Genomic DNA, 130,781 nt, shown 5'->3' on the forward strand with positions numbered 1-130,781 from the left:
GTGTAGCTGATGTATGTTAACATAAATGCATTAAACTGTGGTGTTTAAAAATTCTGAATTTTCTTAAAATATGATTTTCACTATGTGTCTAAGTTTAAAATTATATATTCACATTCACCTCAAAAGTTACATATTACCATCTTTTCATACACCTGACTTTTTGAAATAAATGTGTATTAAATCAAAAAATAATAACTTGTGTGCATAAAATGTGAAAAATCCAACATTTACTTTTTTGAGTAATTCCGGTTAAAATGATACATTTTTCTTTACAATTGAATTACAATTTTACATATTTATTTACAATTGAATGTTCACATTTTGTGAAATTATTTGAAATAACATAAATGTGAAAAATAAGAATATGTCATATCACAAGATACAAAGAAAACTTTAAAATGTGATCTTTTTTAGTAGCTAGACATGTCACTAAAAACAAATGAAGTCCCCTTAAAAATCTTTTTAAACACTTATGATATTCTTAAGATGCTATCTACAGTTGTAACTTTTAATTTCTGCCTGTCATCTTGGTTTCATTTTCAATTAATATATGTGTTTAAACAAAATGTTCTAATGCCTCATATTCAGAGAATAAAGTAAATAATTTTTATGCAGTTTTAGTGTACAGGGATATAACTACATCATTAACAGCGAAATCTATACTGTGATGCAACCAAATTAGTGATAAGAGCATAAAAAGGTATGTAAAGACTCTTGTGTTTTTTATTGTATATGAACTTGTGTCCTGCTATTTTTGTTTTTATTTTCATATGTTAGCCATAACTATTTGACAATATTTCAAGATCAGATAATGTGTGAAATAAAGCTCTCAACAACACATCAAATGTAGAGTTTAAACCAACATATTTATCATTTCCATTGGCCTGTTACTGATTTGGTGAGACTTTTCTCAGTAATATCCCTAATGTCATAAAATTCAGCAAGCATTTCTTCACTGAGAGCTGGCTTAGGCCAGCGATTTTCAACTGGTAGGTGGTACGCAAAGAAACAAGGTATTTTAAATTCAAAAATTAAATATCTCGACATCCTCTTTAGGTTTTTTCTCGAACACTCGTAAATTAATGCAATCTGATCTTTGTTCAAGGTCATAGCTGCCTATACACTTTAGCAAAATAACCCGTTTTTATTTTCACAAATATTCTTTTAGCCATAGACATAACAAAATTTGTCATAAATGATGTTTTTAAAAAGAATAATAAAAATGGATGTTATATTTAAGCAAATAAAAATAAGTTCCTGTAAAAAGATAATAGTATCTCATTAGTTCTTTTAGAGTTGATTGATTTATTAGCATGTCTATGTCGCCACCATTTCTGGTCTTGTATTGCTCTCTTTTCAATTCGAATAATATTTTGCATGGATTACGTAGATTTTTTTATGTCTCTAACAGCAGGTATTTTGTCTTTTTGTTGCTTTGTATTCCTTACTTTTCTATGTGATTTGATAACATTGTCATTTGCTTTTAAAGAGCTTGTAATATATCGTGTGTAAAAATCTGGGTTTCGTTTTATTATTTTTTTACAAATATTTAAATATATTTGTAAAAAAATAATAAAACAAACCCAGATTTTTCAAAATGGAAAAATGGGTAGGCCTGACTAAGCGGAAAAGTGATGATTCGTAGGTGATGGATAGAGGCCAATCTACAGGCACTAAGAATACTGAAACGAAAAGAAAAATTGTAAAAGATGAATCTGAGGAATATTTTAAGAGGAAATTACTGGAGTTAAAAAATAATAAGCATATAATGAAAGGTTTAGCTACTTAAGTGTAAAAGCTTTGGAATTTCCAAGACTAGGCAGGCTTACACTATTGGAGAAAACCCTATATTACCAGATAGATATTGTTTTAACATTATTCCACGAAAAAGCAGCAAATGAAGTTAATAATATTCTATTATCAAATAATACATTAAGTCAACAAATTCATAAAATGGCAAATTCGATAAAATAGACACTTATTACAGTATTTCGCATTGTAGTTGGATGAAAGTACTGATATAACAAACTTTGCTCAATTGTTAGTTTACATATGTTTTGAAGAAGGTAAATGAATAGCTGAAGAGTATTTATTTTGTGAATACCTTCATGATAAAGCAATTGCAAATAAAATTTTCAAAGTAATTGACAACTGTATGTCTGAGAATGATATTACTTGGAATAAGTGCATTACCATATGCCGTGATGGAGCTTGGGCTTTAAAAAGAAAACATTCTGGTGTTATTTCTCAAATAAAGAAAGTCGCACTTGAAACTAAATTTACTCACTGCTGCATTTGTCATGAAGCTTTAGTAGTCCAAACAATCCTTGAAAACATTTTGAATCAAGCTGTGAAAAGTTTTAATTTTATTCAAAGCCGAGCTTAAAAATATTTACGATTTTACACCAAAGATGGGCATTGAACATGAAACACTTTTCTTACATTCTGAAGCAAAGTGGTTATCCAGAGGCAAAGTTCTAAATCATCTTTTTGAACTTAATCAGAAATTCAAATTTTCCTCTGTGATTCAAAATTTGAATTGCAAGAATGTTTATTTAGTGAGTATGGTTGTAGTGTTTGGCATATTTAGGTGATATTTTTGGAAAATTAAATGAATTAAATTTAGGATTACAAGGAGTTAATTTGTTTACCATTAGAGATAAAAAAAAAAAAAAAAAACTTGACCTAATAATTAAAGAATTTGATAAAAAAAAAATCTGAAGGCCTTCAGATTTTATATTACGCCAAAAAGGGCCTTTTTTTAACAGTTAGTGTTATCTTTATTTATTAAATATCATGTTCTTCACACGTAAACCACATAAAATTTAATTTAACAGCAATATCACAAAATATTTAAAAGAAGCATATCTTTTAGAATTTCTGATAGACAGAGTCTCGTGCGCTAAAGATTAAAAGTTTTTTTTTTGTGTACAGTATTACCATTTCTCACTTTGAAATCATTGAGTTTCTTAGTAAAAACTCATAAAAGCTTTATAAAATATGAAATGGATAATAAAACAAATTCCAAATTTGGGATTCCAAGTGCCTGTGTTCGGTTGGAGGACTACATTTATTCAAAGTTTGATAGCTCATTGATTTTTCATAGTGTGAGAAACATTTATGCAGATTGTACATTATATAATAAATATATGATGATAATAATGGTGATAATATTTGATAGCAGCAGTTTGAAAAGTGAACCAATGCAGAAAAAGAAACAACACAAAATGCCATTTCGAGACAAACAGCCCTTTGAGTCTAACGCTCCTTTGGGCTAATAATATTTTATGCTTTTTTACCACTTTTAGAAAGTTTTCTAACTACAAATAATTTGAAAATAAGAATTAGCTTCCTACGTTACAAATCGTTTTTCCTTGATAAATCATTTCAACGTGTATTTTCTTGAAGATGATGAGAAAAAAAAAAAAAAATTGGGTTAGAAATCCATTTTGTTCAAATGTTCCTGAAATTTTATCTAGTGAAGAAAAAGAACAATTGATAGAAATTTCTTGTGATGAAATGGAAGACTTCAAAAAACGAATTTAAAGGCATTTCAATAAAGCTATTAAATTTTTATTGCCTTTTCGCACAACCTATTATATGAACAAGAATGTTCTTCCGTGTTATATTTGAAAAATAAATACAGAACAAAAATAATGGATCCTAATTTATGGTTAAAACTAAGTGAAATAGGACCAGACATAAAGAAATTGATCTCTTTTAAACAGGCCCAAATTTCACACTAAGTTTTAGAATCAAAGCATTATAACTTTAGTTTTCATAATTAAAATGGTAACCAATTTTTAATCTAATATTTTTATGTGTGCATATTTAATATCAATAGCCAATAGGTTGTACAAATGGCAAAATATTTTTTTAAATATTTATATTGAGGAATGGAAAAATAATCGTAAAAATGTGGTGGTAGTATTGAAGTTTTTAAATTTTTGTTTAAATGGTAGACACTAGTCGAAAGGTTGAGAACTGCTGGTTTAAAGTGAATGTGGTTTCTGCGAATAATCAAGTATTCAGTAGTTATGGCTCAAAGGCTCCATTTAAGTGAAGGTCAAAGTGGCAAATAATTGATAGAATCTAGGGAAGTCAAACACAAATGGAGGTTGCCTAATATTTGAATATCCCTTCAAAGTGTCATGTGAAGAGTTTGGAGCCACTTTTGAGTACTGGATCATTTGACAGGTCAAGGACAACCTAGAGCAACAACTGCATCAAAAAACCATTTTTTGTCTATGCCGGGTCGAGAAACCACAAAGCAACTAAAAAAGGATTTGGTTTTAGATCTTCAGGTTGGCACAGGAAGTCGAATTAGCCATTCTACTGCTGCAAGAAAACTTAAACAGATGAGACTATGTGTGAGAAAAACCAATTATTTGTGTTCCACTCATTCCAACAGCCCATTTAAACTCATGCCATTGTCATGTTCACTAGAACCAAGACGAGAGAGATCGAGTATTTTTTATTGACAAGTCCAGATATAGTCTGAACAGCGATTCTAGGCGTGTTTTGAGCTGGAGGGAAGCAAGAACATACAACTTGCCTTCCCTTGTCCATGGAATATCCTGTTTCTGCAACTGTGGTTTAATGGTTTAGGGAAAAATCATGACAGATGTCTGCAAAGAGTTGCATATCGTTCAAAGATGTTCTATGACCACTCAGAGATATCAGGACGAGATATTGGAAACCCCAGTTAGATTGTTCAGAGATGCTGTTGGCCCAGAATTTTTGCTAATGGATGACAATGCTCGGCCTCTCATGGTATCAGAATACTTGCAAACAGACGATATCACTCGAATGGATTGGCAACCTTTACTCATTCAACTTGAACCGGATTGAGCAGGTGTAGGATGACAGTGAAAAATGAGAACCTTCTGAATTTTCATATTTCAAGGTTGCCAGCCATATATTATATTAATTATGTAGTTTCACTTTTGATCTACTGGATTAAATTGATTAGCAAGTCTATGGAAGATTGCAATTCAGATAGATGGCCAATGCTTGGAAAAGGGTAGATATATGTAGCTTTTGATGTGAAGAAATTTGACAGCCTCAAGTAAACTAATAATGAAATCAGATTTAGGAACTTCTGCAAAAGATTTGGTTGAATGATTCAATTTCTAAGGACAAATGTGCAATTTTTAGTTTAGTAAATTCTGTAGAAATAATTTTATTTTCCCAAAGATTTTTTTTTTTCCAGTTGCAGTAATAGATATTTTCTTAAAATATTTGTTTTTATTGCAAATGATTGTTATTTTATTAATTTTTATCAATGAACAAGTTAACACTCATTGATAAGTTTAGCTAATACAATTTGACTCAAACTTTTACATATATACAAAGTAACCAAAAAAGTTCTTGCCATTTCTGATATGACATTGGAAGAGTGAACCCCAACATAAAAATAGTCGCCAAACCTCGCGACACAGCGACTGAATGAAATGGGATGCATCAGAGACGTTCAGATTTGTTTCTTGTATGATTTTAAAGTGGGCCTATCAGCAGCAAAATCATTGCAGGCCTTTGGGAACTGCTAGGCAATAGTTCCAGAAGTTCAGGTTGGGAGATATGTCTCCCAGTGATGCACCACGCAGCAGTTGGGCACAAGCGCTGGACGATTAGGCTCTGAGAGCAGCCATAGAAAGTGACAGTAGCTAAACATGTGGTGAGTTTGCTGCACACTCTTTAAATTAAATACAGTGAACTAGCATTCTTTATATGTTGATCATTCAGAAACAGCAGCAAAGGTAGTCTCTATCATTTTCTATTCACTTATTTATGCAAATTATGCTTTTCATGTGTGTATTGGTCTTCAGTTCCCTTACAAATTTAATTTTATTGTATGGAATGACAAACTCAAGTTTCTCATTAAAAATTCAATCTTTTATTATAAGCTAATCGATTGTTTATAAAATAAATATTTATGAGTTTTAATATTTTTCACATTTCTTTTACAAAATAATAACTGAATTATTTATTATAAGCTAATGGATTGTTTATAAAATAAATATTTATGAGTTTTAATATTTTTCATGTTTCTTTTACAAAATAATAACTGAATTATTTATTATAATAATTTTTATTAGTACTTATATGCTAGACTGAAATTTTTTAGTTGCCCCAATAAACTTTACAGGACCTACTGATAGTCAACAACTGAAGAATATTAATGCCTAAACTGATTTAAATTGCTTTACTCGACCAGCTGGAAAGTTCTTGTATTACTTTGATAATTGCAAAATTTCTTGATTAACTTTCTGCAAATATGCAATGCAATATTGTTAAATTATTATACTCTGTAAAACAAAAACATTGTAAAAGTGTTCATATTTGAGATGTTTAAAATAAACAGTTTGAGATTCCATTTAGAAAACAGAACAAACATACTAGAAATGAACTCTTAATAACATTTTACAAAAATCATAAATTTTATTATTGCAGTAATAATCCTAAGTCCAAAAATAGTTTGAGTCCATATCTCAATAACATTTTGAATAAGACATTCCATTCAGGTACAACTCTGTGAAGAAATATAGATTTGCTGCACTGCGTACTTAAAATTAAGTAAAGCTGAGGTAAATCATGTAAAATCTTGTAGAGAAGAAAGTTAATAAATAAAACCACTTATTTTCTTCATTATTTTTTTATTTAAATTCTAAGACTGTTCTTTGGTATCACCTGATGGTTCACTTGATTCATCATTTCTCTTCAGCTTTTTCTTTGCACGTATGTCAGCTAGAGTCTGTTCAATAGACCTTTGATCTTTTTTCTGTTCACTAGGGACTAAAAATGCAATAATTAGGATAATATTTTCATATCTTTTACTTATCTTTATTATCCTCTCAGTTCTAGACTTTTAAATTATTTATAAAATAAATTAATATATTAATTTATAATAAATTAATTTATTATAAAATTAATACACTTAAAAATGCAATTAAATGCCAAAATTATTATTGAAGAGTTCTAAAATTTCATGCTTAATTTTATCAAGTAATGCAAAACATAATCATAGCGCAGTACTCATGTATATTTTATGGCTATGTGGTGTACAGATGGATAAGTAAAAACATGACGATTCATTTTAGAAGAAAACACTGTCCAATTAAATTGATTTGTGAACAAAAGGAATTTATCAAACTCAAGAATTTCAAGCTTATATGCAGAATATTCTGCTCTCGGTATAGGTAAAAAATTAATTCAGCATTTTTATCAATTTTAATTTAGATGGTAAAACACCACTTTGGACAGCATTCTATCAAAACTGACAGAACCATGGACTTTAATAAATCATGAATTACAGCTGAGAAAATTGCCGAGAGTTTCAAAAACTGACCAATTATCAGCATTTACTGCTTATATTCACTTCCAAGCTTCACATTGTTTGATGGGAAAGAATAGACTATATTTCCATATTTCTCTTTTTTGTAGTGTCAAGCATTAAAATAGCAATTTTAATGCTTGACACTACAAAAAGAGGTAGTTTTAGAACAAGTTGTAATGGTTTACATTCATAAGATTGACAATACATATAATGCTGGCTTACATAAAACACTAGTTACCACCATAAAACAGAAATTTTGATATTTGCCACCTTCACAGAGTCGTCACTGGTGTACAATCAACATTGATATACCAGTGATACTGGTATACAATGTAGCCAAGAATTATAATTAGCAACAGCACATAATCATGAGGAAAAGAATTTGATTAAATTATTATTTTTTAGGATACCTGCAATAGAACTGACACTACCAAAGAGTCGAAACAGTTTTTGAGCTGCCTTATCAATCCTATGCTGTGTTAGCCCTTTATTGCATTTTTACTATTACAGAAAATGAAACGCACACAAATGAAAAACGTGGGTGAAGTTAGAGAAGCCATAACAATAGCTACCTCTGCTGCTGCTGAAGATGCTGCTCTCTGTTTAATGAGATTGAGCTGAATCAATTTCTCCAAGCCTCTCCCATCAAGTAAACATGTGCTGTGAGGAATTCACCCAAAATAGCATCATCATTTACCATCACAGTATTAATTATATATTGCCCAAGTGGTCATGCAAAAACTAAATTGAATTAGAAAATTCTCCAGGAATCGGTATAATTTCTACACATCTTAGATTTTCTTCTAGATGAATGACTAGAAGTCTGATTCTAGAGCTGTCAAAAACTCACAATTTTCTAAAACACAATAAGGCAACTGTAGAAGATGATGGCTATGTCATAGGTAAAGAAAATCCGATTATTCTTTTTATCAGATACAAATGCTTGCACTGAAATCAGCCATAAAATTTTACAGTAATCCAATATGAGGAAAATAACAGTGATTTATTTACAATTCATAACATTTCATACAGAAATTACAATAATTTTTGTTATACAAAATATAGCTCAACCATTAGAGAACATTCAAATGGTGGTTTAGCCATTATAGACGTGAGGGACATCAAATACATTAGCTTTGTTCATGTCTGTGGAACAGGATCTAAGCCAATCAAGAAAGTAAATTTGTGCATGCATGAGAATATAATTGTACACCAGTGATGATTTTGCATATAAGCTGATATGCAAAATCGTTTGCTGTTGATTTTTATACCATTTTGTTTGTTCAACCAAGATAAATCACCAATTCAAATCGACATGAAAAATTGGAACATTTCAAAAAAATCCTTACACCAGTTTCTGTGATATAACAAAATGCTTATCAACAGAAGTTCAGCTTACACCATTTGCGACCATAAAAATCCCTTATGCAGTTTGCTGAACACTCCTCTGGAGAACACTTAAGGGCCATTCACACTCAGATTTATCCAAGCTAACACAGTTGATTCTATGTGTAGCTTAGTTACACATGAGAGTTCAGGTTTTTCAACACCATGGAGCAACGCTGGCTGAGCCAGATGTCTGCATCAGCTTAACCCCAATGTAAACAAACATCTCTTTATGAAACCAAGGATGTTGCTTTTTTTTTTCCCTGACGTTATTTTCTTTCTTCACGTTCGTATGAGGTTTCTAGATTCGGAGTGAATAACGATCACATTTGAAAAAGTATCGAAGCACACTTTATTTAGCCAATATTAATTAGGACAGCTCCAAAGTCACTTTTTACAGTCGTCGAAGATCTACTATACACATACTGACACAATCAGCAACACACACAGCCTTCACACTGTCAGGCAATAACAATGGAGACAGCTTCACTGCAAAGCACCAGAGTACAGCTCCCGATTTTGCTCGATCGTTCTCGGAGCTCCACGTACTCTGGAGATTCTCCACGTCACAACTTGCAATGCACTCGACGACACACAGAGCACAGCTCCCGACTCTTCAATTCAGTCGTTCCCGGAGCTCAACACACTTTCTCGACGGTGCACTAATTACAATACAATATACTAGGAGATTCTTTCGGTGCACTCAGCGACCCACTCGGCATTCGCTGACCGACTGGCAACTCGACTCCACCCGGACTAACTGGCTCGACACTCACACTAATTGACTGCGGACCAGCAGGGATTATATAGCTTTCGACTTGTGTTCGAGAACATTCTGGGCTAAACCGGTAAGAATTCGTTCCAGAAGTTTGCGCACCCCGAGACCCACAATCAAGAAAGCAGGGTCCTTGATCCTCACACAAGTAGGTTGCGCACTATGAGCGCTCTGCCAGAGACGAGTACGTTAGCCGAAAATGTCCCATGGATGGACGTTGGCATCACACCAGAGATGCCTTCTACAAGTGAGAGATGCATTGGGTTTATTCCGCAAACTCAAATCGACGACGTGCATATGGATTATTACCGCAAAAAATTATCGTAAGTGGAAAAAGAAATTGATGGACTTAAAATGGCGATTAAGGTAAACCGACGACTATGTTCAGTGGCGGATCCTAACGCTAGTACGTATATTATGATGAAGAATCTTCAAACCCTCCAGGCTGAAGCAACTGATTTAAGAGGCAAGTGCAATTTGACTTGTTCCTCAGGCATTGTGTCCCTAGTTAATTTTAAGCCGAAAAGAAAAAACGAAGAGAGTAAAATTAAAAGGATAATCATTAGTAGTCTCATTAATATTGATGGATTTAAAATACCTAACAAAACTGCTAAGCAACAAAAGTTAGAAAAAATACCTGCAACTGTTGAAAGTACAAATAGATTTAATATCTTAAATGAAAATTCTGATAATATTAGGGTTAACCCAGACGAACAAGCGGTGCAGCAGCAGCCGATTATTAGCCAGACTCAGGCCACCACCCCCTATTATGGTCACCCCAGAAAATTAACACACAAGGCCTTCTTAAAAGAATTATCTCAGATGACAGAAGCTAACTTCTTAGGAAAAGTAAATGGAGAGCTTCTAAAAATACCTTACAGCTTTGTTTCTGGAGAAAAAAATTCAGCACTACATTATTAATGCAAACTATGCAAGACCAATTAAAGTGGTTTTTCGAGGTTTATCCTTAACCGCAAAAACTGAGGATATTGCCAGTGCTCTGACTGCCAAAGGTTTTGGAATCAGCAAAGTTACCCAGTTAACAAGATGACGAACCAAAGCTCCCATGCCTTTATTTTTAGTGCAGGTCATTAAGAATGATATAGCGGAGGAAATATACCATGTTACGGATCTACTTCTCTTTGCAGTCAAGGTAGAAAAATATGTATCCAAGAATCAGGTGCCACAGTGCTATAACTGCCAAAAGTGGCACCATTCTTCGGAAAATTGTCATTTCGCTCCATGCTGCGTTAAATGCTCACTTGAGCAGAAAACCATGGACTGCCCTACCAAAGGAAGGTTAGATGAACCAAAGTGTGCAAACTGTTTAAAAAATCACATGGCTTCCTACTGGGGTTGCGAGAAATTCCCAAGGAACAGAATTAACCCTAAAAAAAAGGACAGTACAAGTGAAAAAAGGCATTTCATTTGTAGATATGTTAAAAAATCAGGCGAGTATTTTCAACGATAACTCAAATGTTCATACCCCAAAATCGGCTTCTGCTGCACAATGTGAGACCTCTAAGAATACTAATAATATTAAGATAACTGATCTGAATAATGCTTTAAAAAATTTAAATATGTCTAAGGCTAGTCAATCAAATGTGAATATATCTGATAATGTAATGCACAACACCCAGGAGAAGCCGCAAGGCTCAGAATTTTTATGTTTTATTAAAAATATATCAGAGTTCAATAATATTTTAGGAATCAACAACATCAGGCTAATGAATAAATGTGTTCAAAAATTATCTGCCTAAACTTAAAGAATTGTCTGATCCAGTTGATAAACTTCTTATGTTTAATGAAATTGTAAATGAAATCAATAATAATGTCTCAGATTAATCAGAATAGGCCTCTTACTATCTGATCCTACCCACTACCCATTGAGGATTAGCAAATGCACAGCCAAATTTGCGAAGAAAACTTTCATTAATTTTTGACAATTTCAAAATTCCCTGCATTTCCTATATTTCTGGTATGTTTTGTAAAATATCTCCTTCAATAGCTGTTCAGGCCACCCTTTTATTACACTCTACGATCCTTTTGCTCGATAGTCATTACTTACGTTGTCAAATTAACTTAAAATTTGAACTTAGTTCTTAGCCCCACCTCCAACCAATGCCTGAGTAAAGTTAAAGCACTTCTTTTCCAGCTGCCTCATTGGAGCTTTCCACCTAGCTTCCCCCTTAGCCAAAGGATATCTGAGCTGTTTCTGTAGACCTTAAACTGTTCTTCATCTACGGACATTGTGCATCTGAGTGGCAGCGAACTGGCCTACTGATCTGTATATGCGAGAGGCTCATCACCCAAGATTATTCTCCCATCTGACTCTGCCATATTATGTTAGGGATGATATGCTCTTCTCTGCACAAGTTACACACAGGATGCGGCTAACCAGCCTAGGTGCCTGACAAAAGTATGCATAACACCTGAGCCTCCAGAAGGTTCTTCATCCATCCATGGCATATCGCCAAAGGGATGATTTCTCGCCAAATGTGGCACCATGTCTTCCCTTGCCATTTTATGGCAACCCTCAAACTGCTTTGCTGAGAAGCTATCTTACTGCGTCTGTACATTTCGTAACAATATTGTCCATTATTAAGGAATATCCACTATATGGGAGTGCACTGGTTTCCTACTTCAAGAAGGAACATGAAGTAAGAATCTAGCACAGTAAGGCAATATACTGGTAGTCCACTGCCATTGTGCTCATGGACGACCGGCTGCTGAACTCTGAAACAGCTGTTTCTGTTGTTTGAAATGCTCTCCAGAGAGATACGAATGCCTCCACTACACCTGTAACACTTTGACCTTCTTCTAACTTCCCAAACATGCAATATCAGTTAAAGTCATCCTGAATTGCCTGCTGGCCATATATCACATGTTAGTAGCAATTTAGCATTGTTGAAATCATGCCATATATGTGCATATCCTATCTGTACAGGCCTCCAAGTCTATCTCTAAATTGATCTTTTGGTCTGTTCTGGGACCTAGTCTGCTTTTATGTTTATTTCTTCACCTTGTCCTTAATTTTTTCATACCAATGCAGTTGAAGAACAGAAAATCCAAATTTTAGTTAAATGAAGAATTTGGCAAGAAAACTGCATAGTATAAGACTGAATTCATTATTTTGTTAATAAAAGTGAAATAGCAGAAGCAAATGGCAATTTGTAATTTTTTCTTTCTACATTTTCAAATTTTACCATATGATAAACTTATTGATAGACAGTAAAATTTCTACAAGGAATATAATGAAACCAGACTTACCGAAGCCAAACTGCTTATTTGGTGTAGCTACTCGTGCTGCAGCCTTTCCTGCATCACGTCCAAGTAATTTTTCATATTTAACTGTGTAGTTATTATTTGGTAAAACTTCATGTTTTCTTTTCTTACTTTGTTCAAGCTCATTAATTCTCTCTTGCTCCTAAAAAATTTAAAAGCATATTTTGAAAAACACACAAGAAAGAAACTTCGTAATAAACAAAATTTAAGCTCGCCTCCTATAAAAAGAAAAGAAGGGAGGAAGAAATTTAATTTTACTCATTTGATAAATATGAAATCAAAATAGTATGATAATGTTTCACACACAAGATATTTCATTGTAGAGTTACAACTATTTTAAATGCAAGATTGCATAAAAATCGCAAAATAAAAAAGGATAAAATAATTAAGTAAAATAAAAAGGGTTACAAAAAAGGATTGTATGAATATAAAAACTTTTATTTTTTACAAAAGTATTCACATTTAAAGTTCAGCAATGGGAAACTGAACAGCCTAGATTTTAGACTGATTTTTAATAACACTAAAATCAAAATCAAGAAACGCTAATCTCACATACGAATAAAATGTGGGATATCTTTATATTAATTAAATCAGCTGGAATTTCAGTCTTTACTATAACTTCCCCTTTCCATATTCCTCACCAGAACGCAAATTAATTGTGAGCATTTAAACTGAAGTTTTGGGATTTGAGACACAGAGTGTTTCTGGCATCATGTACATACTATGTAGTTACTTCTGCCAGTTCTAACAGTTGTAATTTTTCAGCTTTGCATTTTCACACTGCCAATACTTTAAATCTGATGTATTGGTAAAGTTATTGAGCCAGCTTCTAGTAATAATATTTAATTGCATAGTCTTTGACTACTTCAATGTTTAACTTAAATTTGATTGTTCAACTGTTTGCATCACCACGAGCTGCAGTTATTGTAGCACAACAGCATGCCCTTATATTTCAAGTTCTGTTTAAATAAAAAGGTTCTTATAACATTGTTAAGACTTTGTTATTTCTCAGATACAGTGATAACTCTCTTCACATTTGTTAGGGTTATAGGACAAAGCAGTATTACCAGATTAGTGAAGTGCTGCTCACACAAATTACGGATCATGTTGCATGAAAAAATAGCATATAATGTGGCCCCCCCAGACCGTATGTTCTACCGGCACCAAGAAATCTAATCACCTTTTTCAGAACAGTTAAAAACATACTTTCTACTTTCTCCAGGTGCAGAATTACAGGTCACCACAGCAACCACTGTGCTTTGACGACAGACAATGAGCTGGTACAAAGACATCGGTAAATTTTTGTTGGGTGAACCAGGCAATGAGAGTTACAAGTTTGAAATGTTTAAAACCACTCTTGTGAAAGCATTCCCTATGATGAAAGATAAAGCAAAACTAGAAATGAAACTTTTTAGTAGATACTAAATGAAGATTGAAGAGTTAACTGAGTTTATATTGAGGAAAATACAAGTTAAGTAACAACTGAATGAGAAAAAAAAATCCCATGCAGAGTTTATCCAAATAGTATTGGCTAGGCTGTAGCCTCAGATTTAGGATTTTGTTGATTACAAAACCTGAGTATGCTAGAGCAGTTATTCAAGTTAGTGAAGTTTGAAAGTAGGCAGTGAATGCATACGTAAAATAACCTTAAATATGCAGATGAAAAATGAACTTCAGTAAAATTTTACATAACATAAAACATTTTACTTGTATTATTATCATATTCTTTCTCAAACTAGTTGCTTAATGATGGCAAACTATTTAAAAGCCTACAAGATATACCTTTGTAACAGATACTGGTATTTGTATTTGTATTTGTACAACATGAATTTATGGTACTATTATTTAATTCATTAATTAAATTATACTATTATAATGACAGGTTAAAGTTTGTACATTATAACAACTTGTACATAAGTTCAATTAACGTTTTTTTTTTTTATATGAAACTAGCAATGCAAGCAGCTAACTGCCTAAAATAGTAAACGTCCTTGTACGGCTATTAAATTATACAATTTTTTACTGCACTTTATTCAAACTTATTTCCTAAAATTATTCTAACTTAATTAACTGATCCCTCAAGGTAAGTTGAAAATAACTTTAAAAATTGCAAATTTTGAAATTAAATATCCTGGTCAATTTTTACATATGGAGGTCAAACTTTTTTTATTTTTCAAAGTGAGTCTAAAATTTTCGCAAATATAAGTGACCACATTAAAAGTTAGATTTCATTATTTGCCCAAAATTATTATTATTAATTTTAAAGTGCTACAATATTAATATTTTCACCCAACTGGAAGCATTCTGTGACCAACAATTGTGAAAATAAAGACTGGGTACAGGTTTCGAGAATTAATACATATAATTTTACAAAATAAATTTTTTACTAGAAAAATATTATACTATCTTGGAAAGTATAAAAAACCTATTGTAACAGAATATATAGATAATAAAAACAATTTACAGATATATAATATAATTTTGGTATTGCAAATTGCAATAAAAAAGGGAGATGATTGAGTAGATGTTACAGAAGTCTCATATACAAAATTTCAATGTTCTATGGGTAAGTTTCGATGTTTTGAGTTATGCGAGATACATATGTACTTGCAAAAAAAAATCCTTTTTACAATCCGCTTTGAAATAAAGAGTCCTATATATTTATGTCCCATGCAAAATTATTTAACATATTTTAAAAATCAATGTTTCTTTAAAACATATAATTATTTTAAGCAATGAATGCAGTATAAAAAAGTAAAACTCAGGAATATAAGAAAGGACAATAATTAAAAAAAAAGGGGGACAAAGAATACAAAATTAATGAAACATGGCAAAACCTGTACCTATTCTTTCAACTATGCCACCTGTTGAAACTTGTTAACAGAAGTTACGCTTAAAGGGCTGACACATCTGTTGTGAAAACTGCTGCTGAAGAAAACAAAAGTACAGAGTAGAAGGGTTATCAGCAATCCCTCTAGAATAGTGATATAATCATATTCACAATATATCTGTAGCTCTTGGCTTTGCCGTATGAAATTTCACACCATTTTAAATTAAATGGAATCAAGATTCAACACTGAAATTTATGGGTTCTCATAAATTACCGATGCCACATGAAAAAACAAAATACTGAAAATATTTTAAAGAATATTTAATGCTTGGCTTTATTCCATGCCTGGAAAATTCAACATTATCTTTATATCTCATTTGAAAGAACTCTTTACACAACAATACAATGAAACCACCAAAAATGAAAAAACATTTAATAAGAATGCATGCAGATAAAAATAAGTCAACTTGGAGCACTTTACCTCAAAGATAAATTTTCAATGTGCTCAGACGGGAATTAAATCATTTTTTATATCATCAACACCTAAGAATTATGCAAGACTTGAAGCTTCATATAACATTTCCTAATTAACTGCAAAAGAAGGATAACCGAGTACAGTTGGTAAAAATTTATTATTACCAATAGTTCAAGAAGTAATAACTACAGTTATAAAAATGAATCTGGATCCGATTTTGCAAAGTTTGACTCTCAGTAACAATTCAGTTCAATGTTAAATAGATGAAATGGCTGAAACTACCGTACAAATACTGATTTCTGAATTAAGGGTTAATAAATTTGCCATACAGCTAAATGAATCAACTTTTAGAAACAACACGGTTTTAAAGATTTATTTTAGATTTTAAAGAGTGTTATCATATTGATGCTAAAGGAAAAAAAAATTACAGAGGAGTCTTTTTCGCACAAAGCCTCTTGAAACATACACAAGAAGAATAGACATATTTCATTGTGGTGAAACATTTTACAGCAGTATGACATTTCTCAGTCCAACATTACTGCAGCTTTTTGATATGGTGTATCAGTAATGATCGGAAAATATCAGAGCCTTTTTAATATGACTCAAAAGGAACATCCCTAAATTTGGTCTGTTCATTGTCTTTTGTGCAGGCAACATTTCATTATGAAAAATTTTCAAGTAAAGCTTCATATTATTTCAAAGCGATACATACCATCAAATTTGCTTTTTCATGTTGTGCTGAAGGTATGCTAAGGTACGCCGAAGGTAATGCTTTATGCTAGCTACACTGTGGTACATTGGATCTCTAAGGAGAACTGTTTGCAGCAGTTTATACACAATGTCAATAATGTGATGGTATTTTTTCTTGAAGTTGACAAACCCTACGGTGACACATTTAGTTAAAGAAAAAAATCTACTGGGCTAATATGTATTCAATGTTTGATGATATACAAACTGCAGAAAAGAGACATCAATTTCATTGAAGCTAGAATGATTATCTTTCGCTTTTTGTTCTAAAATTAACTTGTTTATATCCACAATAGATTGAAAAGAATTCCAATAGTTTGATAACTTAATGTGGTTGTTCGTTTTCCGAAAAGGATCGAATTTCCTCAGAAGATATATAGTTACGTACAAGCCACTTACAAAACATTGAAGAAGATTTGAATGTTCACTCTGAAACTGAAAATTTGTGGCTTATAGAACTGCAATCTGATGGTGATATTATGATACATAAAGAGTTGACTGCACTGAAGGAGACTGTTCAAGCATGAGCCTTATTCAAAATATAAGGGTATGCTAAGTTTAAAGTCATCTGAGAGAAATATCCCCAAATTAAAATTGTCATTGAACCAACATTATTGACTTTTCCCTCTTCTTACCTAGCGGAGTAGGCTTCAGTCAGAAATTTTTGAATGAGGCAACTTAAGAATCAAATTAAGCAATTTTATGCCAAATATTAAAAAAAAATTACCTTCAGTACATCAAGCACAGCCACCACTTGAAATTGCAAAAAAATTGAACTTTGGTACAATTAGAATCTGCGATTTTATTTCTGAAAACTTGTTTATATTTATGCAATTAAAAATAATAATTAAAACATAAATCTAAAAAACTATCTTTTTTTCAAAACTCTTGTTCATATTCTTAATTATTATCTTTAACCTTTTCCTGGTGCCTGGGAGATATGTTTCCCAAGTGTTTGTAAAGCTCAAATTTAGTACAATACTTATGGAGATTTAAAATTTTTAATTTAATGGAAAGGAGGAATTCCTAGACTTCGTCGATTTGTTTCTGCTCTTGGGTGACTGAATAGTCGATTAATGGTTTCAATACACAAAAAACTAGTCTCTATGGTCCACATGAAAAGGTCAAGTTACTTATGTGCAATTATTTGTATTATGATTATGTTGTATGCTCTATATTATAGACAAAATAAAAAGAGTTGATGAAGAAAACCATTCTTTTGAAAGGGATCAATGCAGAAAAAGGCTACGAATCCCTGATCTAGAGGTTTATACTTCGAGTAGCTCTATACTATACACGTTTTTTGAAAGCAATTTATAATCACATAATAGATTTACCTATCATGTAAGAAATGCAAATGCATAGTATTTCAATGTTAAATACCTTTTGCAAGGCTAATGATTTAGCTTTGACAGGATCCCAGTCCTCTCCATTTCTATATGCAACTAATTCTTCATCAGAAGGTGCAAATTCCTGCAATAATTTAAATAGTAGCATCAAAAATAATTTCAAACATATTTTATATAAAAAAGCTAGAAGTTTAATAAAAAAATTCCAATTTTCATAGCATTTGTCAATTAATTATTTATTGATATACACACATTATAGTTTGACTGAAGATACCAATTTTAAAATTGGTAAATTTTAGTATCATTACTTATAGTGATTTATAATAAAATACTCGTAGCTTAGTAAACTCATTTACCTTAATATTTAAAAATTCTGGAAATAAGTTACATCTAAAAATTGAGAATGAATGTACAAATAAGTACCTTTCTCCTTTTAACACTGAATTCAAGAAAAAACATTCTTATATATGAATCAGCAAGGTAAACAGAAAGAATAATACTCCAAAAACACTGGAATAAGTCAGCAGTTCTCAACATTAGGTAAAAGGATATGAAAAAGGACATTCTGGGATGTGTGGGGGGGAATTGACTAAGGGGGAAGGAAAATATATTAATAACTGAATAATAGGAGAAAAGGCAAATATGTTAACAATGTAAGATACTATATTAATAATGAATAGTGATGAAGTCTTTCTTAAAAACTATGCTAGACAAGATTATTAGATTGAAACTTTAAAACTTAAATTCCAGAAACATTACAAAATCCCCCCCCCCCAGTTTAATTGGCATTAAAGATCATACACATTCATTTTGCTCTTCTTGTCTCCAGGCTTTCGTATACTAAAAATTATCCACATGAAAAATACATGCATTTTTTATTCATATCCTCTAAATATTAGTTTTAGGACTAACAATGTAAAAACATATTTTTAACTCCAAACTGAAACTCTCTTAATTGTGTAGCTCTTCAAGATACAAAGATTTCCTATGTATGACAATAATGACAGAAAAAAAACAAAATTCTTTAATACCTGAAATGTATGACTACGATTCAGAATTAAGGAAATCAAACATAAGATGCACTATACACTATCCTTGCCTTCACTCCTCTATTAACCCTAGTTTGTAATGCTGATATCAACAGAATATTCTGCCTTTAATTTAAAAAACAAAAAAGAGCATGTGAATCTTCTTGTTGCTACAGTGAAAACGAAGAGATGATACTATGAAACATTATTTAAATTAGAGCTACCCTTTCAGCTTCTCTGGGCCACACAGGACGACAAGATATTTTGAACCACATAAATTATTTCTAACACCAGCGGCAGCTTGTGACCTCCATAATAAGTGAATCACATAATTCCGTAGGTTTTGCTGAAATTTTTCAGGTTTCTCAGATTCGAATGCTGAAAGAATTTTTGAATTTCACGTCTAGGGAAGAAATACACGGGTTTGGCCACATTAATTCAAATTTGCTCATATGTATACATGTCAGTAGATATTTTAACTAAATAAGTTAGACATTGGCAAGCTACCACTGCCTAACTGAACATAATAATGTGATATTTAGCCTTGAATTTGAAAAACTAATGCATCAATGTCTGGTTCAATTAAAGTGTTGCAATTCTCAGGGAATTTCTGGTTTTAATTTTTCTCTTAGTATGCTTCACTCTTTAGTTGTTTACTAATGTACTTTCTGCCAAATGTGATGACATGAATAACACATAACTGTGCAGCCAGACACATTTGTCTCTGGGTTAAAATAAAGAAAATCACTTCATGTACAAATCAAAAGATTTGGAACAGCCCTCTTGAAATCCAGATTCAAACCAAGATCTTAACAATAAAATGTATTATCTATTATCAGGGTACAGTCTTGATACTTCTTGTGCATTTCATACTTATTTCTTGGGCCATATCCCTGATTTAAAGAATTTTTCTGGTTATTTACTATTATCATTCGACTCTTTATTAAAACATTAATATGGCAAAGCTGGTATTAAAACCAGGTCACTGCAGCACACATGCTAATGAAAGGGTTCTCTACCGAAGGGATTGCAGACAGCCTTTTATTTATTAAAACAAGCCTTTTATTTACCTACTTTTATTCAAGTTTAAATATTTATCAACATTTTCTATACTTTTTCTTGTTTAATTCATAAAACACATAAAAAGTTATCTAAATTAAAACAAACGTATACACATTTTTTTTAGTTTGGGAATGGAGGGGTGGATGACTGTCCAGCAATGATGAGGGGTGCATGAAGCAAAAAATGTTGAGAAACACTGTGTTAATGTATCTGAAACTAGATTATTATGAAGGGGGTACAGGATCCATTATTTAATCCGATGATGATCTTTCTCTGATCCATGAAATAGCCATCTTCTGTTTTAAACATTCTTTTCATCCATTCCCACCCACAGCAAAAATTTCATTTAGTTTTAGTAGCTTTTATTTATGAACAGATGGGGCTGTCGTGAATTCAAGAAATTTCCCAATCTACCATTACCTGTGACACTGCTTTGTTTCCTAATACTAATGGTTTGAAAAAGATGAAACATTAATCAGATCTGAAAACTTTATGCAGCAGGGGTTGAAAAAAACACTCATAGGAAGAAAAAGATTTAATAACACTCTAAAAAGAATCAAAAGATAAACTAATGGCAATTGAACTTAATGTTTTAATTTCGTCATTGTTAATTTGTGGCAAATTCATAACTGTTGAATCTGCATAAAGCAATAAATTTTCATGTCCCATCAACCTCATGATTTGATAAAATTTTATAAAGATACTGGCACCTTTGTGCAAATCGATGACAAGATTGAGACCTTAACATGGGTGCTCTGGCAATCTCAATGAGGGCTGCTTCCTTCATGATACTGAACTTCATAAGGGTTCTGAAACTTTCTTGCCCTTTATGGCAGGACACCACTGAATGATGGTTCACTTGAAAAAATGTCGGCACCTTTATGCAAGTTTGCCATGCTGGTTAGATCAACCCCATCTGCCTCTGCTTATATCTTTATTCCAATAAAGCTGAATTACCTTTTCCTTAGCTTGATATTTGCCGGTAGGAATGTGTTAAATACTCCGTTTAAAAATCATGCATGTGTACAGAGGATAGCTTTAAATCCCATACCCAATAACACAATGGAACAATTTACTTTAGCAGCATTTACAAAACATGCCAACTATATTAATAAAAAATTCAATTTCTTTCCCCCATCCTGCAAAATACACACAGTATGACAACTGAATAAAAAAACTTTTTTTTTTAAGTCACAGAATTTACATTCACATATATTACTCAAAATAATATCCTCTGATTTGGACTGTGGCAAAGCATGTAAGGCCTACATGAAGGAAACACAAGTTAATATCTTTTCAAAAGAAACTAACTTGTATTTACATTATACAAGGGGACATTGCATTACACCTCTTGATTGGAATTCTAACCCAAGTTTAAGTAACAAAAGGCAAGACCTGTAGATGTTTGTTAATGACACAGCTCAAAAAGCAAATGTCACAATTCTTTGGATCTCTTTACTGTAAGAAAAAAGGTGAAAATAGAAATGCATTATAATTTTCAATAGTCAACTTTACAGAGATTTTGTAAAATGTATTTTTGTAATGTAACTTTATTATTTAATTACCACCCTGCATATGATATTTTTGTTTTCAGTTAATACAGAAAATGCATTAACAATTTAATGTAATATTTCTAAAACCAAATAACTGCAAATTTACCATAAGGTAAAAGATACCATTCTGTGAATACTTGAAGATAAACAAGAGAAAATAAACACTACATATTTCTCAAGCAATACATATTTCATGGCATACAAGCAACAATAATGAGTAATAAAAACAAAGATTATACTCAAGTATTTCTAAGTTCTGTGTGTTATTATGAGGTATGTGAAGGGCAATGAAGTGGGAAATACTTTGTCTATTCATTGTTTGTCACAGTGTAAAAAAATGAGATTATATTTAATGTTACTGATTGCTAGTTAAAAGAAAACGCCATTAATTCTCCCAAATTTTACGAGTTATATTTAAACAGCGCCAAATCTACATGAGGATATCCATGGAAAAACGATGAAGGCAACAATTTCTGTTCTTAAAAAATGAAAGTTTGGTAAACATTGCTATAAAATTGGTCATAAATACTACTTACACATAAAACAATGCATACAGCTACTTACAATACCAGAAATTACAGAGCAAGTATTGCATAATGAACCATCCTAAGTTTTCATGTTATCCAATAATATTTCAGCCATGTTTCTCCTTAAATACGACTAAAAGCTTAACAAAATAAGTATCATATCAGATTTTCAAAAAATTAAATAGCAGTTTAAGAAAAATTTAGGAAATAACTTGCAAGCCTGACAACTTTGTTCCTATTATTAATCAACAGAATGAAAATTCTTATCCAAATTTAATTGCAAATCATACTTAAAAAAAAAAAAAAAAAAAAAAAAAAAATGTTTGCTGTAATTGTAACATTCTTTTTTTTTAATGTAATAGCAATTGACTTAAAATGAAATATGTGAAAAATGAAATATGTGAAATTTAAGAAAATTTCAATATCTGGCTGTACCAGATCTTAAAATTTAACACATTTTTAACACTTTTTGTAAAGATAAATGTCTTAAAAAGTGTGTTCAATAAATGAATGAATTAAAATAAAATAAAAACTGAATTAATAGAGAATTCAAACATGAATTTTAGTTAAAGCATAATAATCCATTCTGCAGAGATTTATAAATTAGATAACAATGAAATACTTTACCTTTTTGAAAACCATAACATATCTGTCTACTTCTTCTTCACCAAAAGCAAAGGCAGATAAACCTGCTATATCAGCTACATCATGTCTGAAATATACTTCAATAAATAGAATTTAAAAGTATAGATGACTTTTTAATAATTATCAAGAAATAATTATTCACTATTTCTTAACCTCTGCAAAATAATAAGAACAAAGCAAATGCAATGCAGAATTTTTGGCAATAAATGTATCATTTGTAGCTTAATTCATTTCAATATCTGTGATTCTAATAACTATAATACCTGCTAAATTATTAACACAGTGCTTTTAATAATGAGCAAATAATTTTTAAGCAATAAAAAAAACAAAAAATACTGAACTTTTTGAAAACTTTAATAAATATAAAGCTCTCAGAACATTTTTGCACAGCAGCAGCACTGATAATCCTATGATTCAACTAATTAAACACTAACATTCTTCTTATTTCTTTGTACACTTGCTTCATAAAAAATACATTTTACAGAAAATTTCAAGATCATTCATGCATGCTTTAAAGAAAACATCATTATGTACACTATTCCAGTACCTCACATTGTATAATTCCTCTCAGTATCACTCTACGGAATTAAATATGAACAGCAACGGTCATAAAGTTCTTCCTCATTAAAGATCACATTTGTGAAAAAACAGGTATTCATAAAAAAAGGGGGGGGAAGTTTAAGGCCATGCAAGAGGATTTTTGTAGTTTCTTGTTATTCTTCTACTTTCTGTGGCATTCCTAGTTTTGTGGTTTGCTTCATAATACAGTCAAAAGTCGTTAATTCGGACCTCAAAGCTACAAACTTTCTGCGCATGCATCACATTGACGCATGCACGTAAGACCTTTACGGCTGCAAATTTGCGTGTGCGCGTAAGCAAAATACGTTTACAAATGCGCGTTTAATGTATAACGGACGGTATAAGCTAAGCTAAAATTATCTAATTATCTATTTCAGTTAACGTTGCAGATTGCGTTGTTCCTTGTTAGCATAAATTTAGGTATTTTGCATAATGAAACTCGAAAGGCATACGAAACGAACGTGCGCCAAGGTATATATTGGCGAGAGAAAGTAAAGCTCGTGTGCAATGCAGAATGTTTGATTTTCATCCTAGCTACTTGTACCTGGCCAAAGGTCTAATCCAGTAGTACTTTCTTCTCTTTCAGGTACTACGGCAAAGTATATTCCTGTTTATTTTTCTTATTCCCTAAAATAGGTAAGCCTGGTGATTTAGGACTGATGATGATTCTCTGTAAGTTATTCTTTTCAATACTTCAGTGTTTTAATGTCCGTGAACATTATTACTTTTGTTATGCTTAAGTTAAGCAAAATTATCCTATTAAATAAAGATTTCGTAGTTAAAATTTTTGACTTATGATTCTTTAATTCTGTGCTTGAGGAAACGTACTCAGTGCCTTCAGTGCTAATGCACAACCAACAATTGATTATGAGACTGAGAAATTGAAATTTTGTAATGTTGTAAGATTCCAGGGGCATAAAGTGTTAAAACTCTTTGTTGAAAATACTAGTTACAAAGTTTATATGAATAATTGTAACAAGTAATAATGTCTATTCTAAAAGAATCAATTTGTATAGAAAAATTAACAGATGAAAATTATTCAGTGTGGAAGTTTAAAATAAAACAACTTCTAATAAAAGAAGGTTTAGATGATGTTGTATTCGAAGAAAAACCGGGAACTGATACTGATATTTGGTTAAACAATGATCGTAAAATTTAATATTACAATTATTAATTAAGACATATTAAAGCTAAAGCTTTAATATGTCTAAACATTTCGGATTCGCAAATTATCCATGTTTTACATAGTAAATCTGCAAAAGAAGTTTGGCAGAAGTTAAAATGTGTCCATGAACATGTAAATTTAACAAATAAGTTATTTCTTCTTAGAAAACTATATTCCATTAGATATAATGAAAGTTCTAAAATGCAGGAACATATCAAAGGAGTACTAGAGTTGGCTGAAAAGCTGCGTAGTATAGGTGAAGAAATTAAAGAAAATAACTTAATCGCAATACTACTATGTTCTTTACCAAATTCATACAACTCCTTAATAACTGCAATAGAAAGTAAATCGGAAGCTGAATTGTCGCTAGAATATGTTAAAAACAAACTAATAGATGAGTATTGTAGACGTGTGGAAACTAAGAAAGTTCAAAAGTACGATTCAGTTGCTTTAAAAAGTAAAAGCGAAAATAAACCAAAGTATGTTACACAATTTTGTACTTATTGTAAGAGAAATAACCATACGATAAATGACTGTTTTCATTTAAAACGCAACGCTAGAACTTCCCCGAAAACAGATGTAAATAATAGTAAAGTAAGAAATTATTCTCAAAATTATAAAAGTAATGCATGCCAAATAGCAAATACGCAAAATGTAGAAAACATAACAAAACTTAAAGAAAATAAGTATCTTAAAAGTATTGAAACTGAAAATTCACAGATTCAGTTTAATCAAGTTCTAAAAGTGGAAAATAAACATGAAAATACGCAAACGCAAGAATGGGTTATCGACTCGGGAGCCTCAACTCATATGACGAGTGATAAAAAATTTTTCTCTCAGTTAAATGACTCTAATAAACAAATAGTAACTGTAGCCAATGGTGCTAAATTAAATTCTTATGGTATTGGTGAAGGTTATTTTAAAGTTCAAAACTTAAAGGGTCAGGTTACACAAATAAAATTGGAAAATGTATTGTATGTACCAGGTTTAGATAGTAATTTACTTTCTGTTCAATCTGTTACCAATAAAGGTTGCATTGTTACATTTGATAGTAATAAGTGTTACATAAAGCGTAACAATATACTCGTAGCCGACGGCAACGCTCAGCAAGGTTTATATAAAGTGACCGTAAACCCAATTGATGAGAAAGCATACTTAGCTAATAATGTTTCATGTTCAAATACGAACTGTATACTAAAATGGCATCAAAGATTAGGCCACAGAGATATAGATGCCATAAAAACACTTGAGAAAAATGATTTGGCAGACGGCATTAAACTTGGCAAATGCACTCATAGTGTGGAATGTTCTACTTGTGTAAAAGCGAAACTAACTGAAACACCTTATCCCAAAACTAGTTTTAGATCTAAAAATCCACTGGATTTAGTGCACACAGATGTGTGTGGGCCAATTGAAGTCAACAGCTTAGGAGGGAAAAGATATTTCGTAACTTTCATTGATGACTATTCGCGTTATACTCAAATTTATTTTATTACTTCAAAAGATGAAGTATTTGAGAAACTTAAACAGTATGTTGCATCGACAACAAATAAATTTAGAAAGAAAATAAAGGTTCTCAGATCCGACAATGGTACAGAATATTGTAACGAAAGTACTGAAAATTATTTAAAGAAACTCGGCATTTTTCACCAAACTTCGGTTCCTTATTGTCCGGCACAGAACGGCGTCGCAGAAAGGAAAAATCGCTCTTTAATAGAAATGACAAAAGCCTTGCTAATAAACTCTAAATTACCGAAAGGATTCTGGGCTGAAGCAGCAGCTACTGCTGCATATCTTCAAAATAGGTTACCAACTAAAGCCACAGATAGAACACCATATGAATTGTGGAATGGTAGAAAACCAAACTTAAGTCACTTACGAGTATTTGGCTGTAAAGCATTTTATTATGTGAACAAACAAAAACGGTGTAAATTCGACAACAGAGCTGAAGAAGGAATATTCGTAGGATACGATTTACGAAGTAAGGGATACAGGATGTATGTAGGTGGAAGAAAAATAATAGTAAGTAGAACTGTTAAATTTTCAGAAAACTCGTCTTTACCTGACAAACTTGCAGAAAATAATGCTGAAGATTTAGAATTAATTCACTTCAATAACTCGCAAGATGATGAAGAAAATAATGAAGAAACATCTCTTGGCGATGATTTTACAGAAGATTCAAAAAGTTCCGAAGAGTTAATTAAATGTGAAGAAAATGTAGAAAGAAGGGTTTCTAGCAGATCAACCAAAGGGGTCCCACCGGAAAGATTCTCTTATAAAGCAGAAGACGAAGAATCAATCTTACTTAAAATTAAAGATCCAGAAAGCTTTGAAGAAATTCTAAACTTACCAAAACGTGAACAAGAAGCTTGGATCAAGGCTATGCAAGAAGAAATACATTCTCTAAAAGAAAATGAAACCTATAAACTTGCAGAATTACCACCAGGAAAACATGCAGTAGGCAGCAAATGGGTGTTTAAGACAAAATATGATGAAACTGGTAAAAATATAAAATACAAAGCACGCTTAGTAGCCAAAGGATTTACTCAAAAATACGGCAGTGATTATGATGAAACTTTTTCACCAGTAGTGAAACACACTACGATAAGAGTTTTCTTAGCATGGGCAGCGTATAATAATGCCAAGGTACATCAACTAGATGTTAAAACAGCTTTTTTGTATGGCAACTTAAATGAAGAAATATATATGGAACAACCAGAAGGATTCGTGGTTCCGGAAGAAAGACATAAAGTTTGTAAATTACAGAAGTCGATTTATGGTCTCAAACAAGCAGCTAGGTGCTGGAATGCAGAAATTGAAAATACACTGAAGAATCTGGGGTTCAGTCAAAGCAAAGCAGATCCGTGTCTTTTCACAAAAGTGGTTCGTGATAAAAGAATTAATTTAATAGTGTATGTTGATGACATCCTAATAAGTTCTACAGAAGAAGGACTAATTCTTAAAACAATTAATGATTTAAAGAAACGTTACCAAATAATGCATCTTGGTGAAGCTAAATATTTCTTAGGCATGGAAATAAATCGCAAGGAAGATGGAAGTTATCTCTTATCACAGAAAAATAAAATAAATCAACTTGTCAAGCAATTTCAACTTGAAGAAGCGAAACCCGCCAGCACACCAATGGAAACGAACTATTATAACCTAAACAAGGAAGAAAATCTCCTAACTTCAAATGATAAATTTCGCCAAGCTATTGGAAGTCTTTTGTATATATCGTCTATCACAAGACCAGATATCACAGCTTCGACTCACATACTCAGCAGAAGGTGTAATAATCCACGTCAAAAGGACTGGAATGCTGTTAAAAGAATCATTAGATACTTAAACACGACAAAGAACCTATCCTTACAAATTTCGTCGAGTGAAGAACCTAATATTACAGTTTATTCAGATGCTGATTGGGGACAAGATATTGAAGATAGAAAATCTACATCAGGAAGTGTTATTTTATTAGGAAGGAACTGTATTTCATGGTTTTCAAGAAAACAAACTTGTGTTTCTTTATCCTCAGCAGAAGCTGAATATGTTGCACTATCGCAAGCTACGCAAGAACTATTATGGCTATTAAAATTAACAGAAGATTTCAATCTACCCCAAACTCTACCGATAAAGGTATTTGAAGATAATCAGTCTACTATAAGACTTGTAGAATCTGAAAAATTCAGTTCACGCACTAAACATATTGATACAAAAGTTCATCATATACGCGACTTGAATAACAAAGGAATAGTAAAACTTGCTTATCTTTCAACAGAGGAAATGGTTGCTGATATTATGACTAAACCAATTCCTAAAGCTAAATTTCAGTTTTGCAGGAATGAATTGCAATTGGTATGAGTTTCATTAGCAAAACAGGGGCAATGTTAGCATAAATTTAGGTATTTTGCATAATGAAACTCGAAAGGCATACGAAACGAACGTGCGCCAAGGTATATATTGGCGAGAGAAAGTAAAGCTCGTGTGCAATGCAGAATGTTTGATTTTCATCCTAGCTACTTGTACCTGGCCAAAGGTCTAATCCAGTAGTACTTTCTTCTCTTTCAGGTACTACGGCAAAGTATATTCCTGTTTATTTTTCTTATTCCCTAAAATAGGTAAGCCTGGTGATTTAGGACTGATGATGATTCTCTGTAAGTTATTCTTTTCAATACTTCAGTGTTTTAATGTCCGTGAACATTATTACTTTTGTTATGCTTAAGTTAAGCAAAATTATCCTATTAAATAAAGATTTCGTAGTTAAAATTTTTGACTTATGATTCTTTAATTCTGTGCTTGAGGAAACGTACTCATTACGCCTTCAGTGCTAATGCACAACCAACATTCCTTAATCTTCGAATTGGATCTGGCTTATTATTTTTTGCAGACTGTTAGAGCAATTTTATAAAAGTAAGCTTGAATTTTCGATTATGTCAAATAGAATTTCCGATTTATACTTACTAATATGTAATGGATCTACAAAGCGAAAGTATGTTTCGGAGTCCATTAAACAAAAAGTGGAATTACTGCAAAAAATGGATAAAGGCATATCCTTTGTTTATCTAAACTTTAACGTTTGTTTATCTAAACTTTGTTTATCTTTAACGCTGCGGGGACACGCAATGAATTGGAAGTTGATCTGTCAGTACTATCCTTATCTTCAGGGCAGATGTTTTTATTTTATTTGGCTTATAATTGCTTACTAAATGTAGTATTTCATTTCGATGTACTCCATCTTTGATATGATTTAAATCAAATGCCTCATCATTATAATTCGCTTCCGATAGCGAAGAAACTGACAGAGGTTATTGAAAACGAAAGAATTTCGTTTGACAAATTAGTCGGTATTCTCGACACAGCAATTATAGGACTTGAACAGAGGAACTGAACAAGAAATTATGTCTGTTTATAGAATTAAAGAGAATGTATTATCACATAAAAAAAGAAGCAACTTAAACAACTTACATTGAAAGAAATGTTTAATAAAGTAAACAAATAAATATTAAGCTTTTTTTTTTTTTTTTTTTTTTTTTTTTTTTGTAAATTTTGATACACTTTAGATCATAATTGTTCTTTATTTCGTAAATTACGGTTTCATATTTTTAATTTATAATTTCTGCATGCCATTTTACCAGATTTAAACTGATAATCTATAATCCGGAATCGCCGAAGTCCCGACGAGTCCGGATTAACGACTTTTGACTGTACAGTATTTTGAGGTTTCTTGCTTTATTTGTCTTCACAAATATTTATTCTTTCACAGTCTTTCACAACAGTCACAGATATACACTATTTCCTGCCATTGCCTTTTTTGTTTTTTCACCTTATGCACTTCATGCAAAATTTATTTCTAGTCCATTCTTTGTCTTTTGATCACCTTACATTCATATGACAGTACATAAGTTTTAGAAAATAATTAAGAAAATATTTTTGCATTGAAACAAATAATTTAATTACTTTTAAAAATATTTGCTTTTATCATCAGCATAATTATTTATTCATATGGAATAATTTTAAAACAATTATGCCATTAAGAAAATCATATAGCAGAAACATGGGATTTTTAAGCTCGAACTGCTTCTTCTGGATTGCTGGTCGCAAAGTACTTTATATTTGGTTAAATAACAAATCAATGGAGCCTAAACTAGGCAAATAAGGACAATGACTCAACCAATAAATTTTTCTTTGCTGCAAATAATTTACACATAGAAATGCAATGTGTGAGCTTGCATCATCATGACTCAGAATAATGCAATATTTCATACCTTCTTTTCTCAGTTCAGCAACTATTTCTCATAAAAATAGTGTCATATTTTATAACAAAGAATAATGAAATGCTTCATACTTTCTTTTGCAAATTCAGCATAAAAACATTGTCATGTATTCATTGTTTTATGATCCTCCAAAGCAATAGCTTCAATATGGCCAAAGTTCCAAAAGATGCAACAATAATTTCATTGAAGCACTTCATAAAAAAAAAAAAAAAAAAAAAAAAAAACATTTGTAAGATTTGGATGAAAAGTATTGAGATTTGAGCTTTAAAAAAATACAGGCATTTTATCTCCTTCAGAGCAGTTATCTTCTAAAACTGCATTCTTTATTCAGCATTGTTTCCACTGCTGATAGCACACTTGGAATCCTTTTTCTGGAGTGGCAAGCTCCTATCTTGTTTTCTTGGATTTCCTTGACATCATGAAATCCTTTTTCTTTCAAGTGGGATTTATGAACAAAGGATTTTTAGAGAAAGAGAAAAAAAAGTTGCAGTGTTTAAAATCTGAGAAATGCAATGGCTACAGAAAGTTAGGAATTTTGTGCTTGGCCAAAAACTGCTGCACAAATTGAGCTGAATGGGTAAATTTGTTGTCATGATGAAGTTCCCATTCATGGACACATGCAACTTTGGCCTTTACTGAGAAACAGCATCCCTCAAAAGCTGCAAAACTTCATGGTAGTGTTCCTTAATTACTGTTTTGTGAACTTCCGAATTTTCAAGATTAAAAGTGTCTTTGTAATGAAGGAAAATGTCCTCATATGGCTTTGATTCATTTACACATTCTTGGAGAGGTTGCAAAGACAAGCCTTAATTTCGGAGCTGTAGCTTTAGATCCATGAATCATCACATGTTATGACTATTTTCAAGACATTTTCATAGCTTTTGCCATGATTAAGGAGATCTGCTATGAAATATGTCCCCCCCCCCAACTGAAAGCAATTTTAGTACAAACCTGACAGACATGAATTTCGTATTCAAACTTTTAGTTAAAATGGACTAAACTAAATTTTAACTAATGTTCAGCTTTCCAGATACAGTCAAAAGTCTTTAATCCGGACGTTCATAATCCGGAATGATCTATAATCCTGACCTCAAAGCTACAAACTTTCTATGTATGTACATAATACGTTTACGCATGTGCGTTCAATGTATAATCGAGAGTATAAGCTAAGCTAAAATTATCCATTTCAGTTAATGTTGCAGATTGCATTATTCCTCAATCTTCGAATTGGATCCGGCTTATTATTTTTTGCACACTGTAGATACTGTAGAGCAATTTTATAAAAGTAAGCTTGAACTTTCAATTACGTCAAATAGAATTTCCGATTCTGGAGCTGCCAAAGCGAAAGCATGTTTCGATGTCCATTAAACAAAAAGTGAAATTGCAGCAAAAAATGGATAAATGCATGAAGAAAGTGACAGAGAGGTTATTTGTTTCTCTAACCATTCCGAAATCTGTTTATCAATTTCACCAATTTCACACTGCTCTGCAGGGGGGGGGACGTCGCATAGTGCAATGAACTGGAAGTTGATCTGTCAGCACTATCCTCATCTTCAGGGCAGATGTTTTTATTTTATTTGGCTCATAATTTCTTACTAAATGTAGTGTTTCATCTCGATGTACTCTGATATGATTTACCGTATTTGATGGCGTATAAGACACACTTTTTTTCCTAAATTTGGTCTCAGAAAAGTTACCTGCGTCTTATACGTGAAGGACACAGTCTTATTCGTGAAGGTAATTGCATTCAATAATTGTTTATTTGGCTTTTACGAAACGTGAGAACTAAAAGAAATCACGCTATTGAAACTTTTTTCCCTTGTGTGTGGGCGTCTAAATAAGGGTGCGTCTTATATGCCGTCAAATATGGTAAATCAATTTCCTCGTCGTTATAAATATCACGAATATGCATAAAATAGTTTTCTGGTTGCAATTTTCTAATTTCGACTATGCGTAATGTATGCTTTACGCATGCACGCATTGAAAGAAATGTTTAATAGAGTAAACAAATAAATATTAAGCTTTTTTTTTTTTTTTTTTTTTTAAAATTTTGATACCCTTTAGATCCCAATTGCTCTTTATTTCATAAATTATGATTTCATATTTTTAATTGTATAATTTCTGCATGCCATCTTACCAGATTTAAACTGATTATCTATAATTCGGAAAAATCGACAATCCGGAATCGCCGAAGTCCCGATGAGTCCGGATTAAAGACTTTTGACTGTATCTCAAGAAGGTGGTTTGATGATTCTCCTGTACAACTGAACACATATTTTCAATGTTTTTCTCAATTTTGGTGGTTATTGGTCTCCTGGGATATTTGTTACTTTCAACTTTTCCTCAACCATTTTGGAAATATTAAAGCCACTTATAAACTTCTTTGTGGGTCATACATTTTCTGCACACACAAGTTTCTTTGCAAGTAGTATCAAGCTTTTGGCAAAATTTTATGTAAATTCTCTGCTTATCTTTTTCTTTTCTCCCACAGTGAATGCAATGAAGGATGCTTCACATTATTCAAAGCACTCTTGTAAACAAACAGAATGAACTTAAAGTGCACACATGGCATAATCCAATGTCAGTCTGTGTTCAGCAGCATTCCTCTGCAAGTTTCATTTAGAGGCACTGCTCTTACTTTTTTTTTTAACCTTACTTTGTATTTTTTCACTTAATTTTTCATTTACATGATCATGTAAAACTTAATGTACTTGGCTTATTTAATTGTCAAAAGAGGTTTCAATTTCATTAAATGCAACAAGATCTAAAATGATCATCTACAACACAGCATCAACTTTACTGGCTTTACTGTAGTTCTTTGTTAACATTTACAAAATTCATCATTCAAACTCCTAAGATGGAATTCTATATACAACTATAAATTGTTGCTCTGGCTGCTGCTTCATCACCAGAAATTAAATTCATTCAATTAATACACTGTTATTGTATCAAACCTGATGGATGAAATGTTTTCATTTTTGAACTTATTTCCAAGTTAAGAAAATTATTATTAAGAAAATTTAACCCTTAAACAGAACTTTATGAAATCTCACAAGTGAGATTTATTTGTCTAAATTTTACATGAAATCATGCTTTTGCACTTTCCCTCCTCTCTCATCTGGAATGTAATATATAACTGTATATATATATGATTTTCAAAGAAATATCATTTTAATAAACTGTCCTGTAAAAGCAGAGCTAACCTCTTTTACACACAGGCAATTTAATTTAATTAATTAGTTAATAGTTATTAAGTTATAATTAGTGTAAAAAAGGAACCAAGATTTGGGCTGCTAAGCATATTCTTAATTTCAGAGAAAATGATTCATCACCTTTTACGACGAATAATTTCAGAACACTACTACAGGTACTGTCATCAAATGCTCAAAATTTGTACAGGATATTTATAGCACCACTGTAAAAAGTTATTACACTGACTTTCTCCTATGTGGTAAATGATGATACACCTCATAGAATTGTTGAACAATCTACAAATGCCAGATATGGTATACCCTCTAAATTCCACCAAATAAAGTTTTCAAACATTTCTTTGAAATAAAAGCTGTAATTCATCCTGCAACATTACAGATTTATTCCACTCATCTTACATACAATGCTCCTACTCCTTTTCTACATCAAATTTTCAAATAGCATAGCTACTAACCTTGAAACATGAAAAACTGGGTTTGGTTTGGTTTACTTAATTATGACAAAGCACACTAGGGCTATCTGCCTAAGGAGAGGGATGCCTTTGTGGAGGACTTTCTAAGGGAAACTGCCTCGTATACACGTAACACATGAGGAAAACCACGAAAACACCCATGCAGCCAGCCCGTTTGCGAGATTCAAACCTCGGACCGAACTACCAGTGTTTAGCGACTTTACCACTCGGCCGCTGGTGGACTGAAAAACTGGGAGTTCACCCAATATAATCAGGAACGTTTTTGCGCTGCATGGCAGCATCTTTTTATGAGAACTCAAAATCGATTTAAATTCACTGTATAATACAATTCAGTTTATTCTACTATTTATAATATGATTCTGATGTAAAATATATTAATACTTAATTACATACTCTAAATTTTATAGTCTTCAGTTAATTTTATTTCATAATTTTCTAAAGCTTTTATATTGAGAAAATTCTGAGTGAGGAAGGAAAGCTTTAATTTATCAAAGTACTTTTAAATATGAAAGCAATAAAATTTTTAGAAGTGCATATATTTCACGTTTCTTGTTTTGCATTGGAATGACTCTACATATTCATATAAAACAAAATTAAATACAAACAGATATTTAATGATTAAACATTTGGTTGAAACTTCATATTAATTTTTTCAAATATCAATGATATGATTAAGAAATTCAGATCAGATACAATTTAATAAGAAAAAATATGCTGAATACCACTAGGAAAAAGGGAATAAAATTTGAACAATTTAAGCTTCATTAATTCAGTAATGAAACTTAACTTGAGCAAATTTTATTTGCACAACTGAATTTTATTTCTGAAAACCACTTTCACTTGTAAAGATTAATTTTTTTTTTTTTTTTTTTTTTTTTTTTTTTTAAATTAACAGATTCTGTGAGCTGCTTGGGATACAAGGGGATGTGTAAAAAATGGGGAGATTTGACAGCTATGAAATATATTCTTCCTCTTTCATAAACAATTTGGACTTATTATGAAATTATTCTCTAAAACAAACTAACTTGCACTTGTAATATTTTTCAATTAGATTGGGAGTAAAATTATAAAATTTAATCCATTTGTTCAGTTTTGGTAAAGCTAATTTATTGAATATGGTTTCATAATGAGCAAGAACTATTTCATAGTCATATCTTATGAAACTTTTGTCCTATAGTCACATACAGAGATTAACCATAGCTTGGTAGTCAAAGAATATAATCAACCAGTTAAAACAATTTTCATCTTTAAAGAATATAAAGTTTGAAAATGAAATTTTTACATGTGTGCTTCAAAAAAAAAAAAAAAAAAAAAAAAAAAAAACTGAAATTTTTCAGATTTTAAATTACGTCCAAAGAGGCGTTTTTTTAACGTTTTGAGTGTTACCTTTATTTATTAAATATCATGTTCTTTGCACTTAAACCATAAAATTCAGTTCAAGAGCAATATCGCAAAATAATGTTAAATTAAGCATATCTTTAGAATTTCCGATATACACAGTCTCGCGAGCTGGAGATAAAAGTATTTTTTTTCTATATAACGTTGCCATTTCTCGCTTTTAAAGCATTGAGTTTGTAAATCAAAAATTCGTTAAAGTTTTACAAAATATAAAATCTATAATAAAACAAATTCCAAATTTGGGATTTCAAATGCCCATATTCGCAGTAGGATTTCGTCATTCAAAATTCGATGGCTCTATGTACCATTGTTTTATCACAATGCGAGAAATAGACAATCATTTATGCAGATTTTTCATTATTTAATTTCTTCAAATATAATGCAGGACTCTAACATTTTGTGGCAACAGTTTGAAAAGTGAACCGACGTTTATGAGTCCGACGCAAAATGCCAAAACGAAAGCAATAGTCCTTCGGGACTGAAATCCCTTTGGACTAAAAAAAAAAAAAAAAAAAACGGCGCTAATATAATTTTATGAAATTACAGTGTTTAGAAACTGTTAATTAATATCTCATATCAGGATGCACAAAATTATTTCCTCTGCAACAGATATCATTTTTTAATTTGTCAGTTCTAATTAAGTGGATTAGTTTAGCTAGTTCTGCTATCAAAAGCTCATGTTAGCAGAATTCTACCAATAATGTCGATGAAATAGCTGCATACATTCTTGTTTTTTAGATTTAATAAAATAGCCACAACCATATCGTTATGGTTGCCATTTTTATCTCTAGATTTTGGTTAAAATTTATACTTCACGACATGTGCCGCCAACTAACCGAAAAGTATTGTAAAAGCAGATGATAAATACAAACAAAACAAGAGAGAAAAGATTATTCTTTTGCTTCAAAGAAATAAATTATATAAGCATACTTAAAAAAAAGAGAGAAAAAACTTACATTATAGTACGATAAACTTTGTCCATTGGCGGAAATTTATGCTTTTGTCTTGCAGGATCTTGAATAAATAAATTTATCTCCTTTTCAATCTGCATATAGATATTTAAAAAAAAATACAGTATTAAGAAAGTATGAAATTTTCATTAAAAAAAACATCGCTATTAGGAAAAAAAATAATTACACGGGATGCTGTATAATCCAAATAAATTATACTTTTTAAATGAAAGCTCTCAGGCTAGTTAATGCACGATACTACACTAATATCCTTGAATTAAAAGACCAATTATGTCTTCATATGAAATGTTTTGTTGAGGATGGTGTAAAAAATAAAGTCATATGATATCAAGACAATCTTATCAGAAATATATTTGCAGAAAGAAGCACCATTTTCACTTTTAAAAGAAAAAATGTACAGAAATAAATACTTAATCATGGATGGAGAAGCAACAAGAAATTAAATGAGGATAAAATCTAATTTAATATAGCATACATCCAATCCTAATTGCCATGTATGATTGAAATCATTTTTTTTTCAAAATGCAAGGGAAAACATACAACAGTAACACTCAGTTTATATCCTTCTTAAAAAGAAAGGGTGGCATACTGACAATCACTCAGGGTTACATCAAATGAAAGCACTGATGTTTTGTGTGGGTTATTAAGTCTAGCTTATTCATAACTGATGCTAAATCACACTGCTTGACAACAGTTTCACAATTGATAAGATTATATGTAAACAACATTAACAACTGTTAATTCAACTGCGATCATAAATTGTTAATTATTATAACCATTAGTCCTTATTTCATCATTACACTACTCTTGTAAATATTTTAGTTTTACTAGAATTACATCAAATTTGACAAGAAACTTCATATTAATTCAATGGTTCATTAAAACATTGCTCTACATTTTCACTATTCGCAACAAGACAACTGTATAAAAAAAGGGGAATTACATTATAAGTATGCCACAAAAACAAAATAATTTTGTTTCAACTTTTCGACTTCATTCCATTATTACCAGGAGAGGGTGACTTCATTTCATTATTACCACCATCAATTTAAGAATCTTCTGGATGATTTTGTATGCAATAATTTTAGACCCCAATACAGATTTGAATCCATTAGTATTAAAAAGAAAAATGGTTAGACATTTACATTAAAAATGTTAAGTCCACATATTTTCCTTAATAAGTATGTTTTGGTTAAAAAATAAATGTTATTTTATCAGATGCATTAATAACACAGGTTAGGTCATAATCATTAATATTCTATATTCAGATCTTCACACATCTTTGTTGAAATATGCAGCTGAGAAGCTCCAAATGGTTAGGCAACCACACTTACGATAATATTATAAAGGGGGCATTTATTTCCAAATAACTTTTCAGATTTGCAATTTTTGAAATTATGTCTGTTGAACTAAAAAGTTCTGATTATTGGGTACCTGGGCTGACGGTCCAACCCTGGTGTAGAAGATGAATCATTGTCAAATTTTACAACAGTGAATATATGTCACCTATGTTGCCATTTATGATCATGTAGTTGTTTTTTTTTTTTTTTTTTTTTTCTTTATTACTACAAAATTATTGTAAGAGATTAAAGACATAGGAATAAAATGCACTATTAAGAGGAATGCATATAAGTGATATTTCTATTTAGAAAGTATAATGCTGACATATGAATGCATAATAAATTGACATAAATATGAACATAAGACATACGATACTGAAATGAATTAATTAAGGTATAAAAATGATATTTGACATAGGAGTATCATGCATTTAACGAAAAGGTTTACATTGTTAGCTGAAATTATGGTAAAATATGTAAATATGTAGTTTAACTGAAGTCACCAAAGCTTAACTGAAGTGCTAATCATTGCTTATTACTGATGACACTATTTTTTAATATATACACATCAATAGGCACATAACACACCTGCTTGAGTACACATAAATTTACATGCTTTATATTTTTTACTCATTTTTCTTTATATTACCAATCAACAGTAAAACTGTAAGAAGCTTCATAGTGTTTCCCCCCTTAAACTTTCATAAAATTTCTTGCTTCTTATAACATGCTCCTTCTTATTATTTATGAGAACAAAAACATTTATGAGCTGTTGAGATAATCAAACAAATTTTTTTAATACAAAGTTACCAATTAAGGTGGTAATTTTCATGAGGGAGCAGATAATCAGAAAGTACATTTCCTTTATCAACTGACAAACAGATTACCAAACTAATTCAGCTGCACACACAGTTTATTAACTGCATAATAAGCTCTGCTAATATGTTTATCTGGGATTTGTATGTTAGCATGATTTATAATTTCTGAAATAAATTAATTATCATGCTTGGCAAAAAAATGCCAAAATTATTAATTTACTTCTTTAAATATATTAAAAAATATACAGTCAAAAGTCTTTAATCTGGACTCATCGGGACTTCGGTGATTCCGGATTATCGATTTTTCCGGATTATAGATCATCAGTTTAAATCTGGTAAGATGGCATGCAGAAATTATAAAATTAAAAATATGAAACCGTAATTTATAAAATAATGAGCAATTATGATCTAAATTAACAAAAAAAAAAGCTTAATATTTATTTGTTTACTTTATTAAACATTTCTTTCAACACGCGCATGCGTAAAGCATACATTACGCATAGCCGAAATTAGAAAATTGCAACCAGAAAACTATTTGATTTGTATTCGTGATAATTTATAATGACAAGGAATTTGATTTAAATTATATCAAAGACGGAGTACATCGAGATGAAATACTACATTTAGTAAGGAATTATAAGCCAAATAAAATAAAAACATCTACCCTGAAGATAACGATAGTGCTGACAGATCAACTTCCAGTTCATTGCGTGCCACGACGTTCCCCTTCTCCCCCCGCACAGTGCAGCGTGAAATTGATAAACAGATTTCGGAACGGTTAGATAAACAAAGGATATGCCTTTATCAATTTTTTGCAGCAATTCCGCTTTTTGTTTGATGGACATCGAAACACTTTCGTTTTGTAGATCCTTTGGGAGCTCCAGCATCGGAAATTCTATTTGACATAATCGAAAGTTCAAGCTTACTTTTATAAAATTGCTCTTACAGTCTGCAAAAAATAATAAGCCGGATCCAATTCGAAGATAAGGAACAACGCAATCATCAACATTAACTGAAATAGATAATTAGATAATTTTAGCTTATACCGTCCGTTATACATTAAAAGCACACGCGAAAACGTATTCTGCGCTTGCGCACACACACATGCGCAGTCATAAAGGTATTATGCACACGTGTAAACACCTATGCGCATGAGCAGGAAGTTTTTAGCTTTGAGGTGCGGATTATAGATCATTCCGGATTATGGATGTCCGAATTAATGACTTTTGACTGGATTTGATTTAAACTGAATATTATAACAACTACTAAGGTAAAATCGACATTCTTTTCCAATTTCTGTTCTATATTTGAAGATTTTTTTAGTTTTCTACAAATGCAAATGAAAAATTACCAGATACAGTGAATTTTACATTAGTGGCATTTAAAATTTCGAAATTAGATGAAGTCAGATTACCTTTTCCCGAAAATGCTTCAACTTTGCTTTTTGAGCAGCTTGTTGCTTTTCTATCATTTTCTTTTGTTCTGAAAATTACAAGAGACACAGAAGTTAACATGAAGTAATTACACATTAAATAATTATGTCAAGCTAAACTTAACACTGCTTGATTACATATTAGTCATATAGCCAGCCATAAGTTATAAGATTTTTTTAAGGGAGAAGAGGAAAAAAATACTTACAGTACCTGCCACTTATTAAACTCACTGGTCAATAAAATCAGTCGCTTACTATATCTAAATTTCCAGGAATCAAAACAAATGTATACTAATCAATAAAAAACTTGTCATCTGTTAAACTCATCTTCGTGGTTTATAAAACTGAAATTGGTAAAAGATTAATTCTTCACTGCCAGAACAGCCTACTTGTAGCTATCAAAGCTGTTTGTGATTCATCAATTGACTTACACTGGTGTGCAAAAATTAAGGACGAAGTCAAAAAATTAGCATATCAGCTGAACGAAGAGGCAGAGTGGACAGAAAGACCAATTATGAGATTAAGTAAGGTGATGTACGGTAGCACATGCGCAGATATGCAGGTAGACGTAATGTGGGAGTGTCTGAGTAGTATAAAGCATGTTGTCGGTGTAAGATCAGTATTTCTGGCAAAGAGATTGCACACTGTATAGCAGTTAAAATCACACCGAGTTGCTGCCTCGGCGAGAAATGGCGAATAATCAATCTGTTAGATGACATCTGGATGCTTTTACCCAAAGTCGAATCATTGGGAAGTTGGAGGAAGGCCGCAGTGTGACAAGCGGGGCTGCAGAGTTCGGAGTTGCTCACAGCATCGTTTCACGACTTTGGAGACAATTTCAAACTACAGGAACAGCTATCCGGGGGTTTAGTAGTGGTCGTCCACGAGGAACCACACCCGCAGATGACCGGTATATTGCCTTACAGGCCAGAAGGAACAGGCAGCAGACAGCGGGAGAAATCGCTAGACACATGACACAGGTGACTGGACGACCGATATAGCGTTTTACCGTGGCCAGAAGACTGCACGGTGGTGGTCTGTTTGCACGACGCCCTGTACCGTGTGTACCTCTAATGCCTGCCCATTGGAGAAGGCGTTCTCTGTGGTGCCGGGAACACCGGAATTGGAGAGACAATGAATGGGGACGAGTACTCTTTACAGATGAGAGCAGATTCAGTCTGAGAAGCGATTCTCATCGCATACTCATCTGGAGAGAGCGAGGTAGCCGCAATCATCCCTCCAACATCATTGAAAGGGACAGGTATGGAGGTGGCGGTGTTCTCGTTTGGGGAGGAATCATGCTTGGTAGTCGTACAGACCTTCACATCTTCGATGCAGGTTCAGTCAACGGGACCCGTTATTGTAACGAGATTCTTCTTCCATATGTGCGCCTTTTTAGAGGCGCTATGGGTCCGCAGTTCCTTTTCATGGACGACAATGCACCATGTCATCGCACAGTAGCTGCCGAACAGCTCTTAGAGAGCGAGGATATTGAATGTATGGATTGGCCGGCACGATCTCCGGATCTCAATCCCATCGAGCATGTATGGGATTTTCTAGGCAGACGCTTGGCAGCTCGTATCTTACCACCAGTAACGATTCTGGAGCTTCGATTGGCGCTGCAAGACGAATGGGCAGCAATGCCTCAACAACTCATTGACACCCTAATTCTCAGCATGGGCAGACGCTGTGAAACCTGCCTAGCAGTCAGGGGAGATCATATCCCCTATTAAAGACCGGATGTTTCTTGCTGGACACCCATCACAGGGATGTTTCGGCCTTCAGTCGCATTGCGCTCCATGCTACTTTTTCAATAAAGCTTCTTTTTATCCCTCTGATTTATCTTTTAGTAAGCGTTGCTTACATTACTCATGTCCTTACGTATTGGGGATCTTACGGTATTAAATGTGTTGATTTGGAAAGCTTTTGTACAAAGTTATATTGAAAAAACCATCTCGTCCTTAATTTTTGCACACCAGTGTATTGCAGACCATGGCATAATCTGATATTGTCTACCTTCCTAAGGTCTTTTACCTCTGCGATGTTGTGTTAGAACTCTTTGTCCATACTAGAACTCAGAAGGAGCAGAATTTTCTTAAGGTTAACATTTAAAAAAAAAAAAAAAAAGCATCCTCTGAAGGCATTGGAAGTGAGTGAGTGTTTCTCATGAATACCAGTAAATAGGATGTGTAAGTGCATACTATCTTTCAATGTTTCCAGGTCAAAAATTTTTCCTTTTGGATACACATTATTCTTAAGAAGAGTTAAAAAACAGTTCACTAAATGGTTCCTAATATTACTGTACATAAACAGTCTTTAAATGGAACGGCATTAGTAACTGTAGTCTTTAAGGAAAAGCAAAGAAAGCATTGGTAATACCCATAATCATGACTTTCTGCTGGCTAGAGACACAAGTTTTGAAACTAAATAAATCATTGGAAGAAGTATTTTTTAATATTTGTTGTCGACTTAACATTTTGAAAATGTTTAAGCAAAAAGATTTAAGCCTGAAAAAGAAAAGAATAAATTATTAAAAGATCTTGACATTGTTAAAGTGCAGTCAGAAAAAAACTGCATTTAAGCTGGGAACTTCCCAAAGAGCATTGTGCACTTTACCTAAAGTAAGAATTATAATTGATGAAGAGCTACTAAAAAATGCAACGTACTACAGAAGTGGGGAAAAAAAAAAAAAAAAAAAAAGATGGAAAATCTAGAGATAATGAAAATGCTTTCTCAACTGGTTTCAAGCTATGAACTAAAAAATGTTTCATACTACTCCGTTTCGGGGGACCATTGCCGATGGTTAAATTTTTTATTGCTAAATCAAACAGCAAACAAGAAATAAGGCAAAAATTGTTATAACACATTGCACAATATTCAAATCTCTAGTGTATGCATTCAAACATTACAGACAATATATATTGTTATATGGTAAATGACTGAGCTAGTGCGCATAATACATAAGGTAAGAAACAATTATGCATTGTGTAATAAATGTATTATAATCCAGTAATTAGTCCAATGGATGGAAAACTAACTTTTAAAGGAACAGGGTTTTTAGTTAAGAGAGACTATTAAACATTTATTTAGTATATTAAAAACAAAAAATAATTGATTTTACAGAATGTGGTTCAGGTGGCAATATGTGTGAATCCAACAAAACTCTTAAGTAGTATTAGCACATAAATATTATTTGAGAAGATATATGCTGCAAGATAACAACACTACAATTAATATCTTATAGAAAATCAGATAGACCAGTTGACACCAAGAACACATAATAAGGTATAATTATGACACTCATATTTTCAACACAAAATCCATTACAAGAATTAGGCATACAAACAATTTTTTAAACTGGAATTTAATGGAATAAATTTAATAAGTGCAATTTTCTTAACCATTATTTTACATGCAAGTCACTACAAAACAGAACTGCATGAATAGGCTATTTTTCAACTGTGAATTTTCATTATACCGATATAATTTGTCCTATTAAAGGCAAAAGTAATATTTTAATAGATTACACCAGGTGAGGATTACGAAATTACTTCTAGCGGTGATATTCAATTTTACCAGATGAAGTGACACTCTTGCAAGTTGAGGAGAAAACTGTTTATCGGAACTGTTGGATAACACAAAAGAATCCAAACTACTCTTTTTTAAATTCCGTTTTTTACTATTAACAACAGAACTAAAATATTTTCAAAATGAACTCATTCCAAGATATATTAACAATGTTGCCATTAAAGAGCAACTTAAGATATAAATAGGAGTGCTTTTAATCACATTAATAATGCAACAGGAACTGTCAATATGGAACACGGTGGAAGCTATGGAATCAAGAATCTCAAGAAATCTAAAATGTAAAGAGAAGGAAAAACTATTAAGTATACAAGACTAATTTGAGGTGACAGTCTCCCATCATCTGCTCTCCTAGGACCGTTAGTTGGGCTCAAATGCTGCCACGACTTTCCTTCATCTTCCTCAAAAAATGACTGGCACAAAAAATGACTTGTTCTGATGAGGTCTAGACCAGTGATTCTCAACCGCCGGTCTGCAAGAAATATTTGCCGGCTATTTTTGTCTTCATGAGTTATTTATGTGCAAAAATTGTGCCAATGGGTCAAATTATTAAACTTACTGGTCCGCGAGAACGTACTGAAATATTTTACGGTCTTTGAAGTAAATCTATTTGAGAAACACTGGTCTAGACTTCGAATGCCATGCCGGTACTCTTCTTCTTTCGGCAACAATTTCTTTCTCAGCAATGGAAAATACTCCCCATTCTCATCCAGCAATCCCAAGAGGGCCACTAACTACATTAGTATTGCCTCTTAGAGGAAGCTTTGACACAGATCTACCAGAAGTTAGAAAAATAACTCCTTCTTCCTCCTTCGCACTCCAAGGACACAAGACTAGGTCAGTAACACAATCAACTCCTCACTCACGTACGTCTCCATGATTTTCAAAAACAACATTCCAATTATTAGCCCTGTCACAAGTCCCAGTTTAACAGGGACACATGCTGAAAACCCCAATTTTTGCCCCCATCAGAGAAAGCATTACAGTATACAATTACTAGCCTCTCTGCAGGATCCCATTTCTACCAGGCACATACGTTTTTCAAATTTATTCAAAATGTAAAGTCACCTTGAAAAGAAAAACTCCCCTTACCAGATATAGTGACAGATAAATTCAGGAATTCTGATGCTGCTTACAGCTTAGATAAGAAAATACTTTTGAACAATTCTATTCACTAAATTCTTTCTATTACATAAGTTTTACTAAGTTACAGTCGAAATTACCATCTGAATTGGAAAATAAAGATTCAATAATTTTACCGGGGGGGGGGGCATTAAACAGAAATAAATTACTAAAACAGTTAAGCTTAAACACCAAATTAGTGTAACAAAATATCAAAATTAAAAATTAATAAGTTTAAGGGTCATCCAAACAAACCACCAACATGTTCAAAGGAATAAAGCCAAGCACAAACTATTTTTAACCAGTAACAGGAGAGGTGAAAAAGTTGAACATAACAGGGGACGTGCGGTCTCAGAGACCGCGCATTATAATATAAATCGTCTAATTAAAATATCATCATGATATTTCACTTAGATGTTCTTTGAACATTTTACTCTGAAGAAAAGAAAATATGTTTTTACACATTAAAGTGAAATAAAATTTTTCCCAGAAAATTTCCCCCATAGCCTTAAATTTTTCGATGAAAATCATACGCTGCACTAAATTCTATAAAACTAAAAATAAGAATGCATCTATTTTGAATTAACTATTTTATCTATATTATTTAATATTTAAAGCAAATTTTAACCGGAGAAAATTTTATGTAGCACAATACAGAAAAATTTTGACAGCACCTGAAATATCAGTATGTCACTGATTTTCTGATAGTAAACAATTTAGTTTTTGTCTTCTTTAGCACATTCATTGCATAACTTTTGCATGTATTCCAAACAAACAGGGTCTTGGCAAGATAAACATAAATATGCTGTCTTTCTTTTCTTGCTTGGGGGGCACAGACGACATGTTTTCCTTGATTTTAATTTTGCTTCTTTTGTGCACTGCTCCACATCCTTAGACTCAGCTTCTTTTCCTAAAATCCACTTTATCGTCAGGCGCAATTCTCGATTTATTCTTGAATTTTTCACTCTCGTGTGTAGTAGTGGTTGGACTAATTCTCTCGCTAATTCTTTCAAAAACACCATTCTGGTCCTAACAGGGTTTTGGTTATAACCTTGGTGCAAAATGTATACATTTACTGTACTCATATCTACTAACCGGTAGAAAAGAGCCATAAGCCAATGCATTGTTCTCCAGGAATGGACAGAACATTTTTCATCTAAAGCATCAACACCACCTTTGGTTCTGTTATAAAAACCAATTATTTCAGGTTTCTGTGCTTCCGAGTCTGTTTCTATCGGATGATGCAATGATGACCTCAAAACCACTGCTCGTCTTTTCTTTGGAACAAATGAAATCAAGGTTATGTCTTTAGTAAACCCATACAATGTTGAATTCTCTTTTCTTGACTTACATGGAAGAAAATCTTTCGGAATTTCTTTTTTATTTTTTTTAAAAGTTCCAACGTATGTCAGTCCATTTTTCATTCTGTGGTAAGTTCTATGGAAGAAAACCAATAGTCTGCTGTTACATTCTCGTTTGTATTAAAAATTGGTTTGTTCAAACGCAGAACAGCTTGGCTTGGTTTGCTGAATATTTTCCAACTCTCTTCTACGCTAATTCCATCAGAGTCTTTTCCACAATAAAGATATGCATTGTAAGCATAATTATTCCGGGCATCAGTCAAACACATAACTTTTAATCCATATTTCACAGGCTTTTGGGGTATATACATTTTAAACCGACACTTTCCTCTGAATCCAACAAGCATTTCATCAATGCAGACATAAGTGCCTAATGTGTAAGCTTTCTGGGAGTTATAAATGAATAGATTCATCACTTCAGAAATAAGTGCTGCCGGATCAGATTTCTTTCGTTCTTTCCTATCATCTGGGTTATCAAATCGCAAATTTGAAAGTAAAAATTTAAAACATTTCATTGATATAACTGCACAAAAAATATCGCGGCCAGTTCCATCCGTGGCAAATAAACATTCAATATCTTCATGATTGGATTTGAAGACTGATGTGTAAATAAGTAAACCCAAAAGAGCTCTCAGTTCATCAACACAGGTGTAGTCAATTTCACCTTTAATCGGACCACATATATTTTTTATTTTTCTTTCAATTTTTAGATTTGTCCATTTCACAATTATGCTTAAAAGTTCATCAGTAAAAAGTAGTTGCCATACATTTTTTTTATCTGAATTATCAATTTTTCCGTAAGGTCTTAGTCCAGGAAGTCTTACGATATTGTGAGCTGGCCTTCTAACTTTTTGATTTGGTTCAACGGATGACCATTTGAACCAATTTTTTCCATAGTAGTATTTTACGGAATTAGTTGTTTCTAGATCAAAGAAATCATTGCTGTCTGCAGAAAATTCAGAGTCTGTTGAGTGGGCACTTTCGCAGAAATTTTCTTCACAGTCATCTTCTTCACTAAAATCACTTCCAACTTCGTCTAGAACTTTTTTCAGTTCTCCTGCATAATGCGGATCAGAAGGATAAATGAATCTCCGTGGACCTAACTTCAGAACCATGTGTTCACTACTGCCAAAAATTGTAACACTGAGAGGGAGGTGAGATCTCACAGACCGCTCTAGAAGAATTTCAACAGATACATTTGCCAAAGCATTTCGATAAGAAGGAGTCAGAAAGAAGGTCACAAAACGTGAAGCTAGGGGAAGAATCCATTCAATTGGACAAAGCATGAAATAGGGGTGATGGGAGGAACATGTGGCGCGATCCGTCAGACCGCACGTCCCACACAAACTTGCATTGTGCCCTCCCTTTACTTTATCCATGTACACATCGATATATTTTCACCTAAAAAGTCAAAAGAGCACCAAATTCTATAATATAGGCAAACAAAAAATACATAATCTCAGTAAAATACAGTTTAAACCAAACAATAAAATAACATAAAAAAGGAAAAACATGTTATACATTTAAGCACTACCAAAAGCAAATATTCATTTACTATGATTTTCAAGTTTACTTCGTACACCCAGAGCCACGTAAATATCAATCATACTCAAATGACTTTTTTCAAACCAGGTACTCTTTCTGATCGAACGCTTCACATAGTGACCATCTGAACCTTTCTTCCTACAAACCCATTCAAATCCATCTAAACAGTTTTTACGTTAGACTAGATGCATATGCTTCCTACATACAGGACACTTATAATGGCTACTAAGTAAACCTTCATTTACACACCAGTCAATTAAAGCTCTTTTCACCTTTCGCTCCAAAGCGTACAGAAACTTCAAATTAATCTTACTACATTCGGCCATTCTACCATCTAAAGAATCAAACCAACACACACCACAAAAACGCTTCGTCTATTTCAAAAACCTTGAAACTTCTGTCGATTTTCCCTGTGAGCTGAGATATTAAAGCTGCTGTGCAAACTTCCTGCCTATAACTGTTCCAGTCAATAGTTGTATTAGGTTCACCTTAAGTTTGTAATTCCCAAAATTCAATTGATATCATCTTCTAGCACCAAAAATATATGAACCTCACTATTGTAAGGAAAGGGATTTTGGAACCTTCAAATCAATTTTGCTTTCACAATCCATTTCTCTCATTGCAAAATCCTTTCCTGCAATGCCATTTGTTCAAAACTCAATTTCATTTCATGATCTTTCGAACAACAGTTTATTTTTAACGATGCTTCTTATTTGAAATAAATCAATTGCAGACTTTTCATTTTTCAACTATAGGCTTCCCCCCCCCCCAAAAAAAAAAAACCATGGATAGGTGATTGTAAAAAATTAAAAAATACGAAACTGGGAATAAAATTAAAAAAGTGTTGAATAGAACATATTTTTATACAAAATTTAAAAAATAAATTTCTAAACTATGTAAATAGTTTAACTTTAGCATCAATTTTTAAATATTAATTTACAATTACATATTTAATTGTTAGTTATTATTTTATTACACAAACCAGAAAATTAGATTTCAAAACTGTTATCACAAATTGCAGTACACAAATCGACGTCTAAAAAAGTCAAAATATGCCTATTGCACTTAAGTCCGGCTCGTACTGTATACACGTACATTTAAATAACAGAGACGCATACAGATATTTTATAGCAGCAACGCTTTTGTAAAGCATACAAATAATTTTCAGTGACTCAAAAATTAACATATAAATATTATTAACGGAATAATAAAGTAACAGACAAACTAATTACATGTTTTAATTTAAATTAAAAAGAAAATCCACTTTGCTTACTTTGTAAAAGCTTATTCCTTTCACTCGACACTGATGGAGGTTTGTCCATCGAACTTAAAATTGACCCAAGTAAGTCACTCATGATGGTCACTAATAAATATTTCGACTAATAGATAACTTTACAATTCAAATATTATCACCTGGGAAAATACAACAGCATGTTCCTAAACAGACAGACAAAATAGACAGATGTCTTGTTTTGCACCCGCTAAGTCTTTCTGCACCGATGGGCGAAAAATCAAGCTTAGGTGAGAAGGAAAGGTATATAGAAACGGGGGGGGGGGCAATTTCGGTTTCCAGAGAAGAGTAAAAAGAACTTCGTATTGTTTTACGAGTTCAAAAGGTCTGGAGAAAATAAATTTAAAAATAAATGGCCCATAGTAGTAAGAGGAGAAAGGAAAGAATAAAAAAAAAAAAAAAAAAAAGGGCCACGAGAGGAAAAGGAAGAGAAGTAGAATATATCTTGATATGTTATAGCGTCCATTGGTGTGTGTGTGTGTATGGATATGTCAAAAATACCGCCCCCCGCCGAAAAAAAATTTCTGATTAGGAATGTAACGTGAAGTAAACAAAATTAACATCAGTTTGGAATATATAGATACCTTAGCATAATTTTGTAAATGAGCATATAAAGGAGTTTTAGTTTGTAACTTATAAGGTATATAATATATCATATAGTTTTGAGCAGCACTGGGAAGACAAGGCATGCTAATATAAAGAAAACCTTACCGGTAAATACGTATACAAACTGTTTTTCATCTTGAGATCCCCGGTCGTCATTTGAAGGATAATTTAGTATGACTATTTCTGAGTCGTTGAAGCTGTTTCAGCACTTTGTATTGCAGCAATCAAGAACCTGTAAGTAAGTCTTTAGGAAAAAGAAAAAAAAACTTCTTATTATAATGATATCAGCGAGTTGTACCTTCAATGAAGGGAAGGAGTAAGATTAATCAAAGAGCATCAGTAAATGCTGTAGCAATATCGAGATTTCCGAAAGTGGCAGAAGGTCCCCGCCCATCAACGGTAGCAGCACCTTCATGGGAGACAGAAAAACCTCTTAAAAGCTAATTAATGTTGACTAAAAGTATTTTAATACGTAAGGTAAGAGGGAGTGGAAATAAGTAAATAAACAAACGGTAAAGTAACGAGAAATACGTAAAAAAATAAATAAAAATAAACAAAAATAGGCCCGCTTCCTAGAAGGTGGCCACTCCCTCATCGGATTAAAAATGGTGTATGAGATGCCGATATTCCCTTATGAACTATTACAGGTCATCGGCACCTGCAAGGATTTATAACATACTTCAAGGTAAGTTATGAAGGAGAAAAATTTTTAAAAGGAAATTTTATAAAAAAGAAGATGGTAATAATAGATAGAGAAGATGGTAATAATGAGTGGGTGTAAGCAGTGGGAAGACGTAAGTAGGATAACTTGTACTTGTGACATGATGATGCAGACGGTGGGAACATCGCTGCTTTTACCCATAGTTTTAGAAGACTGCCCTGAGGCGCTGGCAAATATAAAAATAATAAAAAATTAAAGAAATACAAGCGGCAAACTCTTCGCCGATAAGGCGTACTAAAATGTGCTGACATTGGCGGTTCGAGCTGGTGACCCAAGATGGCTGGAAGGCGTGGCTATATGGAATTGGAATTTGTAAAAATAGACGGTGCATAAATTGAAAATAACACTTTAAGGAAAAAGAAAAAAAAAAGTTTTTACGTCCTCGCAGCCAAGGAGGTTAGAATACATGGAGATGGCGTCTCTGCTGTCGCAATACGAGGAGAGTGAAGCCGGGGGAAGCAAATAAGCCACGCCTCGTGAGGGCAAGAAAACGTTTCCCTTACTATGCGAAGTGAGGTTAAACGTCAGCTTGTTTGAAGTTTTGAGTGTGTTTTCTGATTTCTTATGTGAAGACGTGAGAGGGTTATAAGGTACTGAATGGTTACATTGAAATAATGTCTACATTTCGGATTTCATTTCCATATAAAAGAATGTTTTTTTTTAACATGCATAAATAAGTAGAATAATTGAAATGTGCGTTTGAAAAGCCGTCAGAAAAGAGCTTGAGTATTTTCTCGGTGTGACGTGCGCGAAGAAACATCTATAATTCTCAGATTTTTCTTCAATTAATGGTTTGAGTATTATACTCGTAATTAACTGAGTTGTAAAAGCAAAACGGTAAGTAAACAAGGGAAGGGGGAGTGGTCAGCTCATCGTGGAAAAGAAAACGCGTTATTTTAAAGGTGTGATCATATTACATTACAAGTCATATTTTATGTATTTAATTTTATTTTCTGTTCAAGTAAATATTTAATAACAGGATTTAATTTGGGGTGAAATTTGTGGGAGTTTTAAAAATAACAATGCAGGATTTAAATATTATTTTTTATCATTGTTCATGCAATTTAATATTTTTCAAAACGTAAGTAGTATTTCTAACATGGAAAATTGAGAATTATACCTGTATACAAGGAGGTTAGAATACATGGAGATGGCGTCTCTGCTGTCGCAATACGAGGAGAGTGAAGCCGGGGGAAGCAAATAAGCCACGCCTCGTGAGGGCAAGAAAACGTTTCCCTTACTATGCGAAGTGAGGTTAAACGTCAGCTTGTTTGAAGTTTTGAGTGTGTTTTCTGATTTCTTATGTGAAGACGTGAGAGGGTTATAAGGTACTGAATGGTTACATTGAAATAATGTCTACATTTCGGATTTCATTTCCATATAAAAGAATGTTTTTTTTTAACATGCATAAATAAGTAGAATAATTGAAATGTGCGTTTGAAAAGCCGTCAGAAAAGAGCTTGAGTATTTTCTCGGTGTGACGTGCGCGAAGAAACATCTATAATTCTCAGATTTTTCTTCAATTAATGGTTTGAGTATTATACTCGTAATTAACTGAGTTGTAAAAGCAAAACGGTAAGTAAACAAGGGAAGGGGGAGTGGTCAGCTCATCGTGGAAAAGAAAACGCGTTATTTTAAAGGTGTGATCATATTACATTACAAGTCATATTTTATGTATTTAATTTTATTTTCTGTTCAAGTAAATATTTAATAACAGGATTTAATTTGGGGTGAAATTTGTGGGAGTTTTAAAAATAACAATGCAGGATTTAAATATTATTTTTTATCATTGTTCATGCAATTTAATATTTTTCAAAACGTAAGTAGTATTTCTAACATGGAAAATTGAGAATTATACCTGTATACAAGGAGGTTAGAATACATGGAGATGGCGTCTCTGCTGTCGCAATACGAGGAGAGTGAAGCCGGGGGAAGCAAATAAGCCACGCCTCGTGAGGGCAAGAAAACGTTTCCCTTACTATGCGAAGTGAGGTTAAACGTCAGCTTGTTTGAAGTTTTGAGTGTGTTTTCTGATTTCTTATGTGAAGACGTGAGAGGGTTATAAGGTACTGAATGGTTACATTGAAATAATGTCTACATTTCGGATTTCATTTCCATATAAAAGAATGTTTTTTTTTAACATGCATAAATAAGTAGAATAATTGAAATGTGCGTTTGAAAAGCCGTCAGAAAAGAGCTTGAGTATTTTCTCGGTGTGACGTGCGCGAAGAAACATCTATAATTCTCAGATTTTTCTTCAATTAATGGTTTGAGTATTATACTCGTAATTAACTGAGTTGTAAAAGCAAAACGGTAAGTAAACAAGGGAAGGGGGAGTGGTCAGCTCATCGTGGAAAAGAAAACGCGTTATTTTAAAGGTGTGATCATATTACATTACAAGTCATATTTTATGTATTTAATTTTATTTTCTGTTCAAGTAAATATTTAATAACAGGATTTAATTTGGAGTGAAATTTGTGGGAGTTTTAAAAATAACAATGCAGAATTTAAATATTATTTTTTATCATTGTTCATGCAATTTAATATTTTTCAAAACGTAAGTAGTATTTCTAACATGGAAAATTGAGAATTATACTTGTATATATTTAGAATAACTAAAATATAATCAATTAATGGTTTGAGTATTTATTTATTTATTTTCACAATACCTTTATTGCTAGCATTCATTAATGACAGCATGTAATTACATAATGCATTTCTCATTTAACTCATTTTTAAGGGAATCAGTCCCTTTGTACATATATTTTTCCTCTGCATTTCAGAGTAATTCAATTTGTAAACTATGATTAGTTCATTTTATCTTTCAATTTTTGCTAGGAAGTTCAGTCTAGTTTTTACATTTATTTCATACATATATAAGTCAAATGATATTTATTTCACATATGTATTAGGAATTTTAATAGCACTTTGCCTACTTTTACATTAAGATTTCACTGTTAAAGATTGACTGGTGCTGATTTGTTCAAAAATAAAAAACTAATCATAAGCATTTTTATTTTATTCAAAAAAAAAAAAAAGTTTATTTAACATGTAGAGTTCCATAAGAAAAAATCATGTATAAAAACTATAAAATATGCAAATACAAACATTATTTTGTATTATAAAATATACAAGACATGCAAGTTATAGAATATACAAGTTATGCAATATTTCTATCATTAAATAATCAGGTTATCTCAGTTCATGAAAATTTTGTGTGCATGAAAAGTAATTTATTCAATAGTAAAATTCTAATTTACTATAAGCATTGCACAAATGATAGATATATGTAACTACTAGTTAGCTGATAACATAATATTATTTTATAAAAAATAACAGGATATAACTACATAAGTTTTCAAGGAAGAAATATCTGTGTCGTTAATGAAGCTACAATAATTTATAGAAATGATAAAGTGAATTGCATAGATATATATAAATAAAATTTTACAAAATAAAATAAATTACATACATAAATAAAATTACATAAATTACATATATAAATAAAACAAATAAAAGTATGGTATATTACATCATAACTTCAATTAATGAGCAGTTCATTCAAGACATAACAAGCTCTGTTTGTGAAACAGAATGCAGACAAATTCCATCTGAATATAAAAACTGTAAATTACTCAAAGAAAATCTCAATGCAGTTCGTAATTTGCTTACTGCCCTTTAAACAATACCAGTTTTGTGAATTTCTGTCGTATTTTCTGTTTGTGTAGAAAAAGGGTGTTCTGTTTTGCTTCATAATGAAGCCGTATATTTATGTAATGCATAGCAATGCATTTGACTAAATAGAATAGATGATTACGCTCGGGTTCAGTATCCAGAGCATGATTTTTTAAACTTTCAAAGATGTTTACATCAAGACATTTAATTAAAACATCTGTAATTATAGTTTCGACTTTAGAAGTATTAATTTCTGACAGAGGATACATATTCAAATATCTTCTGAAAAGTATCTCAGTCTCTTTACATATTTTAATGGTATCCCAAGAAGGAAATATAAGTCCTCCGCTAGATTTTATATCTATCAATTTCCAATTTTTTTCTGATGAATAAAGTGCTTCAATGCATTTAGAGCAGAAAATTGTTTGTTCTGTTTTCCGAACAATAAAACCCGCAATATATGCAATAGTTTCTTCTAAATATTCACTAGGCCGGAAATATAAAGAAAGACAGTAATCATGTTCAGCCAATATATTATCATTATGAGTTGTTTCTTCATTTTCTAATATGAAATTTCTTCGGCTACTTTTATTTATGCCTTCTGTTGGATTTTTGTGTGAAGAACATACAAGGATTTTATAGTTTTCTATTGCCGAGCAATTTCCATTTTTATTAATTTCTAGTTCTTGATGAACAAGAATTTTTTTTAAAGCAGAAATGAATTGCCTGCAAGTTGGATTATTATTGCAGCCAAATTTTGATCTTATATACCCAAACAGAAGCTCTATGTTATCTTGATTAAATTTGTACAATGGTATATACTTCAGTTCTTCTTTCTTTACTAATTTTTCGAACACTCCCTTGCTACTTTCAATACAGATTAAAAATCCTAAAAAACCTGTTTTTCTGTTGCTAAGTACTAGAGGTGTTTTCTCTCTTCCAGAAAGGTTTTCAATGTAAAACTTTGCTTCGCTGAAGAATTGTAAAATAGTGGAATAATTTTCAGTGCACATTGCTTTTTTATAGGAAGCCTGGTGAATACTTCTGGAATTTAAAATATCGAATAGCCTATTAAATAATTTGATGAATCGTATTGTGCCTGATGCATCTTGAAAGCCATGAATTTCTTTTTCTAAACAAAACTGCAGAGCATCACCTACTGAATCACTAAAAAGTTGTGCAGCTAAATTTACTTTCATTGGTTGTTTTTTCCAAAATACGAGGGCCATCCAGGAAGTAGATTACGTTTCCGTCTGTGTCCGCTAGGGGCGGGGCTAGCGCGGCCATCTTGGGGTCAGAGCGTTGCGCAGCTCAGTCTGCATCTAGCCGTGCTAGTGAGAGGTTCGTGCTGTGCTCCGTTCAGATACTGTGACGGTTTGAAATGTCTGCGTTAATTGAAAATCCCGCGAGCTGCGAGGTGCGCTCAGTAATAAGGTTTCTGACTGCAAAAAACTGTAAACCGATAGAAATCTATCGGCAGCTTCGTGAAGTGTATGGGGAGAACATTATCACTGAAGGTGGAGTGCGTCAGTGGGTCATAAGATTTCAAAATGGCCGAACCAATGTTCACGACGAAGATCGAAGTGGGAGACCCAGCATAGTGACCGCCGAACTTCTCGAAAAAGTCGATGCTAAAGTCCGTGAAAATCGAAATTTCACAATAACGGAACTTTCTTTGAGTTTTCCACAAATTTCGCGAAGTTTGTTGCACGAAATCATCAGCGAAAAGCTTGGTTACCACAAGTTTTGTGCAAGATGGAAGGCAAGAAGAGGTAACGAAGTGGTTGAAGGCGCAGGCGGCGGAATTTTTCGACGAAGGAATTTCCAAGCTCGTACATCGCTACGATAAATGCCTTAATTTGTATGGTGACTATGTAGAAAAGTAGTATTTGAGTGTGGCTTTCATCTGTATATAATAAAATTTGTTTCCTATACTTTGTTTATTTTTTTATTCCAAAACGTAATCTACTTTCTGCATAGCCCTCGTACATTGTGCCGTTTCAATTTATTTGCCAAATGAAGGCCCTCTTCTTCTTGTAATTTATTTAAATTAACTATGTGTTCCCACTGAATTATTTTATGTTCATAGTCAATTAGAACACCTTTGTCCTCAAAAGTATTTCTTACCAATTTTAAAGCATGGCAAGGATCCAGGAAGAAATATATGGGTTGCTGTGTTGTGGGATGGAGGAAGAAAGTTTTAAAATCATCCAATTCAAAACTGCAGCCTAGATTTTTCATCATTGAGAAATTTGAAACGGAACCATCACATGTCAGACTAACAATATTAACATTTGCTTCACTTAACCATCTTAAGCAATTAAGAATAACTGATGCACGCTGCTCTCCACTTAATCCAGCTGTAAAAAAGTAGCCTACTGGAAGCTTCCAGTTACTATTAATACAATTTACCAATAGTACAAAAACTTCTTTTGCAACAGACCTTTCGTCACCATCTAAATGTGTTCCAATATCAATATATCCAACATACTGTTCACCATTCCATTCTACATGTTGTCGAATTGCCATTTCGTCAACAATTAATGAACAAAATACTGGATATTGACTTGTTGAACTTTTTGCTTTCAAAGCTGCTAAAGCTTCTTTGCAGAATCCTGGTGATGCATCTAAACTTTCATACCATTTAGAAATGGTACGTGGATGTGGTAACCCAGTGTCAAATTGCTTTCTGACGTAACAGTATGCTTTGGGTGACAAGAAATTTAAAGTTAATGCAAAAGAACGAAGTTGGGGGGAGTATTTGTTATGTTTTTTCTTAAGACGTAAATTAATTTCTTTGGAAATTTCTGGAATGTTATTCAAAAGTTCATAGTACTCATCTATAATTAAATTTTTATTTTTCAATTCGAGTAGAATATTTTTATACGAAAGCAATCGCTTTTGTAAGCGTCGTTTTGTTTGTTGCAGCCCTTTAACTTGAATTTTTGCCTTCTTGAGTTGCAAAGAAGTTTTCGTCAGTTTTACTTTCAACGTTTTTTTTTACAGGAGAATCTTCTGTATTACTGCATGTTTCATCAGCTATGAATTCTCTAGTTTCTGAGTTGGCAGGAGCAGGTCTCTTAAATGGAACTTTCTTAGTCTGTGAAAAAAAAAAAAAAAAAAAATTAGCACTGAAATACTTACGTACATTAGAACAGCTTATTTAACATCTTATTGATCTAAATATATACAGTGAATCGTCTCTTGAGATAATTAATAATCACAGTGGAGGTGATGTTCTACATTTATGTTCTTATATTCGCAGAAGTAATGATTGCGCTAATCGCTATGACAAAGCGCTTAAAGCTAATGCCTTAACAATTTCTGTAATTTTAATATTTTTTTATTTGTAACATACATTATTCCTTTTGCAGTATAAAGAGGGAAATCTACAAATATTAAGTATTAAAAAATATATATGTTCATTTATCAGTTACACAGTAGGACATTGATTATTTGAATGCAGTTTTAAAAAATTTTTGGCCTCTCAAAAATTAAATTATTTTTAAAAATCTTTTTAAAAAGTAAGGTTTAATAACATACAGTTTCACACTGATTTAAAAAAAAAATCTGAATCCATGCATTCAGAGAGAAATATATTAATGAAAATTAGTTGCTACAATAAATTAAAACATTTTGCTAAATACGAAGTTTTGGATTACCAATATATATCAGCCATTGAGGGACTCGTCACCAGAAATGCTTTTCAATGTTAGAGCGGGGAACTGATTTTACATCCAAGAGAATGGAGAAGACACATCTCAATTTTGAAGAAGAACACCCCGGGGAATGAATCAAAGAGTCTTCTTTTGTAAAATTAATGAATTATGATAATTTTATTTTAAAATGAAACATAAGGGAAAAACCTTTTGCTATAAAATATATTTTAAATGCTTATTTTATCCACTAATTTAATCTCGTATTCTTTCGAAAAAAGTCTCTGAAGAGCACACTTCTAAGATAAAGAAAGAAGAGTAAACTTATTTTATAAAAAATTGAAAGGTAAAAGCAGTTTACTGGAATAGAGAACAAACATATACTACTGAAAGTGTTTGAAACTGAGGGGGGGTGGGACAGTAATGGTGATGAACAGATGAAAAATCAAAATTTATGTACAGAAACTGGGATATGGCATGACAATTTCAATGCAAACAAAATAATAAATCACAGCAACCTATAGATGTAAGAACTGTGTGTGTGTGATTATGGCAAAGCCTTGAGGGCTATCTGCCTAAGGAGAGGGATGTCTTCGTGGAGGACTTTCTAAGGGAAACTGGCTCGTACACACATTACACATGGGGAAAACCACGAAAACGCCCATGCAGCCAGCCCGTTTGTGGGATTCGAACCTCGGACTGAACTACCACTATTCAGCGACTTTACCGCTCGGCCGCTGGTGGGCACAGAGTCGTAGCTAGGGTTTTCAGCGCCCGAGGACAACTGAAGATTTCGCGCCCCCTACTGCTTGCCAAGGATGGAAAACATTTAATTCTAAAATTTCGTAACATCAGTTTGGCGCCCCTTGGATTCTGTGCCCGGGGATAGATGTCCCCCCTCTAGCTAAGCCCCTGGGTGGGCAACAGATGTAAGAATAAATAAGCTTGTAATCTTGAATAGCTATCAAATGAATATTATATGTCGACTTTAATACTTAAAAGAAATTTTACAAACTTGTAACAGATTATTAATTTCTCCCTGCCCTCCAAATCTCGCAATGCACAAAGAAAGTAAAAATTAAAAATTCCTCAAAGGTTTTATTTCTGAATTTGCAAGCAGATGTGAGAAACCGTAGCACTAGCCTTACCAGTGGTAGACAGTTATTTAATTAGAAGAGGACTGTTCATAATATATCACTAAATCATATACAAACATTCTTTAATATTAATTTAGAATTTAAATAACAAAAATCAGTGATTTTGTTTGAATTCTAAATTAATACTTGATTGGTGTGTTTAAGTTAATTATGCTTTAATATTATTAAAAAATAAAACACATCCTTATACGAGGGCTATCCAGAAAGTAGATTACGTTTTGGAATAAAAAAATAAACAAAGTATAGGAAACAAATTTTATTATATACAGATGAAAGCCACACTCAAATACTACTTTTCTACATAGTCACCATACAAATTAAGGCATTTATCGTAGCGATGTACGAGCTTGGAAATTCCTTCGTCGAAAAATTCGGCCGCCTGCGCCTTCAACCACTTCGTTACCTCTTCTTGCAGCTGTGCGTCGTCATCAAAACGCTGCATAGCCAGCCACTTCTTCATTGCTGGGAATAGGTGGAAGTCGCTCGGTGCCAGGTCGGGACTGTACGGCGGATGAGGAAACAACTCCCACTTAAAAGATTCAAGAACTTTACGAGTGACATTTGCCGTGTGGGGCCGGGCGTTGTCGTGAATCAACAAGATCTTAGAGCTCAACATTCCTCTGCGCTTGTTTTGAATTGCTCTTCTGAGTTTTTGGAGAGTTTGGCAATACCTTTGAGAGTTTATTGTAGTGCCTCTTTCCAGGAAATCCACCAAAATTACACCTTTTCTGTCCCAAAAAACAGTCGCCATCATCTTCCTTGCCGACATTGTTTGCATGCATTTCTTGGGTTTTTGGGGAGAACTTGTGTGCCCCCACTGCATTGATTGCAATTTCGTTTCACAGTTCACATGTTTCACCCATGTTTCGTCACCAGTAACGATGCGATCGAGTAAAGAGTCACCATCCTTATGGTAAGCGTCCAAAAAGTTCAACGCTGCAGCCATTCGCTGATTTTTGTGGTCCTCTGTCAAGATTTTTGGAATCCATCTTGCACAAAACTTGTGGTAACCAAGCTTTTCGCTGATGATTTCGTGCAACAAACTTCGCGAAATTTGTGGAAAACTCAAAGAAAGTTCCGTTATTGTGAAATTTCGATTTTCACGGACTTTAGCATCGACTTTTTCGAGAAGTTCGGCGGTCACTATGCTGGGTCTCCCACTTCGATCTTCGTCGTGAACATTGGTTCGGCCATTTTGAAATCTTATGACCCACTGACGCACTCCACCTTCAGTGATAATGTTCTCCCCATACACTTCACGAAGCTGCCGATAGATTTCTATCGGTTTACAGTTTTTTGCAGTCAGAAACCTTATTACTGAGCGCACCTCGCAGCTCGCGGGATTTTCAATTAACGCAGACATTTCAAACCGTCACAGTATCTGAACGGAGCACAGCACGAACCTCTCACTAGCACGGCTAGATGCAGACTGAGCTGCGCAACGCTCTGACCCCAAGATGGCCGCGCTAGCCCCGCCCCTAGCGGACACAGACGGAAACGTAATCTACTTCCTGGATGGCCCTCGTATACCTTTTGAACTTTCTGCAAATAAGATGGAAATTCTTTAAAGATGCGATGCTCGGAACAACACCCTTTTTAAGCGTTACAAGGTGGCTAGCGTATCTTTTATTGAAATCCTCTTCTTTAAAATGTTCAGAACAGAGAAATGCATTTGCAGAAGGATTCCAATCTTTACGCCGTATTGCCTGAATCCATGCTTCTCTTAACGTTGGATCTTTAGGAATTCTGAAAAAGAAAAATCCATATGTTGAAGAAGTATAAAAATAAATGTTTTAAAACAATCTAAAATCCAATTTTTAGTATAGTACATGATAGATTAATATAGTACATGATGCAATACAGAAATGGCATATAAAATTACCAAATAATTTTAGTGCATAAATAAATTAAAATTTTTGATTAATTAATGCAAAGCATACACAGCTATTTGCTTATGAGACAGATGCCTTTGTGGAAGGCCCTTTTTATGGTATGTGATTCATATTCATGCAGTATGTTGAGTTTTAAATCTTGGCGTAAGTACAACAATTATCAATGAGCCAATGGTGAGCAATAGTAGCTTTAGGAGGGGTGAAATATAGCCCCACGACAAAAAATCATTCGAACAGCAATCTTTGGTGAAACATTCTAAATACAGTAAAGCAAACTATGTTGGTGAGTATCATAAATTTAATCATGATCTAAAACCTGTAAGAGGGAAAAAATTTTCAACATTCTGAAAATTAAGATAGTCAAATTCTTAAAGATTGATTCTTTTGAAATATGGATAATTTTACAAAATGTTTAATGCTAACTTCTCACATAATTCAACATAATTTAAACTTAACATCTCACATAGTATATGAATATGAATCAGTTACTCTAAGAAGGCCTACAAACTACAAACGCATCTGTCTCCTAAGCAAATAGCAGTGTATGTGCATTAATTATTCAACAATTTTTAATTAACATTTCTGTCAGGATGGAGATTACTAAAGGGAACCCGAAGAGAGTGGTTCTTTTATATGGTACATAAAAATATTTATGGTACACAAGTGCAAGAACCAGTTATAATTGTACTATACCCTCAGTTATTTTGGTCATATGCAGACAAAGTACTGTTTCCACTTAACTATGATTTATTTATAGGTTTCAAATAATAATTTAATATTATAAAATCATACAAATTATATTTTAAAGTTCTAGGAAAACCGATTTATTATGAAATGTATGAACAAGGTTACATTCTTTTTTGTTATTTATTTCAAAAATTGGATTTTTTAAAATAAATAATTTAGAAATTATGAGCAAATTAACTATAACTCATATTTATATTTCGGTCATGTAAGGCAACTATAGCCACATACCTTCCCCGCATTAAATTACTGGATTCTGTAAAAGTACTAATATATAAAAAAAGGTAAAAGTTAGAAGCATAAATTTATTACCAAATAACATGCTTTGAATTTTGTCAGAAAAATGCATATATAAATGCTTAATCATTACTAGCGGGAAGTTATAATGCTTCCATATATGACTGTTTGCATATAGGTGCAGAGAAAAACATAACATTCATTTTACAGTATAAAGGTAATTAAAGAGCATTGCTCATATCCTGATAATCATTAGAATTGATACAATTATCAGCACTTGCAGCCGCTTCCTTGGATATGTTTTAAACATGCACAGCAAATTTTTATCTAACTTTGAGCAAAGTATAATTAAATAAATGATAGTATATATGTTAAAAGAATATTTACCTGTGAAATGTAATACCGGATCCTGCTATTCTTCTATTTGTACAGCCGAAAGCAACGCAGGAATTTACCATTCTGGCAGGAATAAAAATTGCTTCTCGGAACAATATTGCAGCCGTCTACAAGATGATAGAAAATGTAGAAATAAAATGAAATGGCGGGAAAAAGTGAAGGAAAAAGCGCGCGAAGAATCCACGGTCTTTAATTTACGAAACTGGGTGTGGCTAGGTTCTGCCTCATTGGCTGAAGAGCTCGTCAATCTTTCTAAAGCCACGACTACTAAGGGCATGCTTTCCCCCACTTTTTGGCTTCACTTGGACTGCGCGCAGGGCATCTCCATGTATTCTAACCTCCTTGCTCGCAGCACATCATCAGCAGACGATATTTATCGGAAGGAAAAGGCAAGATCAGCTTTGCCTAAGATGAAGGACACGAGATATTAAAATATTATGCTTGACTATAACACAGTACAAAACACCTGTATATAAAATAATGAGTCTAATCTTTGGAATATGGTAACAGGTAGTTTGGCGACATTTTGGTAAGGCGATAAAGGTTACTAGCTAGGACTTTAGCAGTGTACATGGATAAAGTCAAGAGTGTGCGCAGTGCCATTTTTGTGCAATTCTGGGATGTTTTTTTAAGTGAAAATAGGTCGACGTGTACATGGAATGATACCGTGTATGTGCAATTCTTAAAAACGAGGCAAGCAGTGGGCGATTCTGCACTTTCTCCCAATATCGCACCTAATCTTAGTCATGATTAAGCACTTTTGTTCCATAAAAGTTCTAGCATAAGCGAAATTCGGCTAGCAGATTGTTGGAAAAAAATGTTCAGTTAAAAATAATAATAATAAAAAAAGCCTTTACTTCGTGAAAACCAAATGGCGTCCCAAAAAAAAAAAAAAAAAAAAAAAAAAAAAAACTAGCAGGTTGCTGTAGCAGGGTTGGTCGCCAAATTTTTGCCAAAAAATCGCCAAGTTACCATAATCCGAAGATTAACCAATAATGCTAACAACTGAAAATTAAAGGAATATTATTGTTTTAGTAAACCAGCGTTTGTATGTAGAAGTACAGTTGTATTGACTAAATGCAATATACACAAAAGGATAATACAAATTAATAAATATTTACTTACCGTGTTTTGACTAAAATGTTAAAAGTTTTCAGAACTGCGTAATAATTCGGTAGAATAAAAAGCATACTAGCGTGTTCCTTTTGTTTATTTTCACAATTCTCACGAAGATGGTTATGGCGCTTTTTTATTGATTATTGGAAAGTATGTGAGATAAACTTGAGGCTTAGCTACAGTGCAAGTTCAACGCACAAATTATTTTAATACAATTCAGTAATAATAATAATAATAATTTCTATTTTGCGTAGGCATAAAAACTGCAATTTTAAAGTCACAAATTCTAGAGTACTTCTGCAAAAAATGTTAAATTTTAAAAACTTAAATAAAATATACATAAATATAGAGGAATCATAGTTCTCTATCGATTAGTTATTTAAATAAAAACAATCCTGATGAAATCTTAACAGTTGTTTGAATATAAAGCATCATTAATACTTTCTATGAATATGGGAAGCAGAGTTCCTCACAAGATATTTACTTCCGTTGGCATAATGAAATGTCGCTCACATCCTTAAAAGAGCCAAGTTGGCACAACTAAGGCTGTTCTCCGAAAAATAACCCTAATTTTCCTTAAGAGCGTTAAAATATCCTAATTAATGTTTTTCTCATTTTGTAGTATTAAGATCCAAAATAGAAAAGGAATTTCATTTTCGTCTGTATTTTTAGGAAGAGAAGGATTAATTTATACATTACACGCTGAGAAAGTTTCCTCTAGATACTTCAGACTTTTCGTATTGAATTGTTTACCAACTCAGCGCTTAATTAATTTATAAATTGAAACGATTTAGCACTTCACATTTAGCAATTCCTAGGTATCTGGACGAAAAAAAGTTTGACCACTATATTATAACTTTTTAAAGGATTCGAAAATAACTATGGATTTAATATGAAAAAACACTTTAATTGCAGATATTTACAAAAATTTAGAAGCAGTTATTCTTACCAAAATGATAGAGCTTATTTTTCAAACATAAAACTTAAACAGAGCTGAGTTGTAGCTGGTATTACTCAAACAACCTCCCACCCTACAATTTGTAGGATACCTATAAATTGCAACAAAAGTTATAAATCAAGTCTATTGGAAATTTTAACACGTCGACCAGCTCTAGTAACAAAATCTGGGACTTTGGGTGATGACTCATCATCTTCACTGGAATCTGAATCATTAGCTGCAGGGCGTAGAGGCATATTCGTAGAGGCACTTTCAATAACTAGTAAAGTGGAAAGGCCAGTAAAAGTAATCTTTAGGGAACTCCCCATTAACTGCCCAATCGACGAAATTCATGGAGAATTAGAAAATAAGAGATTTAAAGTCAGAAAGGTCACCCAAATGTATGGGTTAAAAAGCAGAGTACACACGCCTCTATTCCAGATGCAGCTCGAAATTAAACCTATGATTGAAAACATATATCACCTAAATATAAAAATACATATTTTATGTATTTTTATATTACTGTAACCTCTTACAAAGTGAAAGGAAGAGTTGGTGATCGCAATTGCCAACATTTCAATCAGCCCTTATGTAGAGACATTAGGTATATTTTTGGAAGCAAGGAAGATGAAAAATAGCAACTGCCTTCGCCGGGAATCCAACCACGGACCTCTGGAATACCGGCCCATTGTGCAGAACCACTACACCACCAAGGACGCTCGGAAAGCGGGAGAAATACATTATACTTAGAATTATGTAAATTAAAGCCCAGATGCGTAAAGTGCGCTGGGCCTCACAAAACCGAAAGGTGTTCTGCTAAAAGAATCAAAAATGTAAAATGTAGCAACTGTTTACAAACCGAACATACCGCGAACTACCGTGGATGTCCGAAATTCTCCTCTGCTCCGAAATTCTCCATTAAACCTGCTGTCATAGATAATAATGGTAATAATTGAAATATGAATGTAAACAAAGCAGAAAATGGTAAATCCTCAGTTGTAAAACCAGGTGTATCTTATGCTAAATATCGTGCAAAACATGAATGTGTCAAATGTAAACAATAGCCAAGCTAAATCTAATCTTATTGATAAAAAATCTAATGATCCTGGCTTATGTGCACTTACGGACTTTCTTAAATTTATAAAAGAACAAAGCAATATGTCTAAAGGTTTCTCATTATTCGATGTCTTTAAAAAAATATAGTCAAACTACCAGAGTTGAAGGCTACCGAAACTATTATTTGCATTAGACAAATTTTCATATTATTTGCATTAGACAAATTGTTCATATTATTTGCACCTATTTGAAGAAATTTTCAGTTCTGATGTTAAGCTAAATTATGTGTAATAATATTTCTAAATTTATCAATGTGATTACATACAGAGCAAATGGACTAGCCCGCAAAATCAAAGAATTGCGGGACTTCGTACATGAGTATAACTCCGATATCATGCTCCTACAAGAACATAAACTAGGCCCCGAAACTCCTATCTAACTACAGTGTCTACAGATCAAACAGAGACATGCACAGAAGACGGCTTAGAGGAGGCGGAACGGCGCTCCTTGTCAAACACTGCATTGTCATTACTCAACTGCAATTCCACAGCTTTCGGTTATAGAGGCCTCAGCTACTACACTCACAGCAAACACCTCTATAACATACACTTTTATCTCCACCTACATTCCACCATCTCGTAAAAATGCCTTAGTCTCTGCTGACGTGAACATTGTACTGTCACTTGGAAATCATGTTATTAGAGGTAGAGATATAAATGTAGGACAACGCGCGTGGAACTGCTATAATTCAAACCCCACAGGCCCCACAGACTTGGCCATTTCGGTGGTATTACGCATAGCAGCTCCGAAAACCTCAACACGGTATACAGCTGGTTCTACGGGAATTATAGATTTCTTCCTGCTCAGAAATACCAACGATTCGCTGGATATTTCTGTGCTCTGAATGAACTCTGTTCTGTCATAACCCGGTTAGAATAATTCTCGACATAAATAGTTGTACCACACCAGAGCCTTTACAACTGACTGGCAATTATATGCCAAAGCTCTAAATAACATGCATTACACCCTTTCAATGATCCATTTGGGGGGATGGCATTGAAAGTCTGATCAAGAAGTTTACTAAAATAATTAAAACGACGCATGAATATGCAAGAAAAAGAAGTGCCACGCAAGAAACGCACTAGATCAAAGAAGCTACAATAACTTATTAAGCAGCGAAATGCAACAAGGAGGTACTTTCAACGCACGAGAAATTTTGTACACAAATAGATACTCAATCGTCTGAACAACGCAGTCAAGTTCTATACTAACGAACAAGCACAACCCGATTATTCGAACTAGTTTAACTCGCTCTGCGCTAATGATAATTCGTTATGGAGAGTTATACGAAGGTATATGAAATGCTACAGTAAAATTCCGCCTTTTAAAGGGCCCCAAAGGATCCACTACACTGAAACTGAAAAAGAAGATATTTCCTTTAAGCATCTAGAATCTCAGTTTTGCACAAACAACATTCATGACACAACAACAGAACACTTGGTTGCCAGCTTCCATTCCACCTACACACCAAATCCATACGCAGACAACATTATTCCAGTTTTACCGTCGAAAGTCTTTAGCTGCGACAAAAAACTCAAAAAGAATAAAAGCCCTGGCTTTGACAAGATTACTAACACCATGATAAAGGAAAACAGTGTTTATCTTCAGCGTAATCATCAACATAATTCTAGAAAGGCAATACTTCCTGAATGTCTGGAAATTAGCCATCATCACTCTGATCTTCAAACCCAAGAAGCCTGCAACAGCACAGAGTCATAGAAACCAATAAGTCTTCTGTCGTCTCTCAGAAAAATTGTCAAAGCTGTTCTACTCAAAAGAATAAGTATCAACCCGGACGATAGATAACAACATCATTATACCTTATCAGCTCGGTTTTAGTAGTAACAAATAATCAGACAAATAATAACTGCGCAAATATTAAGTAGACAGACAAATAATCAACTGCGCAAATATTACTGATCTGCGCATATTTCTATATTTCTGCCTTACGCAGATAAAAGTTTTGTGAGAATACTGCTCAGAATTTATACACGAACATAAAAATGCGCTTCATAGCAAGTAAGCAATGAATGATAAATATCTGAGGTTTATAGTAAAAATATCCTGAAAAACACATTTTAGTGGTACTCTGTATAAAATTATGACAAACAAATTGTCCGTACTTAATTTATTTATTTAACTTTCAAAAGATTTTTCATATTATTTTTATTTATTAAATTACATTTAGCTTTTTATTCATGTAGCAATTGTATAAAAATCTCGAATCGTCTCAAGGCAAGCTCTTCTCTAAAACGACTATTTGCGGACATGAGGTATTCATGTTAGTGGCATCACTTTGGGTAGGTGAAGGGTGCAGTCCGCACCGGATGACATCATTTGAAGGGGCGGACACAAGGTATAAATATTAATAATAAAAGTAAATAAATATAATAATAAAATCTGATTTTAGAATGCTTTAATACACAAATATGTATGTTAATATATTTCTTATATAATATTTTGCATGCATCACTTGTATAAATAGTAAGTTAAAAATAGGTTTTTATTTATATTTTAATTTTCAAGCTCTTTATTGCGTCTGCTAGAAAATCAGTGAGAATTGAGCAAAACATTAATGCTTTGCTTGTATTGCCTTTTCCTCGTTGTAAGACCAGCACATAATTGAGGATTATATTTTCTTCAATTTCTTGTGCTTAAACTAGAATTTTTTGGTAAGTATCATTTGTTTTTTTTATATTTCTAAGAGCATAGTTTGCTTAGGTTATAACCAATATAAATTCATATAATAATAATATTCATTGTGATTGATTTTAGCTTAAAAAGTGTCATTCTATAACATCAGCGTTAAAAGTAACCAAATCATCTCTACTTTTAATGCTAGTGTTAAAAGTGAATTTAGTTACTTTGGTAACGACGAACAGAATAACAAATCTGCATTTTTGATACATGTTAAAAATTATTAGAAATCTTATTTAAATGAAAAATAGTGTTCGTAGAAAAAATATATGTGTTAAAAGTGATTTTATTTTGTTCAAAGATTTGGACCCCTCTGCTTCGCGCCGTGTTCTAAACTTCCTTCTCATAAAATAAAATGTCAAAAGTGTGATATGAAAAGTGCTTTTTAAATGTAAATTAATATTGTTTGTTGTATCTGTACGTTTAATATTCGAAGTTTATTCAACGATTTTCTCAGCGGTCTTGGCTTTTTATTTATTTATGTTAACTTGCGATTTTTTGAAGAACTATTAAACCGATTTCAATACAGTTTTTGCTCTGTTTATTGTTATTAACTTTTAAATAGGACAACCTTCTGGATGGTTGCCCCATGGTGTATCCGAAACTTATTCTCTTTTTAAAATCCTCATATTTCGATCAAGGCATCTCATGTTATATTTTACCGTTCTTTAGAAGATACTTTTACATTCGATTAAGAAAAAGACTTTGGTAATCAATAAACAAAGAAGAGGTTGGAGAAGCAACCGGGAGCGTTGCTTAGCTCATTAAGAGATGCATGTAGTTCCAAGCAAAGCAAAGAACTAAGCGATTGTTGAGATACAGACGCTACTATCAATTCTAATTTGGATTTAGATTATCAAGATGACAGCAACATTAATGATGGAATTGGGAGTTGTAGAGCTCAGGAGGTTTCGAAGCAGTAGATACTACCACGGGAAATGAAGGAAACCTCAACTGTTATTAGACCCAGAATTATGGTTCGACGGTATAAGCGATTGAGGTCGAACATGTTTAGGTCCATTACCTCCTTTTTTAAGCTTCGATTTTCCGTTTGAAAATCTAATTCCAAATCGAAGATTTAGTGCAAAATTCTATAACAGAATTAAAAAAAAAATTGAGATCATGTATGAAAGTATATAGCCGGTATATTCAGCGTCAAAAGATTGAGTTCTATTTTTGTTGCAGGCATTTTAGCAATTCAAAACTGAGTATGTGTTTACTCGAGCGTTATAGAAAATGGAAAAATATTGGTGAGATATTAAGAAAGCATGAAGACTCGAAAACTCATGTAAATAATTTGAAATCATGGATAGAGCTGAAATGGAGATCGGAAACTTGTCAAACAGTAGATTTAGCTGTACAAAGATTAATTGATTCTGAAATTAAATATTGGCAGGAAGTAATTTTACGCTTAATGTCAGTTATTAAATTGCTTGATGAAAAGTTCTCTAGCCTTTTAGGGTACGATCTTTACAAACATAATAATGGAAATTTTCTGAAGTTAATTCAGTTGTTAACTGAATTTGACGAAATAATGGAGGAACATGCTCATAGAATCCTCAGAAGTGAAGGAAAAACAGCAGCGTATTTAGGAAGAAAACATTCAGAAAGAAATTACTCGTATTGGACTCTTACATGACAACATAAAGTCTTATGTTATAAAGCAAGTTCAAAAAGAAAAATATTATTCGGTTCTCCTCGATTGTTCTCTAGATGTGATTTTATATTCGTGTGGCCGAGACTGCCTAGGTGCAGATCCTAGCCAGTAACCTCACAGAGTTCTCTGCGTCGACCAAGAATTAAAACTTTAAATCCCAGAGCATTTTACGTGCATTGTAACAGCCATTCATTAAACTTAGTAATAAAAGATATGGCAAAATTTTCCTTGAATGCAGCGAATTTTTTTAACATGATTCAAAAACTGCATACACATTTTGTATCGTCGACTTTTCGGTGAGCTACATTATGAAAACACTTTAAAACTCTTACACTGAAACCATTGAGCGACACTCATTGGTACAGTTGTGCCTTTACGATTTGAAATAGAAAATATTTACGATGCTTTATCAATCATTAGCGAAAATGTAGAAATAGATAATATGATTCAAAACGAGGCGGTGGTTCATTCATTGTTTTTTAACAATTAAGTGTTTATGTTTGATCGTGATTTGGTATAAAATTTTGAATCACGTTAATCTGATAAGTAAGCTACTTCAATCAAAAGATTTTGATTTATCTCGAACCGCTGATTTATTAAACAACTCATTAGCTTTTCTTTAAAGAATGAAGATCAGATGAATCTCAAACAACGTTGTCTTAGAAGCTGGAAAAATTAGCTAAGGAAATACACCCCCCCCACAAAAAAAAAAAAAAAAAAAAAAAAACCTTCTTTGAAGTGACTATATTATCATGTTCGATCTAAAAAGCGAAATTTTTCATATGTCTAGAAGAACCTAGTCTAGAAGTCTAGAAGAACCTATACAAGATTCAAAAGAGAAATGTGAGGAGTGTTCAAATGAAAAGGTACGAAACGTCGTAGCAACCAAACCGATTGAAATATGAATATGCCGTTTTGGCATAACGTAGTGAAACATCTAAGAACGGGAATGTAGTGTCCGGTGTGGTATGCTCATGACGCAGAAGAGAAGTAGGCAGTTGTGTGTTCCGTCCAATTGATGTGGCAGTGCATGTGAGGACATCATGGCTTTCACGTTGCCAAAAAAAAAAAAAAAATGACGATTGAGGAACAGAGAGTTATTATAAGATTCCTAACTGTGAAACCTGCTGATATTCATCGGCAAGTCAATAAGAAAGTCGAGGCCAATTTTCGAGTGTTTGAGTGATGATTCTAGACGAGGCCAGGCAAACACTGTAATCACGGCCAAACTCATCAACAAGGTGAAAGACCTGGTGAATCAAGAAGTGACATCTGAGAAGGAAGTGCTTCAACTCGGACGACCGACCAACTGAAGGACGTAGTGAAAGACCAGCTCCTGTCACAGCTACAAGAATTCTAGGAAGAGAGAATCCTTCGACTAGTGAAACAGTGGGATAGTTGTGTTCAGGCCTTACTTGTGAATAAAGACTTCAATACATCCATAGTGTCTTTTCGTACCTTTTCATCTGAATACCGTAAAAATAGAATGTGTTTCTTTACAGTAGATTAGGCAATCAACGCACTAGAGATGAGATTCAACCTGTTGAATAGTCATAACGACTCGTTTGAGTTTTTATTCGATGTCCATAGACTTAAAGTCATCTGTAAAAATGAATTACTGGCATATTCTAAAGGTCTGAGAAACATCTTAACAAACGGTTATTTTTCCGATCTTAATGCTTAAAATTGCTTCATGAAACAGACCTTGTTTTGTAGAGACATTAAGTATGTTTTGGAAGCAGGCAAGATGAAAAATTAGCAAAGGCCTTCGACGGGAATCCAACCACGGACGTCTGGAATACTGGCCGAGCGTGTAGAACCACTACACCACGAAGGCACGCTAGGAAGGCGAGAGAAATACCTTATAGTTTCTTCACTTTTGAAAAAAGAAAGAAGGTCCAGTTGACGCTCCCAAATTCATTACCCCATTAAACATTGCGCCAACCATTGCTTTAAGAATTTTGCTGGCGAAAAAATTTTAAAAATGTTTTGCCGGTAGCTGATAATTGTTGTTCCGGCGAAAGATCATTTTCTAAGCTAAATATAATAAAAAAAAATACGTAAGAATCATGTCTATTCAACAGCATCTTGATGGGTTAGCAGTGTTGGCCATTGAACATGAATTGAGTAATAAATTAGATCTGAAAGAAGTTATCTGCGATTTTGCAGAAAAAAAAAGTTTCAAAAGAGATTATTTAAATTTAGGTTTAAACTCTTTGTATTTCTCTAGTATTTTTTATTCTTTATTGTTTTAAAATTATTGTTTCTACTAGTTTTAGTTCCAAAGTTTTTGCCTTTTTAATTAAAAAAATCGTAAATATTAATTGAGTTTTATTTATCTTAATTAAATAAAATTAGGCTTTAAATTAGAATACTGAAGACGGCTCTTTTGATGTTTGCCTACGGCGGCAAAAACGGTAGGGTTAGCCCTGTCCTATGGCCCCAATAGATGGAGGTGTACAAATTGTTCTTAAAGCAAAAATTAAAAAAAAAAAAAAAAAAAAAAAAATTAGTGGCTGTGTGGATCATTCGCTTAACTTGTGTGCTCAGCATTCTTTGGCACAAAATGCGTCAAGTGTAAAATTTTCTAGAAAACTTAAATTAATTATTATCATTTTTGCTGTTTTCACCCATCGTGGCGTGTTAAGTACACATACTGAATTGTCATATCAACAATACGCTGGAGTGCTCATTATGCTCAGTTAAGGAAGTAAAAGAACATTTTAATAAGTTAATGGCGGCTATTGAAACTCTTTGTAATGCAAATGAAAATGTAAGCTCAAGAAGATCAGCCCAAGTCCTTTGTCAGCCATTTGCTATTTACATTTTTTTGGTATATTGTACTCTTAGACGTAAATAAAATCAGATAATGTACGGAAAACGGCCTTGACGTTTTAAAAGAAATTGCACCTACTCAAAAGAAAATTGAAATATTGTCGAAAGATATATGTAAATTTGAGGAGTAACATCATCGATAATATCAAGAACATATTTTATTTATTAATTTAATGTGAAGTCTTTTTCACGTATCTTTTGTTAAAAAGTCTGTTTCACATATACCTTTTGCATCTGTTAAGAATAATAGTTTTATGAAAAGACAAATAACAAAATTTTCCATGAAATTTACACAAGCAAATAACACTGCTAAAATTTTTAGATCACAGTAAAATTAATGCAGCTTAAAATGAGATGATATAATGTGCACACATGTTTACATCTAATAGGTGCAGAAGAGCTTTGATAAGTTGAATTGAATGTTGAAATCAAGGATATTCTTTTTGAAGTATACTTACCTAGGATTTCTACCTATCAACTAGTTTTCCATTAATTATTCTTTGACAAATTAACAGTTTAAGAACTGATAGCCCAAATCAGACAAAACACACGAAAATTCAGTTTATCACCATTAGTAAATTTGTTAAATTTATTATCATTAGCACTATTCGCTATTCTCTAACTTCTATTTAAATGTTTAGATTTTTTTGTCAATAAATAATTTCAATATTTGCAGCACCTTGAACTATCCATTTTTGAATTTAAATTGCGTCATATACACCAAATAAAAAAATCTATATATGTATTTATGCATAGAATTCTGATAGGTAAAGAAAGAAGCTGGAAGAAACTGTAATTCTTAAACATCTGTTTCATAGTTGCACTTTTTAAACTATGCACCAATTCACTTATTTTACGGCCTGTCAGTAGTCGAGTGAATAAAACTGCCGAAGACTGGTAATTTGACCAGGCCTGCTGAACAATTGACTGCAAATTTCTTTCTTTTTTTTTTTTTTTCTTTTTCTTTTTTCTTTTTCTTTTTTTTTTTTTTTTATAATGTAGATAAGAGCAAGCGTCCCTAAGAAAATTCTCCATTATCATAAATTAAGGAAAAATCACAAAAATAGCGATAACTCCCTCAAAAAATAGCCAAACCGTGTAAAATTTGAATATGTTGCCAAGTAAGAGTACTGCGATATGCAAATTAGTGGCGCTGCCTTCGGAATACGTCATTTGCGAGAAGCATAAAAGTCCATGTTTGAGAGCAAGCCCACATATTTCACTATGACAGTGACATCAGAAATCTGAGATAGCCAATTCGTAACAATGACCTCCAGGCATCATTTGCCTGCAGAACTGCGATGGAGAGCCATTGGGAGACTAGAGGCAGTACAAAGTCAAACAGAAGTGGCCAGACGGCTAAATGTGAACCCTTCTGTGGTTCATAGACTTTGGAGACAATTTCAAACCACAGATTCGGCATCTAGGAGGTTCAGCCAAAGACGGCTAACTGCTACGACGAGCGCCGATGACCGACATTTGACATTATGTGCACGCATGAATAGAACTGCTACTACGACTCTTCTTAGATCCTTCCTTGTTGCAGCCACCGGAAGGTTCGTGTCAACGTTCACTGTGCGTAGAAGGCTTCACGAAGGTGGTCTGTAGGCGAGGCGACCAGCCATTTGTGCGCTGCTCACGTCATGCCATAGGAGGGACCGTTTTCAGTGGGCACAACAACATGTCCACTGGATGCCTGATCAATGGAGGGCTATTCTCTTTACGGATGAGTCCAGGTTTAGTCTAGAAAGCAATAGTAGGCGTTATTTGATATGGAGAGAACCTAGAACCCGTTATCATCCGTCAAACATCCGTGAAAGAGATGTATACGGAAGAGGCAGTGTCTGTGTTTGGGGTGGCATCTCTTTGGGTGGACGCACAGATTTCCATGTCTTTCCAAGGGGAACCGTGAATGCTCAGATTTATAGAGATGACATCCTTGATGTTTATGTGCGCCCATATGCCGGGGCAATAGGTGATGCTTTCCTGTTACAGGACGATAACGCAAAGCCACACAGGACTCGCATCGTAGATGATTATCTTCAACAGGAAACAATTATGCGCATGGAGTGGCCAGCTCGATCCCCAGACTTGAATCCTATCGAGCACGTTTGGAATGCTTTAGGAAGACGTCTAGCTGCTCTCAATCCGCGCTCTCAAACACTTGTCGCGCTTGCAACTGTTTTGCAAGAGCAATGGCTCTCGCTTCCTATGGAACTGATAGACCTCTTAATTGAAAGAATCACACATCGCTGTATGTGATGTATTGCTTCTAGAGGCGATTATATTCCATATTTAAGATACTTTTACTATAGCAAACTGACACCTTCGATTTGTTCATTTTATACATGTACTAATTTCTATACTACCAAATTTGTCTGGTAATTTCTTTTTATGTTATTTGATACCTTATTATGTGTTGTATATTGTGAGTAAGTTTCATTAAATTCTACATGTAACTTTTTCAGTAATCGTGATTTTTCCTTAATTTATGATAACCAGTGTATATTCCTTCCTATAGGCAGATACCTCTCTTTGCAGTATTCAGTTAAATTACTAAATAAAAAAAATGGTTGCATTATTTCGTTCTGTTAGACGGAGGTTTTTTGTCGCATTTGTCTGACCCACAAAAAACGTGACTGAAGTAAATCACACTGGCTTTCTAAAGTTAAGGATGTAATGCAAATTAGCAATTTTCCAAAGTGTGGTTGAATTCGAGCTTCAGAAAATCGCCGCGAATGCAGATGACACTATGCAAATATTGTATGCTACAGCGAATCACGATTGACTATCGAACACACGCTAAATAAGCAGATGAAGACTTCAGGATTCTGAAGGTTTTGAGAAGGTCCATTTAAAAGCTGATACGAAGTGTTTATAGTTTTGGAAAGATAAATTTTGATAAAATTTGTGTTTCTGTGGTTAGAAGAAGACTAATTTCAAATAGCAAGCACTGGCATGTTGTCGGATTGAAGCTGGACAGTGAATCAAAGATATCGCTCTTTTCTTTGGCGATCATTCATTCGGTAATTTATCGAATGTGGAAATGATTCCAAACAAATCAAACAGTTGTCCGGAGTTGTGTACAGTTGGCCAAGGAGTTACCACTCCTTCTGAAGACCTATATATTGCTATAGCAACTAAGCGGAATCGACGAGCGAAATCCACAGCTGTTACATCCATAGTTGCAGTGACACTTGGTAAGACAATATCTGCCCGTACTATCAGCCGAAAGCTTCACATAAAATGTATAAGCCCGAGTACCAAGTATGTGTGTTCCACTAACTTTCAGAAGAGCTGGATTAAAGTGGCGTCATCAAACATCTCAACTGGACTGTCTCGGCTTGGCGCAATGTCCTATTCACGGGCACGATGAGATCTGTTGTAGAATCAAATTATAAGCGTGTAAGACTCTGAAGAAAACGAGGCACGAGGCACATCAGGCTCAAAACGTTTATCGAACGTCATACATTTTGAAGTAGAAGCATCATGGAGTAGGATGAATTTCAATGAGATATCGCATTCAGCTTAGCTGCACATCTTTAAACATGGTTCTGTGATGGCTGCATGATATCCATCTGAAGTTCTGCATTTCGTTGTGAGATTCTACGCTGCAGTAGTTGGTCATGACTTCCTCTTTATGGATGTTGATGCCCCTCCTCAACGAGCGAACATCATTAACGAGTACCTGGAGAGTGTGCCACTAGCTGCTGTATTCTTCCGACCTTAATCCTACTACGGAAAGTCTTAGGATGCCTTCGGGCATACTGTCTGTGCATGTTTATCTCCTCCAGCCAGTCTCAGACAGTTGGAAACTACTCAAATGGAGGAGTGGTCATTGTTAGCATTTGCGATAGTTAATCACCTCACTGAAAAAAGGCAATTGCTGTAAAGTTTGTATGAGGGTCCGGGGTAATAGCATACCTAATTAATATAAGTTCCGTTTGCTTGCTTTTAGCTTTAAAGGTCAATTTGTTAAAGACGCAATTGTTTAATTTACGAAAATTAAATGTTATTGCAATCTTTGTGCATAATGTTTATTTTCTTTCAAGCATATATAAATTTACTACTTTCATTTGCAATTTGGTGTTAATCAAAGCTTTACTTTTCCATTTATGTTGATTTTACTTGTCGAGTATTTCACTTTGGGAAGCTAGTGTATATCACTATCATCTAATCCTAGCCCTACAAGAAAAGTTTTGACTGACTGCGATTAAGCCCATTGTACCTTAAAACATTGAATGCAGAAACTAACGTTACGATTTAATGTTTGATATCTAAACTTTTTTTATACAATTGTTCTTCACTAATAAGGCAGTGGTGTCTGATGTTCAAATTTAAACATTAGGTTTACAAATCCATCATATTTAGCTCTCATTGCTCGGACTCTATTTGTAGTAGGTTTAAAAATTCTTTTATAAGGATCGAAATTGCAGCAATTGATTGTTTTTTAGTTATTTTCTTTGTCTCTTTGAAACTAAACTGAAAACTAAATCAAAAGTAAGTTTTTTCGAAATATGTTCTAGAGTTCTGTTCAGCTGAATGTCAGACAGTGATTTTTCTTAAAGTGATAACTTAGTAGAATGAGCTATTTCAGGAACACAAAGAAAATATGATAACAATTTAAAAAATAAGAAATAAATAAAACGTTCTTTTGCTTAACACTCTGCCTCTGTTTTTGTGTTATATTTGATCATTTGGATACGGTGTGAGAGATGAGTGGACTTCACCAGTCTTAAGTTTGACCTTGTTGAATATTTTGGCATTTCCGCTGCTGCCTCAAAATTTCAAATAGATATATTTTTAATAATCCTTTCATACCTCGGTACAGTTATTACAAATACAACTTTAGATTATACAAAACATTGCTAGTTATCAGTCTAAAGCATGAAATTCTGATCAAATTTATAAAAAAAATCCTTCTCTTTTGTATCCTATTTTCTCCTTTTTGACAGTAAGGATGATCTGCTGTTCTTCTGTCTTCTTCCCTGTTGGAAATATACTCGATTCAATGCAACAGTTTGATTGTTTTTTTTTGGCTGGATGTATTGAACAGTTCCAGAGCTCCTTAAAGGTATTTAACTAAGATAGAAGACTTTCTAAGGGAAACTGGCTGGCATTCACATGGGGGGGGGAAAGAAAAAGAAAACAGCAAAGCAAACAGCTAATTGGTGAAAATCTAAGCCCAGATGAATTGGTTAAGTTAGGAATTTGTGCTATGTAGTCTTTCAAGAAAGTGTATCATCAACATCTGTAGCTTATGGTGAAGGAAATATAATTATTCTTCATTTTTCAGTAACTATATGATTTAAATTATCTTGTTAGTTAATTAAATATAAGTTTAGCAAGAAGTTCGGACAAGAATAAAGCTCTATCCTGGCCGATACAGGTTCGGGATAGACATCATCTTTCTGTCGTGGAGGATTTAAAAATACAAAATATTTATCATATAAGTAATGTTTTGCGAAATCAGGAGGTTATGGATTATTAGTTAGGAAAAGTTTTTACTTGGATTATTACTTAGGAAAAAATTTTACTTTGAGACGCTCTATATGTAATGCCTACTTAATGATTTTGTAGGTAAATTAGCAAATAGCGGGAATGGCATTATCTTTTTCAGATTATGGATAAAGAGAACAGTTGCAACTGAATTCTTTAAATTTGATCAAATTTTTGTTCAAAGAAGTTTATTATCAGATAATTAAAATTAATTTAAATTTATTTCAGTGTTCAAAGTCATATTATGACATTTGTATTTTAGATATTTTTTTAAAGTTTACATTATAGATTTCAATCAAGAATTGTTTCATTAAAGCTGCGACTAAAATAATGAAGAAAGCTTCACTTGAATTCGTAAAATTTTCACTCGTGTATCAATGTACTATTCAATGAAACAAACATTTTTTTTTGCACAAACTTATTTACTAGAACATACATCACATTATAAATTTAAATGCACAAACATGACAGATATGTAACATCATTTATAACATGGCATTCTGTATATATCAATTCGTTGTTAAGTCTAAACACTAACATATGCATAGTTATTTCAAAATTCATTTGAAACATTTGCCCAACATTCAGAAAAAATGCATTTAGGCAAAATTATTAACAAAAAGACAATATAAATTGTAATACACATTTCAGTAAACAAATGTTACTCAGTTTGACTTCAAACTTAATTTATGCATCTTTAACTTTTTTTATTTCTCTCTGAAATGTAATTTCTTCAAATTTGAAAACACTATAAAAAGGGAAAAAAGTTTGCATAGAAATTCTGTTTTGTTCACCTTTCCAAAAGCGCATATTACTTCTCGTTTGACCGAACTTTTTATGTTCTTAGTAAGAAATAAAAATGCATCTTTAGTCTCTTGAATTTTTATAAAATTCCGATCGTAAAGATTAATTTTAATAAACATTTGTATAATGTAAAATTCACGTCTTCCGTTCAGTCTTTATCGTCTAAATTTATCACCGAATATTACATTAAAGTATTTATTCAAAAACTGTTTTAATTTCCTTTGTAATATTACGTGCTTAGGACACTTATGCAAGTTATGTAAGCATATTAGAGTAAATATGTATATAAAATGCAACTTGTGTTTTTTTATTTCTTATAAAAGTTTTTCGACATTTCGATAAATATTAATTTATAAACAAGCGTTATATTTTATTAGGTTTTTCTTTGCTCTTACTTCACTCCGTTTACCCGTCCTACCAAAAAAATAATTTCATATTTTCAAAACAACCTTTTTTCATTTATACAGTGTTAAAATCTTAATCTAGTAGCATGGAGGCAAACTTAGTTAAACAGCCTATCACTTAGGTATATAGTAGAAATGTTTGAAGTAAAAGATTAGTAGAAATGTTTCATTTAACGGAGTATTGCGGGAATTCCTAGCCCGATCTGTTACCTTTTACAAAAAGGCATAAAAATTTAAGCGGATAATATATAGGCCGGATATAAAAGAAATTAAATAAAGGAGAATGTAGGTATAAAATAAAGGAGAATTAATAATATTAAATAAAGGAGAATGTAGGTAAGGTACGCTTCTTGCATTGTGACAAAACGATGGTATCTAGAGCCATTAAATTTTTAATAATCCTCCACCTATGAGCTCGTGGGAGCTCGGATTTTGAATTTCGAATTTGTTTTGTGCTTTATTTCACATTTTGTAAAATTTTAACAGAATTTTGATTAAGAAACTAAACGATTTTATAGCGAGCAATGGCAACACTGTGCAGGAAAGAAATTACAGTAAGACCCCGCTTAACGCTGTTTCGTTTAGCGCTGTTTCGGTTTAGCGCTCTTTATTTCAACCCAGGGATTCCCCGAAATTGTGCGCAGCGCGAGGTTTTCAAATAACATGTCCGAAACAGTGTAATTGTGTTTCTTGTTTGGTGCGGTGCTGTACGGACGCATTTTTATCATTTGAAACATTTGTTGACATTATTGTAAGTATAAATTTATATAATACTATAACGATTAATACAGTGACAAATATTATGATCTTTAGTTTTTATCATGGGTGATAATAAAAAACAAGAAAAGAAAGCAACCAGAAAAAGCATTTCACTGGAAATTAAAATGCAAGTGATTAGAAGATTAGATTCCGGTGAACGTCAATCTCAAATTAGTGCTGTATCGAATTTGGCAACTTCAACAATAAGAACAATTTTTAAGAATAAAGAAAAAATACTGTAATCGGCAACTGCGTCAAGCTCTGCAACTAGAATTACCCGTTCTAGAAATAACATTATAGAGGAAATGGAAAAACGACTGTCTATATGGATTGACGACGAAATTGAACGCAATATGCCATTCAGCTAATCTATCATAATGCCTTCTTGACAAAAAGGCAGAAAATTGGAAACACAGAATAGACTGAATGATCTGACTGAGAATTTTATGTTTTTATAAGTATATTCATTTATATTGTTTTTATTTTTGTAAGAAATAAATGTTTGGTTTTATTTTTATTTTAAAAAATATTAAATTTAATACGTAACCGATTTCCTATCCATCTTCCCCTAACCCCATTATTTACATGTTAAGATAGCCTCGTTTAGCGCTGTTTCGCATTACGCTCTACTTTGATGGAACGTATCCCCCGCGTTAAGCGGGGTCTTACTGTATCTCCAACGGGCGACACTGTCTATCAGAAATTCTAAAGGCATGCTGTTTTTAAATATTTTGCGATATTGCTGTTGAATTGAATTTTATGTGGTTTAAGTTCGAAGAATATGGTGTTTAATAAATAAAAGTAACACACAAATAGCCCCTTTGGGCGTAATATAAAATGTGGACGCATTCAGATTTTCTTTTTTATTATTAAATACTTTCGCCCCTCCTTTTTTTTTTTTTTTTTTTTTTTTTTTTTTTTTGATTTAAACGAGATTTCAACTATAAGGGCTTGCTGGCTGTAACGTGCAATTTTAAATTGGAAATTAAAATTAGATTGCTCTAGAAAAAGGGTGAACTGCACTTCTCTCAAAATGAATGCTTTAATTTCTTGTTTTGCAATATTATATCAAATGAAAGTAACTTGTTCTGTATTCTTTTGAACACCAGCCTGAAGTATTAAAATAGCGTTACTTCAAGATTTTTTTCATTCAAATTTTTGAGAATTTTAAATAAGAAAAGCAAGAAATGTTTAATCATGGTTCTTTAACTGCAGCGCAAATATCGCTGCAGGTATTAATTTAATAACAGAAGTCTGCATCCATATAAATATTAATTCTTAATTTGCAACATTAAACACTGCAGTTTGAAGTTAAACTGCTTGCAACAATTTAAAAAGACATTTCAATATGAAGTACAAAATTTTTCCTTCAAAAAATCGGATATTAAAAAAAAAAAAAAAAATGTAAAATACGATGCAATAAAATTCGTAGAAACAATTTGCGTATCGATAAAACAAGATTTTGCTCAAACAGAAAGTATAATCGAAGAGACTAATGTCATACAATAAAGTAAACAGCAGATTCGATAAATTTGCCATTACAACAGCTTTCAAGCAATAGATTAAAATTTCATATGGAACATTAATACTATCTATCATATTTCCGTCATTTTTACGTTTGTATGCTGGTGATTTGTATGTATGTATGTGTTATTAGTCCAAAAGGGGCAATTTGCAATGAAGGACTATTAATTTCGTTTGGGCATTTTACGTTGAAAACTATGAATAGCGAATCACTTTTCAAATTGTTGTCACCAAATATTAGAGCCCTGTATTATATTTAAAAGAAATCAAATAATGAAGAATCTGCATAAATGTATCTATGTTTCTCGCATTGTGATAAAATGACGGTATCTACAGCCATCAAAAATTGAATAATGTAATCTTCCTTAGAATATGGGCATGAGGAAGCCCTAATTTAGAATTTGGAATTTGTTTTATTATTGATTTCAAATTTTGTAAAACTTCAACGAATTTTTGATTAACAAACTAAACGATTTCAAAGATTTCAAAGATTTTCAAATGGCAACACTGCACGAAATTGTTTTTTTATCTGCAGTGCAGGAGACTCTGTATCAGAAATTCTAAAAGATATCTCATTTTAAAATTATTTTGCAATATTGCTGTTGAACTGAATTTTTATGGTTTAAATATGTAAAACATGGTATTTATAAATAAAGGTAACACACAAAAAGTTAAAAAAAGTTTTCTCATTATTCTTTGGTTATCAAATTAACGCCAGAACAAAATAATACTATTTCACTGTACTTGATAAAATTTTATAAACACTTGCCGTTTCATAGGAACATTAAATATTTGCATAAAATGTTTTACTTAACTCTTTAATTTTTCTTATAATAATGAAAATTTAATAAAATATTAATAAGGCACGAAAATTGATGTAAAAATTTAGTTTGAATAGTGCTAAGTATGAATTTAATTAAATATTCAATGCTCATCTAATTGTAGATGTTTCATCCTTGAATATTTTGCAAATGTTTTATCATTTTATTCTTATTTGCATTTCGTGATTATAAAAATTTAAAACATTTACAAAAATAAATGTTTTTGAGTTTGGCATTGATAATATAGACACAACTTAATACGGCATTACTTCAAATATGCTAACAAACTGGAAACACAGAGTATCTAGACATTCAGTATGTTAAGCACTTTTTCCACAAAATTAGCCAATGAAATTAGTTCAACTAAAATACAGCAATGGAATATATTTTGTTTACACAGGCCGTTAAAATGAGCACATAATCATGTTTATACTTTATTGTATTAAAAAAATTAAATCATTCTTTAAAAATTTAAAAATTATTTTTTATTTTGCTTAAAACAAAACACATAACGTATTCATAATCAGCTGAAATTAAACTAGATATTACTTTTTTATTGATTTAAAGTAATAAAAGAGTAAAATTATATTATTATTTATTAAAATTTTAATATTTTTAACAAATATTATTAAAATAATTTTTATTATAATTATTATTTAAATAAATATTGTAGGCCTATATGCAGTGCATAACTGCTTTTCCATTTATTTTTATACAGTATCACAAATCATATTAAAGGTAGCATATGTTTATCTAAATTAATTTAATACTTTTTCAAAACATTAATTTAGCATTTAATTTAATTTTTCTTTTATGTTATTTCGAAGTGAACGAAAAAAGTAACAGCAAGTTGGAATTTACTTGACCTAAAAGAACAATAAGAATTCGAATGACTGGAGTCACAGATATCCAGAAGACGGTTGCTTGAAGTCTTGCTGTGAAGTAAATAATGCTTCTCTATTGCTTTCAAATAATTTTACTTGTTCGAAAATTAAATATTTTCAAATTTCAATTAAAAATTTGAAATTTTACTTATTTTACTTATCAACATAGGATGGAAAGTTAGCATTTTTATTACATATTCTGTATTTCTTAGATCTCTTCTTAGATATTTTTTGAAATATATAAATAGCTATTTCTCAGAAAAAAAATAAAAAATTTGAATTCTCTTTCAAATTTTTGATGAATCAAAGATAATGATAAAAAAAAGCTGTTGAATATACTGCAGTTTAGGAACACTTTAATATGCATTTAAGAAAAGATAATAATATACAGGATAAATTTTAAACATATAAACGAGAGGTATTAGTTAACATTTGCTATATATAGATATAAAAACATAAATCGTTAATTAGAAATTTTTTAAGGCAAAATGCATCTATTCTAATATAAGAACACTGAAAAATACGCTAATATTTTAACATCATTATCAAAGAACATCAATAGATAATAGACTTTTTATGCATTAACTATGTAATATTTACAATTCATTTTATTTATAATGGAAGACATTAACATACACTTATGTGTTTGCTCATTAATTTGACGACGGAAAATCCATTCACAGTTAATTGACAGCAGTTATAAGATAGGAATATTATAAATATCTTTTAAAACTTGTGTGAACTATACTCAAACAACTCTAAAAAATTTAATGCCTATGCTTTCATTTGTTACTGTGAAGATATGTTTATTAGATAAATTTTCCAAATAAATGATGATAAACTTTCCAAAACGGTGAAGTAATTGAAATCATATTCAATTACATACTTAATTTAGACTTTTTAAATCAGTGTCTGTTTATTAAAAAAATAATTTAGCTACTTGAAGTGAAATAAACATTGTCTTCTAATATCTAGGCATGCGGAAAACGTATTTAAGAGTATCGCAAATAAGCTTTTCTTATGTTCACACATTATTACACAACTACTCACGCTATATTACTAGACGAATATTGAGTCACAGTTTGCTATTCGCTAAACAATGAAAATGGTTTCCTATTTTTTAAAATTTTAAGATTCAAAATATCTTAGTTTTCCCAAATTCTCAGAAAATTAATTCAATTAGCTGCCTTATAGTGTTCCAAATAATTTTTAATTCCATCGAATATATAATACATGCATACATATATCAAAACGAAGTTAAGCTGAAAAGTGTATGTACTGACATACTGAAGTACAAAAATGGCTGAAATGAAAACATAAAAGGCTTTAAAAATTTTTGCATTGAATCAAGTAAAATTTATTAGTTAGAGAATATTTTCGTAGTAAGTTCATGCAAAAAAAAAAAAAAAAAAATTAGATTTGTATAATACATTATGACATTCTAGTGCAGTGTAAGAATTGAACATAATTTTCCTATTTAATTCCATACATCATTTGCACTTTATTGGATTAATATGAGCATTTGTCATTCCAAAACCAGTATAACAATTAAATAAATGGGAATTTTAGTAAAAGTATTTAAAATCTAAATTTAACAATACATACTTATTACATTTATGCACTTTATTCTGTGCACGCAGGTAGCATACAAAATTATGCGAACTGGTTGTGAGCATTTTATTGGTCATGTAGATAATTTGCAAAAAGATTTTAGTTTCGTTTATTTGATTACGACAAAGCGCTCGAGGGCTATTTGCCGAAGAAGAGGGATGCTTTCGTGTAGGAATTTTGAAGGGAAACTGGCTCGTATACAGGTGGAGAAAACCACAAAAACACAGCCCGTTTGCGGGATTTGAGCCTCGGGCCGAACTGCCAGTGTTCAGCGAATTTACCGCTCGGTTGCCGCTGGTGGGATAGTTACGAAAAGAAAAAAAGCATGTAAAAAGTAAAATCATTCTTTCGAGCAAAGCATGCTTAAAAGTTGAAAAGTGTACTTAAAGATTTTTCACAGAAGAAAACGCTTGCAGCATTTGCTTCAGTATAATGCGAGTTGTAAATATATGCAAGAATTTACAGATATATGTCACATAAAATGTGAATTTTTCTCTTTTTTAGAGTAGAGAAAAACACCGATAAATATCAATGAAAATGTACATGAAGGAAAATAACAAAAAAAAAAAAAAACATAAATGAATGGCTTTGGAATGACGCTGTCCTTATATAAAGGGGCAATAAGATATTTAGCATAGCTTTGTACAAAAATAAATTAATATAAATTTTAGGTTTGTCTTATTTTATAGAAAAATCAGTTAAAAGATAGCATGTTAAAACAAAAAAACTTTAGTGGGAATAAGGAAAATAATTGAAAGCTTTTCTTATTTAAGAGAAAAATAATAATTAAAAAATAAATAAAATTTAGAGAAATTTTCGCAGTTGAATATTTACTGAATAACTTTAACCATTTTAAAAATACGCATAACGATAAAAACAAATCAAATTGCATTACTTTTTTTATTATTTAAAAATATCAGCGACATTAGGGAAAGAAAGTATTTTCTTTGCAGTAGCAAAACATTGTCATTGTATCAAAAGTATGAAAATGATGGGGCAAAAATGAAGTTAAAGAATTCGAAGTTTATTTCTTGTTAGTATGCATGTAATTATATATATATAGAGAGAGACTGTTCCACACATTTCTTGCGTTTATAGTGCTATTTTATGCCATTTTGCAAAATACTTAAAAGGCACTCGAACATGAAAGACTCTTAAAACAGCTGTTTTGCTCTCTGTCTTAATCAAGAGGAATTTCATTATACTTATCAAGATGAATAACATAAAAGTGAAGGTATTTTAATATACTGCTATCTTTGCTTCGTTAGCTAAGCAAACTTATATGATCAAAAATAGAAGAAGTATTAAAAAATAGTTTTTTTTAACTGCAAGTCTTTGCAAATTATACTTAACTATGTAACATGTAATAAATGGAAGTATTACGTTTATTTTAGTCTAAAAATATTTTAAGTTAAATATTTCTTCCTCACTGATAGTATTGAGTTGGCAAGAAAGCTAATTTTGGTTTGCACAAATTGATAGCGCTATATTCGTTTCGTTATTCTTCTGACAATTTTTTTCCCTTTTTGTGATTTGGCAATTGACACTTTTAGGTTGCTACAGGAACAAATTCCATGCACTTTTTGTTTGCAACTGTTCGTTTACAGCCAATTTTAACACCGGGTGCAAAAATAAACATTTTCGACTTATTTTACATTTTTATTTTTATTAAGGCAAGAAAGTGGCTTAGGCTCAAAAAGAGATATGAAGTTTATGGTATTGATTGCTTAGCGAAGCGCATATACCAGAACTGTTTTAAAACATTTCGTTCTAGAGATCTTTCACTTGAAGGCGACCAATGTTCTGGCTGACCTTCTGATGGTGAAGACGACAAAATTAAAACCATAATTGAATCGCATAGTCATATAGCTGTGAGAGAGATTACGAAAAGAGTATGTATCACACACAGCAATTGAAAATGATATGAGATGTATTGGACTCGTCAAGAAACTCGATATTTGGGTTCCACATGAATTGAAAGGAATTCACTTAACGAATCAATATTTGTGATTTTCTTTTCAAACATAATGCAGTCGATCCTTTTCTTTTTAAACGAATTATCACTAACGATGAAAACTGGATCGTCTACAATAACATTAATCCAAAAAGATAGTGGTTTAAGCATGATAAATCAGCACAAATCGTAACGAGAGCTAAATTGCACCAGAAAAAGATCATGATATCAGTTTGGTTGGATTACAAAGATGTATACATTAAGCTGCTTTCAAGCAACCAAACGATCGCTCCGTTTGTTTTCCGCCAACAACTTATGAAGTTGGAGGAAGCAATCAAAGAGAAAAAGCCAGAATTGGAAAATCGCAAAGGAATCGTGTTCCACCAAGACAAATGCGAGGCTTCTCACATCTTTAGCAACATGTACGAAATTATTAGAGCTTGGTTGGTAAGTGATGTCGCCTTCCTCATATAGCCCCGGACTTTGCGGTATCGGGTTATCATTTATTTCGAAGTTTACAAAACTTCTTAAAGGACAAAAATTTGAGCAACAGCGATGACCACAAATTGCTTATGGTTGAGTTTTTTTACTGATAAAGACCAGAAGTTCTATGTGAGCAGAATCAAGAAGTTACCAGAAAAATGGCAAAGGGTCACCGAACAGAATGGAAGATACATGACAGATTAAAGTTAATTTTTTGCACAGAAAAAAATTAAGTTTTATTTCCCACTAAAAAACCGAAATTACTTTCTAATCAACCAAATAAATTCCTTTATTAAAGCTAAAGAATAATACTGATTAAAACAAACTGGTGATGATTAAATTTTAGAATGTTATTTGATGTTATTTTTCTATACTGCCACTGTTAAATGCAATTTTGTCATAAATATATTTATTTGCGTTTTTATTTGTAGCTTTGTAATGGAGTATTCAGTATTAAAAAAGGTTTGCAAATTTTGATTCAGCAATATTGATCTTATTTTTCGTTATGAGTTGAAATTAAGTAAATATGAGTAAGATACATAATTTTGAACCTCAAATACTTCTACAAGAATATTTAAAAAGTACGGTTCAACATTTCATTTCCCGACACATTTTTTTCAAATTTAGAAGTAATTTGTATACTTCAGAATATCTTCTTTGCTTTAATTTAAACTACGAAATCGCTTACACAGATTCCACTAACTAGCAATTATATTCCTGAATTTCAAAACTTTTATAAGTACGGACATGGTTTTCATATGCCTTTGCTTACAAGTCAGCAGCGTATTCAAGAGAAGTGATAACATAGATTTTTCTCTCGCTACTAGATATGGCACAATGATTAAACAAAATCCCTGAAGAACACGACACATGACACATAGTATGATAATAAAATATAACATACTTATCTATCACAGGTTAATAACAGACGGATATATTCGATAAGATAGAAAAGATACTTGTCACAAGAAGTACACTTTAAGAACACCCATTAAATCACATCCATAAATAGAATTATAATGACTCAAGACAAAGAAGAAAGAATTTTCAAACTTCTCATTGTTCTTTGGAAACTGCCCATACTGAAAGAAAATGCAATATGAAATGAGTTAAAAATAGATAAATTAATAATAATAGGGATGAAATTTAGAGCAATAACACAATTAAAAGCATTGTTACGTGGGTACCGGTTCGTAATGGATTGAATGTGCACAAAACCGATGACAGTTTGATAAAATTCATTTTCCCAAAAGAAATACTTTACTCTTTTTTTAAAACCTTTCACAAAAGTACTCGCACAGCTGTTCTCAGTATGATAGAGCACAATCAGCAGTTACCACTTCAAACTACTAAAAACAATGCAAAGGCACCACTTCAAACTACTAAAAACAATGCAATGACACAACGCAATTCAAAGGGCATCTGAAGAGCGAAGCTCGCACGGAGATCCACCAATACTTCGAATTCTACTCGGAATTAAACAACGGAGAACTGATGCTTTCTCCGGTCTTATACAGTTTTTCCCCAGGAGCCGAGAAATTTTTGTCCTTTCGATTTCTTGAAATTCTTGGAAGGCATACATAGTTATAGTTACATTGGGCCGGATGCAGTTACAGTTACATGGGAATCGGACCGATTACAGTTACACAGGGATCAAACAAAAATGTCGCCAAATAATCGCCAATTTTGGCAATTTCTAGCCAAGTTTGGTGACAAAAATTAGACGCCAAAACCATAGCAAATCTATTCGGATCTTAGAATTTATTCGAATGTAAATCAATTTCAGCATAATTTGCAGAGAAGGAACTTTACAATGTACACGAACCATAAACCTTTTTCTAACCTTCGCTTTTTCAAAAAAGGTCTGATTCAGATTCCCTTCATCAACTCAGACACTTCATATCACAATCCAGCACGGATTTCAGACATGTTACTGGATCCGATAATATCATGGCGGACGGGTAAATGAGATCCACCTAGCTTCAACCGAAGTTTCCTCTATGACTGTGGAGCAGGCTAAAGATACCCAGTTATCTGATCTACTTGCTAAGCCTGATACATCACTTCAGTTTCAACGTTCGCAATTTACTGTAATATTAGCACTGGAAAAGTTCGATCATACAGTTCCAGAGAAGTTACTCTACTCAGTTTTTAGAGACCTTTATTGTTTATCCCAACTAGGCGTTAGTGTCTCTCGTAAACTTATATTCAATAATGATTTGTGTGACAAAGGATGTTTAAAGGCATCGAAAATTCATTGATACACTCATAACACTTTACAATCGGCTCTTGTTGTTTCTCAAAGATTCAAGCACGTTCACCTCAAAATCCTGGGATCCTTGCCTACATCTGAGGGATATACACACCTTGAAACATTTATAGGTCGTTCTTCTCTCTGGCCTGAAGCGATACATGTGCAGCATATTACGGCAGCGCATTTGTTATACACTGAATAGCAATATTCGGAGTCCCAAAAATTATAACTACGGATCAAGGATGAAAATTCGAGATACATTTAATTTTTCCACAGAACAAGATTTTAGGAATTCGCTGCATTCGAACTTCCTTATATCACCCAATCAGCAATAAACTGTTTAAAAGATTTCACCGGACCCTTAAGCTATCCTTAAAATATCATCATAACACACGCTAGGTAGACCCATTCTTCTTTGTCTCCACTCAGCTTTTAAAGATGACCTTGGTGGTATTAGTTCTGAGATGCCGTACGGAACAACTTTGCCATTACTAGGACAATTCTTACAGTCATCCAACCACCTGTTGCAGACAGATTTTACTAGTTTTCTTCCAGCACCTGTGCAACACCATGCGGGATTTATCTCCTGCTTCTATTTCTGCACATACTAAACCTTTCTATTTTGCACCTCCTTTTTAGAGACTTGTTCTCGTGTTTTTGTAAGCACAGTAAAAGCACCATTGACGCAGCTGTATAATGGTCCCTATCACCTTATCAAACGTTATAATATAAACTTCCTTTCAAAACAAAAATTCTGATCAATGGAAAAGAGTTTGTTATCGAAACTGACCCTTTGAAGCAAGTCTTCACTACTCAGTACGACGTATCACCGATGCCAACTATTCCTAGTGACAGTTTACCAAAGACTCCCGTTATTCCTATTGACAGTTCACCAACAGCACCAGTTATTCCTAATGATAGTTCAACGACTCTGATCATTAGCTCAGCGGAATTATCAAGCGAAGTATCAACTTGAAGAAAGCCTTTGAAGAAAATTGCTCGTCTTGGTACAACAAGTGAGATCTAATCCTCGCTACGTATCATGTGTCAGTAACTACAGTACTTGGGGGTGGGTAGTGTGGCTGCTTAACCAACTGAACTTTTGAACTATTATTTCCTTTTTCACTGTTAATTTAACTACATTATTTCATATATAAAAAACCTCTTTTAATTATAAAGAAATTGTATGTATGTAACTGTAACCGTACCTATATATCAGTTAGGAATGCAGTTCTGCTCGTGTTTGTGTGCAGATGCCTGCATCCTTGTAACTTGTTTTTGTTAAATATAAAACTCGTTATGTAGTGATGAAGGCTACTGACTTATTTTGCTAAGCGAATCGCTTCTCCTTCAATATAACGAACATGTATTATGACCTAGAACTCTATAGTGGTGTACCCGATATAGCACAAATATGTAAATTTAGTTACTTATTTAAACCCTCAGAGAATTAAAAAAATATGCAAAAATATCTGGCAGAACTTTTTGTATCTGAAGAAGATGGACTCGTGCTTGATCGCTCTCGTAATGGATAGTTTTATTTAAACTCTATTCCGAAAAAAAAATTGCTGATTTGCGTAATTTTAAGTTTTACACTGGATTGTTCTTCTTCCATTTTGATTAAATAGTTATTTTTTTAAATAGTGATATATTTATCAAAAATAATATAATATTAATAAGTAGTTGTACGAGTGAAATCGTATGCCTGTACAGTAAATAAAATATTTATAGAGACAGCTTCTTTATTCCACAAAGGTTTTTAAAGTTGAGAAAGAAAAAGTATTGTGTTTACAATATTTAATATGTTTCAGAAATAGTAGAACGACTTTGATGTATGGTCTTGTTATTGTAAAAGTAATTCTTTGTTAATGTAATGCTTTTAAAATAACTGTCCTCGTTCGAAGGGCGTTTTTCAAAATGTTTGCTATATTTTTGAATTTATGTGATTTTTTAATGAATTGTACTCAAATTTAAATGTTATCACTGTAAAAGAGATAAAAAATCATTATTTTGAGAAATGTAGGCAAAAAACTAAAAATTTTATATCGAAATTAATAAAAACATTAACCATCACTGACAGGAAAATATTGTCGATGAAAATTTATTTTTGGCTTTATTACCCAGAAATATGCATTGAACTAGAATAACTTGAAAATATTGATTCACTAGCAAAATGGTCAAATATGTCAGTACACAAATTAAAAAAAAAATACACGCGCTGTTGAAGAAAAAATGATGTAACTTAAATTCTATGGGATTAATTTTTTAACTTCTAGTCTACATTATGCATAATAATGTAATAAACGTGTGTGCAAAACTTCAAGTGATTCTATAATGAACGTTTAGAGTTATCATGGTTGCTGTGAACATAAATCATGAAAAAAAAAAAAACTATTCGAAAATTCCGTTTAAAGCTTTCAGATTGTTACATGACATTATATACACAAATATTCACTAAAAATGCTCCTGCGTTATATGTGACAAAGTCAGAGTATAATATTTAAAAGAATAGAAACATCAACATTATGGTTGCCTTTTAATTCATCAAAATCACTTTTTTCATTTGCAATAAACGTTCCAGATAATTTCACAGACAGATGTTTCAGTTTCATTGTGATTACGAGAATCAGAATTTTCGCTTTTTTGAATGACTTTGTATAAATTTTGGCATTCTCGAGCTTTCGATTATTAAACACAATAAATAAAAGTGCAGAAAAATGAATCTTTAGCATATAAATTAGCGCAGGAAATTTGTACACAGAACAGAAATACCGAAAGCTCAATGTAAACAAAACAATAAGTTTGAAATGTTGTTGGCAAACGTAAAAGAGAAAATACATAATGAAAATACTTTGCCAGATTCTCCAAACATATCAAAAGGCTTAAAATTATTTAATTTATAAATAACACAGAAAAAAGTGGAAATTGCACCTTTAATTTGCCCTTTAACTTCCGGTTTGTCAGACAGTTACTTCTGGTTTGTTGTATCTCAGAAAAACCGGTATATCTCCACTTCTAATCAACATATCAAGAAGAGAAAAGCTGTTTTCGATAGCTAAGAATATGGCCTTAAAGATATTAAATTTAAAAAAAATGAGTTTTTCAATCGAAATCGGCCTTTTGAACGAGGTCGGCTACCTTAAATAAGTGATATTTTTTGTTATACATAAAGGTATGCTTGAGCTATATATAATAAAACTTTTCTGTTTATGTCAGGTCCATACTTACCTATTATTATTATAATGATGACAAATCCAATTCCTATAAGGATTGCAAGCATCTATGAATAAAAGAAATGTACATAAGAAACACCTTATGCAATTTACAAAATAGTAAAATCTTTAAATATGTGATCTTTAAGAAATTTACTTTCATTTCATAAGAGTTTAAACGTTAAAGACAATCACCTACCTGAAAAAATACTATTATTTTCGCTTTGGAAATTCACTCAATCATTGCATGACATGAAGACGATGAAGTTGAAAACAAAGTTAAATAACTTTCAATGAATGTAAATGAGCTAATTTACATTAGAAATTATTATTTTTACCTAGGTTAAAGCAGGAAAATTTAGGTGATTTATGAAGTCTAAGCATATTTGTAAAATACGATTATAACTTAAAATTTGCTATTGGATTTTTTAATAGTTTATTTTTATTGCGTTAAATTATTAAACTGAGGCATATGTTAGAAAAAAGGAAACACAGAAGTCCTCTGTTGCCCAGCGTTGTTGGTCCGAAAATTTCTATTTTTCCGCAGCCAAAACTATTCAAAAAACATCTTCCATTGGTAAGTTAGATTTTCTAGAGGCGTTTCACATTAAAAAATGTCTTTATTCTAGTTAACGACCCTAATTCCAATCCGTCTTTACCTTCAGCTTTCGAGGGAATTATGTTTTAGTTTTCTTGTTTCATCAATAGATGGCGTCAATAGCTTAACTCCTATCCAGCCATTCTTATCTTATCTTATCACTATATCTTATCTCGTTCATTTGCTCCTTGGCAGCTGAGGATGATGGTTGCATAAAAACATCGAAACTAGTCCTGTAAAAATTGGCAAATATAATGCTGATGTTTGTTGTTTAACTTCTAGATTAATATGGAACTGCTATTAGCTTTTGACAGCTATGTTATGAGATAAAAACAATTTGCTTGTTTCTGATAATATTCGATTCTGATAAGTTCAAATTAATTAATTACACCGAAGCTTAATACAGTTTTTCTTGAATCAAACTTCGTGTTATACCAAAACGTGTTATTCATGTGATCAAAGTTACTTTTAGAAATGATACATTACTTTACAATTTTTCCACCAAAATTTGCGCTTCAATTTTCCAGCTTGTTTTCCAAACTCTGATGCTTCGTCGTTTAAGGCGTCTGAAATAAGAAAAACATGTACGAAACATATAACATCAGATGTTTAGAATTTTAGTACACATCTATTTTATAGTAAGCAGTAAATTCCATAATTAATGCAATATTTTGAGTGTCAAGTTTTGTAAAAATCGCAGGGATAGTTTCTAAAATATTAGTTCTCAAAATTTTATCTCCTCAATATTAATTGAATTTGGCATATATTTATTAATATCTCTTTTTTATTAAAATTGGTTGATTCCTTTTTTCACACTTCGAAATTTAGGTACAATCCAAACAAAATTCGCAGCTATTTTCTGATTTGTTTTTAAAATTTGTATTTTTAACAAATTTTTCGAAAACATTTTTGAATTACAATCTATTAAATCTTTACAATCATAAAGCAGATGTATTGCTAGGCATACCAGCAAAAAATTAGAGTTTTATATTCAAAATTTCCAAAAATTTAAGTGAATTTATATATCGATGCGTTCTGAAATTGACCATATTTGTTACAAGCGATAATGGCGCCAAATATGCTTTAGACTTTGTTAAAATTATTTGAAAGTATGAACGATGTACCTTTTTTTTTTTTGGCGAAAGAAAAATAGTTGGTATAAATTAAGGGCTTCTCTAAGTGGTGCCAATTGAAAAAAGTGCGCCAAGATAAATTTTTAGCTTTCTCGGTACATTTCTCACCAAACTTTATAAAATTCAGTATTTGGACATAATTTGAGTCGTAGAATGGAAATATGAAAGAAAATCGTCATGCCATTTCAGTCTACATTAAGTCGGATTTTGTGTAAAAATACCTATATTAGAACAATGCTATATATACATCTGATATATATCCTAATTCGCGCTTTTAAGACACCAAAAGCAAAAGTTAAATTTCTTCAATCAGCCCAGTAGAAGAGGAAATATAGAACTGATCTTTTTTTTGTGTGTGTGCAAGGTATACATGCCGTACATAATTTTCACAATGGAAGATAAAAGCAAACGGCTATATTTCTTTTGTCCATTACTAATACAATATAGTAGTTAATTAAATTCTTCTTGTGAGATACAAGATGTCTTGCCGTTATCTAACATGCCTCAAGTTTATATTTTTTAGATTCCAGAATTTAAATACATATTATTTGAAAAATATAGCAAAAACCTTCTTATATTATTCTGAGATACAACATCAGAAGAATTTCATAAATGTTTTTTTCCACTCGTGTGCAAAATTAAGAAAATTCGCACATCATATCTAATTTCTAAAACAATGGAGAGATTTTAATGAAATGTGGTACGAATGTACATTTATAACAGAGAAAGAAGTGTGCCGTTCAAAAATCATTTTATATGCGCATGATTAATCGAGAAAGTGCATATTTAACAACCTAGAAGTTACAGAGTATTTTATTTTAATAATTTTATTAAATTATTTCTTTTTGAATAAGGAAACTTAAACATCAAATCAAATTATTCTTATATTAGTAAGGTTACTAACTTCAAAGGAAAGCTAGCCCAGGTGTGAAGCTTATTTTAAGAATCTATATCATTTAGAAAGAATGTCTGAGGCGTAGGTGTTTTGTAACTTGATTTTGTCAGCACATTTGAAATGTACGGCATATTCATTTATTTTTGTTTTACCTATCCTATTTACGTGTTTCTGCTTTCTTTAATAATTTATGGTTTTCTTTGGATTTTATAACTTCTTAAATTTATCAGATAATTTTACATAGATATGGATTTTTAATAAGTTTAGAAAGTATTTTCTCCCTCCTCCCAACATGCTTTCGTGGTGTAATGGTAGCACATGCGGCGCGTATTCAAGAGGTCCAGGCTCGAGTCCCGACAAGGGCACTGCGCACTTTTCACCTCTTCTGCTTCGAGAAAACCTAATGACTATACAGTGGTGCCCCAACTAAAAGGTGGTGGACAATAATTCGTCACCACCAGGATTTGGCGAATGGATCGCCTAATTCAGTAACTCTTTAGAAGGGGGAATATATAAGGTACCTTCATCCTTCCTGCATGCCTTCTTGATGTAACGGTAGCACACTCGCCGCATATTCGAAGGGTCCAAGTTCGAATCTCATGTGGGCATTGCACATTTTTCGCCTCTCCTGCTTAAGAAAAAAAAAAAAAAAACTAATGACTCTACGAGTTCATTTCTTTTGATTCTTTGTTGTTACAGCGTATAGGTAAATTTTCTTATCTGTAGAATTTCCGCATTCTCAAATGTATTCTAAGAGTTCTTATCTTGTTGGAGAGAGTTGGTCTTTCACTTTGATCGATGTATGCATGATAAGGCTCCGGTTTTCTTTTCATTATAAGAATTTGGTTTCACCCTGTTTTTTAGCTTCTCAGAAGCACGCCATGAATCTTAGCGCTTTATACGTAAATTACAATCTTGTGATTACAGTTTACGTTGATTATTGGACTTGATATTCTTTTATAAAAGAACAGACAGGCGAGATTATTTCCCGCAAATTTCAGTTTCACTCACTAAACGCTTATCGTAATTTAAGCAAATATTTGACATTTTGCTAGAAGGTATGTCTTTAGAGCAGTTAAGAGAAGTAAGAAAATGAAAAGTGTAAAACACTTAACATTACTTACATTTCCCATTCAATTATTGATTTACAATAGAATGTTACGAATCGAATTTTAAACCTGACTTTTATTATCACTGTCTAAACAAGCCTGTTGTATAACATGTAATTAATCTTATCTTAGAGTCTAACATATAGTGCATACACACTCTTAGACAACAACAACAACTACAACAACAACAACAAAAAAAAAAAAAAAAAAAAAAAAAAGAAAGACGCACCAAGAAGGAGCTATCTGAATGGGACGAAAATCGGTAGAAGTCATGTACATGTACAGAAAAACAAATGATTACAGTTTGAGAAAAATTGGATGATTTATTGAAGTGATAGAGCTTCACAAATTGAAAAAGTCAGTAACGCGTTTGTCCTTCTCTGCCCCTTATTCAAGCAGTTATTCGGCTTGGCATCGATTGATAGAGGTTGCGCATGTCCTCCTGAGGGATATCATGCCAAATTCTGTCCAACTGGCGCGTTAGATCGTCAACATCCCGAGCTGGTTGGAGGGCCCTGCCCATAAAGCTCCAAACGTGCTCAATAGGAGAGAGATCCGGCGACCTTGCTGACCAAGGTAATGTTCGGCAAGCACTAAGGCAAGCAGTAGGAACATGTGAAGTGTGGGGGCGGGCATTATCTTGCTGAAAAGTAAGCCCAGGGTGGCTGACATGAAGGGCAACACAACGGGCCTTAGAACTTCGTCGACGTACCGCTGTGCTGTAAGGTTGCGCCGGATGATAACCAAAGGTGTCCTACTATGAAATGAAATGGCACCCCAGATCATCACTCCTGGTTGTCGGCCTGTCTGCCGGAAGACAGTCAGGTTGGTATCACACCGCTGTCCGGGGCGTCTCCAGACTCGCTTTCGCTGGTCATCAAGTCTCAGTTCAAAGCGGGACTCATCACTGAAGACTATTCTACTTCAGTCAGTGACATTCCAGTGCGAATGAGCCCGACACCACTGCAAACGGGCTTGACGTTGTACAGAGGTCAATGGTAGTCGGGACCTCAGCCCCCTTTCTGTGAGCCGTCTATGAATGATCCTTGCGGTTACTGAAGCATTAGTTTCACGTAGAATCGATGATAATGATGCATCTGGGGCTGTGAGTGCCGCTCTGACGATTGCTCGGTCTTCATGTTCTGTCGTTTCTCTAGACCTACCGCTTCCTTCTTGACGCTGTGTGCGGCCATGACCAACATCGTCTAATAGTGGCATCGCTCCTGCTCAAATGTCGAGCTATTCGCCGATAAGACAAATCGGCTTTTTTGAGCGAAACTACGCGACCGCTCTCAAATTCTGACATCTGCGCATATCGTTCGCGCACCTGTATGCGAGGCATAGTTACTGTCTACCAGAGTATACGGAATGAAATTCGTGAAGAATTTATGATCTGGAATCGTAATTTCTCCTCTTAAATATCCTGCCAGTTGCGCAGATCAGATGCGCTGTAGCGACAATCGTTCAGCCAAAATATTCATTGGCAGCCAAAGTGTAAAATTTTGCATTTTCCGTCGAAACCTGCAAGCGTATCAATTTGTGTCCAATATTATTTATATCTTCTCGGTGATTCGTTTTTTTTGGTCCGAGCGTGTATTATGATCTTTCATAAGAACTTTTAAAAAATTTAATTTATCTATTGATGTATGTAATGTTGTTATGTTTGTTACACATATTAGAGTTATCTATTAAATTTACATCAAAACTGGTATACCTAACGGATTTTTCCAGTCTTACTGAACTAAGGTTTCATACAACACTTTCATGAAAAATTTGTCGTAATAATACTGTTTATGTAATTTGCTTGATAGTAAAAGTGCACACAAGTTTTAGCATGTTTTGGAGTTTACCAAATGCAGGAATATACCGATATATTTTGCAGATACTAGATTAACCTAATAATTATTTCTTACAGTTCCTGGGTTTCCATTTTAAGTTATTAACGCAAGCGAATAATTGTATGTGCGATAATGTGTGCAGACTAAAAACAGTTTACAATATACAGCATTCTTCTTCAGTAAAAGTAACAAAAGTACCACAGAAGGTTATTTAGATAAAGGAGAATATTGCTTTCTTACCTGCTCGTCCATCGAGGTCTGTAAGCTTCTCATCTCTTTGAAGAATAAGGTCAACATTTTTTTTCAGTATGCCAGTTACCTGTAAATGAAAATATTATGACTTTTCTTTTTTAATGAAAGTGCTAAACTTGCTTGTAACAACAGCTAGTAACTCTTCCGGCATAATTCACTTTCTGATGTTACAGTAGAGACGCATTAAACGATTTTTAAAACAAGAAATTTTAAGACTAGGATAATTTTCTTTTATTGGAATCTTTCTCATCTTTGCCGAAGAGTGCCGAACTTTTCCCAGCATTTTTTCGTTATGCTACTGCAATGCATTTTGGCGGTACTATTTTCATAAAATGTATGTGTGTTTAATTATTCTTGTTTACACACATACACACATAATCTCTAGATAATATTATCATTGGGTCTCGGCAAATGTTTTCTCTTTCACAAGAGCTAAAAAACGGGGCAGGTGCATAACAGAAAAGTACCCCTTTCACGGTGAAATCAAAGTTCCATAGATCTTGAAAGACATTAATCTGTGACAATAATTTAGAAGTTATCTGGTTTATGACATTAGTCTGTAACAATAATTTAGAAGTTATCCGGTTTATGACATTAATCTGTAACAATAATTTAGAAGTTATCCGGTTTATGACATTAATCTGTAACAATAATTTAGAAGTTATCTGGTTTATGACATTAACCTTTTGAGGCCGGGGCTTTGGTAGCAGTAAAAGCTGCCAAAGGACGGGGAATCTTGAACCGAATGCTTTCCTCCCTTTAAGAAATCGCCTCCTATTTGCAACAAAGATTCTTGTGTGTAGTTTAATGGATTCTCAGAGGGGTGCATCTATGTAGCAAAAGAAAGCCCTTTGAAAGAGATAAGTGGTTAAAACCCCAGGGAAGTTAAATTTGACATTTCACACCACTTTTCAGCCTGGAAAATGGGGGAAAAAGACATGGCCACTAAAGTGGTCAACCCCGTCTTTTCAAAGAGAGGACTCTATGGCCACTATAATGGCCATCCCGTCTTCAAAAGGTTAATCTGTAACAATAATTTAGAAGTTATCTGTTTATGACTTTAATCTGTAACAATAATTTAGAAGTTATCCGGTTTATGAAATTAATCTCTAGCAATAATTTAGAATTTATCGGATTATTCCTTTATGACATAGATGCATTGGGCAATGGATTAGAACAACAGATATAGATCTCAAAACACCAAATCTTCTTTCCAAAGACCCAGAACCAGTACTGATTTGAGAAACATTCCTTAACAGAATTTAAGATTATATAATATAATATACACTATAAGTTTGAATTTGTAACATAATAGTTTGAAAATAACTTAATATCTCAACATCATTAATATAACGTCTCTGGTTAATATCATTTTGAGAGACGTGCTTACTTCTTCGATCTGAGCATGGGTCTCTTGCATTCTTTTGTGGGCCACTTTATGTTGTACATTTTCTGTTTGCTGAGGAAAATTTTGCTCCTCATCCTCCATGCCTCCGAAAGTCCCCGTTCCTGACCTGTGAGACAAACAAAAATAAGAAAATTTATGCAGTGCTGATATATATCATGTGTATAGAAAATTTAACAAATTCCCTTAATTATCATTCAGTTTCAGAAGTAGATTTTGACTAAATGCATAACGTAAGTACGTGAAAATGTGAAATAGATAATAAAACAAAATTCGAAATTCAAAATTCGGGCTCCCAGGTGCCCATGTTTGGGCCCATACCCATACCTACATTCATGCACATACACCTTTAGTTAATTTCTTTTAAAATAATGCAGGTCGATAATATTTGTGGGCAGATTCAGCCTTTTACAGTGATTCAACGCAAAATCCTGTTTCGAGACTAATAGCTCTTCTGAGCTAACGCTCTTTTTATAACAACAATGTAACATATGTTCCAGTCAATTAAGTAGATAAAATGTAATGGATTTTTTTAACAAAGAAAAACGGTGTTTTTGACATTACCAGAAAATTTTGCATAGCAATTACATTTCGAAATAAAAGTTGACAACTAATAGCCTATACAAGGGTTGGCCAAATTTTATGTCAGTAAGAGCCGCACGTTTGAATTCAGGAATGTTCGAGAGCCGCATCTAGGTTTTCTAAAAGCCACAAGTTCATAGTTACATCATTATAGAAGTAGTGGAGGAGGTTTTAAATAGAAAGAAATCCCTGATAAATTTGTAAAAAGAGTCTGAACTAATTAATTACTTCTTTTGGACACTGAATAGTTTTAGTTTACCATATTTCATACATATATTTTATATGCACGAGCCGCACAAATTGACTGCGAGAGCCGTATCAGGCTCGCCAGCTACACTTTGGCCACCCCTGGCCTATACATTGCGAAAGATAAAATTGTTTAAACTTTTTCATAAAGTATTTTGTGAATATTTGACATATATTTTAGCAGTTTTATTAATGACAATTATATATGGGAAAATATTATTTTTATCTTATCATATTTTATATATTTGAGCCACATCCACATTCGTCAAAAATTTAATATGCCTATTGTTGGAATATAAGGAAGTTAAAGATTTTATATGTATATAAATTGAGAATTTTGATTACATTTTGATGCAATTATTATGAAAAGCAAGATCTGTTATAAATTATAATACAATATATGAATTACAAGTTTAATTTTAAATTAATAATTATGATATATTAAATTAATTAATTATAAAAATATTAATAAGTTAATCAATTTTGTAAGTTATCAGTTATAAAAATATATTTGATTAATGAATTAATATTAATCAAATTATATTAATATAAACTACAAAATTAATAATAATTATTAAACTATATTTGACTTAAATTATGTACAATTTCGACAATGTTTGATTTAATGTCCTTAAATAACTCACTATTCATATATTTACCCTATATAGCCTATAACCATTTTTCGTGTCACAGCATCAGTCACCCAAGCAGCCTTACCGATTAACAGCTGTCTGTTGTTTTCTCTGGGCTTAAGGCATATTGTTCAATTTTCAGATTATAACATTATTGTGAAAGCAAATTGCGAAATTTCAGAATAATTTAATTCTTAAAAAAATATTTTTTATTTATTTTTAACCTTTCAAATTATAGTAACAGTAATGATTTGTGTACAGCGACAGTTTAAAACGCGTGGTTCCTCATAAACTTGGAATTATTTCTCTAAATTTACTGGAAGATAATTAAAAAAATTGCAAATTTTTTGAAATTCTTAGTGAGCGTTTCAAGGTCAGTAAAGACTATGAAGGTCAGGAAAGATTCTCAAGTAAAAGAAAACACATTCATTTGGTTGCATCTACGCATTACAACAAAGGCACATTTCGACGAATTTTTGAAAGATAATTAATGCATTTTATTCAGTGCATATACACGTATACTCGGCCTTCTGCAGCCACATTGAAGTAAAATGAAAGAAAGCGTTGAAGTTACGGTTAGCTAAAATTTTTAATTAGTAACCTTAATTCTAGTTGGTTTTAAAATTAAGAAGCATTGATGTTTACTTCTTATTAGCTTAATTAAATAGATGTATCATAAAGTAAGCAATGTGTAAGATGTATCATAATGTATTGTACAATATTCACAAGAAAACGATTAATATAGGCAAGATGCACATCAGAATGATTATATGTTTATTGATTTGTGACAGAAAAGAGAAATTATAAAATTCAGAGAAAGCTGTTATAAAACGTTATTTTACGTTTTATGCATAGAGTTACAGATAATTAAATTTGATTGAAAATTTTGAATCAGGCACTCGGCGACATGTAGTCATTACTGTCTGTTATTCAAGCATGGTCTGTAGGACAAGCCTGTAATAATTATACTGAATTACCATAAGAACAAAAGACCCGCAATACTAAGAAATCTGAGAATATAAAATCACATCTTCAGGCCAGTTGGAAGATACAGTTTTAACTTCAAAAGCCAGAAAATAAGTTAATGATTTCTAAGATGTTTTCTTAGAAAGTGTTGTTATTGAATTATATTACTCTTAACTTAAAGTTGTGAATTTTATTTGCTATAGGCTTTTGTTTTAACTTTTTTACATTTACTTAAGTATTTGAGTTAGCAGCAGTATATAAACAGCAAATTAAAATTGCTAAGTAAGGAAATATAAGAACTTATTAGAATTACATTATTAAGATATATTATTATAAGAATCATATTATATATTATTATATCATATTATTATATATTATATTATATATGTTATTCTATTATTCATATTATACTATTAAGAATTAGAATCATGAATATTTTTTGTTTGAGACAAAAAAGGTATTGCAAAAATATTTCAAGTGCTTCTATGAATTAAAATACTATCTCACACTCATATATTTTTAAATAAAAATTGCTTTTATGTGTTGCACAGTATTTTTACACAGAATCACGATTTTTAATAAATATTGTGCACTAAATGAGCCATAATTGTTCAATATGAAAAGCTACGATACATGCGTTCTAGGAAAACTGTATGCTTGCATACAGTTTTCCTAGAACGTTTTTTCCTAGAATGCAAAATAAATTTAAAATAATAATAATAAAAACTAAGCTTTCCGTTTTCTACTTTATGCTGATTTTAATTAGATAATTACCGTTATAATTATTTATTCCATTTTACGGGAATTGATATTATGGGGCTTAAATGATAATTCTAATAAGAATAATTTCAGTGAATTACGGTTTTTATACAATGCTTTGATTTCTGTATATTTTAGTTTTTTATTTCCTTGGTGAATAAAGAAAGGTTTTCCCAATTTTCTTTAATGATGTAAATTTAATTCGCTTTCCAATTTTATTTATGATTTCCTTGGGACACATTCTAATCTTGATTTGTGAGAGAATTTAAATTTCACGTAGAAAAATGTATTTAAATATAAGCCTTTATGAAAGTACTCTCACTATAAATACATAAAATGCAAATACGCCAATAATAGCTATACTATTTTGTTTACAATTAAGTACTAAATATATAAATATACTGTCTCGTTTTTAGAAATAAATATTATGATTTTACTTTATTATTATATTTTCCATATTTGTTAAGATGTTTTGCATACTAAATTGGAAAAATTTACAAACATAAATTATTGCATTAAATCACTGATTTTCCCCCTGTGTTTCATGGAATTCAAAGATTCCATTTCAGAGTTTCGAAAGTCAAATTCAAAAGAATTAAAAATGTGGACTGCAAAACTAAAACTATAACAATTCATTAAATAATATATTTTTGAATCAATTATTATTGTAAAGTAGTATGAAATAAATCGGTTTTTATGAGTCAAATTGTAATGAAATAATAACTTTCTTTTTATTTTAAATATAAAGCGTAGACAGTTTGTCTCAGTCTCAAAGATGTTTTTATATTTAAGATTCTGAAGATACAGGAGTTCCAAAAAATTATAGTTTTATATGTTCTATGAATGGATAAAGTTTGGTAATTCCTACATAATTTTCAAGAAAAATTTACTAATTGTTTTTAATTACTTTGTTTTCACTTTCATTAAAGAGGAATAATATTAATTAAAATCTCAAAGTTTACTATCTATTAAATGCATGAAGAGTTTCTCCGAAGATTATGAATAAACGTAAGGAACTAATAATGCAATAAATTGAAAATCTTAAGATTTTACCTTTAGGCTGAAAGATAGCTTAAAACACTTTGTATCTACTTAACATATCTAAAGAAAACACAAATACAGAAAATATTCTAAGCCTTTAAAAGAACTAAAAAGAAATAGATAGTTTAAATTATACTATTTAGTTCATAGATAAATTATATTTAATTTGATTACATTATTAATATTGCTACAACAGGATTACTTCAAATTTAAAAAATCTCTTCGTTGATTATTTAACTGTAATTTAGTTTCATGTTAAAAATAAATGAAGTTTCTCTTAAGAAAAGGAAAAAATGAAAAATGCAAAAGTTAAAACAATCACTGTATTTAACGACTTCAATAAAAAGTTTTTTATGAACATCTTCAATAAATTTTATGTATTTTTCATTTTTGTTAAACGATTTCGTCAAAAATTATACATTGCATAAAATAAAACATTCCTGTCACAAAAAAGTTTACATATTATGAGAAAATTAATTAAAATCACTATTTATAGACGTCATCTATAACCTGCGACACATATTAACCATGAGTAAATTCAAAAATCGCATAAGTGTTCAACGATATATACTAATTTTAAAGACTTATAATTAATCAATTTAAAATCATTCTTCTTTTAAAAAAATTCAATCATTATTGAAGAGAACTGTGAACTTCGACCTTTCTCCATAATAGTTTGAAGTTTCGTACTTTAAATTAAAGCGAATAAAATTTTGCTCTACGTATGTCCACACTTGTTGGCTTTCCGACTGATTTCCTCCATTAGCCATACTGTGAAAGAAATTTCAAATTCAACAATGAATACACGAATTAATCGTGTGATATAAATATTCCTTAAGGCTTTAAGGTCAACAACGGACGTTCCCATAAGTGAGCTGAATTTTGTTGGAATCATTAGGCCTAACACATTTAATAAAGATCTGAATGAGTTAATTAAATATTTTCCAAAATAACAATTACTAAATAACAATTCTTTTCTAACCATTTCCAAAGATCACTCCCAAGAGGCGAATAAAAGGTTCGGAGGTGAGAGTTCTCAATAGCCTGTTACTTCACAGCTTTGGATCGATAAAGAAGGAACAATAAGGAATTTCACAGAATATGCTTAAAAACACTGAAGTACATTCAAACTAATAGGTTTGTTGTTACTTACATATTATGAAGGTTCTGTTGAAGGGGTATGTAAGTATTTTAGGCGAGCTTTCCCCCAAATCCAAAACGATGAAGGCGAAAATGGACGGTGCTTTGAAGATTCCAAAAGGGAAGGCAAAGGGAGACAGGCTAGGAGAAGAGGGAGCGATTTGTATACACGGATGGAGAGATGAATTGGAATCCATGCGCACATATCGACTCCGTGTGTCCAAAAAGGCTTTCTTACGAACAGCCAAGTGAGTTTGGATCTATTCTGGAAATTCTTTGACTAATTAAAATATAAACTTACAAAATCTTATATTGTATTTAAGTACACGCATTTAGTTAAACAAATGGAACCAGGATTTCTCTCATAAGCTCGTTATTTAAGTATTAGGAGTGAAAATTTTATACAGATTGATATAACTGAATTCATGTAATTGAATTTTAAAGTATTCGAGTAGATGAGGTACAGTGATCAAGCTGATTGGTTGATTTTAAGCCAGCGAATTTGAATAAAATATCGTTCGAATTCAACAAGAGCTGATTCAGTATGGAAAAGAAACTGAAAAGTAACAGAAAATTGCAGTTCAATCTTTCAAATTCCATATTGATGGCAAGAAACTGTCACAAATTGACATCTTTAAAATTAAACACATAATAAAACTCATCAAAAAATCAAAGTTGGGTTTCTTCTACAATGAGAAATTTATGCTCTTTTCTGTACAGTGTTGCCATTGCTCACTTTGAAATCGTTTAGTTTGTTAATAAAAAATTCGTTGAAGTATTACAAAATATGAAATCGATAATAAAACAAATTTCAAATTCGAATTAGGGCTTCCCCATGCCCGTATTCTATGGAAGATTACGTTATTCAAATTTTGATGGCTCTAGGTACCGTTGTTTTATCACAGTGCGAGAAATATACATACATTCATGCAGATTCGTCATTATTTAATTTCTTTAAATATAATACGAGACGATAATACTTGCTGGCAACAATTTGAAAAGTGAAACAACGTTTATCGTGAATCGACGCAAAATGCCAAAACGAAATTAATAGTTGTTCCGGGCGAATTGCCCCTTTGGACTAAAAATGTTAAAAACCAAAATCTGGAAACTTCAGATTGCAGTCTAAAAGTTGGATGACTTTACTCTTAAAGTTTCAAAAATTAAAAAAAAATTTAATAAGGTAAAAATTGTAAGAAGCATGAGATTTTAAAGAAACTGCAATTCCATCATCTTAGAATATAAATTTCAGCTTAACACTTGAAATAATTTTAAAGCAGTTGTGATAGGCCTGAAGGTTTAAAAATTAACTCTTCCAGAAATTAAATATATAAAACCGAATATATTATATGTTATATATTAAATACATATAATATATATAAAATACAAAAAAAAAAAAAAAAAAAAAAAGGGGAAATTTAAAACTAATTTTTTACAAAGACAAAAAATTTAAATTAATAATAGATACATTTAAAAAAGTCCTTTAAATTTTTTGTGTTTCTGTAATATATAAAACATGTATATATATATATAGTCATCCAGAAATTAAATACTTTAAACTCTTGCCTGAATGAATTCTTAATTCATGTCTACAAGAATTCCATAATAGAGCTCTGGAATATTTCAGAACGGCAGTTCGGCTTAAAGAGCTACAACTATATTCTTTCAAATCGCAACTATAACCTTTTAAAAAAAGCAAAACAGTTTTGAATAAAAATAAATGTCGGAAGTAATTTAATAATAATAACTCATTTTTAATTAATGTAGTTATTTATTAACGTAAATAAATAAGTATTATTCCTATTAAATATTACATTGATTATGTTTCTGCGATACACAAATTGTAAATTTTTGTACGATACACTGGACTACTTTCTCAGAAAGGAAAACCAGGCAATTTTTTTTCATTGCCCAATTTTTTCCTGCTCACAATTGCCAACTGAAAAGGATTGGATTGGATTATTCAATTATGGCAAAGCACACGAGGACTATCTGCCTAAAGGGAGGGATGCCTTCGTGGAGGACTTTCCAAGGGAAACTAACTCGTATACACGTTACACATGGAGAAAACCACGAAAATGCCCATGCAGCCAGCCCGTTCGCCGGATTCGAACCTCGGACCGAACTACTTAGTTCCTCGAATTTCATTAGACATATATTTCTCATTCAATGAATGCAGTTCTCACTTCGCGGCTAGACAAAAATACATAAAAACTCAAAACATCTTCATTAAAAATTGTAAAATATAGGAAAACATAAAAACACCAAATACAGTTAGAGAAAAACAATTTTTACAATTAAAATTAGAGTTCCCACGCAAAAACAAACAATTCGGCCAGCGGCAAAGAAGGCAGATTTTTCGGTACACAAAACTGAAAATTTACTTTTCGGCTCATTCGCCCAAAAAGACATTGAAGGTGCAGAAACTCACTTAATTCACTATTCCTCTGGTTTCAAATGTAAACAAATGGCGTTTCGTTAGGCTTAACTTGCCAATTAAAGTTTTAAATTGTTGATCATTCTACAACTATTGCCCGGAGAATAACTAAAGGCATAAAAATCTTAACCGGAACATAAAAGCCACATAATTCAATCACATTTTAAAGCAAAAAATGCACAATTTGCCAACATAAAAGAATAAAAAACTAAGCTCATTGAGCGAGGTAACAGAGCGGGAATATATATATACTGAATGCAAAAAATCGCATATATTTATATACGATTGGTGCAGCCGATTGCAACAAAAATGGGAGGTGCACAACTACATCTTATAGCAGTCCCATGTACAAAATTTCAACATTCAACGGCTACTCGTTCTTGATTTGTGCGAGATGCATACATACATACATACGTCAAGAAAAAATCTCTTTTGAATACAGTTTAAATCCATTTTACATTCCTTTTTGTAAAAAAAAAAAAATAAATGTCACTTATGTTGTCCATACATGCAGATATCACTAAAATCATCCTTCAAATGTCTTCGAGAGCAGTTGAAATGGATATTTTCTTTGAAATATGATACGCGAAATTTTTCGCGATTGCATTACTTCCTTTACTTCGTACATAGAAGTAAAAAATGTGAAAATTAGCGCATGCTACGAAGAAATTACAGTTAAGGATACGCAAGTTACTTTAAAATAAGTTCTAAGCTTACCGGTATGTTTAACCAAATTAAAAGTTTAGTTTTTATCACTCAACTAATGTGGGGACCAACATATGAAAATTAAACCCAGCCTCCAGTTATTTATGTAATTCATTAAACGTGGAATGGATCACAAAGTTACATTTTTCTTCTCCAAGACAAGTTACAACCCTACATATTTACAGTGTCGTTTAGTAAGATCTGAGGTAGATCATCTATGCTGCGTGTTATCAATGTATTTGTAATTTCTCCTTTTCAAAGAGCCATTACTTATTTTAAAATAAGCATAGTCTAAATAGGAAATAATAAAAATGGAATTATTTGGTGACTAGCTCAGATGGCACAATTTGAAGTTATTTAAAAAGTGTTAAGAATGTAACTGAATTAAAAATTAAATGCTTAATATTTGATTCAAACGTAGGTTTGTTCTATAAGCCATCGCTTGCTTAAATTGGCGACTCAGAGTTAAGTAAAATTATAACAGCGAATTGTATTTCAGTTTTGAAGCACGGTAGATAAATAAATTCAGTTACAAGCTACGTTAAATGCGTATTAGATCAAATAATGGCTTGAAATATTAACTGATATTATTAGAACTTAAAATCCAACAAGCACCATATTTTCTTATATTCTATTCCTAACTTCCCACAGAAGAAGAAAGTTAAAAAGCAGAAATCAAACCAGATACAGAAGAAATGATTTTGTGTCGTGATCACCGAGCAGTTAGTGCTGGAGAATCTTAAGCAGTTATCACAATTCCGAATGAAAAAGCGGTGTTAGATTATGAAACGAAATTAAAAACTGCTAAGTTGTATTTCGTCTTTCACATAACAACTAGATAGTCAAATTCTCGAGCTGGAAGTCTCTGAAGAAGGAGAATGAAGCTTAAAAGAAGCAGTCAAAATTTATTAGTGTCTTACGAAGACTAAGAAACGAAAGTGAAGAAAAGAAGAAAAAAAGCTCAAGAACACAAACGTTTTGACTTTATTAACGACTTGAATTTAGATCAATATTTTTTATTGAATTAACATTCATCGTGAAACTATATTAACTACTTAAGTATTTTATTTTCTGTCCCGAATTCAGTCCAAAATATGTCACATTTTTTACTGCACTTTTGGTGGATTTTACATTGTTAGCAAGAAAATGTTATTAAAATTAAGATTTTAAATATTTTTAAGCATTGAGAATAACATATCTACTGCAAATAAATAATATTTTCTCTGAAGTTGTGTTTTCTTTCTGCATGATCGCCTAACAAGGAAGTTACATTTACAGTTGTATATATAAAAATATAAATATCGTACTTTATTTTTATGTTCTATTACAATTATCACAATACTTAGCCTTTTTTTACAATTATTACATTACTTTTCACATTAATGTTTTATTTGTAATAAAACATTAATGTGAAAAGTAATGTAATACTTATAGTATTACGTTTACTTATATTATGTTTACTCCTCCCAAAGATCTGATTTGGGGTATATATCTTAAAACAAAGCGAGAAGTACAGTCAAACATCACAGTCCAGACAAAAATATAGAGTCTTTTCTAATTCTTTTGCCCACCTTGAGTAAAATACTAGACAGAGTTGTCTCTCAAAGACTAAAACACTGTAGAGGATACATTTTGAACAAAATGTAAGTGAAAAACAATATGGTTTTATTCTTGGTCGAGGATACCACACTACAACAATAGAACAAAATAACAGTTAATAACAAGCAAATTAAGCAGTACAGTCTGATCACCTTAAGAAACATACAATACTCCTTCGTGCGATGGCCTAACGTACTCAAGAGATTACAGGACAGGGAGTGCCTTAAAGGTCTTGTTTGTCCTAGTTAGTCCTAACGTATAATAATTGCTTAAAAAATCGTTGCGTGTACGTCCCAACTGTCGCAGTTGTTCACTTACCATCTATCAATACAGATTTCGCTTAAGGACCTTGCTTGGGTCTGCTATTATTTGAATTAATAGAAGACACAGCGCTGAATGTCTTTAATGCAGATTCTTACTCGGAAATTATAGGTTCACGCACATGACGTTTTCCTAGTTAGCAAGATGCAAAGCCACAGCACATACCAGACTAGAGCAAAGAAAGCAGTGAGCAAATTGACCATGTGGCGCCAATGACCATAAACTAATTATTGCCACTTCAAAAACCCAAAGTAACCTTTTCTGACTAAGAAAACGTCATCTACAGACACCTTGATAAATGGGATGCCTTGGGCTCATAATTGATGACACACTCTCCTGAACTATGCATATAAAGGAGATAAAGAGTTGACTTCAGAGGTTATTCCATTCCATGTCTCAGATAGCAGGCCTAATCTTCTCTTCTTCTTCTTCGAAGATCTTCGAAGATGCTTAAGATATGGTACGCTGTAGTCTTCGAAGGTCTTCGGAGATGCTTAAGATATGGTACGCTGTAGGTGCCGAATGCTTTTCACTAAGTGGGGCCCAAGTGTGCAGAATGACTGTCACCATAAAATGAATAGCGATGTTGGCTGCGTATCGTTGGGGTCGGTTTTGAATCCTGGAGAAGACATAAATGTCTGTAAGTTTATAAAACTTGTGAGGCATGGGGACACTTAGGTATAGGGTAGCCGAAAATCTTCTCCAGTGGTTTGGTGGTAGAAGAAGAAGTATGGAAAGCCCTTATCTATATCTTGGTATATTCTCGGTTCTAATTGAGGCGAAGCTGCACAGTTCGCGCGGTGGGGATATACCTATAACGACCACTGGTATAAATCTGCAGTAGGGTACATTTTTATCTCAACCCTCCACTCTCAGATGAAAGATCATTCTTCCTAAGCCTTTGCCTATTATGCGAAACGTTGCTTGCTGATGCATTAAACGTGCTTTCAGGACTGCCACGTTTGTGATAGTACAGTGCGAGTGAGCAATAGTACATATGCTGCTATTCAAATAGAAAACAAGTTTTTGCGACACGACCTACGTATGTACTGACTATGAGAAAAGTATTCCTCAACCATCCCGTCACCTGGCTGAATTTCGTATTTTGATAAACTGTAACCTGCCGTTGAGGCTCGAAGCCATTGCAGTTTCCACTGATGGGTTAAAAGAAGAGTGTGGCATTGATAGTGGTGTACAGTAATTAGGATTTTTTTTAAGCAGGAGATGCGAAAATGTGCAATGTCCTCGCCAAGACTCGAACCTGGACCTCTCGAATACGCGCCTAGTGTGCTACCGTTACACCACGAAGGAATGTAGAAAGGAGGGAGAAAATACGGTTCGGGCAAATACATAAATTTACTTGCCCCTTCAGCAAAGATATCCAAAGGCCTTGCAATGCAGGCAATTTTGAAGCAAACCCGTAAAGTAAGCTGGGCCACTGGCCAATGTTTTAATTATCCAGTGAATCGGCTGCTTCACTGTCGGTGAAAAGAAAAAAAGACCGGGAGGATCTCTTATCCAGTTTGGGGATTCTTAAGGTAAGGTCTGCAGTCGCTGGCTGCATACAATTTGACGAGTCTGCGTAGATGACAATTATTCAAGTCTGTTTGTCATTTGCATCTTACCGGATTACTTTTTCTTTTTCCGCTATCGATACTGTTGATACTGATCTCTGTATACTGTTGATACTGAGGGACGAAAAATCCCAATTAAAATTATTGCTGAAACATAATGACCCATGCGTCGATCCCCTGTTATTTGTTCTTGATCGAAGCTCCAAAATAGCGAGTTTTTCTCATAATGTTGCTTTTAACAGTTTTTTCGAAAGTGCTGGATTTTTAGTTATATATATCCTATGGCTCCGTCATAACATCCTTAAAAATGATGCCAGTATCACGATAATTGTATACGTTTTGTAATGTTTTTCATCGACAAAGAACTCACTTTAAACGTAGAATAGTTTAACGTAGTAATGCATTGAACATGGGAAATTTCACAAAAGGAAATGGATGAAGATTTGTATGCAGCGGCAAATAGTCCTTCCACACCCATTCTCAAACTCTAACTATCTTTTTCCCTGCCCTCTGTTAACGTCCTTTCCTTTGACTTCTTTTCTTTTTGGGGCTGACAAAGTTGATCCTCTGCTAGTTGAATCCTAACAGAGAGAAATTCCGACAGACCGTAACAGGTCATTACAGCTTCCTTCGGACGACGGTTTTGTCTTCATAAAGCTTTGTGGCTTAAGGCATAAAAGTCATTACGTCCATTCACGCCTTATCGTAGTACCGATATCAGAGTTTAAGCCATACATAATTAGGAAAGGAAAAACTGCATGTGCCTAAATGTGTACATGACTCAGCAAAATCATTGACTGATGCTTGCTCAGCTGTGATTGAAGGTTCTTATACCTACTTGCCATAATGTTGAAAAGTTAGAACTTTTAGGCAAAATCTTTAAACCCGTTTTTGAAACGCAGCAAGGTCTGTCTGCCTAGCAAAAATACTCGGATTGAAACTGTTATGACTTGATTGGATTGAAACCACCGCGTGAACGAAACTTGCGTACCCTTCAGCAAGAAATCAAAATGACTCAGCGCTTAGATAAAGCGCTTAGATAAAGAGCTCAAGGCTCTTTATCTAAGCGCTGTTACAACCATCTCTTCCCCAACGGAAATACCTTTTTCCAAAGGGGAAAGTTCTATGATATTCGAAAGTTCATAAACTGAATTTTCTTTCTTACTCTAAAGGAAGCAAAGTTCTCTCACACTTTACCAAATTCCAGGCTAAAACATATATTTTTGCAAAAAAATTCAAAAATGAAGAAAATGGATAATGTTCTAATTACACCATTTCAGCGAAAGAAAATAAAATGTAAACTTAATTGCATAAGCTCTGAGACATTTCATCACTTAATTACTTAAAACCTCTAACAATGTATCACTTAAAACCCTTACAGTTTTGTGCAAGGATCGATGACGATGAATGAATTTTAACAGAGTTGCAGTGCGAGTGCCCAGTGCATCAATCTCGAAATATGAAAAATCAGTTATGCTGTCATCGTGATATGAAATTTCAATTGCTAGTTGGAGATGCTGCAACATATATCGCAAGAACACGCTTGGAGGAATGCCCTGCGTCCTCATATTTTCACTCTTCGTCCACTTAAAGGGAAATTGGGTAAAAACACGGCAAAAACCAAGTGGTGACGAATTACCGTCTACTGCACTTTGGTTCGAACGTGACTGTGAAAAACTTATGCTTTCTTAGAGCCCCAAAACAAAACATCAGCTATGCCCGCGTCGGTATTCAAATCATGGACCTTCCAACTGGTAAACTGACGTGCTAGCGCTTATGCCACGAGTAGTCACGGGGAATGTGATTCCTTACAATCTGTATGTGATGACAGAGACCATTCTTTGAAGCTCCTTTTCTTTATCTATTCGAGGCCAAAGCAGTATTTAAGCATACATAGAGACGATAATGCTAAGTTATGAACATTTTTAATTTTAAAAAATGTACTTATATTAAAGAAAACTTATTACAGTAACTTTTTAAAAATTAGTTGAAATGCTTGATGCACTTCTAAACGACTGACATTTCCTACCGCTATAATAATAGTCAACTGTTTTAAATAACTTCAAGCTGATAAATATTTAAATATTGTAAATCGAACAACGTTTATACCATTTAAAATGTTTCAGTTCAAAAATTCGCTTCGCATGAAAGAAATGTTTTAGATAAATTTTTCGTAATAAAAATTTCACACAGTTCATTTACTGGAGCACCAAAATACAGATATGCAAAATAAACTTTGTATCAGGTTTTGTCTCATAATATTACCAGATATATTTTTCAAATTCAGACATGTTAAAATGTTTACAATGAAAAGGGCCAATTAGGTTTAAATGTCATTTAAAATATTACTTCTTTTATTATTCAGAGCTTGGCCTATAAACCGTAATTTTTTCCTAAATGGAAATGACATGTTTTCAACTGTATTGTTCTTTTCTTTTCATCTCCATTATGCGTCATCATTACGTTTATCATCCATTAAGTTTTATCATGCGAATGAAATAAAGAGTGACGTAGGTGATTTATGATATGTATTAGACAGTATATACTTGATAAGTAATTTGTTTCTTTTAGTAAAAATGTCAATTTAAAATATTACGTATCTTGAAAAAATTATCATTAATTCTTGTCCTTTATTATATTTCACTGAAATCTGAGCATTTATATATGTATGCGTGTGTAAAGATTACATTTTCTTAAAGTGTAATGCAATTAAATTATGTTTGTAAAATTTATGTAACTCGTGCTGTTATTACGTCTTTTTTTTCCCTCAAAGTAAACTTTTGTTCTACGAAATTCGTCGTTGTTTGTTATGCATTTGCATATATTCTACGTATGAAAGGAAGACCGTCTTTTATATTTCAACATTAATATAATTACTAGACATTTTTATTTTATAGAGCAAAATTAAGTTTTACAATTTAAATCTAATCGCCCTAAAAGTAGTATCAATCAAAGCTACTTTTAGAGTATGTCATTTTTCAGACAAGACATTTAACACTTTTACATCACTAAAATGGATTACATTTTTGACAGTTCATTCGCGTTCGATATCAGAAATGTAACAAGTGCTCATTCCCAAAAGACTTTTTCACAAAGGTTTCGAAGTGGAATACTTAGAACGTCTTGAAATGAAGAAAATTTCCCGCATGCCGGCAAAACCACCAACCGTTCCATTTTGGCCTATTGTGTTGCTTTTTGAAATTATGGGTTTAAAAGTATTACCTTTGAAGAAGAAATCAAAGAGCAAATTACATAAATATTTCTTTGTTGTTATTATGACAGCATTAATAGTGACTGCCTCATTCGGTGCTATCGTTTTATTTCCTACAAAGCAAAGTATATCCTACCTGTTGGAATATATTTGTCACTCGGTTATTCACGTTTTTATTTACAAAAGGCGACGGCTGATTCTGAAATATCTAAAACAACTTTCTCTACGTTGTGAAGACGTCTTACCATTTGAGTATTTCAAGGTAATAAACCGCCGAATCAAAATAATTACTTTCTGTATGCTTGCATTTGTAGTTGTTAAGATAATATACGTTACATATGCCTTTTATAGAGCAATTCAGACTAAACTACTTAAAAAGCTTTTAAAGGCTGGTCTCGTCAGCAATATGGAAAATTATATTAATGCTCTACTTTTTTTGATGATTTTAGAAGTCATTTACATGGATTTCATTTTCGGATTTATTGCTCTTACCTATATTCATTTATGCTTAATTCTAGTAAACATTTTTACAAAATTATTCTGTCAAGTACATTGTATAATTGGCTTGAGAAAATGCAAGAAACTTCTGGACTCTTACGTAGACAATAATTACCAAGTAATGGCTTTGAATAACGTATTTTCGTTCCTGGCATTTGCAATAGTCGTGTGCTGTTTGATGCAACTATTTCGCTTTGGGTTTCGCCTTTTATTTTCTTCAGGTTCTGTAACGGAAAATTTCATAGATTTTTCTGCTTGGACAGTAATCTATTTGACATTCCTTACCTGTACACTGATTTTATCTGGATCGAAACTAAACGATGTCTCCCAGGAAGCAGCTATTTTTGCTCAATCCTTGCCGAGTCGAGTTCCATTTCATAGCAAAGAACTGGAAATGCTTTTAAGGAAAGATTCAAGGCCGCCATCTGTGCTAACATTGTGGAATATTTATACTATCGAGAGATCTCTTATTATAAATGCCGCTGGAATTCTGTTAACTTACGGAATTCTTATTGCGTCTTTGGAAAGATAAGCTTAACATAAGCATGGGCGTGGAAATAATTAACATAAAATAACTAATAACCCGTGGCAAAATTGCATAAAGTTTTACTTTTCCTTTTCATTTGAATTTCATTTCAGAACTGAAATTTGAATGCTGTAGCCTGTATTTTGTTAAAAGCAGCGTGAAAGCAAATTATTATAACGAAATGCCCAGCTGCGGTAAGATAGCTTCCTCGCAAAGCTAGTTTAGGGTTGCCATAAAGTGACAAGGTTGCCAGATTTGGCGCGAAATCGCCAATTTGGCTACGATGGAGCTGGGTATTTTGTAACATTATTGTGATCCTATAAGCATTGTTATGATGTTACAAATCATTGATTATATGCAGTTACAAAAGAAAACGCTTGAGGAAAAGGGTAGGAAAATTCCTTGGATTGACTGCATTGAGTTAGAATCTATCAGTATAGCTAGCAAAATGGACAACAACGAAAGATAAATTTAGAGAATTATATATGTTCGAGGAAGCCACGCATTTGTCATGCCAAATGGAAACATATAAGGTATGGAGAAATAATGACATTACATCAACTAATTCTGCACGCATGCTAATAATAATATTTATGAAAAATATTATAGCTAATACCGTCCGTTAATTAATTATGCCCAGTTTGACGAAAATAATCCTGTAGATGCAGAAAGCAAAATTATTGTTAGGATATATTTTAGATAAGAAACAAATTCGAATCCATTTCATAACGCAGTACCTGACTGTTTGCGATGTTCGCAATTTTATTTATTTAGAGACGATGTCAAGGTTGTATCAATAATAATTTCCGGTACTGACGTTAAAAGGCATATTTTCACTAATAGTATTTTTTTAGCCATTCTGGTTCAAAATCGATCCTGGTTACACCAGATTGATAAATTTACGCATATTTGCACATTATATTCCCTTTTACTCAATAAAATAAAACGGTGAGAATTTAATAGCATCTTCTATCTGATAAATTATTCAAACGAAAGTTGGATATTTTCGCATTGCTTAAGTGCATCAACTATGTGGATGGAATCATTAAGGGTTATTCACACTGGGGTTTATTTGAGCTAGTGGGAGTTAGTTCCCTGTCTTGTCTAGCTCAGCTATATATGAAGTCAGGTTTTCCAACCGAAGAAAAATTGGTGTTTCCATCATCGTGAAGCTATGTCGGATGTGCCAGCTGTCACCGTTTGCTCCAATTAGCTTATGCCTGATTGGCGAACAGAACGGAAAGAACGGAGCTCTTGTTGGAAGCGTGCCATGAAAGTGTGATTTCCATTTTAGTGAAGGAAAGAATGTATATTCTCCCATGTTAAAAGTCAGTTTAATATTTATCGTTTCCCAACATTTTGAAAAATTTGTATTCCAGAACTTTATTGTTAGCTCTGTGCAGAAAGGAGGTTTTTAGAAAATCTTAAAACTACAGCTTAAAAGAAATCCGTTCAAGGAGTTAGCGTTTGATTGAGTCGATTCTTCTGATCCAGGCTCCTCGTTCGATTCTTTCGTTCTACACTCCAACTTCTCTAACTGGTTCTGATCTCGTGCTCGTTCGATGCTCATTGCTCCATCCTTGCTAACCGCTCTTCATTCACTCATCTTTCTAGATCTTTTTCATCAAGGTTATTATTAGTGAACAGTGAGTTGTAAAAAGAGACCGATTCATTTCAGTAAATGAACCATTTGATCCGATACCATAAAATATCAGTTTTGTCCATCTCTATTGTGAACTGCCCTTTTAATATAGTTGACCCAAGGTCCTTAGAAGAACAGGTTAGCTCACTTGGGTAAACAAGCGAAAAGCCACGGACTTATTTGCGTGTGACGAGACTGAAGTTCGCTCTAGTCGCTCGTGACAGTGATTTTGCCTTCATTTCGATATATTTTCTGTTTTTCCATAGGAAAATGAAAAGTCGAATATTTGTTGAAACATAGCTACCTCAAATGTTGATTATTTTGTGGATAAGTTTATAGAGTTTCGTATTTTGGGGTAGCATAAACCATGAGCTCTAAACGACTGTATGAGGAATTATTTTTAGGTCTTATTGACAAAAAGTAGTCAGAAGAAGGGTTTAAAGAACCCTTTATTCACTCAATATAGTTTCACAGATGGCCCCACTTAGGCGTACGTAAAGCTAACATTTCTGGCTTAACTCAAAACAGATAACGATGAACTTAAAATAAAATGTAGTAAGTTTAGCGGCTCATAGGATTATTTAACGCGTAGGAAGGCTCTGACTCGTAAAAGTCGGCGAAAACAAGCGAAATGGCTAGAAGTGCTCAACGGCAGAGAAATCGAAATGCTAGCAATTCAAGATAGCGACGGAGCCTTCAAGCAGGCATGGCACGCTCTCTAAAATCATTTACCCAAATCTTCCCCTTAAATACTACTTCTCTTTCTAGCTCATTTGAATACACGGGCGCTAGCTTATTAACATGACGGGAAGACAGCGTGGATGAAAGGGAGAATGAAAGGAAATTTGATTTAACAAAAAATTAAGTATTAGCTAAATTAAATAAATCTCCGAAAGTCTTAATTATAAAAATCTACCGAAATAATTTATTATTTCACCAAAATTCTCACAAACTTCGTTACAAAGTGTGCCCTTCAGTTACTTCTAAAATTATTCATTTTTGTTTGTCTAAAAGGGAGTTTTGCAGGAATTAGAAAAGATGTACTATAGTAACATTTAAATTCTTAAATAGAAGAAATTCAAATTAAGGCTATTTATTCTGTATCTAACACTCTGTTCGGTATTGAAATATGTATCAACTTATCCCTAATGTCTGGAATATAAATTGGCTGAGATTTAAATTTATTTATGTTGCTAGAGCCCTATTTCAGTTGGATGGCTTCTGTAATATTTGTTTCACACAGAAATCTAAATTATTCTCTTGTGCCTTTATTAAGGTAAACTTCCATCACTTCTTATCATATATGAATAATTTAAGAGTATTTCAAAACCGAAATTGCACACCCAGTAAAGCAGTAACAGTATTTAAATATTTAAGTAGTAAGGTTACGGACTTATGTTTTATGTATTTTCTGTCCTCAAAATATTGTGTCATTGGCATTTACTGTAAAAGTATTTAATATAAAGTTACACATATATTTTATAAAAATAGTAAGTATTTATGAGTCGAATATTTAATGTAATAGCGTCAAGTTTAAGTGTATACTATGTGTTACTCTATATGAAAGAAAAAAAGTCTTAATAATAAAAGAAAATTCAGATTGATGGAAGAATTACTGTAACTAAATTATTCACAACTGATAACTGAATACTTTAGGCAGTTGAGGAGTTTTCCCATGTTGCTTTCTGTATTCTGTGCTGTTGTTATCTCCTCTTATTGCTTACTTGTATGCCGTGTACTTATGATGTCGTGTTTCTGGTATGTACGTTGAGCAAAAAAGGGGAGGGGCAGTTCTATATCTCCTGTTCTACTGGGCCGATTTACGAAATTCAAATTGCGTTTTCCATATATCGAAAACGCTTCTTCGGATAAGTATTATATTTATATGTAGCATTGTTCTAATATAGGTATTTTGACACAAAATCCGATCTTTTTTCTGAAATGGCATGACATATTTTTCCGTATTTCGATTCTACGACTCAAATTATGCCAAATTGCCAAGTTGTATAAAAATATTGCACGGGTAGTTTTTAAAACCCTAGCTCTCAACATTTTAGCTCTTCAATGTTAAGTGAATTTGATATATATTTATTAATCTTTGTTATTTTATTAAACTTACTTGATTTTTTCTTCCAGAATTCGAAATTTAGGTTCATTCCAAATAAAATTCGGCCATTTTTTTATGATTGTTTTTTAAATTTATATTTTAAAAAATTTTTCGAAAACCTTTTGAATATAACCCATGAAAGTTTTACCATCATCTTAAAGTAGATGCATTTCTAAGCACACCTCCAAAAATTAGAGTTTTTTATTCAAAATTTCCTAGGCTATACGTGAATTTACATATTGGCGGGTTTTGAAATTTGGCATATTTGTTATAAGCGATCATAACGACAAATATGGTTTACGCACTTTGTTAAAATTATTTGAAATAATGAACGATCACTTTTTTTCCCGCTAGTTTACAATGAAAAAAATGAAAGGAAAATAGGTTGCTATAAATTAAGAAGTTCGCCAAGTGAATTATTCTTGGCGCAAACTGAAAAAAAACGTATCAACATAAATTTTTGAATTTCTCTGTACACCAAATTTCACAAAATTTAATATTTAGACATAATTTGAATCGTAGAATCGAAATATGGAAAAAAATTGGTATGCCATTTCGGAAAAAGTCCGATTTTGTCTGAAAATACTTATATTAGAAGAACGCTGTATATAAATCTAATATATATCCTAAGTAGCGCTTTCGAGACATGCTTCAATGTAATAGCACTCAAGCATAAGTGTGATCTACGTATCTCTGTGCCCTTTGAGTAATACGAAATGAGAAATATCTAAATACAAAGAATTATGACTTCCCTACACTATACTAAATAGTACACAATGATTAAAATTCCATTTTTTAAGACTCATTTCATATTATGCGTATTGCATAACTTTTACTTAATGCATTCGGACTCGTGTGTAATGTTTTTTGTACATATAGTAATGCCATTTTTATTATACAAGCAATGCAAAGCATAATTTACCTGCACTTAGTGTACTGAAGGAATTGCATCAGACGCTTTCTTATTTATTATATATGACAGTAATTATAGTATTTTATATATGGAGTGCTGTTGCATATGAAGAATTTGCAACCATGTACAACAGTATTATTTGTAGTATAAATGCCCACCAATGGCGAGTCGATGAGCATTGGTAGTTCGTCTTGGTTTCAAATCACGACGAATGGGCCGACTGGATGGGAGTTTTCATGGGTTTGTTCATGTATAACATGGATATAAGGCAGTTTTTCTTAAAAAGTCCTTCACGAAGACATCTCCCTTTCTTTGGTGTATACCAGCACCATGTATTACTATACTATGCATTTTTAATAGTTTTATACGCATAAAATATTGAATTCACTCTGTATCTCTGGAACTGTACAACTATGGTCTTACTATGAACTATACACCTATGAACTATTATGCATATATATTATATATGCTGTATGCTGCATTGTATATATATCAATTATCATGCAGTATCACAATATCTCACAGTAGTTATCTTTTAACTACTTAAATGTACAATAGAACGTAATTCAAAACAGCTAAAGAACGCTAATCCGCGAATTCGCTATAATCAACAACGGCAGTTTTCTAAACAACAAACAAACTAAGCAACTACTACAAACTGAGATGTTTTCCTCCTTTTATAAGATTTTTAAAATCACGCGCTATAATTTTCCAGTACTTTCTCGAAATCAAAAAGAGATATTTATTTATTTAACGCACGCGCTCTTGTATTTTTAATTTTTCCGGCTTAGCTTTCTTTTAATATTCGTCACGCGCTGCACTGCGCGAGAAATAAAACCATTTAATTTATAATTGAACTAACATTAGCTTTTCAAATACCAAATTCGTAACACTGCCCCCTTCCCAAGGACTGCACGTCCCAGGCAGTACAATCCCTGGACAGGAAGCTAAACTTACAACTGTGGCATAAATGCAACTGAGGCATAAACATTACATTACAATATCAAACAATATAAACAATAAATGCAATAACTAACTTAAACAAATCAAATACTAAATGCAAATCAAATACCATATACAAATCAAATCAAATATACATTTATAAACAAAAAGGACCATGGTCTGATACTATTTACAATTATTTACATTACGTACTATGGCCATAGTAATGAGCTAACCTGTCGTAATGAACGACTTTAGGTTTAGAGTTCGAAGACTTACGAATCCGAACCACGACGTCATTCAGCCTTTTTAGGACTGTATACGGGCCATCCCAAGGTGACTGTAATTTCGGACAAAGTCCTTTCCGTCGAGTCGGATTCCACAACCACACCTTGTCTCCTTCGTGGAACTGATGTTCAGTAGCTCTTGTGTCGTAGCGGTTCTTCATCTTCTCCATCGCCAAGTTGACTCGCTCTCGTGCAAAGTTGTGCATCACTTCAAACTGGGCCTGGAGATCTTGAATATATTCCTCAGACGATGAAGGAGCATCCGGAGGGCGGCCAAACAATAGATCACAAGGCAGACGAAGGTCACGACCGAAGAGCATCTGTGATGGAGAATAGCCGGTAGTCTCGTGGACAGCACTGCGGTAAGCCAGTAAAAAGAGTGGTAATTTCTTGTCCCAGTCCTGTTGGTTTTTGGAAACCACTAATGAGAGGTTATTAAGGATGGTTCGATTGAACCTCTCTACCATGCCGTCCGACTGGGGATGCAATGGCGTCGTTTGAGTTTTGTCAATGCCGAGTAGTTTGCATAGTTCTTTGATTACTGAAGAGGCAAAATTCCTTCCCTGATCGGAATGTAACTGAAGAGGCACTCCGAACCTGGAAATCCAGTGCTGTATCATTACCTCAGTTAATGTGACAGCCTCTTGATCAGGAATAGGATAAGCTTCAGGCCACTTGGTGAAGTAATCAATGACAACGAGTATGTATTTGTTGCCATCAGCAGTTAGTGGCAGAGGTCCCAGGATGTCAAAGGCGATACGTTCAAAAGGCGCCCCTACGTTGTAACGTTGCAGCTTGACTCGGCTGCGTCTCCTCGGTCCTTTCCGACCTGCACAGGCATCGCAAGATCGGCACCACTTTTGCACGTCATCCTTTGCATTATTCCAGTAAAAGCGCTCACGAACTCTCTGCAAGGTCTTCATTATTCCAAAGTGACCTCCAGTAGGGGTGCTATGTAACTCTTTCAGGACATCAGGAATGCGGGATCTTGGAAGTATAAGTTGCCATCGGAACGTCTTCCCATCATCCGATTCGAATTTCCGGTATAAGACGCCGTTTCGAATGTGAAGTGAATCCCAGAGTGCTCAATATTGTTTGGTTGTAGGACTACAGATAGAAATGTCCTGCCAGGTAGGTTTTCTGTTTGATGACTCCATTAAATCAATTATGGGTTTAATGTCGCGGTCTTCCAGCTGGTCTTTCCTGACTTCATCATCACTCCACGGTTCTCGATCAGCCGATGTTGATGTTGTAATTTGTCTTGCGACCGGAGTCAGGAGCTCGTATTTCGCTTCCACCCTGGAACAATATCGGCAGCTTTCTTGGCAGGGTCTTCTAGGCAGGGCGTCGGCGTTTCCGTGTGATGATCCCTTACGATGACGGATAGTGATGTCATATTCTTGGAGTCTCTGTATCCACCTGGCTATTTGACCCTCAGGATTCTTGAAATTTAAAAGCCAGGTCAATGATGCATGATCGGTGCGGAGCAGGAATTTTCTGCCGTATAGATAGTGATGGAACTGTTCTACAGCTTTGACTATGGCGAGCAACTCTTTCCTGGTGACACAATAATTCCTCTCCGGTTTAGACAGGCACTTGCTCCAGTATGCCACTACACGTTCTTGGCCGTCTATTTCTTGGGACAAAACAGCACCAACACTTTCATTACTCGCGTCGGTGTCGAGAATAAATGGTCGGTCAAGCTGAGGATACGTCAGGATTGGAGCAGATGTTAAAGCCTCCTTTAAGTTGTTAAATGCATCCTCGCATTCTTTTGTCCACAAGAACTTTTGGTTGCTCTCTGTCAGCTTGTGTAGGGGTCTTGCGATGGAAGAAAAGTTCTTCACGAATCTCCTATAGTAGGTGCAAAGCCCTAGGAAGCTTCTCAGCTGATGGACATTTTCGGGACGTTTCCAGGATTTAACGGCTGATACCTTTTCAGGATCCGTGCGCACACCTTCTGCAGAGATGACATGTCCCAGGTATGTCACTTCCTTTCGGAACAATTTGCATTTAGCGGGACTCAGCTTCAGATTGGCTTCTTTGAGTTTCTGAAGCACCTTCCTAAGATTTTCTAAATGTTCTTCAAAACTCTTTCCGACGATGATGATGTCGTCCAGGTATATGAGGCAGGCTTCGTAGGAAAGGCCTTTCAAAACAGTTTCCATAAGACGTTCGAATGTTGCCGGCGCATTACACAGTCCAAACGGCATCACCTTGAATTGCCAAAGCCCTTGTCCCGTAGTAAATGCCGTCTTTTCTCGGTCTTCAGGCTGTATTTCTACCTGCCAATACCCACTCTTTAAATCAAGTGTTGAGAACCACTTGCTGCCAGAAAGAGTGTCTAGAATGTCGTCAATTCTAGGAAGAGGGTAACTGTCTTTCTTCGTAACCTCATTCAACCGGCGATAGTCGACGCAAAATCTTGTTGAGCCGTCTTTCTTTCTGACTAGGACGATGGGAGATGCCCATGGACTTACTGAAGGCTCGATGACATCGCTTTCTTTCATATCTTTTAACAGTGTTCGCACCTCTTCCTGTTTAGCAAACGGTAGACGTCTTGGATGTTGCTTGATCGGGGGATGATCGCCGGTATCTATTCTATGTTGTGTCAAACTAGTTCGACACACGTCAGAAAACGAGCGGGAGAAAACAACTTGAAGATCTTTAATGACGCGATCGGCAGCATTCCTCTCTTTATCGTTTAATTGCGCATTCTGCAATAACTCCGATGTAATTCTCTCTGAGGACACGGATTCTTGGATGTTACTGTTTCTTTCAACGGTGGTTACTGGAGTACATGCTGCAACCACTTCACCTTTCTTAATAATTCTCCCCTTCTCAGTTACATTGGCGACTCTCACCGGGATAACCGTTCTGGATAGGTCGACGAGTGTTGAGGCTACTAGTACTCCTTTTGGGCTATTACAGTTATTGGGATATTCTATGATGCCGTAGCGGAAATTTCTGTTTTCGGCTATGGATCCAGGAAGTAAAATTTCTGTTCTTGCCGGTATTGTGATATTGTCTTGTGCTATGATTTTATGGACAGATTTAACTTCATCATTGACTCCAAATAACGCTATGTCCTCAGATGTAGAATGCAATTCGTTATTTTTAAAGTCCAAGGGAAAATTGTATTTCCTTAGAAAGTCCAATCCGAGTATGCAAGAATCAGTGATCTCTGCTACATATGCCGTGTGATGGTAAGCGGCACTTCCAAACGTGATGTTAACATTTACTTTTCCATCGATGTTGATCTTCTCACCGGACACAGTCTGTAGGGTAACGCAGGGCGGCGTCCAGATAAGTTTGCTTCCCAGTTGTTGAGCCAAATCTTTTCGGATGATGGTAACGTTGGCTCCTGTATCTATCGTCATATTGCAGGGAACTCCATTAATATGTCCTATTATGAAAAGTCCATTACTGCCGCCTCTCACTGCAGAAATCTGAAGCGCTTTAAACTGGGGCTTTTCATGATCTGGCAACCTCCGCCCCGCGAGATGGCCACTAATTAGTTTCCCTGCTGTTTGTTAGGAGCTGTTTTAACATCCGTACCCTGGGGTGTTCTGCAGTTTCGTCGTATGTGTCCTTCAGCACCGCAGTTCCAGCACTTAACGGTCGGTTTCTTCTCACCAATATTCCGTCTCAAGTCGTTCAGTTGTCTAGTTAAATCGTCTAGACGAGCGGTGACTTGATCCCCTGGCTCCTGGACTTGAGCAGCTCTGACTGGGTGGCGGTCTCGACGAGTAGCTTGCTGGGCTGCCTCGAATTTCATGGCGTACACTAAAGCGCTTTTCAAATCTTTAACATCGGCCATTCGCAGTGCTTTCTGTATTTCAGGGTCCCGGATGCCATCGATGAAATATTGTAGCGACAGAATTTCCCTCGTTTCTCTCGGGCACTCCGTAAAGGCGAGGTGGGACAGCCTTTCAACATCCGTGGCGAGTTCCTGGAGTGATTCGGTGGGCTTCTGTTGACGGGATTTTAATTGAAGCCTGCTGTAGTCCTTTAAACATTTCTCGCCAAAGCGCAGCTCCAATGATAGAGCTTCGAAGTCAAGTCTTTGGTTTTCGGGAAGCGTCTGCAGTATATCCGCTGCGTCTGCTCGCAGAGAAGCTGCGAGATGACAGGCCTTAGCTTGGGAATCCCATCCATTCGCATCCGCAACTATAGAAAATTGGGTCTTATACACTTGCCAGGATGTCTTCCCATCATATGTGGAAGCTTCAGAACGGAACGAGCAGGCATCGATAAAAATTTGAAACCTTCAGAATTGTTTCCTACCGTCGCTATGCACTTCTTTAGGCTGTCAACTTCTTTGGCGACGGCAGCAGAAACCCTATCATCAATTTGTTGTTCGACGGCAGAAACTCTCTCTTCTATATGTTCTTTTACAGAAGAAATTCTTTCTTCTACTTGTTCTTTTACCGAAGAAACTCTTTCTTCTATTTGTCCAACTTTAGTTTCAACCGCGTCTATTCTGCCTTCCATAGCCTCAAATTTATTTTCTATTACGCACACTGTAAAAAAAAAGTTCGCTCTTTACAGGCAAAAGTTTTGTAAAGTTACAGGAATCAAAAAGTTACAGAAGAATTTCCTGTAATGGTAAAAGGTTGAAAGCAAACTGTAGCGGTAACAGCAGATTTGCTTGTAACATTACAGACAATGTTTCAGTAGCCGCGCGGAAGAATCACGTGACTGACTGGAAATTAGCCAATCAGGAGAAAAGTGTTTGAAAGCTAGTTGCAGAAAAAAACATGGCTGAATGCATGTTGGTTGTATAGCGCAGGTAAGTAAGAAAATGTTTACAATTACTACTTGAAATATTTTTTTGTTCATTTTATGCAGATTATTCTCATGCACTTTGCACTGTTATATGTAGTGAGTAAGTATTTAAACGTTTAAGCTTTGCGATTAATTAATATCAGTGTTCGTAATGTCTAATGAGTTGAAAGAGTGCAAAATATTTATTCCAAATGCAGATCTAATAGTAGTATTTTGTCATTGTGCATCCGATAAATTACGCCTTCAACTGGCCTTATTATTATTTAAAACTAATTATTCCAAAATTTAAACACTGTTTGTGGTATATAATTGAAATGGTAATGTGGTTGTTGAAAACAAAACTAATCATTTTAGCGTTCTTTTCCAATCGTCTGACCAAAGAACGTTTGACATCTTTTTCCCGGCAGGCCTTGCGAGAAACGTTTATATAAACATTTAGAATTCTGAATGTAATGTATATATTTTTTTGCTTACTAGGTTTAGTTTATTCTTTTTCTAGGATTATCTAATTAGTTATATCTGGTTTATAATTCAGTCTAATATGTTTATGTACGAGTGTGTTATTAAGTAAAATTACAAAAACTTGAACAACGCGGTCGAGAATCTCGTTTATTCCTTTAGTGTAATAATATTTTTTTCAGTGGTATTAATTTCTTACGAAAATATTATAATTCCAAAATGAAGTAATTATATTGATTAAAAATATGCCGTATCATACTTTTCGTAATGTTTTGTTTTACTAACTAGATGCAACTTAATTATTCCATATATTTTTTTATACCAATATCAACAGGGGAAAAATGGAAATGACCTAAAATATTTTTCTAACAATTCGTTAAACTAATTATAAAACAAAACTAAAATTTTGTGCATTATTTCCAAAAATATCATTTCATTAATATTTTATAAATGACAACATATATTATATTGTATATATAACTACCATTGCATACTTATAAGTTTTTAAACATTTAATGTAGAATTTATGTTGATTTTATTTTGCCCAGTTTTAATACAGTTTTGAAGTATGATAGTCTTGTTACTAGGATAGCATGAATCCGCTAATACAAGTTTAATACATTTCTTGACAAATGTTTCTCTTATTCATGTAATATAATATATAAATCATAAAATAAGTTTTCTTAAAAATAAATTATTATTGCTTATTGGAATTTAAAACAATTCTGTATCTGTATGTTGTATTAAAAATAAAATAATAATGAATTTTTAATGAAGCATTGATTTTAGCATTAACAATATATATATATATATATATACACATGAATAAATGGAAATGCAAGCTACTTTTCCTTACAAAACCGCCTATGAATATATACTTTCCTTTAGGCTGATAGCTTTTGCATGCTCTGCCATATTCTATCAATCCAAATGATGCAAATATGCAGAAAATTTTACTTTCTTTGAAAGTTAATACCGGAAATAAAATTCAGTGCATTTGTAAACTACATTAGTTCTCTTATAGCTTGGCATTTAATTGCCCAATGATTTACTAGTCCAAACTAAGGCAGAATTCAGATATCGTTCAAATAAAAGAAAATTAATAAGGTCTGATTTTTAGACCTATATATGAAGATTTATTTTTTTTTTTAAATATTATTTTAAGTCAACCAAATTAATTTCAAATTTAAGTAAGTATTCATGCCTTTCAGTAGCATTATTTTTGATATCTTAAATTAAATAACTGAATGCAATATTTCTTGTTAATAAAAGAAAAGCAATGTTATGAAAGACTAGCGAAGCAGATTTGCAAGTTCTAATTACGAAAGGTCCCATGCTTTAAGGGGTCATTTTTAAAAATACTTAATTAAAAAAAAATATTTAACGTGAAACTTCCAAACTTCACACATGTGGAATATTAATTCTATATATTTTATCTCATTCTTATTTTATTAATTAATTTCATAGCATTTTGTGTGACACTAGTAATAATTATTAATTAAATTTTATGCTGTTTCTGATCTATGTTTTGATTTTGTTATTAATTACGTTAGTTTACATAAGATTTAAAATTATGTAAGGTACAAAAACCTTCTGCATCTATTAATATATGCTGAAGTGAATGAAATTATGCCAGTGAAATTTTTTAAAATCAAAAACAAATTTCTGTGGAAAATTAAAGTTATAAATTCTAAATGCAAACAAAGGAGTGAATTTAAAAGTTATCAAATAAGCCAAAGTTTTGGTCATTTTTTCAGTTTTGCAGAAGAATTTTTATACTTTGCAGAATGGGAATATGATGTTTGGTTTTGTTAGTATTAATTATTACAACTGAATTATTGCAACTTACATTGCAACACGTAATTTAGCTTAAAATTTATTTGAACTTAATTTTCTAATTTATTTTGATCATGTATATTTCATGTGTCATAAGTCTTTGAAATGAACTTGATTCTATTTATTTACACAATTTTTTTAAAGAAGAAAAAGTCACATTTGTTTTGCTTAGTTGCACACGAAGATACATGTCTATATATAGAGAGAGAAAGAGGAGTTATGTTTACTTCCAGACTATTTTCCTCCTTTTATATTATAGTATGAAAATCAAGGGGGAAATTAAGCAATCAATTTAATTTTGAAGGATGTGATTACAATAAGATCATAACCAATCAAAAATATTCATGAATGAACTACTGGTAACTATCATAGTATTATTATTTAAAAGAAACCTACATTCCAATAAGAACGCTTAGTAACATAACCATTTAAGTTATCTAATAAAAGTAATTTTCATTCCTACTTCCCTATACATTGAATTTCACTCTTAGTATTGCCCACTGCTACTCCCTAGACCTCAAAGCATTTAATGCATCTGGAACTGCAATTTGTGTCTTTTTCTACAGCATGCAAGTTATCACCGTTTAGTTTGTACTGCCACGAGCAATGATCTTCAGAATTATCGTATTGCGTTGCATATTCCACCCCACCCAGCTTTAGAACCAGATTCTGAAAATTAAAAAAATATTTACATAATTTTCCCCCTTTTAATGCATTCAGAAAATGAATATTCCAAGATTTTAAAATGGATTTATCAACATAATGATTGTTTTCGTCATACTAACAAAGGCAAACTTTTGCACACTTAAGGCCCCGTTGAATCTTTCTCTTCTAACTGTTGAATATTATGTCAGCCTAATACAAACAATGATCTATGATAGTGAAAGCAAATACCAACTGCCATTCACTGTGCAATTTTGCCATATCAGCTGAATGTTCACTCTAGCAAGCATCGGACCACAACCTTCTCTAATTATTTATGTATGATCTGATGCCTAAGGATTTGCAAGAACAACAATGAGAATGACAGAAGTTCAAATTATAAAGAAGAAATGAGATAACTTATTAGATGTTGCAATTATGTGTATTCTTATTGAAATAGAGGTTTCTTTTAAATAAATAATATTGTGATAGTAGTAGTTTATCCATGATTACTTTTCATTTGTTATATTCCTACTGTGACTGTGTCCTTTGGAAATTAAATTATTCGTTTAATTTTTCCCTCTTAATTTTCGGAAGATAAAATTAGTAAAAATAAGTGGGAATATGGCATCAAGAGCATTAGATATCCCCATTTTCTTGAAGCTGTTCACTATTATTGTTTCATCAATGATAGGCCATGCATCCAAAATCCACTAGCAAATCAGTTAGTAAGATGAAAATGACCACTATGCGGACAAAAAATTTAGGGTAACTTGTTTTGTGAGCGCCTTAAGGAAGACAAACATTACCTAAATCTTTAAAACATATTCAGAATCCTGTGCTAAAAGAAAGCTAGGGAAAAATGTTGTCCGAGTCCCAGTGATTCCTTTGGACGAATATGTAATATTGTTTTAGAAATTTAAGGTAATAAATATAATATTTTTCGAATGCTAAAACAGTTCGAGAAATTTATTCAAGTTCTGAATTCT

General features: G+C 32.8%; 3 protein-coding genes across 3 annotated transcripts in view; 1 reads left to right on the forward strand and 2 right to left on the reverse strand.

Annotated features, from left to right (window-relative positions):
- Window positions 1-51, forward strand: part of LOC118193563 (transcription factor RFX3-like) — a 102,810-nt gene extending 102,759 nt beyond the window's left edge. The window contains exon 17 of the mRNA XM_085821449.1: window positions 1-51. This exon is cut by the window's left edge and continues 8,020 nt beyond it. The gene's annotated coding sequence lies outside the window, so the exon portion shown is untranslated.
- A 6,365-nt stretch (window positions 52-6,416) lies between these two features.
- LOC118179942 (sperm-associated antigen 7 homolog) lies at window positions 6,417-49,234 on the reverse strand. The gene is made up of 7 exons (XM_035349101.2): window positions 49,041-49,234; window positions 40,137-40,204; window positions 36,550-36,638; window positions 22,981-23,065; window positions 18,218-18,307; window positions 12,768-12,924; window positions 6,417-6,795 (listed from the first exon to the last, which is right to left on the reverse strand). Exons 1-7 carry the CDS (start codon window positions 49,120-49,122, stop codon window positions 6,668-6,670), a joined length of 699 nt encoding a protein of 232 aa, XP_035204992.1. The 5' UTR covers window positions 49,123-49,234; the 3' UTR covers window positions 6,417-6,667.
- A 29,175-nt stretch (window positions 49,235-78,409) lies between these two features.
- Window positions 78,410-105,456, reverse strand: LOC118191623 (vesicle-associated membrane protein 3-like). The gene is made up of 6 exons (XM_035362447.2): window positions 105,319-105,456; window positions 99,925-100,048; window positions 98,523-98,601; window positions 93,794-93,873; window positions 92,726-92,777; window positions 78,410-88,325 (listed from the first exon to the last, which is right to left on the reverse strand). Coding segments are annotated over exons 1-6 (363 nt in total). The 5' UTR covers window positions 105,321-105,456; the 3' UTR covers window positions 78,410-88,299.
- Between the last annotated feature and the right edge of the window lie 25,325 nt (window positions 105,457-130,781).

Source organism: Stegodyphus dumicola, chromosome 7 (assembly GCF_044657685.1).
Source record: "Stegodyphus dumicola isolate Sdum_Otavi_A_Nest chromosome 7, ASM4465768v1".
Taxonomy (NCBI): Eukaryota; Metazoa; Arthropoda; class Arachnida; order Araneae; family Eresidae; genus Stegodyphus; species Stegodyphus dumicola.

Bases quoted from the DNA above. Each gene is read 5' to 3' on its own strand.
- LOC118179942 (XM_035349101.2), bottom strand. From the start codon at position 49,122: ATGAGTGACTTACTTGGGTCAATTTTAAGTTCGATGGACAAACCTCCA. The intron at 18,308-22,980 runs GTAAAGTATTTC...AAATTATTGCAG, and splicing joins ATGTTATGGTTTTCAAAAAG to GAATTTGCACCTTCTGATGA. The intron at 6,796-12,767 runs GTAAGTCTGGTT...TTGCATTTTTAG, and splicing joins AAATAAGCAGTTTGGCTTCG to TCCCTAGTGAACAGAAAAAA.
- LOC118191623 (XM_035362447.2), bottom strand. The intron at 98,602-99,924 runs GTAAGCACGTCT...TTTCATTTACAG, and splicing joins CCCATGCTCAGATCGAAGAA to GTAACTGGCATACTGAAAAA. The intron at 92,778-93,793 runs GTAATGTATCAT...TTTTATTCATAG, and splicing joins TTTGGTGGAAAAATTGTAAA to ATGCTTGCAATCCTTATAGG.